Raw genomic sequence first — 144,179 nt, 5'->3', positions numbered from 1 at the left:
AATTCAAAAAAACATCTTAAAGAATCAAAACTCATAAGTCGAAAAAAAACTGGCAACACCATGGCAAAAAACGAAAGAAGACGTAAAGACAAACAATTCCATAAAACACTACACATAAAACTATAGACTGAACAACACGAACCACACCAAAACATAAAACACTACACAGAACACTATAGACTGAACAACACGAACCACACCAAAACATAAAACACTACGCAAAAAACTATAGACTGAACAACACGAACCACACCAAAACATAAAACACTACACAAAAAACTATAGACTGAACAACACGAACCACACCAAAACATAAAACACTACACAGAAAACTATAGACTGCACAACACGAACCACACCAAAACATAAAACACTACACAAAAAACTATAGACTGAGCAACACGAACCACACCAAAACATAAAACACTACACAGAACACTATAGACTGAGCAACACGAACCACACCAAAACATTGACATGTCGAGTTGAGGCTATATGCAATAATGAAGTGACTTCGCGTGTTTATTTTGTTTGAGCTAAAGGTGATTTAGTTCACTCCAGTCTATTTCTGGTGTGGTAATACAGTTTGTATACCACAACGCTGTTAGTAGTGATTTTATTTTGCATTAAAATCCTAAAATTGTGTTCTATGAACCTTACAATCTTTGATATTTAACTATTACTTTAATATAAGTAAACCGTTTTAGATTTTTTTTCTTTCATTTATTCACAAACAGATAGTAAAAATGTTAACATTGTTGTTTACATGTAAAGGCCCGTGTCAACATGTCTTGTTAGACCTAAATACATTAATAAAAAATCGGTGTAATTAAATATTTTAAGGCACAAGTTAATAATAAAATGTAAATGCCTTATAGCCATGTGCAAACTAACTTATATCATTATATATATTGATGAAATGGTTAAGTTATTTTGTTATTATGGGGTAGCTGTTTCGGCATATATCAAAGGAAACCCTAAACCTGTTAGATATTTGAACATGATCTTTAGTTGTATAGCAATCTCTTTACCTACATGAGTTGAATGTACAGACAATGAAAGCAATGTCCAATATTTACATATCGGCCATTATAAGTAGAAAGTGGATTCAATATTTAAAATGATTTTCACTTTATTCAAGTGTTTACATAGATTCATTCGCTAACAGATTATTTGAATGTACCAAAAAAAGTTAAAAAGCGTATTTCAGTCAATTAAAATTAATTACATTTACTTAAATATGAAAAGCTTTCTATAAAATTTTCAAACAATTTACCGATGAAAATGTATACATTTAAATCTAAAAATTATATATGTGGGTGCCCAAACAATGGGTTTGGTGCTGAAAACATCATTTTCCCCACTGTTACTGCGTTGGTTATAAAAGCTCAAAGTTATGTTATTGTTTTGTAACATGCCGATTTTAAATAAATCTTTTGATTTGATTTGATTTGACTTGACTTCATTTATCAGTGTTCCTCCAGCAGATCTTAGTGAAGTGTATACTCTGACTTTTAGATTTTTGTTGCATACCTTTTAAACTTGATATAAATGCTTCAAATTTTTTTAGTGCTTATTAGTTACTACAACTATGAATGTCAGTATGTCTGCATTTTATATAATTTGCTGTGCTTTGGTACCAGTATTTATTCTATTCATAATGTGCTTTGGTACCAATATTTATTCTATTCATGATGTGCTTTGGTACCAGTATTTATTCTATTCATAATGTGCTTTGGTACCAGTATTTATTCTATTCATGATGTGCTTTGGTACCAGTATTTATTCTATTCATGATGTGCTTTGGTACCAGTATTTATTCTATTCATGATGTGGTTTGGTACCAGTATTTATTCTATTCATGATGTGTTTTCTGTTTCATCTGTTTTATGTCTTGTGTTTATCATTTATATGTTGGTTTAGTATTGTTAAATATATACCGGACCTAAAATAAATCTTGTATGATTATGCTTAATGAATGTTCATTCTTATCTATCTCGAACTTTTATCTATAAATAGGTTGCTAATTATGGCGTACTAATGTTATTTACCTATTTGAAATATAATTATAATTATCTAAAATAGACAATGTCAGCTGTTTTGTGTTAAATTGAGAACTCTTAAATAATTTTTCACATACGTTTTCACACTCAATACAACCCCTACATTGGTCTAAGGTTGTTATTCTACCTCTTTCCTAACCTAGTGTTGTTATTCCAGCTCTGCCAAAACTTAGTGTTGTTATTCCAGCTCTGCCTAACCTAGTGTTGTTATTCCAGCTCTGCATAACCTAGTGTTGTTATTCCAGCTCTGCCAAAACCTGGTGTTGTTATTCCAGTTCTGCCCTAACCTAGTTTTATTATTCCAGCTTAGTCTGAACGTAGTGTTGATATTCCATCTCTGCCTGAACCTAGTGTTGTTATTCCAGCTAGCTCTGCCTAATTTAGTGTTGTTATTTTAGCTTTGCCGAACCTAGTGTTGTTATTTCAGCTAGCTCTGCCAAACCTAATGTTGTTATCTCAGCTTTGCCGATCCTAGTTTTGTTATTCCAGTAAGCTATACCCGAACCTAGAGTTGTTATTCCGGCTAGCCCTGTCCGCACCTAGCCTTGTTATTTCAGCTCTGCCCAAACATAGTGTTATTATTCCAGTTTGGCGAACCCAGTGTTGTTTTTCAAGCTAGCTCTACCCGAATATATAGTTGTTATTTCAGCTCCGTGCGAATCAAGTGTTGTTATTCCACCTCTGCCCGAACCCAGTGTTGTTATTCAAACTGCCCGAACCCAGTTTTGTTATTCAAGTTTTCCGAACCCAGTGTTGTTTTTCAATCTTTGCTCGAACTTACTTTTGTTATTTTAGCTCTGCCCGAACCCAGTGTTGTTATTAGAGTTTTCCCGAACCCAGTGTTGTTTTTCAAGCTTTGCCCGAACTTACTTTTGTTATTTTAGCTCTGCCTGTACCCAGTGTTGTTACTTAAGCGCTGTCCGAACCAAGTGTTGTAATGTATAAGCGCTGTCCAAACCAAGTGTTATATGTATAAGCGCTGTCCGAACCAAGTGTTGTAATGCATAAGCGCTGTTCGAACCTAGTGTTGTTATGCAAGCCCTATCCGAACCAAGTGTTATTCTTAATGCTTTGTCCGAACTTTCGGTTATTATTCAAGCTCTTCCCGCACCCAGTGTTGTTACTCAAGCGCTGTCCGAACCAAGTGTTGTAATGTATAAAGGCTGTCTGAACCAAGTGTTGTAATGTATAAGCGCTGACCGAACCTAGTGTTGTTATATTCAAGATTTGCCGAACCTAGTGTTTTGTCTCATTTCAAACATTTTATTGTGCAGTAAACCATTCGATTAAATAAAAGGAAATATGGGGTGAACGTCAATAAGACAGCTGCCAAACGACACGACTAAACTATAAAACATCTAAAGTTCAACATACAGTCCTTAACAATAAACAGGCACGTCTGTACAACAATAAACAGGCACGTCTGTACAACAATAAACAGGCGTCTGTACAATAATAAACAGGCGCGTCTGTACAACAATAAACAGGCGCGTCTGTACAACAATCAACAGGCGCGTCTGTACTACAATAAAGAGGCGCGTCTGTACAACAATAAACAGGCTCGTCTGTACAATAATAAACAGACGCGTCTGTACAACAATAAACAGGCGCGTCTGTACAACAATAAACAGGCGTCTGTACAACAATAAACAGGCGCGTCTGTACAATAATAAACAGGCGCGTCTGTACAACAATAAACAGGCATGTCTGTACAACAATAAACAGGCGCGTCTGTACAACAATAAACAGGCGAGTCTGTACTACAATAAACAGGCGAGTCTGTACAACAATAAACAGGCGCATCTGTACAATAATAAACAGGCGCGTCTGTACAACAATAAACAGGCACGTCTGTACAACAATAAACAGGCGCGTCTGTACAACAATAAACAGGCGAGTCTGTACTACAATAAACAGGCGAGTCTGTACAACAATAAACAGGCGCGTCTGTACAATAATAAACAGGCGCGTCTGTACAACAATAAACAGGCACGTCTGTACAACAATAAACAGGCGCGTCTGTACAACAATAAACAGGCGAGTCTGTACTACAATAAACAGGCGAGTCTGTACAACAATAAACAGGCGCGTCTGTACAATAATAAACAGACGCGTCTGTACAACAATAAACAGGCGCGTCTGTACAACAATAAACAGGCGTCTGTACAACAATAAACAGGCGCGTCTGTACAATAATAAACAGGCGCGTCTGTACAACAATAAACAGGCAAGTCTGTACAACAATAAACAGGCGCGTCTGTACAACAATAAACAGGCGAGTCTGTACTACAATAAACAGGCGAGTCTGTACAACAATAAACAGGCGCGTCTGTACAATAATAAACAGGCGCGTCTGTACAACAATAAACAGGCACGTCTGTACAACAATAAACAGGCGCGTCTGTACAACAATAAACAGGCGAGTCTGTACTACAATAAACAGGCGAGTCTGTACAACAATAAACAGGCGCGTCTGTACAACAATAAACAGGCGCGTCTGTACAATAATAAACAGGTGCGTCTGTACAACAATAAACAGGCGAGTCTGTACAACAATAAACAGGCGAGTCTGTACAACAATAAACAGGCGAGTCTGTACTACAATAAACAGGTGCGTCTGTACAACAATAAACAGGCGAGTCTGTATAACAATAAACAGGCGAGTCTGTACAACAATAAACAGGTGCGTCTGTACAACAATAAACAGGCGCGTCTGTACAATAATAAACAGGCTCGTCTGTACAACAATAAACAGGCATGTCTGTACAACAATAAACAGGCGAGTCTGTACTATAATAAACAGGCGAGTCTGTACAATAATAAACAGGCGCGTCTGTACAACAATAAACAGGCGCGTCTGTACAATAATAAACAGGCTCGTCTGTACAACAATAAACAGGCATGTCTGTACAACAATAAACAGGCTCTTCTGTACAACAATAAACAGGTGCGTCTGTACAACAATAAACAGGTGCGTCTGTACAACAATAAACAGGCGAATCTGTACAACAATAAACAGGCGAGTCTGTACAACAATAAACAGGCGAGTCTGTACAACAATAAACAGGCGAGTCTGTACTACAATAAACAGGCGAGTCTGTACAACAATAAACAGGCGAGTCTGTACTACAATAAACAGGTGCGTCTGTACAACAATAAACAGGCGAGTCTGTACAACAATAAACAGGCGAGTCTGTACAACAATAAACAGGCGAGTCTGTACTACAATAAACAGGTGCGTCTGTACAACAATAAACAGGCGAGTCTGTACAATATGTCAAGCTCTAAATCATCTTAATATCATATTGTGATGAAAGTTACAGAGACTATAAAGTATTTGCCATCAGCATTAAATTGTGACCGGCCGGACAGGCGAAGGCGTAATAGCCAGTCAAGGTCGTTAAAGACCCCCTGGTCAAATTAAGGCCGACCGTGCGAGGGCGTAATAGCCAGTCAAAGTCGTTAAACACCCCTTGTCAAATAATGGTGCCCCGAATGCACTTATGTCAGCAGATAAGCTTATTTCGAAATTTATCAGAAGGCACTTAACTTTTCAAGGTTTGATTTTAATATAAGTTCTCAGAGTTGAAATATACATACATGATTCCGTCCAAAAGTTCTGACCCAGTATTTTATAACTGATATTGTGTTTAAACCTAATCCTGACTTCGAGGAGAAATCAAAACGTTTAGTTGATTTATTAAAGATTTTATGAATGAAGTGTTGTGAAATTAACTCGAGTTTTAATTAAATTAGAATTATGATTTTCGTAAATAAGCTTTCAATAAAATTTGTACTTATAACAAGAAAGTTATTTCATTTCCTAATTATAAATCCTTATTTAAATCAGTAAAGCCAAATCTTGTTATACATGACGTGTGATTTTAACGGAATAACATTAAAGACTGCCAACATTGCAGGCTATTTTTACAAATTGTATTTCTTCTTGTTCATAAAAAAAAATCTTTCAAATATAGTTGACACTATTTACTGCAAATTAATATATTGGTCAGTGCTTATGAAAATAAGCAGCAATTTGATTAACGATACTAATGGGATAATATAGATGGAAAAAAGAAAGACAAAATATTGAAAAAAAAGACGAAAAGATAAAACAGATGTCAATAAAACACAAAACAGAAGATTGAACCCTTATAATATCACGGATTTAATTCAGATGCTCCAGAAGAGTGAACAGTTTCTGTTCCGCTAGTGACACTCGTAGAGACCCTCGTCAATATAATATAATATATACCACTAATTAATTTTTCCTTAGCGTTAAGTTCCAGTAGCAAATATCTTTTGCACATTCAGAACGAGAATGAAACAAACATCCAGTTCTCCTTTTTCACATTAAGTGAATTCACTGACATATTTAATAATCTCAATGACACATTAAGTGAATTCATTCACACATTAAATAAATACTTAGACACATTCAATGAATTAACTCACACATTAGGTAAATTCACTTACATATTTAGTGAAATCACTGACACATTAAGTGACATCAATGACACATGCAGTAAATTTAAGTACGTATTTAGTAAAATCGACACATTTAATGAGTTCACTGACACATTAACTGAACCTACAGAAATATCAACTGAACTCACTGACACATTTAGTCAATTTACTAACAACTTAGCTTAACCTACAGACAAATTAAGTTAATGTACCGACGCCTTAACTGAACCTACAAACACATGAGGTCAATTTACTGACACGTTAGCTAGACCTACAGACACATTAAGTCATTTTACTGACACCTTAACTGAACCTACAGGTACATTAAGTCAATTACTGACACTTAACGGAACCTACAGACACATTAAGTCAATTCACTGAAACCTTCACTGAACATGCAAACACATTAACTGAACTTACACACCAAGTCAATTCACTGAAACTTTAACAGAATCTACAGACACATTAAAATAATTCACTGAAACATTAACTGCACTCAATGACACATAAAGTCAATTCACTGACACCTTAACTGAACCTACAGACACATGAAGTCAATTTACTTACACCTTAACTGAACCTATAGACACTTCAAGTTAATCCACTGACACCTTAACTGAACATACATACACATTAGATTAATCCGCTGACACATTAATTGAACTCACAGACACATTAAGTCAATTCACTGTCAATTCAACTGAACCTCCTGACACATTAAATTAATTCATTGGCATATTAATTAAACTCACAGACACTTTAGCTGAACCTATAGACACATTAAGTCAATTTACTAACACCTTAACTGAACCTACAGATACATCTAATTATTTTATTGACACATTAACTGAACTGACACATTAAGTCAATTCACTGACACCTTAACTAAACATACAGACACATTAAATTAACTCATTGACACATCAACTGAACATACAGACACATTTAATTAATCCATTGACACATTAACTGAACTCATTGACACATTAAGTCAATTCACTGACATTTTAATTGAACCTACAGATACATCAATTTAATTCATTGGCACATTAACTGAACTCACTGACACATTGGGTGAACTAACTGAAACGTCGATTTTATTTTTTCTATAAACGAAACTGATGCATTGTTGTCTGTTCAGATCAGTAGAAAAGTTCGAATGTCGGGCTATCAATACAGACATGTCAAAATCCAAATAGCCATTTGGGTATTCTTAACCATGTATCCTGTCTATTTTCACCGGTTGTAGTATATTGTGTACTCATTTTATTTCAAACTTTCATCGTAGTTTCCAAGCTTTTTAATTCCTAATGGGAATCTTATTCGATCTTTCACTTTCTCCAAATTTTATACGGTTTAAAAGAACCTAATTATTTTTAAATGTTACCATTAACAACGAGAAAGAACTGTTTCATCTTTAAATTCATAGTCGATAGTCGGGATATGTTTTACAATATTTTCCCATTAACGTTAGTGGTAATACTACGAATGGACGTAGGTTAAAATAGTATAACTAGACTTGGGTGGTTTCTGTGTATAAGTAATGTAAGGTAATGAAAAAAATCACATAGTTATAATTCACCGTCATATAATTACTGACTGAACAAGTAAATAAAACCCATAATTATTTGTTTTAGAAAAGAAAATAAATCTACGCCCCACTAGACGTCTGCATATTTAGGAAAAATGCATTATTTTTATCCATTTATAAAAAATAGACTACGACTTGGTATGTAAATATGCAATGAATGATTGAACAAGAAGTTTAAAAAGCACAAAATTTAACAAATAAGGCAACATATTAAGTCAAAAAGGGCATAACTCATTTAAAGTCACATAAATCTGACCCATTATTTAAAACAGACAAAATAATTCGCCGATTTTTCACCTTTTTCCGTTCGGCATTCTTCCAATTTGTGTATATACACCGTTATTATTTACTCTTTATGAAATGCACCATTAAATAAAATAATGATAGGTGTACTGATGACCCGGACAGTCTGTGGTCACTCTGGTCATCGTACTAACACTAGGTCATACATACAATACGTATATACATGTATGTCATTTAAAGTCAACACCGAATACAGGGATAATTACGCTTAAATAGAAAAAATAAATGCAACACGGTCTGAAACTAAAACAAGGTTCTCTAATAAATACAACACGGTCTGAAACTAAAACAAATAGAAATAATAAATAATAAATACAACACGGTCTGAAACTAAAACAAAGTTCTCTAATAAATACTACATGGTCTGAAACTAAAACAAATAGAAATAATAAATACAACACGGTCTGAAACTAAATCAAAGTTCTCTAATAAATACAACACGGTCTGAAACTAAAACAAATAGAAATAATAAATACAGCACGGTCTGAAAATAAACAAAGTTTTCTAAAAGGAACAAGAAGAAACGAAATTATGAAACATCTTTATTGTTGCTTAAAAGTGCTTATCTTCAAAAACTCTCAGATCAAACATATATAAATAAAAACAAATTACCCGACGGAATTTGGACCTGTGAATTAAACTTTTTGGCACAAATTATGATACTGATACTTTTTGTATTACTTCTTATTTAGTTTTCCAATTAATTATGTACGAATTTTAACAACTTATCACAATGTACAAACCTGTTTATTATCAAGCCATTGTAGATCATTATTGGGATGATGTTACTCTCATGAACTGACGTGTTTAATATTAAGCCATTGTAGAATATTATTGAGGGAATGTTACCCTCATTGACTGACGTGTTTATTATCAAGCCATTGTAGAATATTATTGGGGGAATGTTACCCTCATGGACTGACGTCTGTATTATCACGCCATTGTGGAATATTACTGGGGGAATGTTACCCTCATGGACTGACGTGTTTATTATCAAGCCATTGTAGAAAATTATTGGGGGAATGTTACCCTCATGAACTGACGTGTTTAACATTAAGCCATTGTAGAATATTATTGAGGGAATGTTACTCTCATTGACTGACGTGTTTATTATCAAGCCATTGTAGAATATTATTGGGGGAATATTACCCTCATGAACTGACGTGTTTATTATCAAGCCATTGTAGAATATTATTGAGGGAATGTTACCCTCATGGACGGTCGCGTTTATTATCAAGCCATTGTAGAATATTATTGGGGGAATGTTACCCTCATGGACTGACGTCAAACCATTGTAGAATATTATTGGGGAATGTTACCCTCATTGACTGACGTGTTTAATATCACTCCATTGTAGAATATTATTGAGGGAATGTTACCCTCATTGACTGGCGCGTTTATTATCACGCCATTGTAGAATATTATTGGGGTGATGTTACCCTCATGGACTGACGTCAAGACATTGTAGAATATTATTGAGGGAATGGTACTCTCATGGACTGACGTCAAGACATTGTAGAATATTATTGAGGGAATGGTACCCTCATGGACTGACGTCAAGACATTGTAGGATATTATTGAGGGAATGGTACCCTCATGGACTGACGTCAAGACATTGTAGAATATTATTGAGGGAATGGTACCCTCATTGACTGACGTCAAGACATTGTAGGATATTATTGAGGGAATGTTACCCTCATTGACTGACGTGTTTATTATCAAGCCATTGTAGAATATTATTGAGGGAATGTTACCCTCATGGACTGACGTGTTTATTATCAAGCCATTGTAGAATATTATTGAGGGAATGTTACCCTCAAGGACTGACGTGTTTATTATCAAGCCATTGTAGAATATTACTGGGGGAATGTTACCCTCATGGACTGACGTGTTTATTATCAAGCCATTGTAGAATATTATTGGGGGAATGTTACCCTCATGGACTGACGTCAAACCATTGTAGAATATTATTGGGGAATGTTACCCTCATTGACTGACGTGTTTAATATCACTCCATTGTAGAATATTATTGAGGAAATGTTACCCTCATTGACTGGCGCGTTTATTATCACGCCATTGTAGAATATTATTGGGGTGATGTTACCCTCATGGACTGACGTCAAGACATTGTAGAATATTATTGAGGGAATGGTACTCTCATGGACTGACGTCAAGACATTGTAGAATATTATTGAGGGAATGGTACCCTCATGGACTGACGTCAAGACATTGTAGGATATTATTGAGGGAATGGTACCCTCATGGACTGACGTCAAGACATTGTAGAATATTATTGAGGGAATGGTACCCTCATGGACTGACGTCAAGACATTGTAGGATATTATTGAGGGAATGGTACCCTCATGGACTGACGTCAAGACATTGTAGAATATTATTGAGGGAATGGTACCCTCATGGACTGACGTCTAGACATTGTAGAATATTATTGAGGGAATGGTACCCTCATGGACTGACGTCAAACCATTGTAGAATATTATTGAGGGAATGTTACCCTCATTGACTGACGTCAAGACATTGTAGGATATTATTGAGGGAATGTTACCCTCATTGACTGACGTGTTTATTATCAAGCCATTGTAGAATATTATTGAGGGAATGTTACCCTCATTGACTGACGTCAAGACATTGTAGAATATTATTGAGGGAATGTTACCCTCATTGACTGACGTGTTTATTATCAAGCCATTGTAGAATATTATTGAGGGAATGTTACCCTCAAGGACTGACGTCTTTTTGCCCGATTGATAATACATAATTCACTGATTGTTGTTTGCATATAATTTTACGTGCCAAATACTTTGTACATATTCAAAGCAAGCCAATATCAAACGATAAATACAAAAGGTATTCCCTGCTAATCGGATGCATCTGATTGAACGGCAACACTCGATCCGGATGTGACTGCGTATTTATGCATCTTGATAATCCAAACGGATGATGCCTCTTGTGGAAGAAAGGACGGTCGTAACCCTTACATGTAGTGGAGAAAAAGGGTCAACCTTCTAGTACCCTCGGGGTATAAATGTATCTAAGTATGAACTGATGAGAAATGATATTAAAGAGGGTATAACTATCACCGAGCTAGCGTAACTGTATTATACCCACATCGAACATTCGACCATAAAAGTCTATTCTAAAATAAAATGATATATGAAAAGTAGTTGGTGTCTTTCAGTTTCTAATCGCGCGATGATTCCCAGATTTATCTTGCCATGTGATTATGTGTTGGCTTACCAAAAAGCGTTGATCTCGATCAAACCAAAGTTGATTTTTTTCATAAGATTGCTAGAGGGATTCGTCGTCTGAAGTAAACAATTGGATATGGCCACCTTCATTATAAAAAATCTCGACCTTTTTCTATTGTTTTTTCCTCAGTAGGAATGTTGATTAATCTGTATCTAATCCTGAAGTATTTCATAGAACAAAGTAAATATCGTGTGAATGGTATAATAAAGTTAATTTTAGCTTATAGAACATTCCATACGTCTGTCCTTCAGGGTATATGTATTTTAAACATGAAAGTCTTTATGATATTAACTGAGGTCACTACATAGTTGTGGTTATAGTAATTACAACTTTTATACATCCAGCTAATCAGCATATTTTCATTTATAATACCCATATGACAGCGGTTTTTTAATAGCAGTCAAATACTGAATCATATATTTTTAGGGAATTTCGATGCATTTGGTGTCAACCTTTTACGGCTTAAACCTATTACAGAACAATAGTAGTCAACCCGTATTCTTATTATTAATCCTGGAGTAAGGAAAGAGGTTGGCAAATTACCCTTTATTTGTTTAACCCAAAGGATAAAAAAGTACCTTGTTGAGGGCTAATTAAAGAAAAAAATGTAGCTATGATTCTTCAAAACCTACCTAAAAATATTTTTTTCCCACATATATCCATAAATGAAAATTGTAATTTAGTGGTTCACATTGCTATCGAAGACCATTTCGATACAACATTGGATACTAACATATTTTTTTTTTATAAAATTTTGCATTTGGGGACGTTCATAATCAAAATAAATTACTGTGTACACCCTATAAGTTCATATCAAATAGAAATTAAGTTTTGGTTAAGAATTTCCTTCTATTTATTTTTAATGATAAATATTTTTTAGAAATTAATCAAAATCTATCAAAATTATAGTTTTGAGCCATTTATTAATTAAAAACATATTCGTAAATACGTCACAATGTTGTTGAGCATCAAAGTACATATATTGATATGTGAATGTGTGTGTCTGTGAAGTTTTAAAGAATAGACTAGTTTTTTTATTACCCAGGTGTGAAATTAATTCATGTGAAATTGACCCTAGCTCTGTGAATATATGCATGGACATTTCTATCATGCAGTAACGGAACGTTTAGCTGATGGCAAATGAGTCCGTTTTATATTGCGGATGTATAAATACGCAGTCACGTTGCTGATAGTTGCAGTTTTCTTCAATATTTTTAACAGGCTGTCTTTTGCTAATTTTTATGATACGAATTATCTTTATAAAGTAGATAGATAAACACAAATGCCAACAAAATAAAGATTTAAACAGGAAAGTTGTAAATAGGGATTACGGTACCTTCGGATATGACGTCATGAGGAAATACTATTCTGGTTTATAAATTGATCAATTCGTGTAAATTTTCACTAAAACTGATTGTTTTTAAAAATAGGATGGACAAAAATAAATATAAGAAGGAAATATTTTATTGTATTTGTGCAGCTGGATTTTCAATAATGATAATAATTAATGAGTGATCGTACATTTACCATATTTTACACTAGAAGATCGGATGTAGTAGACGTTTAAGGCACGGATTTCCTTGATGACACAGGTTATCAGGAAATCTATTTGTGGAGAATGAAAATTGAGGAAATTCAAGTGGAAATTATTTTTATTGAATAACTTCTGCAAAAAGATAACGGTTATATTTTTAACAGTATATTATAAATTGCTTTGTCCTACTATGTCTAGGGGTTTCGGTTTCATGAATATATTTGCTTAGAATTTAGAATTTTCAAGACCTAAATACAGTACTGTCCATGCAACAGCTTGTAGCATTTTTAAGGGGTGAGCAATCTATCGTTTTAGATATATTCAGCAAAACATTAGTTGCCTTTTTTTCCTTAGAACAAAAATAGCAGCAATGAAATCGATACAACACTCTGATCGTCACTATTAATATTTTTTCACGGATTAAATGAGTTTGTTGTTTACGTATGATACTATTTTACATCAGGCTTTTATCGGTGTGCTCAGTCATCTGAATAGTTGTTGAGTAGCCTTTATGTGGTATGGGTTTTGCTCATTGTTGTATGCCGTACGGTCATACGGTGACCTATAGCTGTTTACTTCTATGTCATTTGGTCTCTGGTGGAGAGTTGTCTCATTGGCAATTATACCACATCTTCTTATTTCTATATTTAACTATGGAATTGAAAAGTTAACTCCGTAAAGCAGTCCAAACAGTCTCTGTCGTTTGTTGGTGTGGTTCATAAGTTTTTCTCGTTTCTCGTTTTTTATATAGATTAGACCGTTTGTTTTCCCGTTTGAATGGTTTTACACTAGTCATTTTTGGGGCCCTTTATAGCTTGCTGTTCGGTGGGAGCCAAGGCTCCGTGTTGAAGACCGTACTTTGACCTATAATGGTTTACTTTTACAAATTGCGACTTGGATGGAGAGTTGTCTCATTGGCACTCATACCACATCTTATATCTATCTGTAGCAGTATCTATCTTATGATGTCATCATCTTATATCTATCTGTAGCAGTATCTATCTTATGACGTCATCTATAACATCTACATAAATATCTTTACTGTGAAAGCCGTAGTAATCAATTTAATTCATATATGACTGGTGAAGTCTTCCAACAAGTTATATCATTCGTAGTCCTGCACCGGTAAAGAATTTCATGATTGGAACATCTACAACAAAATCAAAATACATGCCTTCTTTGTTTTAATAACATTATAACGGTACCAATTTAAATATTTTGAAAAGTCTACTAACTACCAACTGAATGGTGGAAGGTAGAGAAAGAATGTTTTCAATCGATTTGGAAGAAAAAAGTACTTGACTAGACAAACTTTAAGAGATATACTTCCATGCATAGCTTTGTTGCAAGTAATTATATATCTCCCCGCGTTCTGATTTTTTCATGATAAGTAAACCAATTAATACCTTTCTGCATTATCATTGTAATTCGTTAAAGTGTCAAATAAAAAATGATTTATCTCTTTTTCATTTAGTAAAGTTTAGCATATCAAAAATTTTAATGCACATAATACTGGTAAACAAAATTCTTTACGACCCCTATTGTTCCATGTAAGAGATAGAATGTCCAAACACTGAGATTTAGGCCCATCTATTATGTTGTGATTACTATTATGGCAATGTTATTACTTACGATTGATTATTTCCGTCGTAAGATAATGATTTAAATTCCGCAATAAAATCGCCTCCGCCGGAAACCGTTTTAGTGTCTTATGCATTGCGCTTCCTGACCATAACACGAATAAAAAAATTCAAACAAAAAAGTTCATGTATTGAATTTTTATTTGACATATACATTTTATATCTTTATGACAATCGGAAGATTTTACAACTAATTGGAAAGATATGCTATACATGGGATACAGTTTCCTTCATGTAGTATCCAACATTCTTTGTTTCGGTTACCTTATCGCTATTTATTAAATTTCCGGATAGTTTCTAAACTTACACAACTCTTCATCCAGTTGAAGCTATCTGGGGCCCTGTTTAAACACTGTATTATGCATAAAACTTTTCAAAGAGAAATGTTTAAACCATCGTAAGCACCTCGTTCATAGAATTATAAATTATCAGGAAGTTCCAACTCCCTCAGGTAAAGTTGACCGAAGATGGATTTTGGAGTTCTTTTTAGTCCTTTTTGATCATATAGCTCCTGGGGATTTCAAGTACTTATATATATATATATATATATATATATATATATATCCTTGGCTTTCACTGAATTGTTTGGCATTGGGCGTTCCTGATGATTGGAACTCAAGAAAAGCGATTCTAATTTATAAAGTGATATTTTCAATTAATCATTTAAGCTACCGTACTGCAACTGAATGGAAAAACTGTAGTTCTTCCCCGTTTCACTTTAGCAGACATTCAAAGTCTGTCAAATAACCATTATTTTATTTCTGTGAATTCTAATCATGAATTACTGAAGCGTGGAAATCAATAGACCCTCTGGTGTTAATTTAAGAGCATGCATATTCAGTAAAAATCCTCCATGTAAAATATACCATTCCTTAAAGAAATGTGTAGTAATTTTCATCTAAAATATTAGTGATATATAGCACTCTCCTCACCAGGAAGTACTTTCAGGGGATGCATTGTTATTTATTGATTGGCGATGATTTGCCTAACGTCCAGTGGTTTAATATTTAAACATACTCAGGACGATAACAAATGAACAAAAACAAATTACAAAAGGTAGGTTTTGCAAAGTGGTTCTGGGACATTTAGACAGCCACTGGTTGAGAGGACATGGTGTATGGGACAGAAACATTTCCTTACAGTAAGCCATCTGCAGACTCCTAAAATTAAAAGTGTTATCTTAAAGGTTCTATCACATGCCGGGAGCTTGTCGCGTCTTCCGTGAGGCATCAGGTTTTAATACTAATCCACCGGGATGCTTAAATACGCAGTCACGTCCTGTAAGTATGAAGACGAAGAGGACAGCGACTGTCAATTGCACCAGACCACATACGGACCATAAAAGTGTTGTTTCAAAAGTTCTGCAACATGCAGAGAGCGTGACACATCAGATTAAAACGACTCATCCGCCGGGATATATAACCACACAGCCACATGCGGTTGAAATATAGACGGACGTGACTGCGTATGTATACATCCCACACAGTCAATTGGACACCCCTCTTATCCATATGTTTTATAGTGTGATTGGGAAAGTCCACATGCCCTTATTTCTGTATTCTTGTTAATCCTTCTCTTCCCTGTCCCCAAGTTATTTTGTTTGATTGTTTTTATGGCGAAACATTTGGAGTATGAGAAACTGGAAGAAGACCAGACAACCCAGCTACAAAGATAAAAACACATTTCTTGAAAAGTCAATAGAAATGTGCAAGATTAAATCACGGATGTCACTCAAAACTGAAGCTTCCAAATTTCTACCTGTAAATGAACTATCTAGTAACCAAATTTGTTAATGTATGATTGATAAGTGTAATAATCATTGTGTCAACCTTACATAACCATTCTTGTTTATTTATCTAATTAAGTTGTAAAATGAAATATTATTACCTTAAAGCATCAATATTGAACACGACATAGAAATCAATCAGATAAATGTACATACAAAAAAGACACAACAGGTGTAAATTTCAGAAAATGACGAAATTGAACGGAAGGAAAGGTCGGTCGAAAAAAATCTCTACTAAATCAAAAAGTTTCAATTGTTTCACTCTGTTAATACATGTACTGCCGCTATCGTTGCATTTTAAGTGGGAAACGCCAACACGAAGAGTTTGCACCAAATGATATCCCACAATACAGGAAACATAAATAGTACAACGGAAATAATGTTTTATTCACAACATTTACAATTGTTCCTGTTGTAGATGTGGAAGACTGTATCAATTATGCGGAGAGGGCTTTTTTCCAACGTGCAGGGTTGTCTGGGGAGTTGTAACCTTAGTATAGCTCTAATTCTACTAATCATAAAGTGAAAACACCGTTACTATTAGTAGTCGGGGTAATGTTTGAACAATAATTGATGGATAATCGTGAAAAAAATGTGATTTTGGCGTAGGAAGGTACCTGAAATTATCGAATGATGACCCAGCATTACAGACTTCTCAAGAAAATAAATCAGAAATAAATGTGATGCAACTTCATTGGTCATTCCGATTAAGAATCAATCTGACCTTATATAAACAAGATATCGCCGAAGGCGAGACGTTGTCAAGATTTCGGTATTTAGCCAAGACAAGGTGTCAAAATTAACACTCTCTACCAGCTTAGTCACTTAATCATTCAATGACCTCAGCGTTCAGATTAACCAATAAATAGCCTTTACACTTTTAAATTTCTTGACGTAATAGACCGGCTTCCTACTAGCGTAGAATACCTAAGATGGTTTACAGTTAGGATTACGGAATGATTACGGCTCATTGTCCGTGTTTGTCTATGTAACATTACATAAGGTATATTAACATACTACTCGCTATAAAATGTCATTATCAGATAATATCTGTGTACTTATGACTAATTTTACTTACTATCAGTGTATTATGTATATTGTAAAGATTTAAAGATTTATGGACTTTCATTAACCCACTATGTGTTCTGTCAGTATAAACTGTCAGCCCACCCTTGGACTCTATTTATTATTTTTATTTACACACATTTCCTCTTTTGAGAACAAATGTATCTGTAGCTCGATTAAACTTTTAATAATTCAATGAAAAGAAAATTACCGATTAGGTTAGCTAGCTCTATATAGCGACTATTATTTAGTTAACGGACTCGAAGCCCATTTTCAACTGATTTCACATTTTGTTCTATTGTTGTACTGTTACCCATTATCACAGGAATCAGCGCTAACAAACAAGTTTAACCCCGGCACATTCTTTATTTGTCTGTCCCAACCTAGTAATCTTTAATCCAATGGTTGTCTTTGGTTGCTGTTACTAAACTTGATTGCTTAACGTTTATTGTTAAACATAAATCACGCTGTTATTTTTTTTTTACTTTGAATTGTTATACATTTTGTCATCACGGGGCCTTTTATAGCTTTTTGATCATAGTTAAAGTGCCTAAAAGTCACCCGAAATAATTCACAACATTTTCACTTTAGTCTTTGGTCGATTTTTGTCTCACCCTCAATCATAACACATTAGCATGTGCGTACATTACTTTACACAATCATTGATGTACGGTATCATACAGCGGGTCTTGATTTCAACATGACGATTTGTAGTTGATCATTAAATTCATATGTAATATTAAACACATACATTTTTACAAGTATTTCGCATCATATGTTACAAGATACATAGACTCTATATTGGGATAGGTTTTCATTATGTGATGCTTTTAACATTTGACCAATAAGCATATAGATATCATATGATAAAGCGACATTTCAATTAGTGTTATATCGTCTTCCTACATGTATTTACACCGGTGGGCGATTTTCGATTCTTTTTTTTAAATTTACACGCCCACAACAAGGGTCGTATAACAAGAACTAATGACTACTATAAGGTGTTTTCTCTCTGTACAGATGACTGCGAAAGTTTTAGAACGTTTTTTCATGCTGTTGTTTTATTAGTAAAACTGTGTCATAGAGTATTTCCCAATCTGGATCATTTCATCTTTTCCAAGAATTATTTAACATCATTTCACAACAATCAATCCTTGAGTCATTGCTGGGGATAGAAATATATTATTGTCTGTACTTGGATCACCCCTCTATTGTGCTCTTTCCAATAAAATATTGAATTGAATTGAATTGAAAATCCAGCCATAACTTCCATCAATTAATAAAATATGGTATCAATGACGAGAGTGATCGGAACTGTATGGAGGATAGCGTTCTCCTACAATAAGGTATCAATGACGAAAGTGATCGGAACTGTATGGAGGATAGCGTTCTCCTACAATATGGTATCAGTGACGAGAGTGATCGGAACTGTATGGAGGATAGCGTTCTCCTACAATAAGGTATCAATGACCAGAGTGATCGGAACTGTATGGAGGATAGCGTTCTCCTACAACAAGGTATCAATGACCAGAGTGATCGGAACTGTATGGAGGATAGCGTTCTCCTACAATAAGGTATCAATGACGAGAGTGATCAGAAGTGTATGGAGGATAGCGTTCTCCTACAATATGGTATCAATGACGAGAGTGATCGGAACTGTATGGAGGATAGCGTTCTCCTACAATATGGTATCAATGACGAGAGTGATCGGAACTGTATGGAGGATAGCGTTCTCCTACAATAAGGTATCAATGACGAGAGTGATCGGAACTGTATGGAGGATAGCGTTCTCCTACAATATGGTATCAATGACGAGAGTGATCGGAACTGTATGGAGGATAGCGTTCTCCTACAATAAGGTATCAATGACGAGAGTGATCGGAACTGTATGGAGGATAGCGTTCTCCTACAATAAGGTATCAATGACGAGAGTGATCGGAACTGTATGGAGGATAGCGTTCTCCTACAATAAGAATGAGAATAACATTGCAATAATTGTTTTACATACCAATGTTGTAAGAGTTCTATTTTGAATAAGAAAAGATGAATAGTTCGATGAGACAGCAACCCATCGACAAAAAGACAAGTTAATGTAATCAATTTATAGCAATGCCATGTTGATTTGACTTGAGATATACCCTCTCAGCCGCTCCCCCAAGGACAAGCTGTGTGTCAGACGCACCCTCAAGGCAAGCTGTGTGGCAGCCGCACCCTCAAGGCAAGCTGTGTGGCAGCTGCTCCCTCAAGACAAGCTGTGTGGCAGCTGCTCCCTCAAGACAAGCTGTGTGATATTTTTGTACGAAAGTAAAGAAAGTGGACATAACAATACATGTATCAATATAAATGTTAATGTCAATTACAAAGTTACAGTACTATTCATCAAATCAACCGTGACCAGTTTTCAATATATATGAATACCTATACTGAAAATGCGGAATTCCAAGAAATCAAAACACACACCTTCGTCCATTTATACAATCTCAATATCGTTGAATTGCTACTATAATGAAATTCAATTTTAAAGGACATTAAAGGTATTTCGTTAATTTGATAAAGTCTTTGGTTGTAGGTTGTGAGGTCTGTGATGGCAGATGCATTTTTCACCTATATGACCTTAAAAGCAATCGTTGAGTCCCATGCAGAGTAAGAAATGGAGGTTCTTATTTCTAATTTTCTGTGATTTAAACTGTTCTTGTTCCAATAAATAGAATATGACTGTTTGAAACTCATCATATAATTACAAGCTATCTATCTTTGTTAAATAAGAGACAATTCATTTTACATATTTAAAGATAATAACAAAAATGATGCATCGTTTTGTCAGAGACGATCAGATGTCTTAAATGAGTTTTTAATGCAGTTTTGACCCTATACATTATCACTTCTTTGAAATATGACTTGATATTAATTTCACAGACAACAACAGTTTTTTTTTTTATAAAAATATTGATAATGCAGATAAAGATAAGAAATAAAAAACAATAAACAAAAGGTGTTATGACATGTTATTCAAACAATTTATAAAGCAGTTGTATCTGCTGTGTCTTATATTTCAAGTTCCAAATGGAATATATGCAAGCAACATCGTAACCAAACTATGAACTAAGTTCCAAATGTAATATATGCAAGCAACTATGAACTATATTCAGTGAAAGGAAATCGTTTAAAAGTTTGAAACTTAAAGTTGAAGGACTATGTTAGCTCCTCTACGTCATTCTAAAGAACTTCTGCTGAAAGATATCACATTCGTTCATAAAAAAAGATTATTTGAAATACCATATAAAAAGTGGAACACAAAGCTCAACTTGATATAATGTCAAGTCTATATACCCGACAGTATATAATAGTAAGTAAACAAGTACAGTATGCATTACAGTTCCATTCATTAACTTCTAAGTCTTTAGTCAGTAGAAATACTCCACTTGAATGATCGCTCGTTTAATTACATAATTCAAATATAGATAAGAGCTATGTAAATTGATATCTCACTGCCATTTAATCCTACGTTTGGTTTGAATTGTGTAAACGTAAACTATACGATAGATTTATCCGGTATCTCGATCGCCTAGATATAACCCTGATTGGATAACATGTATGGATGAGTTTGTCCCGTCTACGGTAGTAGTAATGTTTTCCTGTCTGTGCGTCCGCCCGTCCGTTAGACCATCCGGTATCTCGATCGTGTAGATATAACCCTGATTGGATAACATGTATGGATGAGTTTGTCCCGTCTACGGTAGTAGTAATGTTTTTCTGTCTGTGCGTCCGTCCGTCCGTTAGACCATACGGTATCTCGATCGTGTAGATATAACCCTGATTGGATAACATGTATGGATGAGTTTGTCCCGTCTACGGTAGTAGTAATGTTTTCCTGTCTGTGCGTCTGCCCGTCCGTTAGACCATCCGGTATCTCGATCGCCTAGATATAACCATGATTGGATAACATGTATGTCATGAGTATGTCCGGTCTACTGTAGTAGTAATGTTTTCCTGTCTGTGCGTCCGCCCGTCCGTTAGACCATCCGGTATCTCGATCGCCTAGATATAACCCTGATTGGATAACATGTATGGATGAGTTTGTCCCGTCTACGGTAGTAGTAATGTTTTCCTGTCTGTGCGTCCGCCCGTCCGTTAGACCATCCGGTATCTCGATCGTGTAGATATAACCCTGATTGGATAACATGTATGGATGAGTTTGTCCCGTCTACGGTAGTAGTAATGTTTTCCTGTCTGTGCGTCCGCCCGTCCGTTAGACCATCCGGTATATCGATCGTGTAGATATAACCCTGATTGGATAACATGTATGGATGAGTTTGTCCCGTCTACGGTAGTAGTAATGTTTTCCTGTCTGTGCGTCCGCCCGTCCGTTAGACCATCCGGTATCTCGATCGCCTAGATATAACCATGATTGGATAACATGTATGTCATGAGTATGTCCGGTCTACTGTAGTAGTAATGTTTTTCTGTCTGTGCGTCCGCCCGTCCGTTAGACCATCCGGTATCTCGATCGTGTAGATATAACCCTGATTGGATAACATGTATGTCATGAGTTTGTCCCGTCTACTGTAGTAGTAATGTTTTCCTGTCTGTGCGTCCGCCCGTCTGTTAGACCACCCAGTATCTCGATCGCCTAGAATAGATATGACCCTGACTGGATAACATTGATATAATTTTTAAATGCTTATGTATGTCCTGTCGACGGCAGGAGTTATGTTTTCTGTTATTTACGTCAGCCCATCCGTCAGTCCGTCCCATAGCAGGTTAAAGTTTTCGGTTAAGATAGTTTACCACGAAATTGTGGTCAAATCAACATGATCTGTGAACAATGTGAAAACAGATAAAAATATATAGATATTTTCTGTTGCATATCTTACAGTCAGTACATTTAAGTAAAGTGAAACATAAACCTTGAAGGTAAAACTTTTATGTCTTGTAGTAAAATTTGTTCTTGGCTTTGAATTTTATTTATTTTTAATTGCGAAGAATACATTCTGTAGTATTGTATACTTACAAATGATACTATGATTGATTTACATATAAGCGTTTCTGTGTGTGTGTTCTCCAGTATTTTCAGAACTTTGAAGAGATTACATAGAACTTGAAACACCAGCAATGACTGAGACTGATCCACATCTGCACAGTTGAAAGTATCTTTAATGATGATTTACACTAATACAATACCGATTAGAGAATTGTTTACGAGTATTTTATGTTTGTTTAAAGGTTGGATCTTAAATATACGTTTCTTAAGTATTACGGTAGTAATCACAAATTCTACAACTCTAAACGGGTATACGTGTTTCATCATATATCCTGCCTGCTTATGTATTCTACAACTCTTAACGGGTATACGTGTTTCATCATATATCCTGCCTGCTTATGTATTCTACAACTCTTAACGGGTATACGTGTTTCATCATATATCCTACCTGTATTCTACAACTCTCAACGGGTATACGTGTTTCATCATATATCCTGCCTGTATTCTACAACTCTTAACGGGTATACGTGTTTCATCATATATACTGCCTGTATTCTACAACTCTTAACGGGTATACGTGTTTCATCATATATCCTGCTTATGTATTCTACAACTCTTAACGGGTATACGTGTTTCATCATATATCCTGCCTGCTTATGTATTCTACAACTCTTAACGGGTATACGTGTTTCATCATATATCCTGCCTGCTTATGTATTCGGTATTCGTGTTTCATCATATATCCTGCTTATGTATTCTACAACTCTTAACAGGTATTCGTGTTTCATCATATATCCTGCCTGCTTATGTATTCTACAACCCTTAACAGGTATACGTGTTTCATCATATATCTTGCCTGCTTATGTATTCTACAACTCTTAACGGGTATTCGTGTTTCATCATATATCTTGCCTGCTTATGTATTCTACAACTCTTAACGGGTATTCGTGTTTCATCATATATCTTGCCTGCTTATGTATTCTACAACTCTTAACGGGTATACCTGTTTCATCATATATCCTGCCTGCTTATGTATCGGTCTTTTCAAGTGCATTATCAATTCACTGATAACCCGGATTAAACAGATATAGTTCGAATTAGGGACTTTTAGTTTGAACTTTTGTTAAGATGGTGCCAACAATACGAACTCCTTGTCCTTGTTTGTACAAACTATACGATTCAAACGAAATAAGTGCAATGAATTACTCATGCAATTCAATCGACTTTAACGAAGTGGACACACTGAATTAGTTAAAATAAGACAATATGACAAATAGACTAACTTTCTTTTAAACTTTGTCAGTGGACACTAGTGAATAGGTGTTGTAGAAATGAAAACCTCCCATAACGATGAAATGATAATTCACTTTGTGTACCAATTTTACTTTTTAAATTATATTTATGGTTCGATGCCTCATTTAACAAGCTGTTGAAGTTGAGGTTGTTGTGGCAAACATTTTAACAGCAGTTAATAGTCTTTCACCTATATAACATAGATGGTCTCTATTGAGTTGTTAAGAACATGACAGGTAGTTAGCCTATAAAGTGATTTTTATACCTCGGGTTAAATGGCGAACATATTATCTGATCATATAAAATACGGACAAAATTGATTTATCAGTGAAAATCTTACCATAGAAACCTCTTAAAATGAATCGGATCTTTACTTGACGATACACTGTTAACTTGATTGAATCTATCCGATACCTTCTCATACTTTTGTGTTAAGTCAATGGCGTATGAAAGAGAATACAACGTTTTACATGCATGCAAACGCTATCAGTTTGTATCATATCTATATTTTGTTTAAAGCTTGATAAGTCACTCCGTTACATTTAATAAATTTGATACCTTAACAACCATTCCAATTCTGTTCGCGAGAAGTATATTATAAAACCAAACATATAATTATGAGTGCCCATCGTTCGTTGCTGTGAATACCGTTCAGAACTCTGTTGCACATTTCTTGCTTACTGATAAATTGATTGTCAGTTTATACATGAAATGTTTGCTCCGGACGCTAAGCAAGCATAAATCAATCAATCGTCAGTTTCTCATTGCCAGCTAGCCTATTGTCGCTAGGGGACGACCATTTGATATTCTGGTGGACTGGGGGAAATTTTGCGGATTGACTATTCATTTCACTATGCATGCATGCTTATTGCGAAAATTCATTTTCACTTTTGTACACAACTGTATCTTGCTTTCTGCATTTTCTGTTACAGAATATTCATTTACTTCCGGTCTTATGCAAGGTGATTTATTTTCAGCTCTAATACCAGGCCAGGATATTTATTTTCCTCCTGCCTCCATCCCCCTAAACCAGAAAAGGGATCGATATGGTGATGCAATTCATGGCATGTCACAGTCTTCATATAATAACATGGGATTGATGTATGATTTTTTTGGTATATTTTTCATAAAAACGTCTGACAAAAATATTGTATAAGACGAATTATAACAAAGGTTATACATAAGACATTGTCTCTGATGTGAACATTGTCAATTAATAAACGAATTCAAGGAATACACTTTTACATCATTGCTGCTAGTTTTAGAGCAGTATATCTTGTTTGCTCGTTTTTCGTTATTTCAATATAAAGCTTTCTATTTTTGAAGTCACAACTTGCATTTATTTTAAATCAACGCTATACATTTATCATTGATAGGATTGTGTTGTACTTTCATTGACATAAATCTACACGAAGAATTAAACGATCTAAAAATTTATCAACAGAATTGATAAATGTATCTTTGACTGAAACGGTAGTTTTGATCTTATCGAGATCTGTAACCTCAGATCCTTGTATACTATAGTATTCTGATGGTTAAAAGGTGATCACTGTTCAGATAAGTCACTTAACACTTTATCAATGTAATCAACAGCTACTGTGCATGCAAGATACATATGAACAAACATCTTTAAACATGGAATATTTAATGGATAGCATTTTTTTGTGCATGCCATTTTCATATAATGTTTTGCATATTCTTCATAAAACATGTCTGACAAAAATATAATATAAGACGAATTATAACAAAGGTTACACATAAGACATTGTCTCTGATGTGGACATTGTTAATTAATAAAAAAAAAAAATAGAATTCAAGGGATGCATTTTTATATCGTTGCGGTTGGTTTAAGAACAATGTATCTTAATTTATTTAACGTATTTTTTGTCACTAAACGACTACATACTTACTGACAATCTGAGGGTTTCCTTTTGGTATATGATTTTGTAACATTCCACATCCCAATCCTTCGTATTGTAGATCTACTCCATATCCCTTTTCTTGGTAAATCTATACCATATCCCGTTCCTTGGCATTGTAGATCTACTGTATGTCCCATTTCTTGGTAATGTAGATCTACTCCATATCTCATTGTTCGATATTGCAGATCTACGCCATATCCCATTTCTTGGTATTGTACATTTACACCATGTCCCATTCCTTGGTATTGTATTTCTACTGTATGTCACATTTCTTGGTATTGTATATCTACTGTATGTCCCATTCTCCTTGGTATTATACATCTACTGTATGTCGCGTTCCTTGGTATTGTACATCTACTGTATGTCCCATTTCATGGTATTATACATCTACTGTATGTCCCATTCCTTGGTATTGTAAATCTACTGTATGTCCCATTTCATGGTATTATACATCTACTGTATGTCCCATTCCTTGGTATTATACATCTACTGTATGTCACATTTCTTGGTATTATACATCTACTGTATGTCACATTTCTTGGTATTATACATCTACTGTATGCCACATTGCATGGTATTATACATCTACTGTATGTCACATTTCTTGGTATTATACATCTACTTTATGTCCCATTCCCTGGTATTATACATCTACTGTATGCCACATTTCATGGTATTATACATCTACTGTATGTCCCATTCCTTGGTATTATACATCTACTGTATGTCCCATTTCTTGGTATTATACATCTACTGTATGTCCCATTTCATGGTATTATACATCTACTGTATGTCCCATTCCTTGGTATTATACATCTACTGTATGTCACATTTCTTGGTATTATACATCTACTGTATGCCACATTTCTTGGTATTGTAAATCTTCTCTTTGTCCCATTTCTTGGTATCATTCATCTACTGTAAGTCACATTTCTTGGTATTGTAAATCTTCTCTATGTCCCATTTCTTGGTATTATACATCTACTGTATGCCACATTTCTTGGTACTGTAAATCTACTCTATGTCCCATTTCTTGGTATTATACATCTACTGTATGTCACATTTCTTGCACTGTTCATCTATTTCATATCCCATTCATTGGTATTGTACATCTACTCCATATCTAATTTCTTTGTATTGTACACCTACTATATGTCTCAATCCTTGCACTGTACATCTATTTCATATCCCATTCATTGGTATTGTACATCTACTCCATATCCCACATCCCATATTGTACCATTGGACGTAAAACAAACAACTGTCAATAAATCCAAGGTATCGTACATCTTCTCCATATTCCATTCGTTTGTGCATCTTCTCTATATGATATCCCATGGTTCTTGCATGTATTATAATAACTTTTAATGTACTTGTATTTATTAATTAACATTTACTTATTTTTTATATGTAAATTTGAGAAGTCAACAGTTCGTATTAAAAATTATTTTTGACTCTACTTTTTCAACTGTAGATGTTTTACAACTTTGAACAGATATATATATGATTAAAAACGAACGCTTTAAGATAAAATAAGACATATCAAATATCTTTTTTTAATTGTTAAAAATCTTAGTTCCTTAGTAATTTTAAACTATAATGTTTCCGTAAAAGCAATATGTATATAAACCGGTTAATGTAATATTATCAGTAAATATTACATATATGTTTCTCGTATTTCTAACTGTTCATTTATATAACACAATGAAAGGAATTACTTAGTCATTGTTACTCTGGGAAAAAAAATAATGTGTTGATATTCAGGTTTCGAATTTGGTTTAAAGTACAGTTGTGAACTTTTATAATGATGGAAAATTGTATGCTGGAAAATGAAAGTAAAATAAAGTAAACTAAATAAATAAATAAATAAAATTGTAGGACCTTTCCCTGCATAAAACTATTACATATGTTAGTCTTTTCTATCACTATAAGTAACGAATTTCACTCGCTTGTTACAATTATGGTGTGCTATGTCAGTGATGTTTAGTAGCAGTATTGTTTGTATGTCAGTGTTGTATGGTAGCAGTATTGTTTGTATGTCAGTGTTGTTTGGTAGCAGCATTGTTTGTATGTCAGTGTTGTTTGGTAGCAGTATTGTTTGTATGTCGGTGTTGTATGGTAGCAGTATTATTTGTATGTCAGTGTTGTATTGTAGCAGTATTATTTGTATGTCAGTGTTGTATAGTAGCAGTATTGTTTGTATGTCAGTGTTGTATTGTAGCAGTATTATTTGTATGTCAGTGTTGTATGGTAGCAGTATTGTTTGTATGCCAGTGTTGTTTGGTAGCAGTATTGTTTGTATGTCAGTGTTGTATGGTAGCAGTATTATTTGTATGTGTCAGCTAGGGTTTGTATGTCAGTGTTGTTTGCTATGTCACTGTTGTTCGGTAGCAGTATTTTTTGTATGTCAGTGCTGTTTGTTAGCAGTATTGTTTGCTGTGTCAGTGTTGTTTGTTAGAAGTATATTGTTTGTATGGCAGTGCTGTTTGTTAGCATAAATATTTGCTATGCTAGGGTTGCTTGGTGGCAGTATTGTTTGTATGTCAGTGTTATGTGCTAGCAGTATATTGTTTAGACGTCAGTGTTGTTTGGTAGCAGTATTGTTTGCATGTCAGTGTTGTTTGGTGGCAGAATTGTTTGTATTTCAGTGTTGTTTGTGAGTAGTGTTGTAAACTCTGTAAGTGTTGTTTGGTAGCAGTTTATTGTTTGTATGTCAGTGTTGTTTGGGAGCCGTGTTGTTTACTATGTCAGTGTTATTTGCTAGCAATATATTGTTTATACGTCAGTGTTGTTATGTAGCATTATTGATTGTTTGTCCGTGTTGTTTGATATGTAAGTGGTGTTTGCTAGCAGTATATTGTTATATGTTAGTGTTGTGTGGGAGCCGTGTTGTTTGTCAGTGTTGTTTGGTAGCAGTAGTGTTTGCTATGCCAGGGTTGCTCGGTAACAGTATTGTTTGTATGTCAGGGTTATTTGCTAGCAATATATTGTGTATAGGTCAGTTTTATTTTTTAGCATTGTCGTTTGTATGTCAGTGTTGTTTGCTAGCAATATATTGTTAACACGCCAGTGTTGATTGGTGGTGGCAGTATCATTTACATGTCAGTGGTGTTTGTTGGCTGTATTGTTTGTATGTCAGTGTTGTATGGTAGCATTATTGATTGTATTTCAGTGTTGTTTGGTAGCAGTTTTGTTTTCTTTGTCAGCGTTGTTTGCTAGCAGTATATTATTTGTATGTCAGTGTTGTTTGGTAGCAGTATAGGCTTCTATGTCAGTGTTGTTTGGTAGAATTATTGTTTGTATGTCAGTGTTGTTTGGTAGCAGTATATGCTTCTATGTCAGTGTTGTTTGGTAGAATTATTGTTTGTTTGTCAGTTTTGTTTGGTAGAAGTATTGTTTGTATGTCAGTGTTGTAAGGTAACAGTATTGTTTGTATGTCAGTGTTGTAAGGTAACAGTATTGTTTGCATGTCAGTGTTGTAAGGTAATAGTATTGTTTGTATGTCAGTGTTGTAAGGTAACAGTATTGTTTGCATGTCAGTGTTGTAAGGTAATAGTATTGTTTGTATGTCAGTGTTGTAAGGTAACAGTATTGTTTGTATGTCAGTGTTGTAAGGTAACAGTATTGTTTGTATGTCAGTGTTGTAAGGTAACAGTATTGTTTGTATGTCAGTGTTGTAAGGTAACAGTATTGTTTGCATGTCAGTGTTTGTTTGTTGTAATATTGTCTATATGAAGTTCTTTAATTGATGGGTGTTGTATTCGTTATTGCTATTATTTGTCAGCAGTACTAATTGATGGGTGTTGTATTCGTTATTGCTATTATTTGTCAGCAGTACAAATTGATGGGTGTTGTATTCGTTATTGCTATTATTTGTCAGCAGTACTGCTTTTTGTTACCGATTGTTTGTGAAGTTGTTTGAATGTCTTTGAATGTATTATTGCTGTATTTGTTAGCAGATGTTTTGTTTTGTTGGCGAAGTTTTATGAGACATCAGCCACTTGGTCATTTATGATTAATATATCGTATGTTCAGAAGCTAGCAGAAATAGGTCACATAAGCTTGTGTAGATGAGTAGGATTGTGTTTTTGGCTGTTGATGTGTAGATACCTAGACAGATTACAGACTGACTCGGGTCAATTCTGTTCTGTTTATTCTGGCCATATTATCTGTTATCGTTAGACTTGGTATCACTTCTCATTAAATGTGTCTGTCAGCAATATATATGCAGCTCTAATTGATCTATTCTATAAATACTTGTAAGAACAATTCATTAGCTCACAATAGCACTATCATGTTAAAACGGCTGAAGTCGTTTAAAGCTTGAGCACGATATCCTATCAAAGTTTGGAGTCTTGTTGTGTATTTTTTTTTAGATTTATTGTGCGTTTGGTTAGTATTAAGGGATATCGCTGTGTATAGCACAAGTCTTATTGAGTCTTGTCTTAATCTTTTGTCTTATTGTGTATATGATAAATATTGTATAAAGTACGTTTTTACGTGTCGTTGTGTTTATTTTTAGTCTTATTGTTTATTTAGTGAGTTTTTAGGAATCTTGTGTATTTTTAAGTTTTTAACTATTTTGACTCCATGCAGATCTTTGACAATCAGATTATATTACTTGTACTCTACGCAATCGGTCTTCATTTACTTTAGTGTAGCCGTATATGGGCAATAATGGGTTATGTTCCCAAAACATAATGAAGGCCAAGCAATCAGTGACCTCTTCTGATACATGTATGTGCAGACTTTTTAAATTGCACTCTAATGATGTTTTTTTAACTAAATGAAAAAACATTCTTCATCAATTTTGTTTGTTTTGGAATCCATTTCTGTACAGAATATTTTACCATATGCAACCTCTGATTCCTCACTATAATCACGTGACTATAATACGATGCCAAACGCAATCTAATATTTACAACAACAGCAGACTCCCTTAACTATGACATTTATTTTATCGACCATTCTGTTCGTTTTATTTTTGGTCAATAATGATAGGTCTGTTAAATTTTAATGAATATAAATGAGTTCTTGTGCGACTTTTTCTACATTTAAATAGCGAGATGAAATACCGTGACTATTGATCTCAGACAAATTTACATACCAGTCATCAGCTATAAAAAAACCATCAAGCTATGCAGAAGAGTTAATTTTGTTTTCATAGCAAAGAAGTTAAGTATTGGTGCACTTCTAAGACATTAGTCTATAAATGTAAGGTTTCAAAAGTACAGCTACATGTAGAGGAGGAGGGGTAGCGGATCGTATACATTGGCAGGCGAAGATGGTCAACGTAAGGCTTTCAACAATGATCAATACCAATACCGTATACTAAATTATAAAATGCCGGGATGTGACACAGTTGGTTCCTTTTCATTGCTTATTTCCATCTTTTTTTAACAAGATTCCTAGCCAGAGGTGATAATGATATCCTGTAACTTGTTTGCAGTTGTTATCATTATAAAGTTCGTTATTGATCACTTTGGTAGAACATGTAAGAAGATTTTTTTTAAATCCGGTCTTTTTAGTCTTTTTTGGGTTGCTGTTCAATATTGTTATTCATATTAAAACCAGTTTAAATTATGAAAATATGGATTTGGGTATATACCAATGAGACAGAACGTATGGCCTTAAACAATCGACGGGTATATATACAATAACAATCACCCCCAGTCTAGTGTGTATATATTACTACTTCGCATGTTCTTTCCAAGAAATACGTATTGACGAATAGAATTTCTTGAAAATGTTGTAATAGATATTCCTAGCTGAATAAAAGGTATGAAATACTTGTTCCTTAACCATGAAAAATCATAACTAGCATTATGGTATATATATATATATATAATTAACTACTGAAAAAAGATACGGCTGAAAATAAACGGGTATATTTGTGTTTAACCGCCAGTGACAAATATCAGACATAAATATCAGGACGAGAACAGCTGTTGATATGAATATGAACTCTGCTTCGACAGATACGTTGAGTCGGTAAACATGCTAGTGTACAACAGTAAAAGCAGGAAGACATGTCACTATACTCCGACTCTGGGTCGGTAAACATGCTAATTTACAACAGTAAAAGCAGGAAGACATGTCACTATACTCCTATTCTGGGTCGGTAAACATGCTAGTTTACAACGGAAAAAGCAGGAAGACATGTCACTATACTCCGACTCTGAGTCGGTAAACAGGCTAGTTTACAACAGTAAAAGCAGGAAGACATGTCACTAAAATCCGACTCTGAGTCGGTAAACATGCTAGTTTACAACAGAAAAAGCAGGAAGACATGTCACTATACTCCGACTCTGAGTCGGTAAACATGCTAGTTTACAACAGTAAAAGCAGGAAGACATGTCACAATACTCCGACTCCGAGTCGGTAAACATGCTAGTTTACAACAGAAAAAGCAGGAAGGCATGTCACTATACTCCGACTCTGAGTCGGTAAACATGCTAGTTTACAACAGTAAAAGCAGGAAGACATGTCACATTACTCCGACTCTAAGTCAGTAAACATGCTAGTTTACAACAGTAAAAGCAGGAAGACATGTCACTATACTCCGACTCTGAGTCGGTAAACATGCTAGTTTACAACAGTAAAAGCAGGAAGATATGTCATCCTACTCCGACTCCGTGTCAATCATTATATATATGTTCATTCTCCTATATTGCTGTGCTTAGTGGAGAAGCAGCAATTACCAAATAAAAACCAATCACTACCTCTTAACCACCAATGTGATTGTAATTCGGAATAAATATACGTTCAAATGTAGTCGCTATGCAAATTCTTTAGGGGACCGTTAAAGGTCTTCCAACAATTGTCAATATGAAGAAAAGCTGTATTTCTTTTCCTTTCGGGTTTTTGTCTCATGCACATCTATTCATCCGATAATACCCATTCTTGCAAAACTAACAAGAGCTACGCCGAGCCACAACTTATGTAAAAAGGTTGAAGACATGGTTTTACATGGCTCCTAAGGTCCATTTTTTTTACAATTAAGGATTGGTCCACAATTTCAATCTTCCTGATTAGTCTAGGATGGGCTATAATTTCAATCGGTCTGTTCTATCAAGGGTTATACATTGGTTTGATGCTATTGACGAACAATATAATATTGAATACTTTTTGTTTTGTGTATTTTTAAATAGTTTTATGATAAATTATCACAAAATAAATTCACATGAATTGACAGTAGCACATGTCACATGACTTTCGTGTTTAATGAAAGACAACATAAGAAATATTATAAAGTGAATGGCAAAATTATACAAAAATTATGTCCCTGAATAGTCAACGAAAAATATTTGTTTTGTTAATTTGTTCAACGTAACAAGCAAAGTGTACGAGAGTATTATAGAACTGCCTGTACTCAGATACATGTACCTGACACTGGCTTTTTAATTATATAAATAAATAAATTGAAGTTTCTAACTCTATACACGGACATATAGCACCAAAAATTGAATATAATGCTTTCTAAGCAACTTTAAGACAACGTCATACAAAGCAACAGTTAGGAGAAATATGCTTATCAATATCAACGAGAAGTCAGAAACTGATATGGAATGTACAAAAGTTTATATAGCATCTCGAAGTTGATTATAAACGGAGACATGTGGATAGTGTCTGTTCGTCCCATGCTAATGACATCTATTCAAATTAGTAAATATTATTTTGTTCCGACTCATTTTGACATTGAATTTTGTCGGAAAAGTTTTCAAAAGCGTTAAAAACAATACATGTGTCAAAAGAGGTAAACTTTTTTTTTAACAAGAAATGACACAAGCAAATACAAGTTAAACAAAGATAATGATGTATTGCATTTGGTCCCAGTTAGATAGAGAACACAGTTGATAGACATCAGAAATAGATGCTGTGTCAAATATTGGTTAATTATTTTCCCCTGTTAATCAGTGGACAGTTCAGATCTTTATAAACCCTTACAGGGAAGTCATGTATATGATCAAATGCTGTTTATAAATATATTTACAATCATTTGTTAAGTGTATCAATGTTTCTTAGTAATTCACATCGTGCACATGTTTATGCATGAAACGAATGCACAATTTCATTATACTGAATTCAGACTTTCATTCAAAAAAATCATCCACAAGAATGACCTAACCAATTGTCTATAGAAGTATTAATACTTCTGTTCAGGTATTTAACCCTTCATCTTGGTATTCCTGTATTTCAGTCATTTTATTGCACTGGTTTCTTTAAATATTACAATATCCAAAAAAGGAATTGTCCATAATGTCCCGGATGATAAATGAGTAAACAATTTACAAAAACAATGAGATATCATGAAGATGATATTGAGACTGTTGGAGTAACATACTAAGGCTAGTTTGATCACAGATAATAGAATAGAGACGCTGTCAATGTACTCGTGTCAAATAAATAACAAATACTGTAAATGGTTCCTCTGGAATATCAACTCATGCGCAACCACGGCTTCCTCTTTCTGCAATGGCGGCATATTATTTGGCCGCTGAGGACGTAGTTTTGCACCGTTCTGTGTTTTGAGACAAGAATTTGAAAAACCTATAAAAATTGTATATAGCTTCACCCAGTATCACTTGTAATCTCTGGATTTGGTTTTCTCATTTTTCGTAATTTGTCCCAACAATTGTATTTTCTAAATCGCCTTATATCCTTTATAGAAGACCTGAAATAGTTTCTCCACACTTTCCGACAGAATTTAAACCGTAACTTTGGTTTTTTTGGAGGATTAATTTGAGTTGCACAAGAAGTGTTTGTTGGCATTTCTTTAATCGCTCTGTTTATACTCAACATTGGTTTGTGTTTGTCTCTCCTTTGTGTGTGTCTTTGAACAACGAACACTGTTCCATTCTCCATAAATCCTAATTGAAAACGCACTGTTTTATGGTTTCTCATTCTCCCTTTTCTTACTCTTTTATATGTACTAGAATAATATAGATGTTTGAAATAATGATATTTCCCGCCGTTTGTTTCAAACTGCGGTTTCTGTACAAAAGCGCAATCTGTTTCGTCATATTCCTTAGACTGAAAAATAAATAGGAATCACTTAAAATTAATGCTGGTCGTATCCCCACCCGTTTTCAACGTGAAGTCTGTATATTACATCAATAAATATTTAGGTTTTTTTCTGGTATATTCTGGCCTTAATAATGCAGAAAATAAGTGTCCGTGTAAATTTTCGTAATACTAATATAAATATACATTCTACATGTTCAATAGAATCTACAATGCCATAATGTTTCTTAATTATTCACAATTTTTATTGAGTGCAATTATCAATCACAAAAACACTCTAATAGAATACGTTCAGACCAACTTCATCGTCTTAGAATACGTACAGACCGACTTCGTCGTCTTATAGAATACGTTCAGACCAACTTCATCGTCTTATAGAATACGTACAGACCAACTTCATCGTCATATAGAATGCGTACAGACCAACTTCGTCGTCTTATAGAAAACGTACAGACCAACTTCGTTGTCTTATAGAATACGTACATACCAACTTCGTCGTCTTAGAGAATACGTACAGACCAACTTCGTCGTCTTATAGAATACGTACAGACCAACTTCGTCGTCTTATAGAAAACGTACAAACAAGCTTCATCAGTCTGCTTTTCCTCCTAACCGTCAGTGGTATATCATAAGAAATCGTTCCCCCTTTATATGTATGCCATTACTTAACAAATTAATAATAATAATAATAGTAATACTAATAATAATAATAAAAGTATAATAATAATCTTACCGCATAAACCTCTCCAGTTCTCCTCACACACAAGTATTTTCCAGCTTCGACACCTCTTAGATACACGGCGGCATTGTCCGCCACTTCCTTTACATCTTTCATGTTACCATTAGATGTTAATTTCACGGAATGACTTCCACTTTCTAAAGCACCTGAATTTAAAAAAAAAAACGTTTTCACACTAAAGTTATAATATGAATAAGATGCATGTAGACTGTGTGTGCTGATACGTCTTAGTTGGCGAATATATCATATACATTTTTGCTTCTGTTATATTTTTGTATTCGTTTAAGCAACATTGTATATAGAATAATATTGTCTATCAATGGGCAATGGATCAATGGTATACCACATAGTGGTCTGGGGTAGCTTTTCTGTAGATGTTAATTATGTTAAAATGTCCATGTGGAATCGTATATCATTTGAAGATGGACAAAAAAAATGTGTTGTCACAGTATTTTCTACTTATCAAAATAAGAAAATAATGTAGCTCAAAATATCCACTATCTGAGTAAAGTTTTACGCCTACATGTTAAAATCTAAGGATTTCCATTAATAATTGACTGTATTAGTGATAACTAATTAATTTGAACATGTAACTCTTTGATCTGATAATGAAATCATTACACACCTAAATAGAAACATGGGGTCAATCCTTTTATCCCGAATTCATTAATTCGTGTAAGAAATTGAGGAATAAAGAAAACTTAATGGGAATATTTTATCGTCTAGATAAAGATTAAATACTTTAGTGTTAAATGTTTTGTTCATACAATGACTCTAATCCAATCCTATGGTTTTGACTTTATTTAGCAATATAGCTAGAAAGTATACTTGATTAAATAGGATTAAGACAGGATTTAAACAGAATAAATCCGGTCTGCGATGAAAACTAAAAGCTTGGTCGAAGGGAAAGATATCAACTACTCTTGTCAAACATGGTATTCTTCATTGATTGGTATAAAAATAAGATGTGATATCATTGCTATTGAGACAACTTTCCACCAGAGTTCAAATGACGTAGAAGTTAGAAGCTACAGGTCACCATACAACCTGATTTATGTAAAAACAGTAAACATATATGATATACAGCAACAAACGATAACCACTGAATTACAGGCTCCAGCAACAAACGATAACCACTGAATTACAGGCTCCAGCAACAAACGAAAACCACTGAATTACAGGCTCCAGCAACAAACGACAACCAATGAATTACAGGCTCCAGCAACAAACGACAACCAATGAATTACAGGCTCCAGCAACAAACGACAACCACTGAATTACAGGCTCCAGCAACAAACGACAACCACTGAATTACAGGCTCCAGCAACAAACGACAACCACTGAATTACAGGCTCCAGCAACAAACGACAACCACTGAATTACATGCTCCAGCAACAAACGATAACCACTGAATTACAGGCTCCAGCAACAAACGACAACCAATGAATTACAGGCTCCTGCTTTGTAAAAAGCAAATACATATTGCGGCAGGGCTACATATGTTTCCGAGCTCAATCCTCCCTTTAGTTTAACCTGGGACAGTGATGTAACAACACAACATAAGAATAAGCTATAAAAACTATAAAAATCAGTTGAATAGGGCTTGACTCGTCACATCGACACAAAGCACACACACAAAAAAACTCAACTATAAAAAAGACTAGACACAAAGTATCTATCTGAGAGTAGTAGCATTTGCTGAAAGCTAGTTCAAAGCCAATATCAACTAATAACAAATAATGTATCCTAGACGAAAATATCAATCAGTATACATGTACATCCAATGGATTTAGATTTTTTTGTTTTTTACTTTTGAGCATATATCGATGATTTTGCGTTGAACAATAACTTTCAGATGGGATTTTGCATGGACTTATTTATGAATTATCTAAACAAATTAAATTTGTTTATATTATGTTCACTCTCAAAAAGTATTGAGTATGACATATTTACCAAAGAGAAGACTTTTATTTTGGTCAACATTATAAAGCGATAGATATTGAATGAAGATAATCCTATCAAGACCGTGAAATTCGGATCTACTTACACAAATTCTTAAATAAAGTTTCTCACTTAATGCGTGAAAGCTAATCTGATGGGATAATCTTTCGTGAATAAGCACCTCAATGATTTTGTTTGTTTCTGGAAATGGCAGATAACAGATAATTTAAAACAGATCAGTCCTTGGAAGTATTGGTTTAAACATTTTAACTGGTCTATTAATAAATTCAATTGAATTCTTTTGTTAATTTAAATGTTGTCAATGAGAGGTTCAAATTTCGTCTGGTTAGTATCAAATGAAGAAAAACAAGATAAAACGCAAATTTCTTTCCAAATTCAATTATTTGAAACAATGTAAACTAGGCAAATTTAAACTTGCAAAGTTTGTATCTTTAACATGTTTGTATAGCAATGCGTTAATAGTACATTCATTCTTTTATTATAAAGCTACAAGACATGTTCTGCCGGCATGAAAGAATTAAAAGACAATTGAGTTTGTGTATTCGTGTAACAGTACTATAAGATCCTGGAATAGTTTAATTACAAGCCACCTGCAATAAATTTTTATCATAAACAAGATATGGTGAGATATTATATTACATATGTTTATCATATATTGACATTATTGACAATGCTTCATTATAGACGAGTACACTATCCGAGGTTTTCGACAAGGGTCAAGTATTTACTACGATCATTAGATAATTGATATAACATGTGCTCTCTGCCTTATATTATGTCTATGGAAGTAAACTCTTTAACCCCGTGCACGTTTTACATTATGAGTTACCTGTGAACTTATCATTTACTGACTTTTATAAAACACGAATTCTGAAAAGTGAATTTAAAAGTGGTCACCCGATGGTTGACCAAACCACGACCAACTAGATGACCTATGGTTACGTTATAGAATCCCTCAAAACAATTGATATTAAAATTTACACACAGTTTACAATCTAAGTTGAGTTATGAATTGTTTCTGAAATTTCTAGCATAGGTGATTTGTCAAAATTCTTGACTTAAAAAAATGAAATTTATTGGCATGCAGTAAAGTAAAAATTGACATAGATTGATTTCACAACTACTTGTATAGAATATTTTATTTTTTACCGCGAAAAGGTGTGTTCGACTTCAATGACAAGAAGACATCAGACTTAATTGAATTAGTTTCAACACATACTGTGCATACTTTGTATTGCAGTGTAAAATAACGATGTATTTAACGAGAACCCCCCAGGAATGTATGGTTAAATAAACAAGAGATGATTAAAGCTTAATGACATTACCAGTTACCTGATAGCGATTAACAGCAGACAGCGTTAATTTGTAAACTAATTAACAAATTACGATAATCTTTTCACAAGACGTATTTTTATTTTTCTTAAATTATTATAAAAACATTCGTCTCGTGTTCAGATTTATAGAACAAGTTTCGTCGAATCATCTCAAAAATTTTAATTGGATTATAATCGGATATTAAGGGAAGTTATTCTGGAGTTGTCGCCTGCTAACGTACAAATTAGAATTTAAAATTAACTTAACCGAAACATTAATTAATTAATGATGGATCCTTAATTGAATTGGCTCCAAACGACTTCGAGTTCTGCCCTTCACTACATATGAGTGAAACGTAAAGCTTTTTTTATATGAAAAAGATCATATTGCATCAAATCTTTTTCAGACTCTATGAGATAAAAAGAGAACATTAGGTAAAACTCAATTCCTAAACAAAGCGAAGAAAGTATAAAGAAATAATAAACTTACCGTATATAGTTGGACAAGTGTTAGCTTTCACTATTCCATTTTCTAAAATTTCTAACCACATATTGTTATTTGCATGTAAAAATAAGTATGTTTGTTCTTTTGTGTCTTTATCTCCTGGAACTAAAACGTCAGACATATTTCTACTTGAATGAAAAGAAAAATCGTTTGGTAAATTAAAAGGTCCACTGTTTATAGGAGCACTATTTGACATGGTGAATATTCCAGAAAATACAACACTAAATATGATTATTGGTAAGATATGTTTCAAGTTTGCCTTATATGCTACTCCGAGTTTTAGAAAGACATGCGAGTTCATTGCTTAAGGAACCCAACACGTAATGACTGTGCATATGGACATATGTGTCGGATGCAAACATTTATAATCCTATGGTAATACACAATTATCCAATTTTTATTTTTATTTTCACTTTCTAGGATCGGAATCTGATAAATATATTCCATCAAGAATTTAGGTAAGCATCACATCCCACACGTGAACATAGTAGTAACTTGTCACAACATTATCATTTCAAATGCGACTAAATCCACTGATTGGTCAGTTTCTCTGCAAAATAAAAAAACATAAATTTGATATTTATATATATTAAATTATGAATCAGAGAGGGACGAGTAGGCTTTCAGCTCACATAACATTATCTATTGATTGGCGCATCCCACTTCCGTCCAATAATACATAATCTAACGGTTTCCGACGAACAACCTAACGATATATATTGTTGTAAATTTTTGCTTAAAAACAGAAGGTTCACGGGTCAAGTAGCACTTCATAGCTTTACTAGATTTAAAAAAAATTTGAAGTCAAACATTTGAATTTAGGCAGAAACACTATATGGTATCATATAGAATATCATAAAATACCAACTATAAAGGAAAACTGGAAACGCGATTCAACACAAGCATTCCAGTAGATTAATGATAATAATTATTATAATTGTTTTAAAAGTTGTCGAAGCTATGATCAATCCATATAAACAATAAAACATTTTCCTGAAAGCATACACGTACAACGATAAAATGGAAAGATTTATTAAAAACACATAACATAGCCATAAATTGTTTCATTAGTAGTCATACACATATTCCTCGAGGAACACAATGATCATTTTAAGGTCAAATTCATATAGATCATAAATATACCTTGTCGGAATACAGATCGAATACGGGAAATTTCAATAAATTCCTAACACAGATTCCCTGTGATGCATTTTGACAATGTTACAATTACAAACTTTTTTAATAATAATAATAAAAAAAAACACGGAGAAGAAGATATTAGATAAGATATAATTCGTTTCAAATAGAGGACACATTATGGGCAAAATCAGTACAATGATTAGAAAATTAAACATTTATAACATAGATAATACAATAGCTCAAATATGGAATATAACACGACTTAACAATACAACCACGATATATTTCAACAGGTTATAACCATACACTAGTTCAGGAAAATGTGATCGTGTAAATTCTGAAGTGTTGCAGAAATGAAATCATTTATCTTGAACGAATTTCCACGTTAAAATATTTGTTCAAATCAGTCAGGTGATAACTGTAGGTAAAAATTTTACATACACTGCACAACTTTTAACTTCAGGTCCTAGATATAAAGTACCTTGATAAAACCTAGAAATTTTTATATTGCTAGAAAACGCCTACCTTCATTACAAGTTTCATTTTATAAAACATGCATAATATCAATTTTGCAATAAAGAGCAGCAAGGTCTCTAACAATAACATATCGACTTAGCGCAAAATTAGTATTGAGACCTAACCGGCCAGGAATGAATGAAATATTTATAAGACTGAAAAGAAAACGTTAAATGGGAAATTAAACTATTGTAACTAATTATATAAAACAAATACCTTGTCCTCAATAAATGATTAACTCCGTCCAAATGAAATATTTAAAAATCACATTTAAAATTCCAAGTTTTACAGTTCACTTTTGAAAAAAACTATTAAACCGTTTTTGTCTTGTCTACACTATACGATCAGCTGGTAGGTCTGACAGTGAACAGGTATGGCGCATGCGCCCAAGAGGTTTTCTAAATTGCAATATGGCGGCTCTTAGATCGCCCTCACAACTAATGCAGAGTTGTAAAGCGCACAAAACACTTTTGAGAAACTTTTCAAGGTTTAGGGGAAAACGTAGTACCCCATTATCGTTTGTGGCAACAGGTTTTACAACTGCAGCATTTGTTTCTTTTTACCAGTGGCATAAAAAGTACAAAACAAGAGGTGTCATACCCATTTTACTGGCGAAAGAGGTAAGAAAATTTGTGTGACTTCCACTATATTTAAGAGTAGAAACAACCAATGTTACTTCTAAAGTGGAAACATATTCAATAGACGTAAACGTTTATCATTAATGAAGGATTTACGTCCTTAATATATTAGAATATTCTGAAGGAAGCTATAAAAAGATCTTGTGCCCTCATATATTTCTCATTGGATAAAAGTTCAACTAAAAGAAGTTTGTCTGAACTTGTCAACTTACATATTTCACAATTCCAGGAAATAACCTTAGTTTGGAATTATTAATTTAAAGATACAGTAATCAGGTGAACGATCGAGTGAATTATCAGGAAATATGAGTTTCTTGAACTATTTTATAAACCTTTTGGTAAAGCAGAATACATGCAAAGGGAAGTAACTCTTATTGTTTTGATGGTACATATTTTATAGTCAGAAATGCAAAAAAATGTAGCTGATCAAGCTAAACTCCCAAGAGATGGACAATTTTAAAAGCTGTATTTCTTTAATGTATCTGAATGTTAATTGATGTCATTGATATGATATGAAGCATGCATTATTATGCAGTATTCACGATGGTTTTGACCTTTTTAATTCATGTAGAATTTGATAAAAATGTATAGAATGTAAATAAAAAGCATCAAACCCAATTAGACACAGAGAAAATTTCTCTGGGCAGAAATGGTGAGTTTTACCTACTGTCCTATTACATCAAAACTGCCAGACGACCATTATTGGAGTTGATGTCCTTAATTGACCAATTTTTTCCAAGTTTTGCATACATGTATTATCTTAAAAACTTTAATATGATTTGTAGAAAAAGAGTAATTTGCATTTTAAGATAGAAAAAATGATCAGCAAGAGGAAATCTACAAGTCCGTCAACAAGCCTGAAATCATTAGTTGACTCTTTATAGGAGTCATTTAATAGTGCCCTTAAATAACGTTTTTCATTATTTTGTTTGCATTTTTGCCTATCTTGAAAACATAAAAAGATAGATAGGAATTTTAAAAAAACATATATGATCAACATATATATATATGAAATTGTGAGTTGAGTTCTTATAGCATGTTTGGGAGTGCAAAAACTATAGAAGCTGAAAAGAAGCAGAAATTATTAGTCCACTTCTTCTAGGAGTTATAATTGCCCTTGAAAGATGATTTTTACCTAATTTTATGTTTTTTTCAAGAACTATAATTAATAGAGAGCAACTGTACAATGAAAAAATGAACAGCAATACATCAAAAACTCTATTTTAGTCATTCATGTTGGCTAATGTTGAAGATGCACATAGATCCAGGTGAGCAACACCAACTCTTCATCTAGAGCCTCTTGTAATCATTAAAAAAATTCATAAAAATAACATAATTATTAAACAGTTCTCATCACTGTTCTGTGAAGGGAATACATATTCATGACATGTAATATCTAATTTTGGACTATAAAAATGTAGAATATGCACACAAAATGACATTGAATATGAAGGGAACACACATTTTTAATCAAGTTCAGAACAGAAGTTTGTCATCTACCCATTCCCTTTTACAGTGTATATGAATATATAACCAGGTGATTATTTACATGTAACACCACATTGAGAGTTAGCAATAGTTCTTGTAAACATGTATCTGTACATGTAACACCACATTGAGAGTTAGCAATAGTTCTTGTAAACATGTATCTGTTTTTGAGATAAAAAGAAGACTTTGATTGGTTCACTGACAGAAGTCAATCTGCATTATATAGAAGATGTTTTATTGCCATTTATTCCTATGCATACATCTATATATATATATATACATTTTTGTACATAACATCATGAACATGTTCACATTGTAACCACAATAAAATGTTTACCCGTTTCTAAATCATTATTTAAAACAAAATCTGAACAATGCATCTCTGATCAACTTATATTCTGAGAAAGTGCATGTATTGTTGTATATCAGATTTGGAGACTTGAGGAGTTGTCATTGGTGTAATGTAACAACATTTTGATCATCATAATCATAGTAATATATGGTGACATACCACACATACCCGCAGTCTTTACTTTTCTTTGGCTGTCAATGTTTCCTATGTACAGTATAAAGCTTTATTGAGAGAAATATGTCTGGTTCTTGAATAAGAATAATAATAAACTTGTATCATATTCAAAATTCTCATGAAATTTGTTGATTATGCCATGTTGTACTAAGACAACTTTAGATTTATCAATTCGCTCATCAATTGATATACACACAGATAAATGCTTTTGTCCGTTAGATTACAAAGAGACAAGGTTTTTCACAGTTGAATATTTGTCAAAAGATAAGATTATTGACTGTTTGACAAGTCATTGTAAAAAAAACCAATGTCTTATTTTCCCATGAATTTCATTGACATAATGAGGAATCTAGTTTACTCTTGTCCTTTGTACCTTGTATTTGTTTTGAACAACTACAAAATTATGTTGTCAGATTTCAGTACTTTTTTATAAGTATACTTAACTATTACAATTTTTGTGTCAACATAAAAATTAGTTTTCAGATTCACCAATTTCAATTCATATCTAAATTGTATTATATGATATAATGTATAAACATGTACTTAATGACAAAATGCATATCAGTTAAATTAAATTTCTCATTTAAATAATTATTCATTGGGACAGGTTAAGACTACTGACACATTTTGTGTTTTGGGTCATTACATTGCTTTTATTAAGATGAAATTTTGATGCATTGCATTAATCATTCAGCATTCTGTGATCCGACTAATTTTTGCAAGATATATTTTTATGCCACTTTAAAATGTTTGGTGAGTAGAAAACAACATGAATACACATTGCAGATTATCACAAAGAATTTCAAAACTTGTATATTTACTTCATATATGAATATATGGTATATAATCCAAGTTAGTAGAAACAGAAACAAATATACATACATAAACAGAAAAAGTATCTGCCAAAAAAGTTGTAAATAAGGCCAAAAAAAAAACGTATGTTTCCTGTTGCCCGACCCTAATTAAAATAGGCTCAGACCCCAAAGTTTGTTTTTATAGAATAAAAAATGATAAGAAATTGGTAATTTTCAGTGCAATCACTAAAAGCTTTTCCTTAAGCACAGCCTCGGTGGTCTCGTGGTAACGTGTTCGTCTCAAATGAGAGAGATCGTGGGTTCGAACTTTTAAGACCAAGTTGCTATAGAAGTGTTGAGGTATTATCATTGACAGGTTCAACCACTTTAAGATTCTGATTCATTGTTTCCTTTTACTTCATGTTTAAAAAGTTTTGAATTCATGTTTTAAGGATGAAGAAGCAGGTCAGAAGCCAACACCACGATCTTTGACCTACAGAGAGATGAGGTTCCTACAGTTTGCCTCTGTCCAGTACAATGGACAGATTTATATGACCCCTCAGGATTTCTTAGAATCTGTCACAGAGGAGGTTCCTAGACGTAAGTAAAATACAGAAAATAAGATCGTGCACTTATTTGTATCAAATTTAACGTAATTGTACAAAAGAATTTTTTTATAAGGGACTCTTTTTTGAAACCATGCTTTTTCTAAAAAAAGTTTTTTGACATTCATTTGACTTCTCTACAGCTAAACTTGCCTACAATACTGACAAACGACATGTAAAAAAATAACTTCCACTCCGGAAATAGGCCAGAAATTGTCACCATGCCATCCGAAAGTCCTTAAGCGTATATGTATGAAATGCATGTATTTGCCACTGGCATATATCATATTTATTCCCATGTACGATCAACACTTCATGTAATTTTTCCCATGTTTGAAGCATGCAGTTGAAATGAATGATTTTAAGATACTGCTATAAAGTCCAGGGCCCAGTCAAAAGATTCAACAAAAGGATACATGTACCTGTAAAGTCTGGGATGCAACTTAAGGGCCCAGTCAAAAGATTGAACAACAGGACAACTGTGATGTCCAAGATGCTGTAAAAAGATAGATCAGCAGCTGGATAAATGTGAACTGGAGGGCCCAGTCAACAGATAGAACAACAGCTGAATGAATATGAACTGGAGGGCCCATTCAACAGATAGAACAGCAGCTGGATGAATGTGAACTGGAGGGCTTAGTCAACAGAAGAACAACAGCTAGATAAATGTGAACTGGAGGGCCCAGTCAACAGATAGAACAGCAGCTGGATGAATGTGAACTGGAGGGCTTAGTCAACAGATAGAACAACAGCTGGATAAATGTGAACTGGAGGGCCCATTCAACAGATAGAACAGCAGCTGGATGTATGTGAACTGGAGGGCTTAGTCAACAGATAGAACAACAGCTGGATAAATGTGAACTGGAGGTCCCAGTCAACAGGTAGAACAACAACTGGATAAATGTGAACTGGAGGGCTTAGTCAACAGATAGTACGAACTCTAGGAACCAGGCAAAAAAAGATTAAAAAACTGGACCCAGTCAAATGAAGGAAGCCTCATTGTTCCTTCAGCATTTTGTAGATTTTTTAGTTCATTTTTATACGACCGCAAAAATTGAAAATTTTTTGGTCGTATATTGGTATGACGTCGTCGTCGTCGTCGTCGTCGTCGTCGTCCGGCGTCGTCTGGCGTCGTCCGAAGACACATTGGTTTTCGCACTCTAACTTTAGTTTAAGTGAATGGATCTCCATGAAATTTTACCATAAGGTTCAATACCATGAAAGGAAGGTTGGGATTGATTTTGGGGGTTATGGTACCAACAGTTAAGGAATTAGGGGCCAAAAAGGGGCCAACAATAAGCATTTTTGTAACTTCCAGACAATTACTTGTGTGTAAGTGTATGGATCTCTCTGACATTGTACCACAAGGTTCCATATCACAAAAGGAATGCTGGGATTGATTTTGGGGGTAATTGCCTCAAAATGTTAGGAATTAGGGGCCAAAAAAAGGGCAAAAAACAAGCATTTTTCTAGTTTCATGACAATAACTTGTGTGTAAGTGTTTGGATATTTCTGAAATTGTACTACAAGGTTCCATATCACAAAGGGAAAGCTGGAATTGAGTTTGGGGGTAATTGCCCGAAATGTTTAGGAATTGGGGGCCCAAAAGGGGCCAAAAATAAGCATTTTTCTAGTTTCCAGACAATAACTTGTGTTCAAGTGTATGGATCTCTCTGAAATTGTACTGCAAGGTACCATACCACAAAGGGAAGGCTGAGATTGAGTTTGGGGGTGATGAATCATAAGGGGGTTCAAAAAATTTTGGGGGGGGGGGTTTTTTTTTCTTTTTTTTTTCTTTTTTTCCTTTTTTTTTTCTTTTAAAATTTTCCATTTTAAGTTGGTTATTTCTGATTTATATTTAAAAGTAAATAATAATGATATGGAAGGAGATACACACCAAACAGGATGTGTAAATTATTATATAATAAGTATTGTGCAATAGCAAGAAATTTTCAATTGCACAGTATTGCACAATAGCAAGAAATCTTCAATTGCACAGTATTGCGCAATAGCAAGAAATCTTCAATTGCACAGTATTGCGCAATAGCAAGAAATATCCAACAGCACAATATTGCGCAATAGCAAGAAATTGTCAATTGTACAGTATTGCGCAATAGCAAGAAATAATCAATTGCACAGTATTGTGCAAAAGAAGATACTTCGTATAAATTGCTTATTTCTTGATCAATTTCAATGGGGTTTTATTCTTGAATTCTTGGGGTTCTTTAATATGCTGAATCTAACCGTGTATTAAGTTTTTGGATTTTGGGCCCCGTTTTTAAATTGGTCCAAATTGAGGTCCAAAGGGTCCAAAATTTAACTTTGTTGGATTTCATCAAAAATTGAATTATTGGGGTTCTTTGATATGCCGAATCTAACCGTGTATTTAGATTCTTAATTTTTGGTTCCGTTTTCAAATTGGTCTACATAAAGGTCCAAAGGGTCCAAAATTAAACTTTGTTTGATTTTAGCAAAAATTGAATATATGGGGTTCTTTGATATGCTGAATCTAATCATGTATTTAGATTTTTGATTATGGGCCCAGTTTTCAAGTTGGTCCAAATCGGGGTCCAAAATTAAACTTTGTTTGATTTCAACAAAAATTGAATATATGGGGTTCTTTGATATGCTGAATCTAACCATGTATTTAGATTTTTGATTATGGGCCCAGTTTTCAAGTTGGTCCAAATCGGGGTCCAAAATTAAACTTTGTTTGATTTCAACAAAAATTGAATATATGGGGTTCTTTGATATGCTGAATCTAACCATGTATTTAGATTTTTGATTGTTGGGCCCCGTTATCAACTTTGTCCACATTGAGATCAAAAGGGTCCAAAATTAAACTTTGTTTGATTTCATCAAAAATTGAATATATGGGGTTCTTTGATATGCTGAATCTAACCATGTATTTAGATTTTTGATTATGGGCCCAGTTTTCAAGTTGGTCCAAATCGGGGTCCAAAATTAAACTTTTGTTTGATTTCAACAAAAATTGAATATATGGGGTTCTTTGATATGCTGAATCCAACCATGTATTTAGATTTTTGATTATGGGCCCAGTTTTCAAGTTGGTCCAAATCGGGGTCCAAAATTAAACTTTGTTTGATTTCAACAAAAATTGAATATATGGGGTTCTGTAATATGCTGAATCTAACCGTGTATTAAGTTTTTGGATTTTGGGCCCCGTTTTTAAATTGGTCCACATTGAAGTCCAAAGGGTCCAAAATTAAACTTTGTTTGATTTCATCAAAAATTGAATTATTGGGGTTCTTTGATATGCCAAATCTAACCGTGTATTTAGATTCTTAATTTTTGGTTCCGTTTTCAAATTGGTCTACATAAAGGTCCAAAGGGTCCAAAATTAAACTTAGTTTGATTTTAACAAAAATTGAATTTTTAGGGTTCTTTGATATGCTGAATCTAAACATGTATTTAGATTTTTGATTATGGGCCCAGTTTTCAGGTTGGTCCAAATCGGGGTCCAAAATTAAACTTTGTTTGATTTCAACAAAAATTGAATATATGGGGTTCTTTGATATGCTGAATCTAACCATGTATTTAGATTTTTGATTTTTGGGCCCTGTTATCATTTTTGTCCACATTGAGATCAAAAGGGTCCAAAATTAAACTTTGTTTGATTTCATCAAAAATTGAATTCTTGGGGTTCTTTGATATGCTGAATCTAACCATGTATTTAGATTTTGGATATTGGACCATAATAGGTGAATGTCCAATTTAAAATTTTTAAGTTCTTAGACCACATTCATTCTGTGTCAGAAACCTATGCTGTGTCAAATATTTAATCACAATCCAAATTCAGAGCTGTATCAAGCTTGAATGTTGTGTCCATACTTGCCCCAACTGTTCAGGGTTCGACCTCTGCGGTCGTATCAAGCTGCGCCCTGCGGAGCATTTTATTAACTTTATTTAAATTATCGCTAATATAACTCTTGGAGCATAGTGGCATTTTTATGAAACTTATTGAAATTCATGAATCATACGTCAGGTTAAATGTACTTCAAAATCAGCCAATGAAAAAAACCTGAAATATGGGTCCCATTAATCAATGAGTTGTCCAAAATCTACAAAAGTTGATGTCCAGAATTGAAGTCTTGTGCAGAACAAAATGTATATTATATAAAAGCACAATTATGAGTGATTGATATATGGTTAGAAATAAAATAGATTTATGTCATATAGTTAGAAAGGGTTTGTTTACAAATAGGTCTTTAATAAACAAATTATATTGTGAAAGATTTGTGTAATGTTTTTAATGTTGATAAATAACTACTGGTAGTTTTTATGGTGTTTGATTTGTCATGGAGGCAAGTTGAATATATGGTAATCATAACTGTAGCTATGCCTTTGGGCAGGAATCCATAAAATATTATTGTCAATTAATTAAAGAAAGCTTAACCTTATTTTGATATACGGCTGTTGCTAAAAAAAAAGATGTTTAAATTTCATTGATGAAACCAATATGATTTAAATTTGAATTTTATCTTGAAAAAAAAACTTAAGATATTATGATTTATCTTATTTTTTATAGTGGTATTTTTAGGAGGTTGTTTTTTTAAATGATAAACACTATTTATTGGTGAAGCAATTATGGTAAATCTTCTTCTTGTCAATACATGTTTACGTGCCTGTCGCATGTCAAAAACCAGTGTTCTTATTATGGATTATTATTTTGCAGATGATGTTAACACTATCAAGAACCTTCTCAGTGGTTCCCTCATGTCATACAAAAATGTTGGGTTTTTTTGTTGATGCCAGATCTTTTGTAGTATCTAAATTTATCAATACTACTTTTTTCAAGAAGATGGCATTTTTGAGACATTGTATAGACACATATCTATTGTTGAAAATACTGTATGTTTTTGGCTATTTGTTTGGTTGCTGTCTCATGAAGTATACCCAACATCGACCTTTCTATTACAGATTGAAGTTTTGAATTTAAATCTTTCAAACACCTTTTGCTCTGCCACTAACTTGAGGGGGAGAATGAGTATGAAAACTTAAAAAGGGCCAGTAACATATAAATGTACCATTCCCTAGTCAGGTACCTTGGGAGATTTTCTAGTTGTATTATGTTGCTGGATTGCAGTGTTTCATACTGCAGGTATTTACAGTAATGGTACATACCGGTAAATGTTTCATGTTATATAAAATTTGGAGATTTTATATCATTGTCTATGAGACAACAATCCAACTGTACTGTAGGTCACAGTAAATAGCTTTAACAATGAGCAAAACTTATACCTCATCAATAGCAACCAATGTAAGCCCTAATATGACATCATTTAAAACAAAAAATCAACAGTCTGATTTATGTACAAAACAACAAACAAAAAACAAAAATGATGTACAGCACCAAACGACAACCACTAATATCAGTTAATTAATGTTGTAGGTCTTACTTATAAAGGTTGATACACAGGGTCTATCTCTGTGTATCAACCTTTATAAGTAAGCATCCATTTAAAACTGATGCAAGTCCTTAGGTTTTGACCTCTTTGTTAGTATAATATATTCCGAATGGTTTTACCAGTTTAGAACATTAGTTAAGTATTGACAACTTTTATTGATTGATAAGAATTTTTATAACACTTATTACATTTTAGAACTTATATGCGAATTTTGAAATAAATATGAACAGCTCCTTATAGTTTTATATATATGGAGAATTAAAGTTACAAAAATAGCATGAATACACAAGACCATTATCAACAGGATAATTAGATGTTTTGGAATTATATCCTTGTGGCCTCTTTTCTTTGATGAGACTTTTTAAGTTGATCAAATTAACAGATTTATTCTCTATCACTTTGTCCTTGATTCAGAATTTATTAGTTCTTTTTTATGAATGAATTTACTTGACTTGTTATTTAAAGAAGAAAAGATTTAATTTTTCATCAGATAGGAATTTTAAGTTTTTTTTTTAATTATATGGTAGATTTAAATCTATTAGTAAGTAAATCGTATTGGTTTGGAATGATTTGAATGAGAATGTTATGTGAGTGGTTTTGAAACTTTGATTTCAACAGTTCATGTCAGATTTTAGTAGATAATACCTATTACTATATAAAAAACATGTAAACAACTGAGTCAGAACATAAAGACACAATGTTCTTGTAGGGTAGTGAGGTACATCTTACGTATTAAATAACATCACAGGACCAAGAATTGGCAATGAACTCATGTGCAGTCCCTACATTTATGTCCTTTCAATCATTATATATCTCCAACATGCTAATGATTTGTAGCTTACTTAAAACATCATCACCCAATTTGTAGGATATATGGTATATGATTGATGTTAGTTAACTAAACATCCAGTGGCAAATATTTCAGGTGTATTTCACATGACAACCAATTAGTGTTAGGTAATCAGTAAAAACCCATGATACATTATCAAATATAATTGGAAATGTAAAAAGTAATCAATAGAGATTATTATACGACCACAAAAAAATTTTGTGATCGTATATTGGTATGACGTTGGTGTCGTCGTCATCGTCGTCCAAAGACACATTGGTTTTCACACTCTAACTTTAGTTTAAGTGAATGGATCTCTATGAAATTTTACCATAAGGTTCAATACTACAAAAGGAAGGTTGGGATTGATTTTGGGGGTTATGGTACCAACAGTTAAGGAATTAGGGGCCAAAAAGGGGCCAAAAATAAGCATTTTTTTAACTTCCAGACATAACTTGTGTGTTAGTGTATGGATCTCTCTGACATTGTACCACAAGGTTCCATATCACAAAGGGAATGCTGGGATTGATTTTGGGGGTAATTGCCTCCAAATTTTAGGAATTAGGGGCCAAAAAAGGGGCAAAAAACAAGCACTTTTCTAGTTTCATGACAATAACTTGTGTGTAAGTGTATGGATCTTTTTGAAATTGTACTACAAGGTTCCATATCACAAAGGGAAAGCTGGAATTGAGTTTGGGGGTAATTGCCCAAAACGTTTAGGAATAAGGGACCAAAAAGGGGCCAAAAATAAGCATTTTTCTAGTTTCCAGACAATTACTTGTGTTCATGTGTATGGATCTCTCTGAAATTGTACTGCAAGGTAATATACCACAAAGGGAAGGCTGGGATTGATTTTGGGGGTAATTGCCTCCAAATTTTAGGAATTAGGGGCCAAAAAGGGGGAAAAAAACAAGCATTTTTCTAGTTTCAGGACAATAACTTGTGTGTAAGTGTATGGATCTTTATGAAATTGTACTACAAGGTTCTATATCACAAAGGGAAAGCTAGGTTTGAGTTTGGGGGTAATTGCCCTAAACATTTAGGAATTTGGGGCCAAAAAGGGGTAAAAAAACAAGCATATTTCTAGTTTCCAGACAATAACTTGTGTTCAAGTGTATGGATCTGTCTGAAATTGTACTGCAAGGTACCATACCACAAAGGGAAGGCTGGGATTGAGTTTGGGGTGATGAATCATAAGGGGGTTCAAAAAATTTGGGGGGGGGGATTTTTTTTCCCTTTTTCTTTAAAATTTTCCATTTTAAATTGGTTATTTCTGATTTATATATAAAAGCAAATAATAATTAAAAACCAATTCTTCAGAGAACAATTGAAGGTCTTTCCACCTCGATAATAAGAATGAAAAAAACGGTGTTGGAAAATGTCACTCCTGGTTCATGTAAATTGTTACTTCAAACTGATATAACAAAAAAAAGAATCATAGGTACATTTTCACAGGATAAGTCTGAAATAGAATACTTCCGGTTAAAATACGGTCATTTCCAGTTGACCTGATAAATAATGATGAGTTTACAACCAAATGCAGAAGACTTAATTGTTTTATAATGAAACAGTAAGAATTTTTAGCAAAGGTCAAAATCTAGAACGTCAAATTGACCTTTGACCTTGACCTCAATTTCAAGGTCATAGGTCAGTGATCTCAAATCGAAAGAACACAGGTCAATCACTTGTATGGTTGTGAGTTAATACTGATTTCAGATACATAAGGGGAGAAAACTCCTATAAGGGTTGACCAAAACATTTCAACTAAAATGGGTTGAAGTTGCGCCCTATCGTAAACAGTTATTTGGCAAACACATGATATCATTAACTGTTACGGTTTCTTTTGAATAAAGATAACAAGCAAAATTCAAAATTTAGAACATGACCTTGACCTTTGACCTTGACCTCAATTTCCTCCAAATGGACCAAGGACTTCGTATCAAAAGACTTTAGGCCTCTACGACTTATTATGTATGAATTTATCTAACATATCACCTATCTTAAATTTTCAAAGGGAAATAACTCCCATAAGATGTCATCCGATCACAGCAGTTAAACTTAATGAAACCAATCTTAAGAGTAGACGAACAATTTGGTGAAAACAGTTTGTTGAAATCTTTTACGGTTTCAGAGATATAAAGATAACAAGAAAAAGGGGACGAAGGGAGATAACTCCTATAAGAATAAGTGTTCGGCTACACAGGGTGAGTTTTTAAATCTCCATTACTGTACAACATCATTGGCCAAAAATCATTTCAATATGTTGTAAAACAAAAAAGCATCTCAGAATAAATCAGAAGAAAAACAAAAGGTCTTTCCACGAAAAGTGGAAAGACCTAATGATATGGTTTGAATAGGTAAATTAAAAATTTTTTAAGTTCTTAGACCATATTCATTCTGTGTCAGAAACCTATGCTGTGTCAAATATTTAATCACAATCCAAATTCAGTGCTGTATCAAGCTTGAATGTTGTGTCCATACTTGCCCTAACTGTTCAGGGTTCGACCTCTGCGGTCGTATCAAGCTGCGCCCAGCGGAGCATTTTATATAGTTTTATTGTCGAGTCTGCAACTTTTGTCGCAGAAAGCTTGACATAGGGATAGTGATGCGGCGGCGGCGTTAGCTTTCTTAAAAGCTTTATATTTTAGAAGCTAGAAGACCTGGATGCTTCATACTTTGTATATAGATGCCTTATGTTACGAAGTTTCCGTCTGTCATATGTCCATTGTCCTTGACCTCATTTTCATGGTTCAGTGACTACTTGAAAAAAAGTCAACATTTTTTGTAATGTTAATTTCTTCTTATTATGAGTAATAGGATAACTATATTTAGTATGTGCCTACCTTGCAAGGTCCTCATGCCCGTCAGACAATTTTCATTTGACCTCGACCTCATTTCATGGATCAGTGAAAAAGGTTAAGTTTTCGTGGTCAAGTCCATATATCAGATACTATAAGCAGTAGCTAGGTCTACTATATTTGGTATATGGAATGATTGTAAGGTGTACATGTCCAACTGGTAGGTGTCATCTGACCTTGACCTCATTTTCATGGTTCAGTGGTCAAAGTCAAGTTTTTGAGTTTTGGTCTTTTTTTCTAATACTATATGCAATAGGTCAGCTATAAATGGTGTATGGAAATATTTTATGATGTACATGTCAGTCTCACAGGTTTTATTTGACCTTGACCTCATTTTCACGGTTCATTTCTCAGTGTTAAGTTTTTGTGTTTTTGTCTGTTTTTCTTCAACTATAAGCAATAGGTCAACTATATTTGATGTATGGAAGGATTGTAAGGTGTATATGTCTGTCTGGCAGGTATCATCTGACCTTGACCTCATTTTCATGGTTCATTGGTCAATGTTAAGTTTTCATGGTTAAGTTTGTTTCTTAGATACCATAAGCAATAGGTCAACTATATTTAATGCCTAAATTGATTGTAAGGTGTACATGTCTGTTTGGCATGGTTCATCTGACCTTGACCTCATTTTCATGGTTCATTGGTCAATGTTAAGTTTTCTTGTTTAAGACTGTTTCTTAGAAACAATAAGCAATAGGTCAACTATGTTTGGTTTATTGAATGATTGTAAAGTGTACATGTATTTCTCGTTTGGTTTATCTGACCTTGACCTCATTTTCTTGGATCATGTTAAGTTTATGTGTTACTAGAAGTAAAGCTTTGTATTTAGGACTATCAACATAAAATCAATTGTTAGTAAAGAAGGCGTTTCAGCATGTGTACTCTTGTTTTGATATAAATTTGTCATATATTTTTAAATACAATTCATCTCCATTATAAAATTCAGACATAGACAGAATATTTATAAAGCATTTAGGTATTTAAAAGTGAGTTTTTCAGATATTATGATATAAAGATACATGGAATTGCAGTACTTTTTTAAAGGCAGTGCCTTAATTTAAGCCTTTAATGGTATCAGGCAATAGCCATTTTGTTTCTACGTGGGGGGCGGGGGTTAAATATTTCACCATTGAAATCCTGAAAAGTGGAATTCTTTCTCCTTCTATTTGTGATATTCTGTGTTTTTTTTATTGTAATTCATTGACATTGTGAAGTAAAGAACCGAATGGTGTTTTTTGTAAGTTTTTTCAAAATTTACGATAGAGTTGCATTTGGTATGATGAGCAGTCAACCGATTGACATACTGATATTACTTAAAAATCCGTGTGAAAGAGTTCGGGTTTATTTGATTTTCGATGGTATTTTAATCTTTAGTTGCTTTTAAGATTGTTTCAGTCATTGATAAACAACGAAAAGAGTCAACTGATCTATGCTTTATTGCCACATGTCAATAATAACTCGGTTTTCTCTGGAATCCGATTATTTTTTCTTTTTCTCATCAGAACATTTGGTATGTTGAATATTGCCGAAATCTGTCTAAACTACAGTGTGTGAAACCTCCGCTCGCCAAGAAAAGCTTGTTTACTAATTGTGGCATCTGTGTATAAGCTTGAACAAGTTATATATAAACCAAAGTAGTCCTAAAATCAAAGAGAAATCAACCCCCTGAATATAAATGTACTCTTTTCATTTCTGAACTCCTAAAGCCAGGGTTAAGAGAAAATTCCTGAATTCCTGAAGCCAGGGTTAAGAGAAAAATCCTGAATTCCTGAAGCCAGGGTTAAGAGAAAAATCCTGAATTCCTGAAGCCAGGGTTAAGAGAAAATCCTGAATTCCTGAAGCAAGGGATAAGAGAAAAATCCTGTACTCCTGAAGCCTGGGTTAAGAGAAAAATCCTGAATTCCTGAAGCCAGGGTTTAGAGAAAAATCCTGAATTACTGAGGCCAGGGTTAAGAGAAAAATCCTGAATTCCTGTAGGCAGAGGTGAGAGCAACTTGCTTTACAGTAGAAGAATATAAAATAAGGAGATATGGTATAATGCTAATGAAACAGTTATCTCACAGAGGCCAAATGACATGTTTTTTAGCAACTACAGGTCACCATACAGCCATCAAGCATTTCTTATGTTGCTTTTTTAATCAAATAACGAACATTCAAATTATGAAGTTTTTGTGAATCAGCACATTGGAAGGAACATTGATATAAACTTTTTAAAAAATTTTGCAGAGGCGTTAAATATTTTCCCACCAAGATATTGATAGTGATACATGTATCTGAAATAAAACGCAAATATTTGTGGTCAGAGTTGTTTCTCTGTATTTTATTTTATAAAAAGAAAACTTTTATGCGTTTTATTTCGCAATAAACAAAAATAAGGAGATGGTATAAGATTGCCAATGAGACAACTAGATAGGTCACATTACAGCCTTTGGCAATAAGCAAAACCAATACCGCTGATTAACCTATAAAGGCTCCTTTCAACATTTCAACATTTCAAAAATTTGCTTTTTAATTTTGAGTTGTACATGTATGTGGAATCTTTCTGTTTTTACTCTTCTTCTTCGATGTTTTATCTTAGCTGTATTTGGTTCAGAATTTTTGGGACTCCTTAATTCTCTTCAACTTAGAACTTTATTTGGGCTTTTTAACTTTTTTAATTACCTGCAAATATTACATGATGTTAGAAATACTTGTTTACTAATTGTGGCATCTGTGTATAAGCTTGAACAAGTTATATATATATAAACCAAAGTAGTCTTAAAATCAAAGAGAAATCAACCCCCTACAATATAAATGTACTCTTTCATTTCTGAACTCCTGAAGCCAGGGTTTAGAGAAAACTCCTGAAGCCAGGGATAAGAGAAAAATCCTGAACTCCTGAAGCCAGGGTTTAGAGAAAAATCCTGAATTCCTGAAGACAGGGTTAAGAGAAGAATCCTATACTCCTGAAGCCAGGGTTAAGAGAAAAATCCTGAACTCCTGAAGCCAGGGTTAAGAGAAGAATCCAGAACTCCTGAAGCCAGGGTTAAGAGAAGAATCCTGAACGCCTGAAGCCAGGGTTAAGAGAAAAATCCTGAACTCCTGAAGCCAGGGTTAAGAGAAAAATCCTGAACTCCTGAAGCCAGGGTTAAGAGATAAATCTTGAATTCCTGTAGGCAGAGGTTAGAGCAACTAAATATATGCTTTACAGTAGAAGAATATAAAATAAGGAGATATGGTATAATGCTAATGAAATAGTTATCTCACAGAGGCCAAATGACATGTATTTCAGCAACTATAGGTCACCATACAGCCATCAAGCATTTCTTATGTTGGTATTTCAATCAAATAATGAATATTCAAATTATGAAGGTTTTGTGAATCAGCAGATTGATTGCTCCCTTCCCACTTGGTATGTGATAGGAGGTACCAGTAATTACATATTAAAATATAAGTGTCTCTGTATATACTTGTGCTTTATAATATTGAAGCTCATATACAAGTATTCATATACAATTTTAATACAAGGTTAGATCCTTTGAGATAGACTTGAAAATATTTGAAAGTAAATAAATACTTTTGTTGTATTTAAATTTAACAAGATTTGTTTTCTCTAAATATGGAAGGTACATTGATATAAACTTTTTTAAAAATTTTGCAGAGGCGTTAAATAATCAACCACCAAGATATTGATAGTGATATCTGAAATAAAACGCAAATATTTGTGGTCAGACTTGTTTCTCTGTATTTTATTTTATAAAAAGAAAATTTTTATGCATTTTATCTCGCAACTAATATAAAATAAGGAGATGGTATAAGATTGCCAATGTGACAACTAGATAGGTCACATTACAGCCTTTGGCAACGAGCAAAACGAAAACCGCAATTCCTTTTAACATTTCAACATTTCAAAAATTTGCTTTTTGAATACAATAACATTTTCAGGTTCCTGAAATTTGATTTAAAAAATAATTTTGAGTTGTATGTGGAATCTTTCTGTTTTTACTCTTCTTCTTCAATGCTGTATTTGGTTCAGAATTTTTGGGATTCCTAATTCTCTTCAGCTTAGAACTTTATTTGGCCTTTTTAACTTTTTTAATCGAGCGTTGCTGAGCCTTTTATAGACGAAACGCATGTCTGGCGTTCAAAATTTTAATTCTGGAATCTATGAGGAGTTTATCTGCTTCCTGTTTACTGAAAACATTTTTTTTTAAATGTTCGTGCTCATACTTATTATATATATGCTATTTCCCTCACAATTTTTGATACCGGTAATTAAGACTCACAGTATATCTTGTTTACCTTAATTTTGAAAGCAAGGACAAAACGTTATATAAATGATGATAAAGCAAAAGTGTAATATTGTCAAAGTTCCAAGTAAAAGTGTACAGTACTATATAAAGATAAATCACTCCCAGTATTATATAATCTGGTCACAAGGTAGACCAACAGAGCTGTGTAGGCGTATTTTTGATCATTTTCTCAATTTTTTTTTCTCAATGAAAATAGATTATCAAATTTGCATTCTTCTCCTGAAGTTCATGGCAGTTGGAAACATAAACCATGCTTTTTGAATAAAATGCTTAACTGAAAAAGTTTTAAATTTTTTGTCTTTGTATAAAGACTTTAAAGGACAAGTAATCCTGAAATATGTTGAGTTTCTATTCTTATTAATGCTGCATGTATGGTTAACCAATACGGTATCATAACTGTACACTAGTAATTATTGTTGATTAATGCACTGACATTCAGTCCAGTAACATATTCAGTCAAGTAATGTAATGTACAAGTACATTTTTGCTGATTCTATCAATTCTATATCCTATACTAAGAAGAAGACGGGGATATAAAGTTTTTGACCTATCCTTCTCTCATTCCAGATAATAATTCAAATACTTCGTAGCAGATTGCAACTAACTTTGACTAATATGGTCATATAATGAAAGGAATACCCCTATTTATTTTGAGGTCACTTAAGGTTTTGGGTTAAGGTCAGGGAAAGGAGCAATGCCTATTGAGTATAGCCATAGGTCAAAGTTTAAGGTCACTATTAGTAAAATAGAATGTTTATTGAAAAATGATTTCCAGATGGTTTCCTTTTCTTGATTGGAATAAAAAATATACAGATGGAAGTCCATGGTTTGTGGGTGTGATCTTGAGTTTACTTGCCTCATTGAAATGAACCAAGTTCAAGGTCATTGTTTCTAAAGCAGTAAGTTTTGAAAAAGTAAGTTTTCTTTCAAATGTAAATGAAATACAAGACAGTCAGACCATATAGTTATGGCATTTATTTTTACTTTCTCTCTATAATGTAAGCTCTTGTCATAGATGTCTACAATTTGGTTGTGGAAATGTTTCAAATAGGTAACTGATGACATTTTAGGATGAAATTTTTTTTTAATTTGTAACAAAATATTGTTAATCAATTTGCATCATTTTTTTTCTGAACATTGTGGACTCATTATTTTATCATGTCTTAACTTGTAAATTTTTGGCCTTTGTTTGGTTGATCATTATAAAAAATAAGAGAAAGTTTTATTTTCTTACTTGAATTACAGACTTATAGTAGTTGGAGGTAGCCAATATAGTTGAAAGGAGTATAATGGTGACTTATGAATGTCTATGTCATTAGATTTGAATAAACCTTTTTTAGTTGATGTGAGGTTTTCAGGTGCTGATGAGACGACTCATTTTAAACAACCTTCATGTAGTGTTTCTGCTGACATAAAGTAACAAACTAATTCTAATTGGCTTAACATTTCACTTAAACAAATTGAATGAGAAATGATTTAGAACTGCTTTTAAGGAAATATGCATCATAAAAAATTATAAGCCTCATGCCAAGACTGGTTTTATATGTTTTGTTAACAAATAAAATATCTCTTACATTTGGTGATAAAAGGAATAAAAGTGGTGTTATTCTCTGTGGTATTAGGTTCCTCCTAACCTTTAGTTATTGTTCTTTATTCATTGATTGTTGGATATGTTTGTATAGTAAAGGAGTGTGACAAGTTGTACTGGTTCCTTAAACTGTGGATTCTTTATTATATGTGGGTAATAATTTTCATGAATTATATGGACAAAGGTCATCCACAAAATAAAGTATTAACTTCTTTTTTTCAATCTAGGAGAATTGATACCCATGAAATTAAATGTCTCCACTGTATGGTTAAGGTAAAGCAGTGTTTGCTCAGTCTACAGTCAGCCAATCAGAGGTACCAACCTGTATAGCTTACTGTGTGGTAACCTCTAGATGTCTTGGGATATAGTTCTCATTGGGTTGCTTATCTCATTACCATATATCCCACATCTTGTTTTGTTCATATAATTGGTAATTATTTTTTCATTTCATCATAGTTAAAGTTGAATTATGATATGTTGTATTTAAGTATGTACACCTCTGAAGAGCCAAAAATTTCTAGAATTAAACTTTTTTTCTTAACCTGATTTTTGGGTTTATATGGCTGTAAAAAAATAATTGGGGAAGAAAAAATCATATGGTGGTGCACTTCTTTTTATGCAACGGCCATTTGAAAGTACCCAAATTTGATGATTTTCCCATTTTTCATCAATTTTTACCCATTTTTGGGCTATTATCATGAAAAAAAATCACAGTTTCACAATTAAACTTTTTTTCATACTTTCAATAAAGATGAAGTTGACCAATCTGAATAAATTTAACTTAAAAAAACTATAGGTAGGTGTTAATATAAGAAAGTTTTATAAAATTTTGTTGCTTTTTCGAGTCAAATTTAGGCCAAAATAAATAAATGGTGTGTTTCCGGTTTCCCGACCCTACCTCCGTTTCCGACGCCGACCCTAAACATTTTATTGACAAAAATGAATACAAAAATTCAAAATCCGGATTTTTCAGTCTGTCCGGTTCCGATTATTCGTTTAGAATAGTATAGATCTTCAAAGCGTTTGATAAAAAAGACCTATTATTGATAAGTAAAGCGTTTCAAGGACCAAGATTTTATATAAACAAGCATGGCTTTTCGGCAACCGTGTAGCGTATTGATCCGTATTAGCTGTCAAATATGCGAAATGTGATCACATGGACGCAAAATATAATGACATCGATTCCGGATTATTACGATATGATGAATCTTTTTGAAGAACATCAAGCGGACCTATAGACGAAAAAAATACGAAGTTGACGCATTTTGCTCAACTTCTTTGAACAGGTACAAGCGAGATTTTTTTAAATATTTGTATATATATAATGAAGTGTATTCAGTATATATACATATATTAACTAAATCTCGTCTTGTACCTGTGCTTCTTTGGACCAAAAGTCAGAATCGTTCCAGGTTGGACAGACTGTATCTGTCGGTAAATTGACTAACAATTTTATAGTAAAATGAGTTCAAATTTACTGCTAAAATCAATACAGCTATTGTTGTAAAAACATGCTCTTACGAATGTTGTACAGAATTGTGCCCAGGACGCAACATAAACGGCTGTTTATGCTTTTTAGTTTATGATGGCAAGGGGACAGACAATGTGGAACGAGAAAGATGAAACTTGAGAAGCTTTCCCCAGTAGGCAGACATGGTGTATGATTCATATTCATTTATAAATGAATCTGCCCCAGCACCATGTCTACTTTTATTCTTTTTTATTTCTCTGGCTGGTCCCATAACAATTTATACAAGAAAAGGGAAAAAATCCTGTCATATTTACATCTGCAATTTATTTGACCAGTATATTAATGAGGTACCTTCATGACGAATTGTCACGAAATAGAAGTTCCTTCATAATAAAAGTTCCAAATGGAAAAAGTGTTCTGGAATAAATATTACAGTATATGTTCCTAACGGAATGAATGGTATAGAATATTTGTTCCAACAGGAACAGATATTATGACATTGGTTATAACAAAGTTTCCAGTGGAACTTCTGTTAGGCAGAACAATTATATGTAGACAGAATAACGCTAAAAAATCTTGCCAAACGACGTTAACGGTAATTTTTGGTGCATGACATAAAATGTACACCTTGTTTTAGACGATACAAAAAATCGACTGATTTTGACGAATCACGTAAAAATTTTTCCAAAAATAACGGTAACGATAATTATTTGAGACCTCTGACCAAGGATTTGTATAATATACAAATCCTTGCTCTGAAGAATCACGATATGGATATTTTGATGAATTAAGGTAAAATTTTAACCAATTTGATGCTAACGGTAGCCGAGAATGACCGTTTGACGCCTGACGGTAAATGGCATTACTACCCTCATTAATAAGACAAAGATTTCACATTCTCACTCTTCTCAGAACCTGGAATTTTAATATTGTCAGAACCACCCAATCTTCAATCAACATCATATTCTGTCAAACATCAAAACACATCTGTATATTAAATAAAGAGGGTGCAAGGGCAGAGTATTAACCCTCAAAAAATCATAATTATCTGCTGCTTAGCATCGGTTCACAGTGTTTTCAAGGGGTACTAATCTGCTTCCACATGTATACCCTGTGTGACATTTACATTTTTAGGTTCAACGAGGCCCAACATAATAACATACCATGCCAGATTTTTCACTGCCATTTTTGGTTTAAGATAATTAATCATGAAGAACATACACTTTTTCTTTTTACGACCAATGAAATGCATTAAATTTTCATTAAGGTTTATTTTCATATTTCTGATGCAGAACTATATATATAAAACAGAAAATTAAAAAAGCTGTAGATTTAATTACTATTATAAATATCAGAGAAGCCCGCACATCAAACTATTTGATTTGGAACTTTTTTTCGGCTGTCGACCAATCAATAAAAAAAAATAAAATGTTTTCATAAAATAAAATGTTTTACCTACCTACCCTACCTAATTTTTTGGGAGGGGAAATAGGAAACACACTATTAATTTATTTTGGCCTTACCATGCTGTCAATTTTGTAAATTTGGGATTTTTCTCTTTTTTTAGAACAAAAAGCATATTATTTCAACTTCTTTGTTATAAATGATTGAAAAAATACATATCTAACGAAGAAATTTGAAAAGAAAAAAATGATATGGGCTGTACATGTTTCTGGTAAAATCATTTCTTGTACCCTTCACCCATTTCTCAACATTTTGGCTAATGAGACTGACTTGATTGGTTATAAAATTTGAAAATTTTATCACTCAAAAACTACTTATTGTAAATACACAATTTTTTCACAGTGTTAAGTTTGATTATAATATTTTTAAAATTCATTGATAATTTCCACTTGTAAATTCACATGTCTTGGCAATAATTCCAGAACGAGATTTCAACGAGACTGAAACTCAGAGGAATACATCCTTAAACTGTAAATTATATTTTCAACTATAAAATCTAAAAATTTCTGTCTGCTCGAATGATTTTTTTGTCTGACATTTTGTCTGTCGGACAGAGTTTGGGATACACTGCTGCACCATTCTTACCAATTAATGCAGAAACCTTCTTTGATTTATCCTAGAGTTTAACGTTACACTGGTCAGTTATGACACGTTAAGTTATCATTCTGTGGTTAATTCAAGGATAGGTACCATAGATAATTAGACCTTTGGACATATAATCTTGATTAAATTACTTATATGTCCTTACTGAGAACAAACTGTGATGGACTAATTCACCTGTTGAAAATTCAGGACTTCATGAATTCATGAGATATATATATGAAAATTAATGTGAAATCTAACGGTACACACTTAATATTACATTTTAAAAACCAAAGCATTTTAAATTGGACATATATCAGTCTGAAAACAATCCTATAAAAGAAAAAGTTAAAAGGATCCTTCAATTTGGACTTAAATAAGTTAAGAGGTATCAAAACAGAATCATATATAAATGTATATATATGTAATACTAATTGTTTGCAACAAATCAGAATTGTCTATCAATCAATGTAAACGTTAGGTTTCTCGGGCTAAAGCTCTTTAAAAATTTCTGGTCAGTTTTATTTAGCTTTTTAAAATCATAGATCTACTAAGTCATATTTAAAACTGCTTATTTTTCAAATATCAGAATGTTTATATTCTTGCAGAAAGCAAGTTGTTAAAACCAGATTTTGGCCAAGGAGCAGGTTAAGGTTTATGTATTTTCTGATCATTTTTAATCAAGCATGAAGCGTTACATGTGGTATGAAATGGTGTTTCATATTGAACATGTCCATTGTATTGCTACATTTGTACATTCAGATATTAGACAAATATTTTATTAATTTAGTTGATTTGGTACACATTTGATAAAAGAATGACTTGTTCGTGTATTGACTGTTTAAGTTATGTCTTGTTTGTTTTCAAATAATTAATGTTATTTAAATTATTATTGTATGTTGAAAAATATATTTTCAGTTATAATTTAATTTAAAATAAATTTGCTCAACATTAAGTATAGATCTTAATCCTGATGTAAACTAGACCATATAAAGGTGAAATCTGTCAGGGTTAGATCAACCTAAACTGACCACTGGTCATTTTGGATTTAAATTTTTCGTCCTCTAAGAATGACAAAGTTGATAGAGAATTAAAGGTTTACAGAAATATATTGACTAAAGTGTTATCATAATCCATATTTGATTAATAAGTTTAACTATAACTCACATGAATTAGGAAGGCTAATATCACAATATATTTTGAACAAATTGAATATGTTTTTTTTACCAAGGAGGAATAAAATTTAAAATATTGCTTTAAGATTTGTTCAATAATTACATTAAATTTTTGAAGTGAAGGATAGATTTTAGTTTTGTACTAGCATTAATATGTTTGCATTTATTTTAGTCTCCATAACAAGGTGCAGGGCTGAGTTTTGTCTCGCCTGCGAGGAAAGTTGCAGAAAGCGAGTCATACGGATTGCTTTCCCAGTGACGGCAATGGCTGCAGTGATGGGGTCAACAATTGTTAAGTTTTCTACTTAAGTTAGTTTGAAAGGAACTACTTGTGATAGATCATAGATATTTTGTATGAAGTTGCATTACTATCAGTACATATATGTTTGAGGACTATTTCAAGGCCCTGCCCCTAGGTCATGGTCCAGCAACTTTGAATTAATTAGAAATTTTCAGTGTTAAGTTTTCTGCTTAAGTTAGTTTGATAGGAACTACTAATGTGATAGATCAATGATATTTTGTATCGACTATTTTTGAGGCCCTTCCCCCCTACTGGTCATGCTCCAGTGACTTTGAATTAATTTTTCTGCATTTATAATTAGTCAGTTTGATAAGAACTACTTATGATAGATCAATGATATTTTGTATAAAGTTGCATTAATTTACTATCAGTACATATCAGTTTGGCGATTATTTTCAGGCCCTTAGCAGCCTACTAGATAATGGTCCAGTGACTGAATTAATAAATCATGTTGCTGTCCATTAGATTGTCTTTTTCTGAATTTTATGCCGAGAGGCGAGACAATATCTCTGTGTCAACAGTTTATTATAAAAAAACATTGGAACTTTTCACCAAAGACAGATAAAATAAGTGATAAAGCAGGAGACATTGGATTGAAGTCTCCTTTTTGAGTAGAGATTTCCACTATTATGAAGTAATTGCTGAATTTCTCAGAAAAAAAACGTATCAACCACAAACTTTATTAGTTTCCAGATGACTTCCCAAGCATAACCATCATCAAATATTTTTTTTTAAATTCTGAAATCTTGAATAAAGTGATCCTTCATCAGTGACTTTTTATCTCATGAATCTTGAACTTGAAGAAATAAAGCTTTAAACAGATGAATACTCAAGCTGAGTGGGTTCTTGGAAAGGGTTGTATATAACACTCCTTTCTAAATTTTTAAAAAATAAATTCATAAAATCTACTTTCGTTTTACTTATCAAATTTCTGTAGCATTAAATTATATCCTTTACGGCACCCATATATTTAAGATTTGTGTACATTATGAATTAAGTTTTATCTTTTAGTCCTATGTTTATTCATTGTACGTTATATATTTATTTGATGTGTATACCCTTATAAGTGGGTGAGAAATATTTTAAGTCACTTTTGGTCTATTGTTTTGATTTCAAGAGTCCAAATAAGTAATGCAAACTTGTTACTGGAGCCAGTCGGACTGATAAGTTCAAAGGACAAAACACCCATTATTACCACAAAGTCAATAATTTTCCATATACAAGGATGGCCGACTTGTCAATTGGTAGATAAAATTCTAATAGATATTTGTTAGAGGGGATTCACAAAAGGTTGCTTGAAAAAGCTTCAATTGATTATTTGAACTATTCTGTTTCTAATTCTTCTGAGTATTTACATGGGATTATGGAATTTGCCTTGTATACGAAAGGGGAGTTCCAGAGGTCGGTATTATTGTTAATAGAAGTTGACTTTGTTAACCTCTTGATTCTGAAGTGTCTTGCAGTCAGTTGCTTAACTTGCTTGTGATCGACTTAAATGATATATCATTAAAGGCTGAATTAACAACACTTCAGCTTTTCTAGGCCACACTTAAAAAAAAAAAATTGTACTTACTTTTAAACCCAGATCAACCTTGGAAATTCTGTATACCATCTTATAAAGTATCGTTGTGCAAATCTCTAGACTTATATATTATACAATTATAGCCTTTGTATGAGGTCGATACGAGGTTATATCGACCTAAGAGAAGCATATGGACTGAGGACGAAGTCCGAGGTCGATATGCTTCTCTGGGTCGATATAACATCGTATTGACCTCAACCAAAGGCTACAATTGTTATATTATTAATCAACAACTATAGCATGAACAATGTAAAATTGGGGATTTCTAGAATCTATTTTTAGTAACATGCTGTATGCCCTGTGCAATATGCTGTTTTTGACCTACGAAAAGCTAAACACAACAGTATTGGCGTGCAAACTGAGCAAATACAAATGTACATGTGATCAAGTTTTCACGAATCACAAATCCTTGAAAATATTCGATTAATAATATATATATATATACAAGTCTAAATTGAAAACAACGTTCAAACCTATATATATATATATATATAAACTACTTTGCAAGTAGTCTAAGGTTGCTGGACACTGTGCAGGTGAAGTTGCCACAATCCTGCTCAGAGGGAAGCCTGTGAAATTTTACTAAGCTGCCTCATATTTGTAAACCAACATAATGTTGATTTCAGCTCTGTTTAAGAATTAGACATATAAAAAGAATGCATTCTGATGTAATAGAAATATTTGATATTAGAAAGCAAGTTATTTAAGATAATTTATAAGATGTGCCTAGGGTTAGGTCTGGAAGTTTATGAATCTTAGGAAAACCATTAAGCTGTATAAAGTGAGTCCCACTAATTTAAAATACCTCAATAGAATTTAAGTGACACCTGGAGTACACTTTGCATCCACATCTGTGTGCCTGTTAGACTTCGCATCTGTAGCCTGAATTTCACAGACTTAAGGACATTGATACATTATAACATTTTGGTTGATAGATGCATCTCTGAACGATTAGTACTGACCACAAACTTAATTCATATATCACTGTTTAGTGGCAAAAAATTTAAGATATATTTCACTTTTTTTATGCATTTTAATTTCCATGCTAAATATAATGAAAATGTAACTTATTTCCATTTCTGTTAATGCATTTGTATAAAAATACAGTTCTTTGTCAATATATTTTAATATAACCTGAGCATGGCAGTGCAAATGTTACATAATGTCACAACGCAAATAGTCAATCAGTCAACTATTGCATGCTTATCACAGCACTATCCTGGGGAGAACACTGGCTTTAATTAAACTTTTAAGCTTCTATCCAAGTTTTGTTCTCATATACATTTTTTGTACTAGAAGTGACCTATAATTATAATACTATACTTTGATTGATGATTGCTTAAAGTTCAGCTACAGTATTACATGTATATTCAGGAAAAAAAACCAATTTTGTTAAAGTCTAGGGTATGAATTTACCCTGCTTTGTTCTTGACCAACATGCTTCAATAGCTCATGACATAAGTATATATCCAGTCAGGTCAAACCATTGTTTTTGTTGATAATTTGTTGGAAATTCTAATGCCCTCAAATACAGGCAGATTTACTGTAAAAATGGCCAAATATAAAAAAAATACATGTCATTGGATTCATTGCCCTCATTTATATGAAGTAGGATTTTATTATAATTCCACTTGCCTCTTTATAGCTTCATTTTGAGAACAAAAATAAAAGAAGGCCTTGAGATTTAAGTCTAAAAAACAATATAATTGGACCTACCTTCAACTTGTTTGATGGCCTTAATCTAGATACATCTATACTTTCATTTCTGAAAAGTTAAAAAATGTATTCATTCATAAAATTGCTAACATATTATATGAGCATGCTATTTAAAAATGCATATGGATTTTCATTTTGTGAATACCTTTAAAAATGGATGATATAAAAATTTATCCTTGTATGTATAATAAGTAACAATACAATGACATAGACCAATATTGCAACCTACTGGGTAGGACATTTCAACCTTACAGTCTTTTTTATTATCTCAAAATTTAAACCTTCAGGTACAATCTATTTATAGTTTAATGTCGCAGTAGGTTTTTATAAATCACTGAAAAAATAAGGATAAAAGTAAAGAGTACATAATACTTATGTAAAGACATTCTCATACAAGATGTAAATTCTATTTTATTGTAAAAAATCAGCTGACTTAAAGCATTTAAATTCTTGTCGTCTAGTCCATTGAGAAAGCTAACTTGTGACCGTATTTTCTTTGATATCTACCTATTATAGGTGATTTGAACCTACCTCGAAGTTGATGGGACCTGGCCATGTTTGAAAGAAAAGAATGACATTGTCTTCAACACAAAACCTTTTTATAGATTATAAGTCTGAAATGTTCCTTTGTTTGATTAGTAGCTAGAATATTTACAAAATCACATAGGTCTCTGTCGGCGAACATTTAATGAATGAAAGTGGGTCTATCCCGTCTGTGTTAATCGGCGAATGCTGAGCTAGGAAACTTACAAGTGTAGACTTGTATAAGATAACTTGTCTTTTATCTACGTGTTTGCCAGTTACACCTTCCTGTGTTAATCTATATGTTTTATTCATTTAACTTTGAATGGGAAAAACTCCTTCCAATAGATCATTGGGTTCAAATAGTTTTATTCTTTATTTGTGAGGTCTAGAACATTATTTGGCTTACAATGCCCAGTACTATACATAAAATCCTTCAGTTACCTGAATCTGACCCTCTTTGTTGTATGGTATACCAAACTGTCAAAATTTGAAATGCAAATAAATTCACAAATTAATCAGCTGGCTTGCTTAATTGTAAAAAATGCAAATGAATGTTTCATAGATGTTAAGTAAATGGTATGCATTATTAAGAAGATGTGAGCTGGATCCACTTTGATGTTGTATGTTAATAGCTGTTACAAAGCTCTTAGAGCCAAGTTATGATCAAACTAAAGGTATTTTTATAGACAAAAAATGGAGAAGACATGTAATTGAAAGTGTTGACCTGTAGATGAGTTACATTATCTTTGACTGACAACATAATAGTAGTAGCAGGTGCTTGATTAAAGGATCTCATTAATACAATGACTACTGCTGATTACCATAGCCATGATGTAATCAATTCTGTAATATACCAGATCTCTTCATGTATTCATTGATTTCAAGTATATTAAAGAAAAGAATGCAGGAGTTTTAATCCATTAGTTTATTAACCCAGCTTTATAGCATGTGCAATCAATTCTAGATAATAACAAAAAACAAGTGTTCTAAAAAAATCCAGTTTAAAGTTTAAAACTCAGCTGATTCCTAAGTTAAATAATGGAATTTTCATTATTCGAAGGATATTGAAAGATTATAAAGTCATTGAACAGCCTGAAGCTTGTTTTATTCTGAAGATTGGTTGTACCTTAATGAGTTGGTATTCCAGCACCCTTATGTTGTTACATAATTGAGAATGTATGTAGCTGTCTGATATATCACAGAACACTACACTAAAAGAGGAAGTGAAAAAGTAGGTATACCCATAAAGGAGTGTATATAAGTGATATAAATATTGATATTATCAATGAGGTTTATTTTCTGATTATCTCAATTTTTTTGTTTGATGTTAGCACTTAAAAGTATACCTGAACATTAGGTATTTGTTTATTAACACAGGTAAAGATGAGATATGATGAGATATGTTAGGTTTGATATATAAATATTCATCTGGGGACATACAAACATTTAAAAGATTGTGGATGATTGTTGTACTTATCACCTTTACTTCTTTACAACAGATAAACCATTATATCAATATCTGTATTGCTAATCTCAAATCATTAAATCAGTTAATGTATTCCCCAACAAGTCAAATATACAGACAAAATTCTAACTGTTGAAAGATTGCAATGTTCTAAACAAGAGAATCGTTTAGTATTAACTTCAGTAAACTTCAACAATGGTGATAAAAAACCCAGTCACTATCACCTTTAATCAGTGAGATTACACACATATATATAACATTTTATATGGCTTATAAATCAGTGCCCTTTCTTGTCAAAATATAGTTATATGACCTGGCCTAGATATATAGTCATTTACATTGATGCAACATTATGCAAACATCAATGAATCAATCATTATCATGAGACGGCAACCAAAGAATTCAAATATCCAGGCCTACAAATTGTTAGGCAAGTGGAAAAGACGGTAACCAAAGAATTCAAATATCCAGGCCTACAAATTTTTAGGCAAGTGGAAAAGACAGCAAGCTAAGTAATTCAAATTTCCAGGCCTTCAAATTGTTTCGCAAGTGAAAAAAAATCTATTTAGAAATTGTCAGAAAACTAGCTGTACATGTAATTAGCATAGTTTTTTCTAATTTTTTCTAGACTGAAAACAAATTAGACAATTACATATTGTTTAGACACTTTAAGAATAAGAATGTGTGTAGTCATCTCTAGATCTCTCTGTTTTTGTGTTTTTTGGTTGCAGTCTCACTGTCATTGATGTCTTTAATAATTCATATGATTTTATCTTGCATCATATATAAAAGGCCTCCTATGGCATGGATTTATCGTTCAGAGTATAAGGAGAATATATTATTAAGTACATTTAAATGTACTAAGAAATTTTGAGAAGGAGCAGTTGTTCTTAAAGCTGAACACATTTGACACAAGTATGAATAAGAGTTGTGGGATAAATGTTCACTATTGAAGTATGCCCCTGCATTCCAAGACAAATAGGAGCATACTTGAATAGTGTCATTCCAAGCCATACAGGGGCATACTTGAACAGTGTCATTCCAAGACAAATAGGGGCATACTTGAATAGTGTCATTCCAAGCCATACAGGGGCATACTTGAACAGTGTCATTCCAAGACAAATAGGGGCATACTTGAATAGTGCCAATCCAAGAAAAAAAGGGGCATACATGAATAATGTCATTCCAAGACAAATAGGGGCAGAATAGTGTCCTTCCTAGACAAATAGGGGCATACTTGAATAGTGTCATTTCAAGACAAATAGGGGCACACATGAATAGTGTCATTCCAAGACAAATAGGGGCATACATGAATAGTGTCATTCCAAAACAAATAGAGGGATTCTTTAATAGTGTCATTCAAAGACAAATAAGGGTCTACTTGAATAATGTCATTTCAAGACAAATAGGGGCACACATGAATAGTGTCATTCCAAGACAAATAGAAGCATACTTGAATAGTGTTATTCCAAGACAAATAGGGGCATACTTGAATAGTGTCATTCCAAGACAAATAGGGGCATACTTAAATAGTGCCATTCCAAGATAAATAGGGGTATACTTGAATAGTGTCATTCCAAAACCAATAGGGGCATACTTGAATAGTTTCATTCCAAGAAAAATAGGGGCATACTTGAATAGTCGTCATTCCAAGACAATTCATAGTGATAAGCATAAACTGCATGAGAAGCTACTAGTATTTCTGTCGGTAATTATATAATGAGCCATAGATTGGAAGTTACTTCTTAAAATGAGTGCAGAGACGTTACTGCTAAGGCATTGAGTAGAATATATTTTCTTCCATATAAGGAGAAACAAATGTCATTGACACAGTTTTAAGACAAGGATATGAGACATGCACTGATGTAAAAGTTATGAGAGTGAGAGAATTGCATTAGATGGAAGATTTAAGGTTAAAAGAATGACAGAGGTTATTGTCATGTAATCAGAATAGATCAAAGGCTGTTTAAGACTGTCTGAAGTTGGGCTGTACTTTAGGAGACTTATGACCCTGGCTTATTCCTTGACTGCTGATTTTAAAATCCTGTGTAAGATTTGAATTATTTAATGTTTTTTCATTTCATTGTGATAAAATCAAATTGAAATGAAATTGTAACACATGCCTTTGTGAAGTTAAATCTACCCTGACTTGATAAGTATTTTTGACCCATATATGTACATTGTTGCAAATATTTTCTTTCATCAATCATAACTTACTAGACAAGCATATTTTCTTAGGTACGGTAATGTGTCCTCTCATATTTTAATACATTTTTGGCATGATTGCAAAAATTTCTAAATGTCGTTCTGCGCTTTGAAGTTTATAAGCATTTATCATCGAAAATAAACAGTGGTATTAAAAGCTATTTTAATCCTTTCAGACCGAGTTAAACATACCAGAGATAGTTAAAGCCTTACGTCGTTGGTTGCTTTGATTATCAGGGGTACGATGTATTTTCCAATATTAAATATTGGTCACAATTTAATTATTGTTTACTTTTACTTAGCAAATTCTTCTACAATGAATAATGTTAGCATACTACATGTAATAATTGAGGCTCTACAATGAATAATGTTAGCATACTACATGTAATAATTGAGGCTCTACAATGAATAATGTTAGCATACTACATGTAATAATTGAGGCTCTACAATGAATAATGTTAGCATACTATATGTAATAATTGAGGCTCTACAATGAATAATGTTAGCATATTACATGAAATAATTGAGGCACTTACAGTGAAGAAAATTGGAAGACGTGGACAGTTGGATGAAATTAAGAGAACCTTGAAGCCTGAATAAAACCATTGGGAGGCCAATGAATAAAACCGTTATAAGGTCAATGAATCAAATCAGTGGGAAGGTCAATAAATCAAAACAGTTAGAAGGTCAATAAATCAAAACAGTTAGAAGGTCACAAAGTCAAAAAAACAGTTGGAAGGTCAATGAATCAAAACAGTTGGGATGTCACAGAATCAAAACAGAAGGAAGCTCAATGAATCAAATCAGTGGGAAGGTCAATCAATCATCAGTGGGAAGGTCAATCAAAACAGTTGGAAGGTCAATGAATCAAAACAGGTCGAAGGTCACAAAGTCAAAAAAAGTTAGAAGGTCACTGAGTCAAAACAGGTGGCAGGTCAATGAATCAAAACAGTTGGGATGTCACAGAATCAAAACAGGTGGCAGGTCAATGAATCAAATCAGTTGGGATGTCACAGAATCAAAACAGGTGGCAGGTCAATGAATCAAATCAATTGGAAGGTCAGTGAATGGAAACAGTTGGAAGGTCAGTGAATGGAAACAGTTGGAAGGTCAGTGAATCAAAACAGTTGAAAGGTCAGTGAATCAAATCAGTTGGAAGGTTAGTGAATGGAAACAGTTGGAAGGTCACTGAATGGAAATACTTAGAAGGTCAGTGAAGCAAATCAGTTGGAAGGTCAATGAATCAAATCAGTTGGAATCAAATCAGTTGGAATGTCAATGAATCAAATCAGTTGGAAGGTCAATGAATCAAATCAGTTGGAAGGTCAGTGAATGGAAATAGTTGGAAGGTCAATGAATCAAATCAGTTGGAAGGTCAATGAATCAAAACAGTTGGAAGGTCAATGAATCAACTGATGTTGGAAGGTCAATGAATCAAATCAGTTGGAAGGTCAATGAATCAAATCAGTGGAAAGGTCAATGAATCAAATCAGTTGGAAGGTCAATGAATCAAACAGTAGGAAAGTCAATGAATCAAAACAATCATTTAGTCAAATGAGAGACATTTGGCATTTAGGAGGAGAGAGAGAAAGATATATAAGACCTGTAAGCAAATTGCAGTCAGAATTACATGTATGTTTTTGAGTGTGAAACTTGCCTACATTTTGATTGTTACCTTGTGAGCTACTGTATTTAAGATCTTGTTTAGTTGATTTCATTTATAATACAGAGTTTTGATTCATAAAGTATACCATTTTCCTGGCCTAATATTAAACGATAAGTAGGTGAAGCATACATCAATTTGGTACATAAGAATGACTTTGTTGAAAAGACGAAATGCAGAACTATAATTTTTAAATGATTCCAAAATAAATAAAGGACAATCTTAGAGTTTATCAAGCTAAACTTTACTGGTTATTTTAGATTTCAGATAAAAAAGCTATGACAAGTAATATCAATAAATAATCAGAAGAAATACAGTAAGCCTCTTCTATTAAAAGGAAACATTTTAAGCATTAATTAGTAGAATTCCTTTGCAACTGTGTTGAAAACTGCATATGAATCAGTTAGTTTTGACTGTTATTAATAAGTGTACAATTTTGTATATATGTTTGATGTTATTAATGGGTAAAGACTTAGCCTGATCAGATTAATAGTCTATAAACTTATATTTATGTCAGATGTCGACTTTTTATGATTCAGAAAGTTGATAATTATTTTATACATAATGTTTTATTGCACTCAAAGACACCTCTTTGTGAGTATTTCAACTACTGTCACAAGAAGTTAAATTTGAAAAAATACTGGTTTTTTTCTGCATGTGAAAAATAAAGGCAACAGTAGTATACCGCTGTTCAAAAGTCATAAACAGATTAAAGAGAAAACAAATCTGGGTTACAAACTAAAACTGAGGGAAACACATCAACTATAAGAGGAAAACAACGGAACAACAGAAACACATTACTGCAACAAAAACAAACACCAACATACATAGAAACAGACTATTTGATAACAACTGCCATATTCCTGACTTGGCACAGGACATTTTAAGAAAAAATGGTGGGTTGAGCCTGGCTTTATGGCTAGCCAAACCTCCCGCTTATATGGCAATGTTAAAAAATATTTCGCTAAAATGACAACACTACGTGTCAGGAATACAGTACAAACAAATGCGAACACTCAGCACAGAGAAATGCATAAATAAATAATATGATAGTACATTACAACATGTAAACCGCAGAATAACAACGGACATTGTTTGGAAATTGAATAATGAGTTGTCCATGAAAGTTTTGAACTCTTATGAAATCAGATTCAAAGCATATGCACTGGAGGCATATTATGCATAGTTAAAAGAAAATTTTGTTCTCATAAGGACTTAGTGTCCGTGTGGAACAGATTAATGACCAGTCCCCCTCATTCTGTTCTCTAAAAGATTTGGGACATTAAAGAATTATTCAGCATAATCCCTTTTATTCTTAAAAATCTGTACAATAATTTATAACAAACAGAGACATTTTTCCTTCAAGAACTGTCCATGAATACCTGAATTTTTTCATGTTTTACCAAAGATTACCACAATATATAACGAAATAAAATCTAAATCTTCATTTAGTTATGTTTATAGAAACTAAACATGATTTGAAAAATTTGATATATTTTATCGATGTTTAGTCTATAATATATCTTTGTAATGACAGTTCAAGGTTTGAAGACAAACAAAAGATGGACTTGAAATTTACTTAATAAATTAGTTTTAGACACTTCAGATTGAAAAGTTATGAATCACACACAATTTTCTTTATTAATAAGTTGTTGAGACACAAAACATAATGGTTTGTAAACATCTTGGAATGTGACTTTGTTTGGTAAGAATAAACATGGTCAGTCACTTATTACTAGAAAAAGTGTGTCGTAACTGATACTGGATCTAGAAATATTATCAGGATTCCTTTGTCATCATGATCTTACTTTGGAAAGATATAATCACTTGGCATCCAAAGGTCAGAAGGTGTTAGCATTTGGCAAATGTAGAATTGGGACTGTTTTTTCAACCTTACATAAATTTCTGATCATTTTAATTAGCCATCTAGATTCTTGATATAGATTGCAGGGGCCATGGGACTAAGTGATATAGTTACATTTGTAAGAGGTTCCATGTTGGTTAAGACAACTAGATGCGTGATATAGGTTGGAGGGGCCATGGGACCAAGTGATATAGTTAAGAGGGTCCATGTTGGTCTAGACATTTTGATGAGTAACATAGGTCGGAGGGGCCATTGGACCAAGTGATATAGTTAAGAAGGTCCATGTTGAAAGAGAAATGTGGATTATTAATATATCTACATAGATCTCCTTCAGTCTGTCACTGTTATGGTTGGGATTCTTCTGGTCATTTGCTAAAATGGTGACATTTACCTAGGTACACGATAGAATTTATCGGGTACTCACTTATGTTGTTGGATTACTAAGACCTAACTCTTGGTATTTCTGTTCAATCAAATTCAACCTTTAAACCCATGCATAAACAACTTAGATTAATTTTGCATTAAAGGGGCATTAGCTACGAGATATAAAAAAAAATTAAAATATGATTTTTTTTGTTCAATCATTAATGAAAGTGAAACAGTGAAATAATAATTCGCTTTTAGCAGCCAGTTTGGTTTAATTTTGTCAAAATAAGATAAGAAACATCGCTGATGAATTATTCACTTGCAAGTGAATAATTTGACCTCATTGAATCCGTATTCCTGTGACCTTCAATTTAACCCCTTAGCTAGAGATGGGTTACGGATGAATTAAATGTGTTCAGTTTTTAAAAGGAAAAGAATGTTAACTTTGAAAATGAAACAAGGGTAAACCATTTGATTGACTGATTCAATCAACAAAATCTCATTTTTATACAGGTAAAAACGATGATTAACATATATTTTTAACCTATAATATGAAATCAAACAGACCTGGAAAAATCCAATTGCACGAGTTCGCTATCTATTTATGTTTATATCGAGATAAATGACCATTGGCAGTCTTTGGAGGTCACCTTGATGGTTAATTAGATGGTGTCTAGACTAAAATACACACGAAATCCTGATACATATTATTGATCCCATGCATTGTAAATTGTTTATTTTAGACTTTTTATAATTTAGATATACATTTTAGTATGTTATAAATCAAATATGAGAATTTGAGTCAAATCAGTGATCATGAATTTGACAGCTAATGCCCCTTTAAGTGGCAAGATCTAAGAAACCCAAAGTCATAAAGGAATGATAATTAAGTAGTACATTCATTTTTGATTGAAACAAAGGTCTATACAAAACTGGATCACCATGACCTACATTTTACACAATTTTGATTCTGAATAATTTGTATACATATAATGGTTCCAGTTCCAATCGATATGATACGAGTAAAAATAGTAATCAACTGATTTATTTAGTTAGGGCCTTGCCTAGTGGCGGGTTGCCCTATAGTGATCAGTCTGTCTGTCCGTCCGTCAGTAACAAATTGTGTCCACAGACTCCACACTATATTATAGTTTCATACTTTATACTTGACATGTATATTAACCAACAACAGAGGGTGTGTCATAATGTTTGTACAACTTCCTAGGTCAAAGTTGACGGTCAGCAAGGCCCACAGAGAATGATGTCTTGTTTTTACAAACCATGATAAAACCTTATAGATCTTTTTTTCTATTTCCAGCTAGGATAGGAACAACAAATCTAAATGAGAGAGATATGGAACAGTGGTTAAAACATACACCCTCCAGAAGAAAGGGGGACAACAAATTGTTTAGAAAACTCCATGACAAAGGTTGGTAGATACTTGGTAGCACATAAAATGTTCAAATAAAGACCCAATAATAATTTACAAATGTTAGTAGATACCTAGCAGTACATGAAAACTCCATGACAATCCAACATAAAATACTGAACTACAAAAGCTAGTACATACTTAATTTTACATTAAACTCAATGACAAAATCTGGTAGATATTTATAGCTGTACATGAACACTCCAAGACAAGTTTGATAGATACTAAGTCTTACATAATTCCCCGAAATAAGGTTGGTAGATGTTTAATTGTACATTAAACTCCATGACAAAATCTGGTAGATATTTATAGCTGTACATGAACACTCCAAGACAAGTTTGATAGATACTAAGTCTTACATAATTCCCCGAAATAAGGTTAGTAGATGTTTAATTGTACATTTAACTCCATGACAAAAAAACTGGTAGATACTAAAAAAGTATAACAAAAACACTGAAATCCAAGGAAAATTCAAAAAAGCGAAGTCCTTAAAAACTGACAAAATCAAAATGCTATCAATCAACGGAACAAGTGAAAAACAACTGCCATATTCCTGACTTGGTACAGGCATTTGCCAAAGAAAATGGTGTAACAAACCTGGTTTTATAGCTAGCTAAACCTAAGCCAAGTGATTTATAACACTACATGACATAGGTTGGCATTGATACTACTTTAATAGTCATACATGAAACCTCCACGACAAAGGTTGGTTACAATAATTTGTTGTACTTGAAAATTCGATGTTAAAGGTTAATTGGTAGATATTAAGTACTACACCAAAGTTTCAAGATGTGAAATACTGAGTGTCATAGATTCTGTATAAAAATATATTACAGTGAAAAATGGAATTGTAATATTTGTCATCAGTGAAAAATATAGATGGTTCTTCAGTGGACAGTTTACCTTTAATAGGAAATGTTCCTACAGTTTTGAATAGGTGCTTTTTATCTTTAATTCTGGACTAAACTTCAGTTCTGGATTTTAAAGGGAATTAGATAGTACGAGGCAGCCATAGATAGTTAGGTTTCTAAGTTAGAACTAGATTAAGGACAGATTATCTTGTGCATATAAACTGAATATAGAATATTCTCATTCAAACATTGTTAATTGATTTTGCCAAAAAATCCGGTCATAAATGTGTTTTTATAGAGCAATAATTTGTACCAATTAACACCCATGTACTTTACAAAAAAAGATTGGTATATTTATGTACATGTAAAATATGTTTTGCTATGAGAGTTTATAGAGTTGTTCTTTAACAGTTTCTGTCGTGAATATGTGGCATTTTTCTTTGATATTTGTTTTGGATAACATGTAAATGTTTGTAAGACCTTCTACCATGATTAACCCTTGCTGAGCTACTAGTTTGGCTCAACACCAAGTTATAGTAAGCTTAACATAGACAAGATGTTAACACCTGTTTCTTTCTAGAGTCTAGACAAAATCATTATGACTTTCCTATTTTTCAAAGGTTTTTTTTAATTTCTTTTAAATAATCTGGATGATTTATTGTAATGAGAGATGAATGATTGTTTAAGAATACTTTAATTTTTATTCAAGTTATTTTTAATGATCATTTTCAAAAGAAATTTCTTTTTCCACCATGAGAGCTTTAACGGTTTGATATGTGAAGAAAGTTAAAAATAATACTTTTAAGTTAAATTATTTTTTAATGTCCCTTAGCACATTAGAAAAAGTCCAGTTAAAATGGGTTTAGCAATTAGTAATATTTCTAGCGAGTTTGTTTATTCTATTAAAACTTAATTGTACTTGAACAATCTGAATATTCCTGTGGTTGAAAATAGCTACTTTTGTGTGGGTGTCTTTTAGCTAACAGAAATTTACATAATTTTTGTTGGGGCCTTGGCTGTCTAGTGGTTTAAGTAGTCTAACTACTGTATCACTAGAATGTCAACACTCAGGTTGTGAGTTTGATCCAAGGCACATGGTAGGTGACGTTCGACTCCAATCTGAATGGACTAGGAGTTTTCCTACCAAGGTCCGTGGTTCTCTCAGGGTACTCCGACTTCCTCCACCAATAAAAATTGACCGCCACAATATCGCCAATAGTGCTGAAAGTCAACAACCAACACTCAATCAATCATAGTTTTTGTTAAGAAACATTATAATTGTTTGAAATTCTTTTCGAAAAAAAATCAAATAAAGTTAGCTCCTAATATTAAGACTATGAAAATAATAAGATGTGAAATGATTGCCAAGGAGACAACTATTATCCCCCAGAGACATAATGTCTTAGAGGTAAGCTATAGGTCATTGTACTGTACTAGTTTTTTACAAACCAGAATTTTGGTAAATCCAAAAAAACCCAAGTGTACCGTAAGTAGGCCAGGGGAACCATATGTTTGAGTGTAGATGTTCTGAATGTTTAGGAACTTTGATCTATCTTATATAAACAGAATTAAAAATGAACTTCTATGCCTTCTCTCCAATGTAAAACACAACAACATTAAATAAACAATGTTTCAATCCTTAGGACAGAAACTTACATATGTTGTAAGAGAGAAGTGAAAAGGTAATTAAGATATAGTGAAACCAAAAATATGTGTTAGTCTTCCTGTATTTTAAAGACTTACAACTACAAAAAAATATAGTGTTTGTAGCTGTGGTTACTTGTAAAAAGTAATGTGAAGAAGTCACTGGGTGATCTATAGATTTACTCTCAGGACCAAGTTAACTATTTATGGTCCTGTCCTAAGTCAGATACCTTGATGCTGGTTGTTTTATGGCATATCTAACGGGTTGTTTTGTTCTTGGTTGTTTTATGGCATATCTAATGGGTTGTTTTGTTCTTGGTTGTTTTATGGCATATCTAATGGGTAGTTTTGTTCTGTGTTGTTTTATGGCATATCTAATGGGTTGTTTTGTTCTATGTTGTTTTATGGCATATCTAATGGGTTGTTTTATGGCATATCTAATGGGTTGTTTTGTTCTTTGTTGTTTTATGACATATCTAATGGGTTTTGTTCTGTGTTGTTTTATGGCATATCTAATGGGTTGTTTTGTTCTATGTTGTTTTATGACATATCTAATGGGTTGTTTTGTTCTATGTTGTTTTATGACAGATCTAATAGGTTGTTTTGTTATTTGTTGTTTTATGACATATCTTATGGGTTGTTTTGTTCTATGTTGTTTTATGGCATATCTAATGGGTTGTTTTGTTATATGTTGTTTTATGGCATATCTAATGGGTTGTTTTGTTTTTTGTTGTATTATGGCATATCTAATGGATTGTTTTGTTCTATGTTGTTTTATGGCATATCTAATGGGTTGTTTTGTTCTTTGTTGTTTTATGGCATATCTAATGGGTTGTTTTGTTCTATGTTGTTTTATGGCATATCTAATGGGTTGTTTTGTTATTTGTTGTTTTATGACATATCTAATGGGTTGTTTTGTTCTGTGTTGTTTTATGGCATATCTAATGGGTTGTTTTGTTCTATGTTGTTGTATGGCATAACTTATGGGTTGTTTTGTTCTTTGTTGTTTTGTGGCATATCTAATGGGTTGTTTTGTTCTTTGTTGTTCTATGGCATATCTAATGGGTTGTTTTGTTCTATGTTGTTGTATGGCATAACTTATGGGTTGTTTTGTTCTTTGTTGTTTTGTGGCATATCTAATGGGTTGTTTTGTTCTTTGTTGTTCTATGACATATCTAATGGGTTGTTTTGTTCTATGTTGTTTTATGGCATATCTAATGGGTTGTTTTGTTCTGTGTTGTTTTATGGCATATCTAATGGGTTGTTTTGTTCTTTGTTGTTTTATGGCATATCTAATGGGTTGTTTTGTTCTATGTTGTTTTATAACATATCTAATTGGTTGTTTTGTTCTGTGTTGTTTTATGACAGATCTAATAGGTTATTTTGTTATTTGTTGTTTTATGACATATCCTATGGGTTGTTTTGTTCTATGTTGTTTTATGGCATATCTAATGGGTTGTTTTGTTATATGATGTTTTATGGCATATCTAATGGGTTGTTTTGTTATTTGTTGTTTTATGGCATATCTAATGGGTTGTTTTGTTATTTGTTGTTTTATGGCATATCTAATGGGTTGTTTTGTTTTTTGTTGTTTTATGACATATCTTATGGGTTGTTTTGTTCTATGTTGTTTTATGGCATATCTAATGGGTTGTTTTGTTCTATGTTGTTTTATGGCATATCTAATGGGTAGTTTTGTTCTATGTTGTTTTATGACATATCTAATGGGTTGTTTTGTTATTTGTTGTTTTATGGCATATCTAAAGGGTTGTTTTGTTCTATGTTGTTTTATGGCATATCTAATGGGTTGTTTTGTTATTTGTTGTTTTGTGGCATATCTAATGGGTTGTTTTGTTCTATGTTGTTTTATGACATATCTAATGGGTTGTTTTGTTCTTTGTTGTTTTATGGCATATCTAATGGGTTGTTTTGTTCTATGTTGTTTTATGACATATCTAATGGGTAGTTTTGTTTTTTGTTGTTTTATGGCATATCTAATGGGTTGTCTTGTTCTATGTTGTTTTATGGCATATCTAATGGGTAGTTTTGTTCTATGTTGTTTTATGACATATCTAATGGGTTGTTTTGTTCTATGTTGTTTTATGGCATATCTAATTGGTTGTTTTGTTCTTTGTTGTTTTGTGGCATATCTAATGGGTAGTTTTGTTCTTTGTTGTTTTATGGCATATCTAATGGGTTGTTTTGTTCTATGTTGTTTTATGACATATCTAATGGGTAGTTTTGTTCTATGTTGTTTTATGGCATATCTAATGGGTTGTTTTGTTCTATGTTGTTGTATGGCTTATCTAATGGGTTGTTTTGTTCTTGGTTGTTTTATGACATATCTAATGGGTTGTTTTGTTATTTGTTGTTTTATGGCATATCTAATAGGTTGTTTTGTTCTATGTTGTTTTATGGCATATCTAATGGGTAGTTTTGTTCTTTGTTGTTTTATGGCATATCTAATGGGTTGTTTTGTTCTATGTTGTTTTATGACATATCTAATGAGCTGTTTTGTTCTATGTTGTTTTATGGCATATCTAATGGGTTGTTTTGTTCTTTGGAGAATCTGATGTTGATGGCAGAACTTTTTATATTTTTCAATTACTCACAGCTTCTAAGACTTGAGATGGTTTAGAACTTGACATATTGTATAGACAACTTTGTATTGTTGAAGACTGGATGTTGCTGTAATTATGGCTTTTGTTTATTTTGTTGTTGTGTTGCTGTTTTGTTGAGATATACCCCATATCACCATTATTTGTATGAGGTCTTACTTGCAGTGAGTTGGTGAGATATATTTGCAAAACATTTTTTTATTAATTTGAAAATAATTCAGCTGTCTTTCTGTGCCAGCTCATTATCAGAATATTACCAATCTTATTTTACTGTACTAATATTTGTTGAGATAGACTTAATAATTTTTATAAACATCAATTTGAGGGTGAAGTGGTGAAATACTGCAGCTTCTTTTTAACACTGTATCAGACAGCCACCCAGGCCGTGTTTATAAAAATTACCTTCATTACTATAAATATTTCTAGTCTATTACCCCTCTGGTTAATTAATTTACAGAACTGAGTCAAGGAAAAACAAGCCTCTATTTTTAAATTGAACTTAAATTATGCCTTTGGAAGTACATGCGGTACACTTCTGTATAATGGGCAATTACTTTTGCAGGTTTAGGTTGTCTGCACTGAAATAAGATTGGCAGTTATGAAATTTAAAGGAAAATATTCCATCTAATTAGAAACAGAGCGATGGTCCCTACTAGAGCAAACATTTCTAACAGAGGCAAAACATTATAAGATTGCACCAGAATATTGTATAAGATTTGCATGCCATTATAGTTTTATTTAAATTTAATGCACAGTTATACCCGATGCTTTACAGCCACTTAATTTCTATAAAGCAAAGGCTTGTGATGTTATTGGGGATTAGGTTTGTAGTCGGTTTCATGTCCATTAAGTCAATGGTTTGATGCTATGGTAAATGTCAAGTAGTCTTTGAATTTATTGTAACATTTCCAGGCTGATGTAACTGCTGTCTGACATCTCTCTGATCTCAGATGTTACATAAACAGAGCTTAGGAAATGGAACTTTCCATTAAAATGATTTATCACATTAGATTACCCGCCCCCTATAAACATGATAAAAGGGGACACAAAAGTTCAAATTATCAAAATATTTAGACAGCTCCTAGATGTTTACAAAATATTTTGTTTATCTTATACAGCTTAATGACAATTTCAAAATTACTTGTAAAGTTTTTGAAAGGTTTGTAAGAGGTTGGGTTTTTTTTGCTCCATGCCCAAAATGTCCTACAGTCAAAAGTACCATATACATATTTCTCTATCTATGTCATGTATGTCTGATGATGCCCTCCATGATAATTGATGATTCTTGAAACCCCCATGAAAATGTTTGTAACAAAAGGGGTGGTTACTCTGTATTTTGGTCAATTTGTTTTATTCAAAGAAATATAAAATCAGCAAGTTTTTTGTAAATGACAATCATATTAAATAAACTGTCAAATGGTTAGATTAATATGATATGAAGTATCTAAAAAAATAATTTATTATTTAATTACATTATATTAATGATAAAATGAGAATACATAGAATGCTAATACTAATCATAGGGCAATTATATAATCATAGTTGACAGATTGAAGTAAATTAAATATTCATAAAATTCACTGGTCTAAATATTTTTTTAATTCACAAAAGATATATTTGGAATTTCTTAAATGGATTAAAGAAAATCTGTTTTCACATTTGTATGGAATATAATAAAATTTCAATTGTCAGAATGACAATCCTTTTAATCCAATTAGATAATGGTATATGAGCTAGGATTAGGTATTGTTCATAGATAATTGACAATAGTATTGAATAATTAACAACCAATTAAAAGGTACAATACATTGGAGTGTTGTAATAAGTAAGTAATTAGCAGGGAAAAAAACTTGTACTGTCATCACAGATTAGTTGAATTGACTTAGGATAATGTAATTCTCATTCCTTAAAAGATTAAATCAGATTACTGATATCTCTTTTATCCTGGGAATGTTTCCTGCTGTTTAGATGAATTTTTGATTATTTATTTTTCATTAAAAACCTTTACATTGCCTTATTTTGTTATATAACAACATCAATAGTGGAATTTCATTGTTGGTTGTTTTGATGCAGATTCAATAAATAATTAATACTGCAATTTAAACTCTAGAAATTCCATGGATAATTTTATTTTCTGTTTCTTAATTTGATCAGAATTAAAAAAAAATCTGTATGGCAAAAGTTACTAAATGATATTACTGTATTTTTGAATAACTATTAAAATGACTTTAAAATAAAATAATAATAAAGATGTTTTACCTTAGACACAGGTTGCTCTCAGGACAATTTCCCTCCATTTTTTGAATGGACAAGCGTAGTGAGCAGATGTATAGGGCTGATTACTGTTATTGTATGCATTCATTGTAATAGGAAACATTAGAAACATTACAATAGTAGCCACGTGCTGCCCCCTAAGTCGACACGTCTTTTTATCCGCTGTAAAATGATGAATTTGAAGTATGAAACTTACTAAGGTATTATTTTAGGTCAGAAATATCAGACCTGATTTAGTAAAATAAAACTGGTATCCTGGTGATTTCTTTAGTAGTGGAGGTTTAACTTAGAACATGTTTAATACTTATCAGGTTTCACTTCTCAAGTTGTTATACATTCAAGTAGCAAGTGTTAACTATATGTCTGGCATTATTGTTAATCAGAATGCAGAAAGTTGAACAAAAAATTTCAACTGAAAAGTCTTCAATATAAAGGCATAAGTCTGCTAGTAAGAACCTTTGATATGGTGTCTTTCAAATTCCTTATATGTATTTCTCAAACAGTCTAAAAAACTTATCACAATAAAGTCATTATAATAAGATTAAAATATGACATTTTTCTATAGGAAGTGACAATTATCTGTTTGATTGTTATATCTGCTTAACACAGATTGCAGTGGAGAGTACAAGCCTCTTTAACATGTCATCACATCTGATTTCCTATCCTGAAACATTTCCTTTTCATTCCCTGTTATTGACCGGAAAAGTATAAACATACATACATGAGTGTTGAGAGGGAGTCATGCCTACTATTCTAAACACTGATTAAACAACTTATTGAATTTCTTTTGTTTTTACCTGTAATTTGATGTCATAGAAAATAGACTGCTGCATGATGGGACGGTTGGGATATTTTGATGGGGAAATATGTAATTAGAGGATGCTGAGACTTTAAGCAACACAAGGAGTGAAAAGGATTCATTTAACCTAAGTTAGGCAGATGATGGTTACATTACATTGAAAAAATTCAACAACAAAAAACATGAAACAATTCCATTTTATATGGAGAAGCAAATAGACCATACATAGTTAAATAATCAAATTAATTGGAAAAGATAGCAACTTTTCCCTATAACTGAGAAAGCCCATATCAAAGACATCTTTCTTGTTGTACAATAATTTCTGAAGACGAATTATGCACTGTGAAGTGTTCACAAAGTTACAAATACTTGTTACTGATCATTTTGTATCTTTAAGTCTGTGGTAGGTTTGCTGAATAGTTCCCAAACTTCTGTTCAACTATAATTATACCGCAATCACTGCAGTTATTTGCCTCAGACAAATGAAAAAGTCTGTGTGCGTTTGGAAAACAAGTACTTCAAAAGAAAGGCTCATCTATTATTTGTACCCTGTACATTTAATGATATTGAAATAGCTTGTTATTTGAAATGATAAATAAACAATTGTAAGGTGATTTGTTTTGTTAGACGATGTGATAAATGATGTCCCTTTGGCTTTCTCCTTGGAAAACCTATTCAATCTCTCAACAATTTGTAACTCAGGCTCAAGTGTTTGACAAAACATGAAGGTGATGAAATTATTCAAAAATGGGTATAATAGCCAGTTGGAGCTTGTTGGTAATTAATCAAATAGAAGCTTAATTAGAAACAGTAACAATGATGCACAAAGCAGAAAAATGATGACTTTAAATCAGGCTTAGATCTTCATGGTGGTCACAAATTTGAACTTTTGATGTCCTACTATTTGAAAAGAAAGAAATAATGAATCAAGTATGAGTAACTCCCAGTATATATTAGCCACAACTGAAAATCCATCATCTTTTATAATCATTCCCAAAAAAAATAGTTGCTGCAGCTTTGCTGACTTTTAATTCGAAATCTCAATATTTGAATTACTTGAAATGTATTGTTTTGTTTGAAATGCTGACATCTATGTCATTTAGTGTCCAAGCCAATTGTTCATCTTCTTATTTTACATTAAAGAAAAGTTCCAATTAAAGCTGAAGTGACAGTGCAGAACTTTATTTCAAACTAAATATGATGATTTGGCAACGATTTTAGTAAAAAATGCTGAATAAGAGTGCCTCCAACTGTCAATAGCAGAAGATTAAAATGCATATTTTAGTTGCATCATTGACTTTCCCATCAAAACCATTCATATGTTATGATGTTAAAAATAAACTGCCATTATAAGTAAAATAACGAAAAAAAATATAAATCCTGTTCAAGATTGGTATTAAAAAGGAGTGGAGTTATATAGATTCCACCACTGCATCAAGTGTGTTACAATATTTCTCCACTCAAGACAGTTAGATTTTAATATTTAAAGTGCAAGGCTTGTTGAGCTTTTTAAATAATTAAAATTTAACTGTTGAGAGTGGAGAAATATCATAATACATGAGTTATAGTGGGGGAATCTGTTTCTCTAATGATAAATTTACTGGAAGATCTTCTTCAATAAAGAGATGACATTATCTGACACCTCTCATTAAGATTGTACTGACCCTCCATGGGCCGACCTTTACCTAGTATTCTCTTTACAGGCGTTATATCAGGTTGGATTATGTTTAAATTGTAAAACTAAAAACATGCTTATATTATTGATTGAATTTGACTGGTAGTATATGAATATGAGTGGTATTAATGCTACTGAATGAACATTTTGACATTTCTATATATCAGGCTGTAACTGCTTTTGTTGTTTGAGTTTATTCACTTTTTATCATATCTTTGCCTTTTATAAATGGATTTTGCTAATTGTTGAAGGTGGTATCTATAGTTGCTTGACATCCACGTCATTTGGACTCTGGTGGATAGTTGTCTCATTGGCGATCGTACTACATGCAATTTTGCATTGGTTTTCCTACAAATAATAATTTGTCAATAATTGTGCCATATTGTATAAATCAAAATTTCATTTTTTTTATGAAAGTATTAAAAGACATAAATAATAGGTTATAAATATTTATGGCCTTTGATCAACATAATCTTGACTATTTCTTATAAATTATTGGAATGAAATCTAGATTTGAGAAATGTATTACGTAATATTGCTCATTAATGAATGAAATATGATAAAACTTTCTTAAGATATCTCCATAAATTCATTGAGAAAATGTCATATTTGTGTCATATTTAGTAGCAGTAGTGGGTGTATAGCGGCAGATTAATGGAATTGTCTTTTATCTCTCAGTCCTGAAGTCATTCCCTGATAATATTAGTTCAAACATGGGTGGTTATACATACCCAGATTACTGTTAATTTGTACATAAATATTCTTTCCAGGAATTGAAGATTAATGATATATGAGAAAATCGTGTCTAATTTTGAGATGATTTTTCTCAAAAGTACAAATACATGTATGTGATGTAATGTGACGTAAGTTTTTTTGTTATTAAAGTTTTATGTCAATTTCTATTTTAGGGATAATATCTTACACAGAATACCTCTTCCTTCTTTGTGTACTCACAAGTAAGTATATTTAATTTATAATTTCTTAGAAAATTGCTCTACCTATTTGGCAGGTATTAAATGATTTTTGTATTTTTTGGAAATGCCCCCGCCACCATCATATTCTCATCCCCCCAAAATCTTAAGTAAAGCATTTAAAAACATTGAAAAGTCTGCAATTTAAGGAAAGAGAAATTATATTTTATTTTCGTCTCAACTCTTCACTTGTGTCATTTTTTTCTCACAAAAGCTTATAAGAGACCAACGTTTATGTAAGGTAACATCACAATCCAGAATCATCACAGAGCAAGTGTATGCTACAGTGACATCACAGGATGTCAGTAGTGTCCGAGTTTTCTTTGCCTGTGTTTGATAGGTTGCTGTCTTGATGACATTTACACCACATCATGTTTAGATGTACAGGAAAAGGACTTTTTAAAATCAATGGCATCCAGGGCAGTAAGTAAGTAAGTAAGTAAATCAAGATTATACATGTAATGGACATGGCAACAAGACAGCTACCTAACAAACTGATAAAACAAAAACAATTGTTTAGTTATATTACAGCCTTTTAAAGAGTTTCAACAACATAATGGTTGTTCAGTTTATCTGTTTTACTTAAGATTTCTAACTTTCATGGTAACATATTACTAAAGCAAACAAAAAAAAACAAAAAACCAAGGAAAAATGGTGTTCAAAACTTAAGTGTTAAGGAAATGGACATGCCAAAATGTTGCTCTACAATCATATCCATGTTGTTTCTAAGTTCCAAGATTTTACTAGTACAGACAAATAAGATTGTAACCCTTGACAATGTGACATTTTTCCCCAGTCATTTATGTTTGGAAGTATTTTCGTTCAATCATTTGTATTTAAAATTTCTAGAATTTTAGCATCTGCATATAATTCCCTTGTGCTGTGCATTTTTCTGCATCCTGAATACTGTATTTAAATAATCATATGTTATAGAATGAAATCAATAAAAGTGGAAATGTTGCATATTGACATTTCTCAGTTGTTTATAACTCAACAGTTAATGTTTTAGATTTCTCATGAGAACTATAAAGAATGACGTTGTATAAATTTGAATCAAACTAATATGTGTCAGCTATACATGTTATTAAAATTTCATGGAATCTCTCAATACAGGAATGAACATTTATTGAATTTAATGTCTGCAAATACATATTCTCCACTTCTTCAAGGTGTTTCAAAATGCAAAGGGAATTCACATTTTTTAAGCATTGTAATGATGCTTAGTTTGTACACTTTGTGGTGGTTTTAATGGGGTTCTGGTAGAGGGATCTTTAATGAGATAAGGGTCAATGATAATATCTGTGTGGCATTGTTTAATGAGGTTCTGTATACATTAAGTACTGGTTCTGCAGGGTTTCAATATATCACTTTTTTGTTAAAAATATACAACAGAGTAAAATCATTCAGATCAGCTTAATCTTTTAAGAAATAGTTTGAAAATCGAACAGACAGCAAGTATATATCTGTATTGTATATTAATTTTGTTAATTTATTGAGAAATATTTTTTTATTATTGTATGACTTTTGCTAATATTCCCATGTGAAAATCTGAATTTTTAACCCCCCCCCCCCCCACCCCCCCATTTACATATAGATATAAAAAAAAAGTGAGTGTACAATTCCATACTTCCATACTAAAGATTCTCTGGAAGTTTCATTGAAATCCTACCACTATTTTAAGTCAAAATTAAGAGGATTTGTAGAGAAACAACAAACAAAAGAAAATTAACCCAGTTAGCAGAAGTATATAGTGCTCAGCCTGTGCAGCCAAAAAGGCACATTTTCCTTCCTATGCAAACTTGATACTGTTTATATTAAAATAAATATTCCTAAACAATATATCGACCTTCTCATTTCAATGGGTTCTTATCCAATTTAAAAGTGGAAGTTTTAATTCATGTATATTAAATCTATTGTCATATCCCTTCTGTTTTCAACACTACAGTAATTTCGTGAAATTTACCTTATCAGGGCTTTATTCCCAGATATCAATCAGGAATCAATTGATATTTAAAAGGGCCTTATTTTAATTCCACAAATGGAGTTTATGCATTGAAAAGATTTTAAAACCCTTACCAATTATGCAGATAAAAGATTAATACAGTAAAGGTCAACTGGCATGAGTCAGGGTCAAAGTAGAATACTTCAAGTCCAAATTGCCACTTGTTTGGCTATAGCCCAGAAGGCCAACAGAAAATTACCTGTTAAATGAGTATTGTGAAAATTAATCGGTCCAGCATCAAATTCCCTTGGCAAACCTTATAAATATTCATCTGGAAAGAGACAATGATTTGTGGAAGGTGAAGTTAATAAGCAGTGGCCTATAGAATTGTAAGAGCAGGTGTCGGGATCACTTATTACTAGTGGAGGAGAGATGTTTCTCATTTATTTTCTCCTGTGCTGTTAAAATTTGGTCAGATTTTCTAATTTGAAGTAAACCTATTCAAAGTGACAGCTTAAAGCCAAAATTATGGTAAAGAATTTCACAAAAAAACCTCTTTATGATTTATTAGTTTAAATGTTAAGGGTAACATTACTGAGATACTGCTGATGTGTGCTTCAATACATTACAGTTCAAATGTCAATCAGGGTCATCTATATTCTTTCAATATAATGATATTGCCTGTCATAATTATGTAATTGTTCAACATTGACAGATGATATGACCTTGAATAGTATCCCATGATGCCATGGTGGTCTGAAATGCAAGTCTGTTCAGAAATGTATCTTAAATAAGAAGAATGCACTGAACAATCAAGGTTCATATATGAAGATGATCTTTAAATGTTTTCTTCACATGAAATTTTCTTTTGAATAAGGAAAATTATTTAAGAAAAAATAATTAAAAAGATGAAATTACCTAGAACAGTTTATCATGTGGAAAATATTATCTGGCATTATTTGATTAAGAAGTGATAAAATTTTTCCTTTATTTAATATATATGTGACTGCCTGAAAATTTGTTCACTTGATAACAAAGCCAAATAAAAAAAGATGTACAAATTTCTTGCATTCATGTGGAAGAAAATTTGAAATTTAAGGTAAAGTAAAAGGACAGTTAATGGAACTGGTTTTATTGTAGTTTAAATTTATATTCCATTTGGTTTTGTTAAAGGGAGGACCCTCATTTATTCAAAAGAACATTTATATTGATAATTAGCTGACTGGTCAGTTTGTTCAGTATTGGTGAGTTGACTTGTTTTGATTGCTTGTGATCAGAATCAAAAGAACAGTCTCTGTATTGACCTTTGTGGAATGAATCTGTTCAGTGTTGGTGGGGTGACTGTTGTTTTGATAACTTGTGATCTGAATCAAAAGAACAGTCTCTGTATTGACCTTTGTGGAATGAATCTGTTCAGTGTTGGTGAGGTGACTGTTGTTTTGATTACTTGTGATCTGAATCAAAAGAACAGTCTCTGTATTGACCTTTGTGGTATGAATCTGTTCAGTGTTGGTGAGGTGACTGTTGTTTTGTTTACTTGTGATCAGAATCAAAAGAAAAGTCTCTGTATTGACCTTTCTGGTATGAATCTTTTATTTTAATTTAATCTTTTTAATTAACATTGAAGTCCAGTAACTTCCTTTTAAAAAAGGAAGTTACAGGACTTCAATGTTGTCTTAATTTGTTACTTTACAACCATTTTTTAAATTGATTTTTTTTTTTTTAACACACTGATACTTAAACTTCTTGATAACTCATGAATAAAAGTTTTTGATGAATGACAAACATGAGTAAGCTCGTCCTGAGTGAACCTTTTCTCTCAGTTCAATGTTTAAGGACAGATGCCAGACCATCTGTTATGGAACTCGTCCCTGGTGGACACCGGTCAATAATTGTCTTCAAACTCCAACATATGGCTAACACCAACATTCTGATGCTCCACCTGACCTAAACATTCCGATACAAAATCTGTTCATTCAGAAGTGCACTCATTCATCATTTTATCAGATTTTAACCAGTGATTTCAGGAGTTATCAATGAAAGTGGTAGTTTTTAAGTTGATTGTGTGTAATTGGTTATTGTAGCGACAGTTCCTTTGTCAGATATGATACTAACATGATTTAGTAGTATTAGTATTATGTCCTCTAGCTATAAGTTAGATGCTCTTCTTTTTCACTTTTATGAATGAAAGTTAAATGTCCTGTTGATGGAATACAATTGTTTTGGTCAAAGATATACAGTTGACCTTCTTAATTAACAACATCATATCATTATATTTTTAATGTCACTTAGTTATTGAAAAAGCCTCGTTATTTACAGATAATTATAAAAGTAAACATTTTTCATGGACCTTTTTTTGTATGTGCAAATTTAGATATTAGATACTGCCTAAAATCATTGATTGTTTGTTGTTTGTATAATGTTCAGTAGCAAGTATTTCATGTATATGTAGGACAATATCCAAAATGATATTTTTATTCTTGTGTATTACACATCTTGTTGCATAAGGCTTTTGCTCATATCTAAATATAAATGAAAGATTTATACTTTTTGATTTTAAATTGTTGAATGGGCAAAAAATATGAGTGCTCCCTAAATGATTTTGTACCACTATATTTGAAAAGGATTGAATAAATACTATTTTTTGGCATTTTCAGAGTATTGTATTATAGTTATACCTTCAAGTTTGACCTATGTATCGTTGATAGATGAAGTATTAGAAGTGTAAAAATAAAAATAAGAAGATGTGGTATGATTGCCAATGAGACAACTCTCCATCATAGACCTAATGATGAAAAAGTTAACAACTGTAGGTCACCACAACTACTGAATTACAGACTCCTGACATGGGATAGGCACATACAGAATGTGGTGGGTTAAACATGTCTGAGGATGTCAAACCCACCTCCTAACCTGGGACAGTGGCGTAACAGTACAACCTATTAAGAGCAAACTATAAAAATCAGTTGAAAATGGCTTAACTGATCATATCGATACAAAGCACAAAAAAACTTACAAAAACACTAAAGACACAAAGTACAGATCTGAGAGTATTCACAGTTACTGAAAGCTTAAGCCAATAACAACTAATAACACAATCATGTATCTAAGACTAAAACATACACTAGCCTCTTTTTCTTATGATCCATCTGTACATACATCTGATTTCTGTCTCAAAAAGTCTTGATGTTGCATTGACAGTGTCCTGCACTTTGTACCAGTCAGGTTATTTAGAGCAAGTATTTATCAGGGAAGAAGATTTTGGGATAAATTCACTTAAATTCTTCCCTGGTATGATTGATAGATTTTATATGTTGAGCTTGAGGACCCTTTAAATACAAACTATACCAGATTGATACATATGAATAGTAAATTTTGAAATGTTAGTAGTTTTATTGTAGATTAACACACCTGTCACTCTACCACAAACTCTGCTAATGAGCATGAATCATATACACAACTAACAAAATAAACATTTAATATTATCCATTAACAGTCCACATGGTTTGTTGACCAAGTCTTTACATTAGTGGTTACTGAAATAATTAAAGGGGGGTAATTTCCCCCCAATTAATGTCTCTTACGTTATGTCATACACCTGTGTATTTAGTCAGGTATGCCTTTGATGTTTCTGTATCATTTTAAGGCTTCATTAGTTTAATGTTGGTATTTTGCCTAATTTTATCCTTTTTTGACCTCAGTTGACTGGATTAAAGTGTCTTACTTTTCAGTGAGAGTTCATTATGATACATAAAACACGGGTAGCTCTACACAGATTCTAAAATTTTACCAGCCTGACTCTGAATATTACAAAATCTTGTTAGATTCAGTGGTGGATCCAGAAATTTTCATAAGGGGGGCTCACTGACTGCCATAAGAGGGGGCCTGCTCCAGTCATGCATCAGTGATTCCCTAAATAATTAATCAAATTTTTTCCACAAAAGAGCCCCCCCCCCCCCCCCCCTAAATCTGCCTCTGAAATTATAACTGTTTAAATGAAGAAAAAAAATTAAAATCATAATTCAGTGTTCATAAGATTAAATCTAACTGTTACAAAAAATTACTCAAGCTGTACTTGTACTGTTCATTATCTTAAATAATGTTAACTGGCAATATACTCCTTAAACTGTTAAAAACTTTAAAATCATAATGTTTCAAAACAATTGCTCATATTGTTACTGTTTTAAAGCTTAAATCTATTTTCTGACAGAAAACTGTGGGCAGGACTTATTGTAATACCATGTAACACCAGAACATGTACATGTAATTCAATAGCCTTTTTCTGAAGTCTAGCAAAATTGTTGATTGTAAAACTAATGGTTAAAATACTTATATGTTATTGGTTGGGTTGTCACCAATCATAACTTAGTGAAATATACTTTAATATGTACCAATAAAAGGTAAAAATGTTAAGATGGTTTTTTACCAAGTCAGCATAATTTAAAATGGAGCTAACAGTTAATTGAAAAGTGCTTTGAATATAAATATTTTTTTTAAATATATTATCTTCACTAATTTTGATTAAAGTTATGTTTAATTGATTATTGAAATATAAAAATCATATATGGATATACATTTTAAGTTAAAGCCTACCTTGAATGTTCTGCTGCAGAAATATAGAATAAACTTCAATGAAGATGGCTTTTCACTCAATTTAAGGACAGCTTTTCACCCTAAGGGAGTTTCTGATGAAAGTTGGCTTCTAATAACATATTTTAAGATAAATATAAATTCAGGTAATTTCTTGTACAGGTGAAAAAGGCTAAAAATAAAGTTGATGAAAGTTGTTTTTGTCCATCTTTTGTCTGAATTAGGACACTTGTGTGACTGAATGACATTAGTGTAATTATAAAATTTTTGGTTAACTGATACCTTGAGATTAATGAGTATTTACTATAGAAAGTGACTTTATGAATGACATACCGAAGATATTTCCCATAGAACTATGTTATGTAAGGTTATACTGGTATACATTACTTTAGAAATTGATTAAAATACCTGGTTTATCAAGGTAAAAATAGATTTATATATAGGTATGATCCAATCGGTCTAAACGCTTTGGTCCAAGGACACATTTTATGATCCGTTATAAGGAAAGGTTAGGATTTAAAATGAATATTAGATATACACATTGCATTTGTTGAAGAAAGCATTCATTTTACCAAGGTCTCTTAAGTGACCATTCATGAAATACATGTATTTGACTTGCATGCAATATCACAGTTGAAGATTAAACAAAATTACTGACCGGTCATCTTCAGCCCTGTTGATACAGTAACCTAATTCTTGGTGAAACATATTTAGCACTTCATTGAAATCAATGACCTATTGCTAATCCAGTTCATATTGAAGCGATACAGTGATATATAACTTAGCAGTAGCTTGTTGACCAAAACTAGTTTCAAAAATATTCTATTCTTTCATAGTTAATGAGGGCCAAATTCCCCAATCTTCTTAAATTACAGGTACATTTGACTCCGATCTTAATTGACTAGGATTGTCAGTTATCCTGGTGAAGGTGGGTGTTTATTTCCTTGCCACTCCTGTTCCTCCGCCAATAATAACTAGCTGTTGGATTTGGATAGCAGTTGATGTAGACTTAAATGTAATATACTAAACTATAATGGATGCTTCAAACAACAACATGATAAAGATAGAATGATGAAATTTGTGCAATAAATTCGAAATACTTCAGTGTGACCTAAATTCATCAAAGGCATTATCTTGTAGCAACAGGTTAACATTGATAGCTTTCAGTTTTTAACCATGTCTTTTTTTCTGGCATAAAGAATATATACTCTTGCTTAATTTTTTGTATATTTACTATTTCAGGAGTCAATTAGTCTGAGATAATACAATTATGGGATGGCTGTAGAATTCCTTACTTTGAGATGTTTTTATGTGTAGGGTCTGAGCCTTAACTGAGCTTATGACAAAAGAATGTAATTTGAACATGATATTAACATTAGTCTGAGATAATACTATTATGGGATGGCTGTAGAATTCCTTACTTTGAGATATTTTGGTGTAGGGTCTGAGCCTACTGAGAATGTAATTTGAACATGATATTAACATTCTCGTATCCTTATAATTTCACTTTGAAGTCGTAAGAAAAATTAAATTGTGAAATTTAATGCTTTAAGTTTAAAAAGTTGGACATTTGAAATGTTTTGTTATTGTATATATACCTGAGATAATGTTCTATATAATGGGTGATTTAGTAAGTAGCTCTCTCAACATTGAAATCCATACCTACAAAATATTTGTTACCATATTAAACTAGGCAAAAAAAAAACCCAAAAAACAACCAAAATATGTGTTTACTGTATCTTATGACTGACCTTAATTTTAGAGAGCCAACCCTGACTTTTTTTTTTCACTGAAAATTGGGCAAATTATATTTTCATTGGTATTATTCTTTATATGCAGCAAATGTTTTCTTTTGTTCAACCGCTATCTTCCTGCCAAAAATTGGCAACAAGTAATTTGTAAAACCGAGTAAAACAATGACTGACAAAAACAACTTCAACCAAGTAAAACATAATGACTGACAAAAACAACTTCAACCAAGTAAAACAATGACTGACAAAAACAACTTCAACCAAGTAAAACATAATGACTGACAAAAACAACTTCAACCAAGTAAAACAATGACTGACAAAAACAACTTCAACCAAGTAAAACATAATGACTGACAAAAAACAACTTCAACCGAGTAAAACATAATGACTGACAAAAATAACTTCAACCGAGTAAAACAATGACTGACAAAAACAACTTCAACCGAGTAAAACATAATGACTGACAAAAAACAACTTCAACTGAGTAAAACATAATGACTGACAAAAAACAACTTCAACCGAGTAAAACATAATGACTGACAAAACCAACTTCAACCAAGTAAAACAATGTCTGACAAAAACAACTTCAACCGAGTAAAACATAATGACTGACAAAAAACAACTTCAACCGAGTAAAACATAATGACTGACAAAAACAACTTCAACCGAGTAAAACATAATGACTGACAAAACCAACTTCAACCGAGTAAAACATAATGACTGACAAAAACCAACTTCAACTGAGTAAAACATAATGACTGACAAAAACAACTTCAACTGAGTAAAACATAATGACTGACAAAAAACAACTTCAACCGAATAAAACATAATGACTGACAAAAACAACTTCAACCAAGTAAAACATAATGACTGACAAAAACAACTTTGACAAATGGCCGTTCAATGAAAATAAGGTAAACACAATACCGGATCTGATTCCAGAACAGGATAAGAATATATCCTGGTTTGCTGATGAAATTTAAAAAAAATAAATTTGCCGACCAATCCTATTTTTCCAGCAGGTTACAAAAATGTACAATAAACACACAGATTTTTTTTTTGGGGGGGGGGGGGGGGGGGATGGGGGCCTAATGAGTGCCTTATGTGTTGAAATCATTGGGGTGCTAAAAATAAAAGAGAAGAAAAAAGATGAAAGAAATGAAAAAGAATAATAAGAATAAGAATAACAACAAATTAGAACTTTTCTTGTTTAAAATCTTTTTCAAAATAGAATTCTGTTTGTAAAGTGATTTGATAATTGCAGATATAACCATCATTCTTGTGTTATTGTTGTCTAAACATATTATATCCACTGAAAAAAACCAATAGAAGGTTCAAAATGGTAGTTATTCATATCTAGGGATAATAATGGATTTGGGGTCATGCTAAGAAAAGAAATGAGTTGAGAATGGAAGGAGTTTTGCAGTATGACTGATGCACTTGTTACTCCTTTGTACTTGCTGTTTTGTCTACATAAGTATGGTTTTATGGTGCAAATATTGTATATGTCAAATTAAAGTTGATCTACAAAATTCAGTCATTATTTTCACACTGGAAAATTCTTTCCCATTCATAAAAATACCTGGTTTGCATTGTTGCTTGAAATTCTGTGGTGACTTTAGAAAGAGTTAAATATTGAAGCAGAAAACCACAAATAAAATGATTTGATTCAAGGTTATTAAAGAAATATCATAACTTAACATCTCTGTAATGAGCCTTGAGAAACTGGAATTTCTATCAAAATCTTAAATTAGAAAATTATCACAACCTTATCTTAGAACTGTCTGACTTGGCTTCTATCAGCATGCCTATAGATGTTTTTGTCAGAAGCACAGCATTAAACATTGACTTTTACAGTTCACTACATTAAAACCATTGAGCTCTAGTCTGGAACCAACCAAGACGATTAATTCAGTGACAATTTACAGATACTATATCTTAAAAATAACAGCACATGCTGTGGCAAAAAATGTATTTACACAAAAACTTTAAATATGTTTTTTTTTTTCTCTGTTCTGAACACTAACCTGGTACTTTCTGCCTTTAATTTACCATGACATTGTGTTTTAGCATTGATTCCCATACAATCATATAATAATAAGGGTGCTAATATTTTTTTTAAATAAAGCATGTAGGATGCAGCATGGATTTGCACCTTTCCTCTTAAAGTTATATGTAGTGCTTTCTTCCATTCAACCTCTCTATATAATGCAGTGTTTTTATACAGCTGAGATACCTTAGTATTTCAGTGCAATATCTGCATCGAGTCTCAGTGCATACTAAAAGAACTAAGACATTTAAACAATAGTTATGATTTCTTGGTATGAATGAAAGGCGATGTGGGTCAATAATACAGCAACCAAACAGTAAAAAGACACAAAAGACATTTAGAAATTGTCTTTTTCAGCCACATTATGTTGATAAGTTGTTCTGCCTTATAGATTTTCATAAAGACAGTAATATGCATATATCAAAAGGTCGAACTAAAACAAAAACATGAACTTCCGTTAGGGTGCTTAACTGAGGGACTATAAGTTAACATAATTAGAGGTTCAAATGTACTATTTAAACTTCTGGTAATTGTAGAACAAATTGACTGTTTTAATTCATGATAAGAGCTATTTACTTGAGTATTTTGAATTTTTTATTAGTTATTCAAATATTAAATGAATTGCCGAAAGAAAGGATTTAAATTGATCTTTAAAATTTCATTTATAACTATTGATCTTTGTCAAAATTCAATTCATAGCTTGCATATTTGAAATGCATAGGAAATGTGAGGATTGGAAGTAAAATATCTGATCATGGCAATGTAATAGTGTGACTTAGGAAGGGTGCCTTATGGATACATATTCTTGTATTGCTAAAAGTCCACTTCTCTTTTCAGATCTTATAGTTTGTCATAAAAGATTTGTGAATGCAAGAGTAAAATTTAAAGAACTGATTCATAATATTCTTTGGTGTCCTCTATAAATGTGCACTTTCCAACCATGGTTGTACTATGGTCAACCTTGGTCAAACATGGTCTAATGGAGATGGTTAATCATGCTTTTTGTTATTCATCATCAACAAATATGGTAAACCATGATCAACCATGTTTCCTGCCATGGTCAACCGTGTTTCCTACCATGGTCAACCATGTTTCCTGCCATCAAAAATGCTTGAAAAAAATTAATTATTTTGACATCCCCATTGTTATCTGTTTTATAGTTAATTTTTTCAATATTTCTGATTTATAGATATTGAAGCTTGGCATAACTCCAGGATGTCTCTTCTCTCAGGTGCCCATGGAATGTTTCTTACTTTTAAACTTCTACCTACAGATTATGACTACAAAGCCTACATAGAAATGAATTATAAGTTTAGATAGATGGGTTTTACCCTCATTTAGATTCAATCTACACACACAGCCAGTGGTTTTCAATTATAACTATATTGCTTGGTACTTCAGGGTCGGAGAGTGGATAGAAAGTGGAAACAGTAGAATGTGTCGAGTAATATTGCATTGGTGAAAAGACTTTGTTGTTGAAAGATTGATGATTATGTTTTGTGGTTTGGGTATACTCTGGTCCATAACTTTATTGAATAGAAATGATAATATACAGTGTTTGATTTGGTTCTATCTATCATATGTATTGTCAGTACACTTATGTGTTATCTAGTTAAAAATCAGAATTACTTGAATCAAATTACATACCTCACCAATCTTTACTTATATACCCTCTATTTAATGATCTGAGCAGCTATGTCTAACTGATCAAGAATTATTTTAATTTGTTTCACTTCTCATATTTCAGTTAGTTGATTACTATAGAGATTTATACTCAAATTAGTCTCCACAAAATTCATTTTTTTAAGCATCCCCAATAGATACCAGTTTTAATGACCAGAAGTTTCCTCCTAAAACCAAACTTGTGTTTGATATTTTGAGCAACTTTTTATTCATGCAACCTAGCTATCTGCTTCAATCTAGTTTCAAACCTGTAATGATTTATGTCATTAAATATTGACCTCTGTAAAAAGAATGAACTTTAAGGGGTCTTAAATTATAGCACAAATTAGACCCCTTAAGATTGAAACACAATTTTCAGTTAGGATCAAAACTAATAGTTCATGTTTATAAAGCTCTAATCCAGGTCTGGAAGCAGGAACAAAGAGGTGCACTGTCTGAAAATAAGTTTACCCTGCTTAAGTGCTATGTATATTTAGTGTTAAAGAAGGTTACAATATAATACAAGGGATTGTTCACCTTATCTGTATCTAACAGGAAATAAGAAAAATAAAGGTACTAGTTCTATACCTTCTTGGGGGGTACAATACAAAACAGTACCAATCCCCTTATTCTTCCCAAACCTTATTGGTGCATAATACAAATATTGAATACTCCACTAGTTATGTACAACCTAGGGTATAACTAAAGACCAGAGTAGTCCACTAGTTATAAATCTTGACAAGGGTATAACTAAAGACCAGGGTAGTCCACTAGTTTTAAATCTTGACAAGGGTATAACTAAAGACCATTGTCGTCCACTAGTTATAAATCTTGACAAGGGTATAACTAAAGACCAGAGTAGTCCACTAGTTATAAATCTTGACAAGGGTATAACTACAGACCATTGTAGTCCACTAGTTATAAATCTTGACAAGGGTATAACTAAAAACCAGGGTAGTCCACTAGTTATAAATCTTGACAAGGGTATAACTACAGACCATTGTAGTCCACTAGTTATAAATCTTGACAAGGGTATAACTACAGACCATTGTAGTCGACTAGTTATAAATCTTGACAAAGGTATGTTATAATTCTTGACAAGGGTATAACTAATGACCATTGTAGTCCACTAGTTATAAATCTTGACAAGGGTAAAATAAAAAAAAAACAGAGTAGTCCACTAGTTATAAATCTTGACAAGGGTAAAATAAAAAAAAAACAGAGTAGTCCACTAGTTATAAATCTTGACAAGGGTATAACTAAAGACCAGGGTAGTCCACTAGTTATAATTCTTGACAAAGGTATAACTAAAGACCATTGTAGTCTACTAGTTATAAATCTTGACAAGGGTAAAATAAAAAAAAACAGAGTAGCCCACTAGTTATAAATCTTGACAAGGGTATAACTAAAGACCAGGGTAGTCCACTAGTTATAAATCTTGACAAGGGTATGTTATAAATCATGACAAAGGTATAACTAAAGACCATTGTAGTCCACTAGTTATAAATCTTGACAAGGGTATAACTAAAGACCATTGTAGTCCACTAGTTATAAATCTTGACAAAGGTATAACTAAAGACCATTGTAGTCCACTAGTTATAAATCTTGACAAGGGTACAACTAAAGACCATTGTAGTCCACTTGTTATAAATCTCGACAAGGGTATAACTAAAGACCAGGGTAGTCCACTAGTTATAATTCTTGACAAGGGTATAACTAAAGACCATTGTAGTCCACTAGTTATAAATCTTGACAAGGGTATGTTATAATTCTTGACAAGGGTATAACTATAGACCATTGTAGTCCACTAGTTATAAATCTTGACAATGGTAAAATAAAAAAAAGCAGAGTAGCCCACTAGTTATAAATCTTGACAAGGGTATAACTAAAGACCAGGGTAGTCCACTAGTTATAAATCTTGACAAGGGTATAACTAAAGACCATTGTAGTCCACTAGTTATAAATCTTGACAAAGGTATAACTAAAGACCATTGTAGTCCACTAGTTATAAATCTTGACAAGGATATGTTATAATTCTTGACAAGGGTATAACTAAAGACCAGGGTAGTCCACTAGTTATAAATCTTGACAAGGGTACAACTAAAGACCATTGTAGTCCACTAGTTATAAATCTCGACAAGGGTATAACTAAAGACCAGGGTAGTCCACTAGTTATAAACCTAACAAGGTACAATACCGTACAAAGGACCAACAGATTTTTGTCCAAATTATGTGGAATTTGTTGTACAAGTCAACCAAGAAAATCACATATAACACCTCATAAGTCTAAAGGAAGGAAAAAATTTCATAAGCTGATGAAATGTATCCAAATAGAATGATCTATTGGTTCAAACTCACTACCTCAGTGTGGTGTTCACTATGAACTACTTAGACCATTCAGACTACCTCACTGTGGTGTTCACTATGAACTACTTAGACCATTCAGCCACTGAGGCCCCTTGTATTCAAATAGTTACCTGAACATGGTGTAAAAATATGTCTTAAAAACAAAAAACTTCGTATACTTACACACTGCCGCCTTAGCTGTTGCTTCAAAATATTACAATATTGTATTGATTAAAATGGAAATTACTTGCGTAAAGTTTATAATTGGAATGAAATTTACCTCATCTATGTATAAAATGTATATATATAGTGATGATTACCAATACTTCCAATTATTTGTAACACTGAAGAATATAAGGTAGATATCGAGGAAGGGATCAAAATGTTATTGGATTTTATAAAGAACTAAAATTACAATATTTGTATTACACAAACAGGAACGAAATTCATGGAATAAATCAAGGTTTTCATTACAATAGAATATCGACTTGGGGAATTTAGAAGGTTAACTACATTGTACTTTTTATACATTGAAGATGTGAAGTATAACAAAGGATTTCTTGTAGTAAGGAAACAGACAAAGTACAGAAATAAAACTTATCACACACTCTATATACTGTCAGGTCGATGGTATCACACACTCTATATACTGTCAGGTTCGATGGTTTCTATATATCACACACTCTATATACTGTCAGGTCGATGGTATCACACACTCTATATACTGTCAGGTCGATGGTATCACACACTCTATATACTGTCAGGTCGATGGTATCACACACTCTATATACTGTCAGGTCGATGGTATCACACACTCTATATACTGTCAGGTTCGATGGTTTCTATATATCACACACTCTATATACTGTCAGGTCGATGGTATCACACACTCTATATACTGTCAGGTCGATGGTATCACACACACTATATACTGTCAGGTCGATGGTATCACACACTCTATATACTGTCAGGTCGATGGTATCACACACACTATATACTGTCAGGTCGATGGTATCACACACTCTATATACTGTCAGGTCGATGGTATCACACACTCTATATACTGTCAGGTTCCATGGTTTCTATATACTGTTAGGCTTTTCTTTTTTTTTTTAAATGAATTAAGTGCGTGTTTGTAATTTTAACCTTGATAAAATGCATTACCTAAATAAATGAGAAAATTAATGCTAATTCTGTAACTAAAGTATTTAATTTTTTCAAATGTTGAACTGTACCTCATTTTGATAAAATGCATGATGTTAAAAGGGGGACCTGTGAGGTCAAGTATAATAGTGGTTACATTGAAATAAAAATCTGTCATCAAGACTAAATGGCATTTGAACAATATAAATCATACTCATAGCATATTCTCAGGTTCAGGAATGTTAAAATACTGATTTGACTTTGATAAAGATATACCAGACTGATGGATTTTAGCCATGTTAGAACATGGAAGGGTACATCTTGTTGTCACAGATATATTGAAAAGACATTCACATAATATTCATAACATATAAAAGATTACTCATTTCATTTTGTCTTGTTTTTATAATCACTTGTTAGATTAATTAGTTGACTATTGTATAAATTGGTTTTGAAATCAGTCTCTAGTGAGAGGTCTGAAATATATACTGTCGGAGTTACTTGAAATATTTTCTAAAACTATAAGAATTAAAAGCTTTCATCATAATTGTACTAAGTAGATAAAATATTCGGCATCAGCATTTTTTGGTTTAGTCTATAATTTCCATCACATATTGGTCAACTTTTGAATCCCTAAGACGGTGTAATGATGCATAAAACAAATTATGCGGTTAATTTGAACCCAATCATCCTAAAACTGCACTGAATATGACCTAAATATGAAAGAAAATATTGAGGTCATCTGTGATCAAAGTTTTAAATGTTCTACAATTTTTTATATGTTTTAAGAATTTGTTAACAATTTGTTATTAAGAGAGTAAAATGACATACATTATTTAAGAATTGAATTCTTTAAATTCATTATGTAAAAGTACAACTTAAAGTTGGGCCATAAAAAGTATTAATGGTTTTGACATGATTTGCTTCCATTTCCTACAAGTTTATTTTACTGATATTAAATTTTTTACCAAATATTTAACATAAGATAAATGCCTTTCTGTTTCCTGTTGTCCACATCAGGATATCCACATTTTACCAAATATAATTTATATATGAAGGGCATATATAATTTTATTCTATGTTTTGTTGATCTTTTTCACTGTTTTGAAACTCCAGAGTAAAATCAATGATTATAATAAGAACATGGGTTTGTTTACAAAGCAAAAGAAGAACGACATATTAAAATTAAGAAATCATTTGTTCATGCAGAGCTCAAAATATGCTCATTTTAATATGAGTAGGTATTATTTTTGTTAATATCTTAATACCAAGTGTAGCAAGTTGTAAACAGAGTATTGCATGATGAACTTTTGTACTTCAATGCAGACCTATAAGATTCGTTCAAAAGGCTGCCATTTTGATTTGATGAAGACAAAACTCACTAGAAAAAACGACTGTTTCATGATTCGAAAATGAACAGATACATATATACTTAATTTTATAGACATTTTATTTAATATCCTAGCGAGCGACACAAATATTAAAATAAGAAGATGTGGTACATATATGAATACCAATGAGACAACTTTCCACCAGAGACTGAATAATGTAGAAGTTGGCAACTATAAGTCTCAGTGCGACCCTCAACAATGAGCAAAGCACATACTGCATTATAAGCAAGCTATAAAAGGCCCCAACATGACATGTAAAACAATTCAAACACAAAAACTCAACGGCCTGATTTATGTACCAAATGTCCATTTAAATATATGGTGATGTTCAATTATAATTGTGACGTCACGTATGTGCACCCCATGTTCTATATGAATTAGAACATGTTTTTTTTTTGTTAAAGCATATTAGAAGACCGTCGACCAAGTATCCAGATGAAGAATTTATTCTTTGATATTTTGTTTACAAAGCAAAAGAAGAACAACATATGAAAATTAAGAAATCATTTTTTCATGCCAAACTCAAAATATCTCATTTTAATATGAGTAGGTATTATATTTGTTAATATCTTAATACCAAGTGTAGCAAGTTGTAAACAGAGTATGGCATGATGGAATCATTTTGATTCTAATGGGAAACCCATCATTTTTTGTATTTTTGTGTTTCATTTTTGCATATATGTGCTTTGTCTTTATGCCATTTTGGTTTTCTTTGTTGACATATTTGTTTGTTTTTTATAGTGATTGAGATTATAACACAATGTTGACTGCTGTACCCTTATTTTTGACATTTTTACCTATTATGTCTAGTTTTTTCACACGTTGTTGTCAATATAATGGAATTTTATGCGACTGTCATACAAGTGAGAGGTTAAGCTAGCTTTAAAACCAGGTTTATCTTATATCTATTAATCCATCATTTTCTACATAAGGAAATGCCTGTACCAAGTCAGGAATATGACATTTGTTTTCCAATCGTTTGATGTGTTTGAGCTTTTGATTTTGCCAAGTGTTAAGGGACTTTCCGTTTTGAATTGTCCTTGGAGTTCGTTTTGAATTGTCCTTGGAGTTCAGTATTTTTGTTGTTTTACTTTTTGGTTATATCCTAGAAATTCATTAGAAAAAAATCCTCATTTACACAAAAATGTTATTAAATGTGAATTGATATCAAGCATTTATCATTTATTTTGACATTTATTTACATGTACCATAGAATAAGATCAATTTGCTTAAAGTCCCCCTTCTAAATTATTGAAACCTATTCTTTTGCATTAACCATTATACCTTGGGGTAAATTAGATATATATATATATATATATATATAACCAATGGGGGTCACAACATTAATTACTAGTTTTAAATTGAACATTTTAAGAAACTTATAATCAATGCGTAAAGTTTTTTTTGTTTTGATTTTTAAAATAATTATTAATTATTGTTCTCATTACAGAGCCAAAGTCTGGTTTCCGAATAGCATTCAACATGTTTGATACAGATGGCAATCAGATCGTGGATAAAAAAGAATTCTTAGTCGTATGTATTTTCTGGCACAATTATTTTATGATAGTACATTCTATAAAGTTGACAAGATATCTCTACTATTTGTTGTGCTTCGCAGACTATTCTATTTTTTTTCCACCAAATTCTGAACTAAAAGTGCTCAAAGGGAGGCAATTCTTACAAACCTACTTTGATAGCTTATGAATGAAATAGTATAAAAAGTGAATATTTAAATCTGTGTTATAGTTATTCCTTAATATTGAATAGAAAACGTAACTCTGATGCAGGTGTCCTGTTCAATTAAATAAATATGTTAACATTAATCTGATAAGTAGTTTCTCTTAGAGTTAATTATTGAAATTTACATTCCTCCAACTTTTATATATATAAATGATTAAAATTGCTCAAATATTCTAAACTTTAGTCTATTAATTTTAATTGTCGTTATATATTTTGTGTAAATGTTTTCATAGAAAAATTAAAACATGAATTTTTTTAGTATGAATTTATTCATTAATCAAGTTTTAATATTTAATGACTGAAATATATTTTGAATTTTGACAATAACTTTTGTGTGTTAACAGTATATCTTGATTTTACTATACACTGTATAACTGTGAGGGTAGATTGGGTTTTAATTTGTTATTTATTTTTGAATTATCAGACTTTTTTTTAATTGTCTTTTTCTGCAGTAATTAATTTCAACAATTGAAATGGTTGCAAACCCAATTTATTTGTGACTGTAAAGTTACATATTTTAATGGTAAATCAGAGTTTTAAGTTCCTACTTTTTATGTGATAAAGGGAAGTCATATATTAGTTCTATTCATGTCAACCAACAATACAGTGATAGGTCATTCTATACTAGACAGAGGACATTAAAATTCAATTGTATTCTCATATATTCTGTATATAGGAGTGAAATAATAGTTTTTAATATCAAATAAATCATCGTTCAACAGAGCTTGGTAAAGTATTTATTTTTTACCGAGCCAACAACACTACAGTGAATGCTATTAGCATTAAGATATTTCAAAGTATAATGAAACACATGAGTTGAGATGTACGATGTAGTGGGATTAAGTTTGGATTCTGGTATCAAACTGTTTGTTTCTCTCACATGCCTTGTTGGTTACGTCATTTGGAAATCTTGTCACAGAAAAGATATATTTATAATGAATGTTTTCACAGTGAGAATGAGGAGACTTGTTTTATGAATCGTGGATAATCAAGTTTAATGCATTCTCATTCAAGTTTATTATCAAATTTCACTGTATTACAATTAAGTTCTGGACCATTAAGTATCTGTTATGTATATGTCTTGTAAATCCTGGACCATTAAATATACGATAAGTTTTGTAAATAGTTGCCTATATAATCCTTGAATTTTAGAATAAGTTCAGTATATGATATGTATATGTATCTCTAGTCTCACTTGCTTCAGTAGACCACACACTGTTCATCTTTCCGTAAAAAGACATTTTTTACCAGATAGGGCATTCAATTGAAAAAAATCTCATCTTTTTACCAAAAATAAACTTGAAATAAACTCAATATTTTTAACTCTCCAGTAGCAATTCAAGTTTTCTTTTTTAATTGTAAAATCTCTATCTATATTTTGATGCTCTTGCGTTAGAAAATGTTTGCCATATTTTGATACTCCCTTCTTTGAAATTTATTTCAAGTTGGAAAAAAAACATTTATAAATATACTTCATTAGATAAATCAGATTTGTGTGGCCTGGTAATGAAACAAAAATCACATAATCAATATAATAAGTAAACAATATGCTTCTGGCTTTCACCCTTTTTAACAAGGGTACATGTCAGTCTTTGATATCAAGACATTTTAGTTAGCTTCCTTCACTGTATTATTTGACATAGATTAAAAACAACTTTCTGGTAGATTTTTGTTGAAGAGATTTTGTATTTGGTTCTTCTAGTTGGTGTGTAGTTGTATCATTATATATATGGGAAAAATTAGTTTGCACATACACACTAGTAGAAAGTTTTCTAGATGTCAATTGATAGTCATTTATTACATTTTTGAATAGTTTTTTCAATGGCATAGTGTTTTTCCATTATAAGGGATGCAACTCTAGACAAAAGCAAATCACTAACATATATACATGAATGCCCATAAAAAGCTAAGGTCATAGACTGTAATGTTTTTGTTTTCTAGTTTTCATGATTGTGTACCAGATCAATGCCTAAAGTAAATAAGCTCATTGTTATTCAAAGTGGAATTCTTAATAAATAAATTTAAAAAAAAAAATGGAAATAAGATGCATGTAGGTTGCAATACAATTGAATTTTATCAAGCTGTAAATTTCAGTATTCAAATATGTAAAATATATATCAACTTAAATTTGAACTGTGTTGGTATGATACAATTTACCTCTTCTCTAAGTCTTTATGTATATAGACCAGTTCTAACTAGTTAGTTACATTTGTTTTACTGACTTCTCATATTTAAACCTGTGATCTATTAACAAAGAGTTTTTTGATTGTTTACAAGTCCTGAATTGGAGCCAGCTGTTGTTCCTACAATGTTATTGTAAATACTCTGCCCTGAGCAATACACACAATCCATAAACATTTGCATTTTATATTAAAATCATACAATTTAACAACCTTACCAGGTTTTGAAATTACCTAGGTAAGACAACAGTCCAGAAGTCTGTTCCCATTGAATTATGATTTTCATTAGATTGATCAAGACCTGCGGCCTTATTTGACATAAAAATTGAGAATGGAAATGGGGAATGTGTCAAAGAGACAACAACCCGACCATAGAGCATCAAGCCTACAAGTTGAATCCAAAAAAGACCAAAAGGTCAAGAATGTAAACAACCCTAAGTCACTGTACCGCCTTCAACAATGAGCAAAACTAAAACTGTATAGGTAGATATAAGAAGATGTGGTATGAGTGCCAATGAGACAACTCTCCATCCAAGTCACATTTTGTAAAAGTAAACCATTATAGGTCAAAGTATGGCCTTCAACACGTGGCCTTGGCTCACACCGAACAGCAAGCTATAAAGGGCCCCCAAAATGACTAGTGTAAAACCATTCAAACAGGAAAACCAACGGTCTAATCTATATAAAAAACGAGAAACGAGAAACACTTATGAACCACATCAACAAACGACAACCACTGAACATCAGGTTCCTGACCTAGGACAGGTGCAAACAAATGCAGCTGGTTTAAACGTTTTAACAGGCACCAACTTTCACCCTACCTGAAACAATAGTGTAACATCACAACATAGAAAGACACACTATAAAATATCAATTGAAATGGCTTAACTCAATCAAAGGACATATTAACAAAAACAAGTGAACATACACTGAACGAATAAATTTGATCTATGACAATGTAAATACAAAATTAATAAAACAAGGGGGTTAGATATAAAACAATATCAAAAAGACAACCATAACCTTGGACAAAATGCCGCCAAATAAAATAACGTACACAGGTAAATAAAAATAATTTTGTAGTAAGGTATACATGAAGTACGGTAGCCATTAAAGACTCTAGAATTGTAAAATGTGAAACATTCACATTAGCCTAATTAATACCTGGTTTTCAGTTTTTCATCAACTTATGAGTTTGAATATCCCTTTGGTATCTTTTGCCTCTCTTAGACTGTAGTATACTCAGATTTTAACTTTGTTTTATTACAAGGCAATCTTTGGTATACATCAATGATATAGCAACATACCAACACAAGAATGTAGAAATAAGAAGATGTGGTATGAGACCAAAAAGTTAACAACTTTAGGTCACCGTACGGCCTTCAACAATGAACAAAACCCATACACACTAGAAACTAAGTAACAACACATTAGAGGTCAACAGTTGGTTGTCAATAGAACACAGATGTCTATATAAACATGCCAAGTTGTAAGTTGTCCAGGGCCTAAATATGATATGAATGAAGTTATCAAAGATCTCCTGTCTGCATCAAATTTTTAAAGTGGCAAAAACATTGATAAATGACAAAAGACAACTACTCGATAAATGATAAAAGACATAAATGATAAAAGACGGCAACTTGTATAGTTTATGACTTGGGACAGGAACATAAATATGCAAAAGGGTTAAACAAGGTACATAAAACACAATTCATGTGCAATAAAAACCAGAAAAGTATAAGCAGTATAAAGGACAACAAAAACTAAAAACACAACAATGATAATGCTGATTATTTCTGTGCCTTAGAACAATGTAGAAATCAATTTTGTACACATGTTTACAAAAAAACATAAATCACAAGTTTCCCATAGAGATTGACTCTGAAAAAATAAAATCTACTCCCAATACTGACAAATTCACTTATTCCAAGGGAGGTAATTCTTAATGTTTAAAGGGAAATAACTGATATATGGTAGTCTTGTTACTTTGTTGTTCTTCTTAACAATATCAGCAGTAGATAATACATGTATTGTATAAAACCAGAAACATAGATATGTCATCAATTATGTATGACAAAGATGTTAATCATTAAAAAGGGATGATTTCACTTATTTTCTTCAACCACAGATCTTGAAAATAGACATAGAAAACAGAAGAGTCCATGCTACTGATAGTATTAAGGTATAGGTTACAACAACAGGGTTATTTAGTAACTGACCTTTAACCTACCACGATTTCAAATACCATGCATGATTTTAATTAAGACACGTTCACACTATGCCATTGTTTTTCATCATCGTAATAATTTTATTTATTTGCTTGTAATCATTTTTTTTGTTTATTTCACACATATTTTGATCTTGTTGATTTTCTTTCTTTCAGTTGGAATCATTCTTCGCTCTGCCCCCACAGGAACGTAAATTTGTTCCTCGACCACGTGCCAAATTGCAGGCAATTTTAGATGTATGTTCCAATCCTATGCAAAGGCAAATTATATCCCGAAAGGCTTAAGAAGTACTCAATTATTTATGAAACTGGATAAATGAACATGATGAAAATAGAATATATTTATTTATTTCTATACCATTTGAAAAATATTCAATTGAAATTGTCTGAATACGAGAAATAAAGTTTTAACAATAAAATATAGAAAAAATATGGAATTATAGATACAAAAAATTGTTAGAAACAAAAAAATAGCTGTATTTCCTAAATGATTGACCTACTTATGAAGCCTTTCTGCTGCCATTCTCATTTGCATCATTTTTGTGTCTGCATTGCCTGCATGCTATCCTATACTGCTAACCATGCGCATGAGTCCATACTGGTAGATGGTCTTTAATATTATGTAAACACAAAATATTGGTTTGAAATACAGGACAGAACAAATTGTCATGATAATAGGAATACTTTTATATGCTGATAAAGACAAAAAATGTACAGATTCATATATTAATCAGAAGCTTTTCTTAATGTCTTGAGATAAAAAATTGAGACAAAAGTTTTCCCACCTCATAGGAAAAAGAAAAACAACAGAATTAAATTCTTGTTTTACTTTCTCATGTGCATATCATCTAGAAGTTAATATCAGAAAAATATATATATTATATAGAGCATTTCTTAAGAAAAAAAGGAAAAAGGAAGAATAAAAAAATTGTATTCAGTTGATAAACATGTTGTTTTTATCCTGGATACACTCAGTATAGATCAAGGTCTGGTTGATATGTTTTATACTTTTTTCTAAATCTGTTATGAATGTCATACTTCTGTGCTGCAAGTTTTGATTCTGTTTATGTTCTAAGTTTAAGGATTTCTGATCTGAATTTTAAGTGCTTAGTAATGTTTCTGTCAGATCATTGCTTGTAATATTGCTTAGATATTAGGCTAAAATGGGTTTGACTAGCATGCTAGAAATCAATGGATTTTATCCATACAGGTTAACAGGTGAATCAAGATTTAATTATTGAGATATGTAACATGCATGTTATAGACAGAAGCATGTTAGAGGTGCATGCAAGTTTTTCATGCGTTTAGTCAGAAAAAATGCGCAGTTATTTTACACTGATTTAATATTTTTAGTAATGATTGCATAGAGTACTTTGTCTTTGGTAGTATTTGCCTTGTTTTGTGACAATTATTTTTTAACTAAATATTTATAGAATGATTTTTTTTCTTATGAAGAATTACAATGTTTTAAAAGCTTTATACATGTAAATCGGCATACACCTGATTGTGTAGTAAAATTTATTTGTTTAATTCAGCAAGATTTAGTGTATTGTAGTTACTAGTAGCTACTGTGTAATTCTATCATAGTATCAATGGTTGATCAAAGCAGCAATATCCTGTGTATGTTGATACCTGTTGTACATATAGTAGTAGTAGTAGTAGCACTTTATTGGCCAAACGTTACCATCTACACCACCTTTTCTTGTCACCAAACACAGCTAAAGAAAACTAACAATCACAATATTTTGTCTTTTTAACTCCTTACCAAAATAGAAGTCATACAAAATTAAGCATTAAAGATCCTGAATCATCTTAAACTCTTACCTTGTTTTCATTACTGCTAATGATTGACACACAAGCAGTTATCAGCTTGTCCAGTCAAAATGGGCACATATCAGTCATTTGCAGATAGACAAGTGTAAATATTTTAGAAAGAAGAAAAAAGAGACAAATGTAAACATTTTAGAAAGAAAAAAAAAAGGAATGTTAACTTTGGTGACATGAAGGGGAGAGTATTGTAACATTTGGTCAATGAAGTTCTGGTAGTGGGGAATTTGTCAGGTAAACACTGTAACACCACACACACACAAACACACAAATGCATAACAATTTCCCTGTATGTTAATGTTGTTTTTGTCACTGCACTGAGTCTCTGTCTGCAATCTGGACCTCACTCCTTATATAATTACCTAGAAATCATGGTCGCTGTTGTTATTAACAATATTTATATTACCAGGAAGTAAATTATAAATAGGATTGTTACATGAATTTGATGGCAGTTTTGTGTAACTTAATTTGATTCTGTTAATTTGTGGACATTAGTATCGATTCCCGAATGTGATGATGTACCATTAGGAAACAGGCTTCATTAAAAAAAGGGCAACTCACAGTCTGTTCTTAGCATAATTTACTGTAAACTTTTGTTAATTAAATTTATGAATACAAAATACACATTATAAAAAGGCTTAAGAGAAATTTATTCTTTACAAAGTGCAATTCCATTGGCTTTACAACTTACTATCAGGGTAGATTTTGCACCTTTAACTGAATTAATTCCAATTAAAGAAATATTTTTGACGTTTAAATGGGTTAATATTGAATTATATTACTGTCCTAGTGGAGTGGTATAGCAAGAATAGCTATTATGAATAGTTAAAAATAGAATAAAATTGTTAGTAATGTAAGATAGTTGTCAAATATTCCAATCCAACTGGTGTCACATGAACACAATATGGTCATGACAAATATATATTCAAAATTTATGGTCACTGTAAAATTATGATTCAGCAGCAAAGTTCACGAAAAAAATATATCAGAGAACAAGTCGCATGGAAAAAATATTCATCAGATATTTGTCCCCAGTTGAAAAAAGATTTAACAGATATGTTGTTGTTGAAAAAAAACCCACAAAGCACAAAAGTTCAAAATTAAATAAAAAAGACGTGAAAAAAATTTCAAAATGAAAAAAGACCGCAGAAGATTTCAACATAAAAGAGATTTATCAGAAATTATACAAGTTGTAAAAGATAAAGTTAATACTTGATACGAAACTACAAATTAAATGTGTAGTGAATGTCAGGAAGGTGATATGAAGAGGTCATCATACCATGGCTGACATGATAACTTTTATTGATGTTTTTGATTGTGTAGACTGAATATTTTTCTATAAACAATTCTAGGAACTTTTCCAAACAGTTTAATCCTAACAAAAAAACTATGACATATAAAAACAAATGTCAACCACAAATAGCCAATTCAAATATTATAGATAATTTATTCTTGCAATAATGTTGAGGGCTCCAATGTCTAATAAGACAATATCTTAGTTTTCTATACATATGGTTTTCAGACTGGTACAGCAAGTTTCATTTTAAATAATTAAGCTGACAAAGTTTGCATTAGTAATTGGGTTATCTCCCTCTTTTGTTTATTATTTGTTTTTCATTGCCTCATTTTGACCTATATTTTTGTTTTATTAATTGTTTACCTGTGTTTTTATCCCATTAACAATTTTACAGTTGGAAGGTGTGTTTAGTAACCAGCAACAAGATACAGCCCAAGCCATTACACGTAAAGTATGTTTATTTTATGTTAATATTTTCTTGTGCATTCATATTTCCTTATTATCGGTATACACATGATACACTGGCAAAAGATCTTTTATCCCTCTGTTTACAAAATAAATATATATGAAATATATTTCAAGTTTTATCGTTTAACCTTTGAGTTTGGTCTTAATAACAGTACATGCATGACAAACTGGTACAACACATTTAAATATTTGAAACTCTACAACTTTTATTATACCATTATTGTCTCATTAATTAAAGCATCATTCTGACAAATTGTCTGAACTGACATACTTGATATAAATGTAAACTAATGGCCTTGATGGTCTCATGATAGCATGCATCACATTTAGTAGGGGAGGTCTTTGATTTGACCATGGCCGTTTCAGACCCAAAACTTTAAAAAAATGGTATTTGACACTTCTCCACTTAAAGCATGCTGCATTAAGGAGTAGAGCAAAGACTGGTCTGCTCAAGGTCAGAATAATATGTCTGGGAAGGGTGACATGTCTTCCTGCAGATTGTAAGCAACTGTGAACTAGCATGTGAAAAATCCATGAAAAAGTCTTAGTACAAAGCAGGGTTAAAATTCATATCACATATTAACATGTCCTTGTCCTGAATATACATTGCCGCTGGACATTGAACAGCCATTCATCATCATCATCATCAAACTCATCAAATCAGCCTGATATTTGGTGTAATGAATAGTTTAGTTGTTGTGTGTCAGGAATTAAGCTTCAATAAAATGTATGTTTGTCAATTATCTGTTCATTATAGTTGTTTAGGACGGTAAGTTTGTGTTTAGGACAGTTTATAGAAATTGTTGTTTTCATTATTGAGATATTTTATAGATTTTACATATTATTTCTATGTTTTGTCATTGTTGTAACAGGATATTCCCACTAAAGGAACAATGGGTCATGTTTTAGTAGAAGCTTTCTTACGGGTAAACTTTGTGTCAGTCGGAAACACATATCTGTAGCATCGTATGTTTTGTTCTGTCACTGATCATTACTAACAACATATATCCTGATGATGACAAAAATCTAGAATTATAATGACATTTCACAGATTTTTATCATATTTTATTTGTTTCTGTTAGAAATGAGGGTCAGTGCTATGATTATATATTTGTTGTTTGTTTTTATATTTTTTATGTCTTGCATGTGATATTAGTTGCAGGAAGCAAGATGTCAGTTTTGCTATCCTGCTGTTCTAAACATTTGCAAATATTTTTATGTCTCTTTCACTTACATGTAGGTTAAAAAAAATTATTTCAATATATGATATGATAGTGTTGTGGTTACACATACAAATCAATTCTGTTGTCTGGGTCTTTTATTGTTAACCTCAGCAACTCCTTCTAAACTGCTTGACAGAATTCAACCAAACTACATGTAATAAGATTCTGCTACAGGACACAAAGTTGTTCAACTGCTATTTTAATTTTTGACTACATTGATTTCTGTGGTATCCCATACCATAAGGAAGGACTTGACCATTTCTGTTACATTACTTGATAAAAGGCTGGTGAATATCATCTAATTATTATCCTACATTTTGACCATTGGTCAAGTTGATTCTCTATTTGGTGTTTTCCTCAGTAGTTATTCAGGACAGGTTTGTCATCAGTACTTTGTCCAGTGGAATATAATGTTAATGTATATATGGCCTAGACCTCAATTTTAGTAAATTGATCGAACATTACTGTTAAAGTAAAAAGTAAGCCCTTACTTATGTGTGGTCATAATTGAACATTAAAGGGTAGTTTTATAAGTTGAGTTAAATTTTTAGATAATGTTTGTCCTCAGTAGGTGTGTAAAACAGGCATTACCAGTACATATATTACATTTTATATGATTTTGTTGTATGAAGTGTTTGTCATGCATTTGTCATGAGGCAGCTACATTGTATTCAAACTGTTGAGCATGAAACAGTCCTTAATAAGTCAATAACATTATGAACTTGAGTTCATGAAAAGAAATACATAATGCAAGGTGCCATTTCACCTAAGTTTTAATTGATCTGTGAAATTATTGACCTATTGTACAGTAGGTGAGACATTTTAGTGTGTCCACACTTTTTGTTGTCTCGCCTGTGACTAGGCAAGACATAGGTATGTTTTTCTGGTGGCGATGGCGTCAACAATTGTTTTAAGTTTTCTGCTGAAGTTAGTTTGATAAGAACTACTTGTGATAGATCAATGGTATTGTGTATGAAGTTGCAATACTATCGGTACATATTACTTTTGACAGCTATTTTGAGGCCCCTAGGTCAAGGTCCAGTTACTTTGAATCAATTAGCAATTTTCAATGTTAGATTTTCTGCTTAAAAAAAAAGTTTTCTGCTTAAGTTAGTTTGATAAGAACTACTTGTGATATATCAATGATATTTTGTATGAAGTTGCATTACTATCGGTACATATCAGTTTGACAACTATTTTGAGGTCCTGTGCCCTAGGTCATGGTCCAATAACTTTGAATCAATTAGCAATTTTCAATGTTAAGTTTTCTGCTTAAGTTAGTTTGATAGGAACTACTTGTGACAGATCAATATATTTTTTCCATAAAGTTGCATTACTATCAGTACATATCAGAGGGTGTGGATGGGGGTTTACAGAATAGAGAATAATGGGCAAAAAATAGAGAAAAATGGACCAAAAAAATAAAGAATAGAGAATAATGAGGTGCTAAAATATAAAGAATAGAGAATAATGGGCAAATGAAGGACCCCCATCCAGACCCTCATATCAGTTTGACAACTATTTGAGGCCCTGCCCCCAAGGTCATGGTCCAGTGACTTTGAATGAATACGCAATTTTCAATGTGAAGATTTCTGATTAAGTCAGCTTGATAGGAACTACTTGTGATAGATCATTGATATTTTAGTAAAGTTGCATTACTATCAGTACATATCAGTTTGACAAATATTTCCACTCCCTGCCCCAGTAGGTCATGGTCAGTAACTTTCAATTGATTATCAATAAGGTTTCTGCTTAAGTTAGTTTGATAGGAATTACTTACAACAGACAAAGAGTTACATTACTGTCTGTACACATCAGTTTGTTGACCATTTTGGAGGCTCTGCCCACTAGTTCATGGTCCAGCGACTTTGAATTAATTATCAAAGTTGCTGTCCATCAGATTGTCTTTTTCTGAATTTTATGCTGACAGGTGAGACATATCTCTGTGTCAACAGTTTTATTTGATATAGGATGGTAATGTAGGTCTAATGATTTTAGTTGAGAAGTCATTTATAATATACTTGAAGTACACCTATATTTTAAAAGACTATGGGTTAATGTAAGCTATAACATTTTAGACTATGCTATTGAAATGATCTTAATTGTTAATGAAAAATAAATAAATAAAATGCCTTAAAATTTTAAGATGTTTAATTTCTGCATCATTATATATGGTAATTAAACATAACTATAGTCTAAACTATATTGTAATAATAAACTTAAAAATACTATTTTTTTTTTAAATGAATATTAAGTTGGGAAAAGTACGAAATGCAATGCTATCATTTGCAGCAATGTGAAATACTTTATATCCTATATGTTTCTACCTTCCATCGTGAGAGTCTTCTACAGTCATCTGTTGTTTTACTACATAAAACAAACATCACTTTTATTTTTTGATTTTTGCATATCTACCATGCATTAAACACAGACAGTTTAGTTTGTTGAATATTTCTAGAATAGAATACACTCCTCTTTGGCTCTTAAGGTCATGTGGTGTGCAGAAAAAAAATGACAGCTTGAACTCAAAGTGGAGTTTGACACATACAAAAGTTTATTAGTCTCAATTGTGCCTTTGAAGGACTGAATTTTTTATAAGTTATTCTTTCAAGATTTCTTCAAGTTCTTTTAAAAACAGAATTTTATTTTTCAACAAATTTTACTGCCATATTACCTTTAATTTGAGTTTTAAGATACATGTAGATGTGCTTTCTAGCAGATTAGACGTGTTTGTGTTCTGAATCAATGCAGGACAACTAACAACTAAAATACTAATTTATAAGCTGTGCATGAAAAGCATTGACATTTTAGCATGTCATTTTTCTTTGTTCTTGTTATGGTTTGATTGCATTGTCAGCCCCCTTTTATTTAAAGATAAACAAATCTCATTAAACAAAAATCTCAGTCAACTCATAAAAAATAGATAAACAGCAACTCGTTTCTGATTTGTATAAGTATAATTAAATTTTTTGCGTTTTTCCCCCTAATTTCATTCTACTGTTATTGTGAAAGAAACATTGTTATGTGACATGAATGTGTTTGTGTATGTAGGTGGAAGTATATTTAAGTTTTGTTCTGATTTTATTTTGAATAGAATCTAGAGCCAATACCAGATACAACATTGTTGATTCACTTCTTTGGACCTAAGGGAAATGATACAATGCAATATGATGATTTCAGCAGGTAATTATATATTGTGGAATTCAATTAACGGGATATAAAAAGAAGATGTGGTATGATTGCCAATGAGTCCACTGTCCACAAGAGACCAAATGACACAGAAATTAACAACTATAGGTCACCATACAGCCTTCAACAATGAGCAAAGCCCATACCACATAGTCAGCTATAAAAGGCCCCAAATTGACAAAAATAAAACAATTCAAACAAGAAAACTAATCGCCTAATTTATGTTCAAAATATTGAACGAAAAAAACAAATATGTTACACAGCAACAAACGACAAACACTGAATTACAGGCTCCGGACTTGGGACAGGCACATCCAGAGAATGTGGCGGGGTTAAACTAGTTTGTAGTCTGAATTAGGTATATTGTAGAATGCAATTAGACATAACAATAAGGCATATTGTAGAATGCAATTCGGGATCATAGAATACATTAAGGCATATCGTAGAATACAATAAGCATATCATAGAATAAAAGTAGGTATATTGTAGAATACAAGTAGGCCTATCATAGAATACATTAAGGCATTTTGCAGAATAACCATAAAGTAAAATACAATCAGGCATATCATATAATACAATCAGGCATAATATCAAAGGATACAATTAGGCATATCATAGAATACAAGTAGGCATATCATAGAATACAATCAGGCATATCATAGAATACAATCAAGCATATCATAGAATACAAGTAGGCATATCATAGAATACAATCAGGCATATCATAGAATACAATCAGGCATATCATATAATACAATCAGGCATAATATCAAAGGATACAATTAGGCATATCATAGAATACAAGTAGGCATATCATAGAATACAATCAGGCATATCATAGAATACAATCAGGCATATCATATAATACAATCAGGCATAATATCAAAGGATACGATTAGGCATATCATAGAATACAAGTAGGCATATCATAGAATACAATCAGGCATATCATAGAATACAAGTAGGCATATCATAGAATACAATCAGGCATATCATAGAATACAATCAAGCATATCATAGAATACAAGTAGGCATATCATTAAATACAATCAGGCATATCATAGAATACAATCAGGCATATCATATAATACAATCAGGCATGATATCAAAGGATACAATTAGGAATATCATAGAATACAAGTAGGCATATCATAGAATACAATCAGGCATATCATAGAATACAATCAGGCATATCATAGAATACAATCAGGCATATCATATAATACAATCAGGCATAGCATAGAATACAATCAGGAATAGCATAGAATACAATCAGGCATAGTGTAGAATACAATGAGGCATGTCATAGAATACAAATAGGCATATCATAATTTATCTTACCACTATAGATTTATAGAGATATGATTGGTTAAAGGACTACACGTGGTGACTATGTATATTTGATATAGGGTGTCCTAAATAAATATAGGATTAGCAACCATACATGGTTAGTTACCATATGGGATTAGTAAGGAGTTACTTCCCTTTCAAAACAAAAATGATGCCACAACCCTTCATAAAAACAACACGGTGTTGAGGAAAAATCTGAAAGGATTCAACAGACGAAGAAATTGATGATGAAAGGTTGAAATAAGTTCATAAAACATAATTAACGCTAACAAGTTGTTATTGTTGGCATAACGGGGTTACTTCCCTTTCAAAACAAAAAAAGAAATCTGAAAGGATTCAACAGACGAAGTAATTATAATACATGTAATGAACGATTGAAATTGATTCATAAAACAAATTTAAAGCTTAAAAGTTGCTATTGTTGGCATTTGTTTTCTGTATAGACAAATGGAAGTAGGATCTTAATACTAAGTATTGAAGACTTGATCACTTTGATAGGCCGCTAGTCAAAATACCACATGTGAAGAAAGTTGGTAAGATAAATTCGTTACACGGTGTGCTAGTGACCTAATACAATATATATGGGGTCAGTAAATTCCATATGGGGATTCGAGCTTCGCTAGAATTCATAGAATACAAAGAGGCATATCAATTAATGCATAAGGCATATCAAAGAAAAGAATTCACATTCTGTAAGTGAATGCAACTGACAGATAATGTAACCTAAAATCTTGGAATCGGAATAAAAGGGAAACAGTAACAACAAAAAAAGAATTTGTGATCAACACATAGTCTTCAACAATACCACAGATATCTATACAGCATGTCTAAATCATTGTTTATCCAATATGTCCAGCTCTAAACCTCTCAGTCTATATAAGTAATCAATAAATGTAACAGATTTTGGAAAAAAATCTGCAGTAAAACCAATTTCTGCCTACAACAAAAATAACACTTTGAGAGACAAAAAAAAAACCAAACCTTTCAGTGTAATTATATAAAATTTGGTAAAGGTTATGGACATTTTCGTGTGATTACAGGTTTCCAACATGGTGGTGAGTTCTCACAAAAAAAGGAGCAAGAATACATGAATGTAAAAATGTAATGGACATATTTAACTAAACTGCAGCACACATATACACCACTAATGTTTCCTTCTGAAAGGGTCATGTGCAGAGAAATAGAATATATATGTGTATGTTATATGAATAATATTTTATTCAGGTTTATGGAGAATTTACAGGCTGAAGTAATAGAATTAGAGTTCATGGAATTCTCTAAAGGTTTTAGGACTATATCTGAGGAAGACTTTGCTAGAATTTTACTACGATATACAATGTTAGATAAGTCTGATGTGGAAGCAGCAGTGGTGAGAGTTAGAACCAGAATACCTACTGAAAAGGTTTGGTTATTAAAGTTTCAGCTTCTTTATAACTTCACACAAGGGTGACTGGGGAATAGAAATATGGTCACCATTGGTCTTTCTCCGACCGGCAGTAAAACTTTCGCCAAAAAGGGGCATCTGTTTGGCCGTGCGTGATGTACAAGTTTGCAGCCATGTCTGGTCAGAATGGGGATGTTAAATCTGATGCCTCGGATAAAGAGAGTGCCACGTTCTTTTCATGTTTAGAACCCTTGCAACAAATTTTTGAGGGGTCCGTAGGTGGCTTCTTGTAAGGCTAAGTTTCTGTCTGTATCCATTATACCCTTATTTTCCTATGGCAGTCAAAATTTCCCTGACCTTCATCCCAGATGGCCTCTATTACAGGACCTACCTATTGTACTTATTGTCAGTTTGTTCTCGTCCTGAACATGCATGAAATATTTGCCAATGGATGTTAAGCAACCAACAATCAATCAATCTATATAACTAATCAACAGTACAAATTTTCCCTTCATGAAATCAGATTTCCATACAAATTTGGGTTTATAGTACTTAAGGAAATAATTTTATGGATTTTTCTGGATTCATTGATGATAAGGCCACCCTTAAAAAATTCTTCTGCATGCCTTGTAGGGTTGGGTACGTAGGTAGGGACTTTAATTTTGGCCAACAACATAAGTTACATGTTTTAGACAAGAAAACTACTTAAGAGCAGAAAAAAAATCAAAAAAAAAAAAAAAAAATTTAGAAAGATTTGTGTCATAACATTTTTCGGTTAGGCTGATTTTTAGGTGGGAAGGTAGGCAACATCTAACAATTTAAATTTAATTTTGGCCTAATGCTTGCTGAACATTCAGTGACAGTTATTTTATGCATATTCAGGACAAGAAATTAACAACTTAAACAATAGGTAGGTTCTGCATTGTGTTTCAACAGTAATGAAAGGCAGGAGTTTTGGGCATTCATTGGAAAAGAATTTGGCAATTTTGATTTTTGCTGTTCAGAAGTGATTGAAAAATTGTGCTTTATTTTAGTTTCAATCTGTGTAATAACTTGAAAACTGTTTAACCAATGCAATGCCATAAGGTACTATTCTACAGATTAATTTAAGGATTTAGAAGTGCAAAGTGTAGTCAAACGAGCATGTGAACAGGTATTGGAGACGAAATCACCATTTGAATTGTATAAAGCAAGATATTAAAATGACAGAAAAAAGTTATGAGCATACACATTATTTGAAATTCAAATAGATTTTTTGTTTGTTTCAGGGAATTACCTTTGAAGATTTCCAACAGTTTTGTCACTTCCTGAATAATTTAGATGACTTTACAATAGCCATGAAGATGTATACATATGCTGATAAATCTGTTTCTGAAGGTAAAATAAGAACTGGTTCCTGGTGATAAAATAAGTCTGATTCTATAGGTAAAATAAGAACTGGTTCCTGGTGATAGAATAAGTCTGATTCTGAAGGTAAAATAAGAACTGGTTCCTGGTGATAAAATAAGTCTGATTCTGCAGGTAAAATAAGAACTGGTTCCTGGTGGTCAAATAAGTCTGATGCTAAAGGTAAAATAAGAACTGGTTCCTGGTGGTCAAATAAGTCTGATTCTAAAGGTAAAATAAGAACTGGTTCCTGGTTGTAAAATAATTCTGATTCTGAAGGTAAAATAAGAACTGGTTCCTGGTGGTCAAATAAGTCTGATTCTGAAGGTAAAATAACAACAGGTTCCTGGTGATCAAATAAGTCTGATTCTGAATGTATAATAAGAACTGGTTCCTGGTTGTAAAATAAGTCTGATTCTGAAGGTAAAATAAGAACTGGTTCCTGGTGGTCAAATAAGTCTGATTCTGAATGTATAATAAGAACTGGTTCCTGGTTGTCAAATAAGTCTGATTCTGAAGGTAAAATAAGAACTGGTTCCTGGTTGTAATATAAATCTGATTCTGAAGGTAGAATAAGAACTGGTTCCTAGTGGTTAATATCCGATTCTGAAGGTGAAATAAGAACAAATTCATGGTAATCAATTTTAATTCATATTTGATATGGATTTATTTTATACTTGATTATATTACAATAATAACTATTACAAGCCTGTGTTTTATAAAGTTCTATGATTAAAGACCAGAAAGAATTTGTATATTTGATAAGGTTCACCACTTCTCATTAGTCAGTTGATCAATAGTGAAATGCAGGTCAGCTGTGTGACTTCACACAATATTTAACCCAATGATACAACTTTCAAGTAGAGTGATTTACAACTTGAAATTGATTTGACCCCCATGGCCAGGTTTAAAACAACAAGGATTTGGATCAAGAAACTCGAATGAAAATGATTTATTGATTATCAGTATTTTAGCAGTCAACACAATATTTACCTTTTTGAGTTTTGAGCTGTTTGAATATCCTTTTTAACAAGTTGTGGGATATTTCCATTGACAATGTTCCCTGCACCTTCTAAGAAGTGAAGGTTGTAGTTTTAGATTGTCATACATTAATACCATGAACTACTTCACCCACAACTGATAAAGTCTGTGGTTCATACGACTTATCATGTACAGTGTGTGGTTTTGCGGGTTCTTACATGTTATATATTAATTTAATGTGTCAGTTTTACTTCCATTGTATAAAAATGCATTACAGGAAACCATATTTGAGAATCCTTGACTTCTGGCAAAAATTTGAAATCTAATTAATAGGTGCAAAATTTTAGGAAATCACTACTGAAATTTTGAATGCAAGTTTTTATTATTGTGAACCTGATGCTGCTGCATTTTTTCCATTAATAAAAACATGGCAATAATTTAGCAGTTTTTAAATTGTCAGTATTTGTTTATTACGAAAGTTGTATAAGTCGCTCACTAAAAAATATTTGGTTTGCAGTATTTTATTCTAATGAAATAAAAACTCCAAAGAAGTCAAAGTTTATAAAAGAAAATTGTACCTCATGTAGAATTGTTTGCAATTGTCTGATTGAAAATGATGATAAAACTGTCTTTCAATGTTGAATTTGATTGGAAATTCTGAAATTACATGGACCATGTTACCCTTTTGTTGCTGTTTGGAATGCTCAAAATTAGTCTTATACAAAAACTAAGTAATCAGATTATTCTTAACTCATACAGCTTTTGGGTTAACATTACTGGAAAGATACTGTTCTGTATAAGGGAGTATAACCAGATTACATTCTTACTTTTATTTTGTTAATTATAGAATTTGTTGAAAATACATAATTTTTTTTTATCATATTTACAGAGGACTTCCAGAGGGCTGTTATGGTGTGCACTGGTCAAACATTAAGTACACATTTAGTCAAGACTGTGTTCCAGATTTTTGATTCTGATGGAGATGGACATCTTAGTCATAAGGAATTTATTTCTATTATGAAAGACAGACTGCATAGGGGATCAAGGGTAAGGATTATCTCCCTTGAGATATAAATTGTGTGCATTTGTTTGGCAATTCATACAACTGAGCTTGTAACGGAATTCCTGTTCAAATTTATTTTAACAAAATTAAGTCTTTTTTTTTAATTTAACTTTAAATATTTTTTTTATATTTCAACATTGTCCAATCTGATTAAAAAACAGATCCTGTATCCATGCTTTGATTACAATTATCTGACAAAACTTTGTTCTACTTTCTGTATAAAAGACCTTTCGGCATCATATGGTTTTGTCTTAATGATACACACCTTCTAGTCTTCACTGTAAACTTTTTCAACCACAGGCCACACACTTTTTTCGTGAAAATTTTGTATAGATTCTATTAACCTATAAAAAAATTCTTATTGCTCTCTAGGATTTAACAAACCTGGACTGGTGAGACTGTGGTTAAGTTTGAATACTGATCTTCAAAAATAAGAAGGCTGAAATTCCAATGGCCGATGTAATAATTACCTGAACAGAAAGTAGAACTGAGCAATTTCAGATCCTTGTAAACAAAGCATAAACTCAATCAAATTGAACACAAATACCATGATCCCTGTTACACATCATTTCACAGCTTTTACTGTGGCATGACTTTATTTTTATTCAGTCCTTCCATTCTTCATATTTAAATTTGACCTTTTCATAACTATTTAATGTATTTCTTTTTATAACAAGTTTATATTAAATTTGTGTTGTATTACTGAGCATGGTTGCACCATTATACAAAAAGTTCTGTCTTCATATTTTGTCTTAAGTAGTATTATCATAGTTATATTTTTATAATTCGATCAATATTTTCACATTGAAAGATTTCTGTCCTAGAGTTTTTAAAAGATGATATATATTAATAAATTATAATATAGAAATTTAAACCAAAGTAGAGAAGAAGAAAAAAATTAATTAGGAAATAATATAAATAATTCCTTGACACTGTGTTTCTGAAACAGAATTTGAAGACAGACTTGTTGATCTTGATTACATTGACACATTGTTTTTCTCCCATCAGAAATACAAGGTAATATAATTGTATCATTCCATGTTATAGGTGATGAAAACTTGTCACACTTTTTCTCAAGTAAATATTGATGGATGTATAATGATAAATCAAACCTTGTCATCATCTTTGTAATATATTTTATTTTGTGGTTGATCAGGTGTACAATCGTGTGGTTGTTCAGGTGTACAATCGCTAGTTTAAATCTAAGTTTTATGGTTGTTTAAGCACATGGGGCATGTTAGGTACTGCCATCACTTGGCGTTCGTAGTTGCCGTTGTAAACTTTTTCAAAAATCTTATCTGAATCTATCAGGCCAATTTCAACCAAACTTTGGCTGATTAATCGATAGGGTATCTAGTTTAAAGCTTGTTTTTTTTTATTCCTGTCTGTCAACAAACGTGGCTGCCATGATTGAAAATAGAACATACACTTGAAATGCATTTATTGTCTTATATCTATAAAAACCATAGTAGATAGGCAAAATCTGATGGGGAATGTCAAGATCTACCTATTTCATATGTTTCCTAAAATTATCAGAGGACTCCTTATAGAAGTTGTTGTGCTTAAATGACAATTTTTGACCAATTTAGTTTTTATGCTTATTATCTTAAAAACCATAATACATAGATAGAAACTGTCCAAATGCAAAAATGATTAGCAATTCAAAATCTACAAATATTCAATGATTCCGTAGAGGAGTTACTGTCCTGAAATGAAGATTTTTAACTATTTTTTTTTTAGTTTTTCCCTTTCACCTTGAAACCTTTTATAAAGTTAGAAACTTTGAACAGTAAAACATGATCAGCAATACAAGATCTCTAAAAATTCCAATTATAAAATGAAGCAAACATAACTAACGGCAATAAGGATAAAATAAATATCAAAATGGCATATGTTCAACAGGTCAGTGATTCAGGCTCTTAAAAGTTTCTTATTTCTAAATAAAGTTTAAGGGAGAAAATACAATTTAAAGGGAGATAACTATTATGATTATAAAGATCCTAATTTTGTTTATAATGATATAACAAATAATTACCAAATTAACTTAATTCTGAGAAATAAAACAATGGACTAAATTAGCCATCAAATGACAAATGTTTTGTTTTTTTCAATGAAACAAGGCAAATATAGGTTTTTATCATAATTGTTGTCTATTTGTTTTACTTAATTTTGAATTTGGTGAGAGATGTTGATAAACTTTCAATTGTATTAACTGATTTTGCCCCAAAATATGATTTAACATTTAGGTTAACACTTTTTCAGTAACTATTTTAAGACTTTTTATAAATTTATTTCAAAATACACAGTGAAAGCCAACTCATACAAAAGAAATTAAAAAAATGACAAGAACCCTGGAAAACTGCTCAATAAAGGTCAACAAATTGAACATATGTTGGCATGAAATATGAGAATTCAATCAAGTTTTGAAATGACTTATTTTGTTTTAGCTCTAATGCACATTTATCAGAGCTTTTAAATATAATCATGTTGGCTATTTAATTGCCAAATCTACCAGATTTAGGAAGTTTGAATTTTTATTTAGAAAAATTTCAGCACACTTATAAATATTCACAAATTTTAAAACGTTATTTTTCTTAAAACAAGCAAGGTAACCTATGTATTATTTTTTTTTCAAAGATCTCATCTTGATCTACAACATATCTCCCTTTAAGAAGATTGGATATCCAGTCTAGTAAGATTCTGGGAACATTGAACACATTTGAGTGCTGAATTATTCTGCAGAAATATTAATGCTCCTTATATGGAAATAATATTCATGACAAATGAGTTATTCTCTGATGCTGAAAAATTTGAAAATTGATTAGTTTTGGCATGGTCTTGTCACATCTACTAACCTCCAGGCTTTCTGATTTTTAAAAAATAAAGTTAATTAAATGGTCATTAGACTGAAATGAAAGTTATGAATCAAAGGTTGATGAAGATATTGGTTATTTTAGTCAAATTATCTTTACACATCCATCAATACATAAACTGTTTACCACATTTACAAGCTTCTGGTACTTCACTTGCTCCACTAACGAGGTGCAAAGTACTTTTAAAACCAATTATCACAAACTGATGTGTTTATTTATTATTATTATTTAAAAAGTTGTACAAGTTTTCATTGTTTCACAATTTTTTTGCATTAGCTTTTATTTTGTTTTAATTGAATGTTCATATAATAAATATCCTTAGAATTTCATGTTTAAGTGGATATATCTTAAAATTTTTGTACACATTTGTTGCATGATTTGTTGAAATATACATGTACTATTTTTATATTTATTGTCAGAATTGCTATCCTGTAAAATGTTTTTCAGTTTCTACATACAGCATGTTTTAACATCATATTTTAGATTAGAAGATATTGCCATTATCAGTTATTGACAAAAATATACTTGGCAAATGTGCATAGCTTACCCATTTTAAATAATTTATATCAATATTGGGTAAGGATTTTTCTTAGTTGAAATCTGTGGTAGCTTTCAGTCTGTTTAATTTTTTTCAGAACATATGGGAAATTTATTTATTCAAAATATTTGGTGCATTGTCAGCTGTTTGCATCCAATTTATAAACATAAATGCTTTTAATTTTATGGAGGAAAGTGTATTTATTTCAATACATGATGCTTATTACTGTTTTAAAGAAAAAGCTATCTAAAATATTACCAGTTTAAAATAAGAAGATTTGGTGAATATTGCCAATGAGACAACTATCCAACAGAGTCAAAATTAAGCAGATTTTAGCAAGTATAGGTCACTGTATAGCTTTCAACAATTAACAAAAACTTGAATTAATATTAAGGTCTTGTCTGTCAGTCCAGGCATATTAAATAATTGAGAACAATGTTATTAAAACAACTTATTTCAATAATTTTTATGCACAGCAGTTTTATGTATTAAAAATTGGGAAATGAGTTTGAAGTACAAACTTAAAAAAAATATTCTAGAGAATTTTTTTTTGTGTTATGGTTTCAACAACAAAATTTATTTTACGGTAATAGAATTATGCTATCTCAAATGATACTTGATTGTTGGTTGAATATTTTTGGTTTCCAGATGATAAATAGAGAGCTGCTTTTTGAAATTAATTGAAATTTTTGATCACTAAACAAAATTATGATCTCTCAGTTGCTGCTGCATTTATGATCACTAGATTTCATCACACTAGAGCAATAAAAACTGGAATCAAATATGGGCATAAAATTAAAAAACTAGATAGGTAAATTATATTCAAGATTTAGTGACAAGCAAATGATGCATACAGCAGTACACCATAGCACACCTAAATGATATAAAATTTAAATCTGAAACTGGAAACTCAGTTCATTATATAAATATTTTGTATTTTATTTTAAGTGTGGTTTTATTGTCGAGCCTTCGACTTTTGTCGAAAAAGCGAGACATAGCGATCCTACATTCCGTCGGCGTCGTCGTCGTCGGCGGCGTCCACAAATATTCACTCTGTGGTTAAAGTTTTTGAAATTTTAATAACTTTCTTAAACTACCCTGGATTTCTACCAAACTTGGACAGAAGCTTGTTTATGATCATAAGATAATATTCAAAAGTAAATTTTGTAAAAAAAAAATTCCATTTTTACCGTATTTTACTTATAAATGGACTTAGTTTTTCTGCCAGGAAACATTACATTCACTCTGTGGTTAAAGTTTTTGAAATTTTAATAACTTTCTTAAACTATCCTGGATTTGTACCAAACTTGGAAAGAAGCTTGTTTGTGATCATAAGATAGTATCCAGAAGTAAATTTTGTAAAAAAAAAATTCTATTTTTTCCGTATTTTACTTATAAATAGACTTAGTTTTTCTGCCAGGAAACATTACATTCACTCTGTGGTTCAAGTTTTTGAAATTTTAATAACTTTCTTAAACTATCCTGGATTTGTACCAAACTTGGAAAGAAGCTTGTTTGTGATCATAAGATAGTATCCAGAAGTAAATTTTGTAAAAAAAAGAATTCCATTTTTTTCATATTTTACTTATAAATGGACTTAGTTTTTCTGCCAGTTAACATTACATTCACTCTGTGGTTAAAGTTTTTAAAATTTTAACAACTTTCTTAAACTATCCTGGATTTGTACCAAACTTAGACAGAAGCTTGTTTATGATTAAAAGCTAGTATCTAAAAGGAAATTTTGTTAAAATTTTGTTCCATTTTTTCTGTATTTTACTTATAAATGGACTTAGTTTTTCTTCCAGTTAACATTACATAACAGTCTGCAGTTTAAGTTTTTATTTTAAAACATTTATTAGATTCATAAACTATCCTGGATTTTTACTAAACTTGGACAGAAGCTACTTACAATCAAAAGATAGTATAGAGAGGAATATTTTTATTAATTTTTTTCCTCATTTTTGTTGAGCCTGTGATTAACAGCAGAAGTAGGCGAGACACTGGGTTCCGCGGAACCCTTACGAATTTTGAATTTGAACTTGCTAACTTTCTCCAGCAAAAATATCAAAATGGTAAATTAGTCCTTCTTTTCTCTTGAATATGAAATGTTCTCTCTATTTTCAGTCCCACCTGATGCATACACAGGACAAATGGAGCACTTATAAAACTTGTATCAAAAACGAGATGAAATCTTACTGATGATTGAGCAACTAGTAGTCCAGAGGAAAATTAAAGAGAGAGCAGAGAGAATCCTATTTATAGAAGCATCATTACATAGATTTCTACAAAATGTCCCATTGACAGGGAATAAATAGAGATATTGAATATGAATGATCATTTGGTAAAGATTTCTTTGATATGATATTTAGTACAAACAGAAATATGGAGATTCCAATTAAAACATCTGTTATTTAATTATATCATCTATGTAAGAAATCTCAATATCAGCAGACAATGTGATAATGTTACAGATAGTTGTAAGTTCTTTCAATTTTACATGTTATAACTATTTATTACATCCTGTGTTTGATTCTTCTTACTTTAAAGATAATTAGATCTGAGATATTTAAGCTAGAAGAACCTTATCTTGTAACATTTATCAGAACAAGTCCATAAATGGCAGTTTGTTACGTAGAAATGTTTGTTTATTGATGTATTTGTCAGTATATTGAGTTATTTGTCCTAATTCTCTCTCTGTTGAGACTTGTATTGTATGATTTCATTGATATTGTGAATGCTTTAATTTATAAACTGTGATGGTGTTTCAAGTTATTTTGCAAATGACAAAATATGCTGGCAATAGATTGGCAGAAATTTAACAACATTGTAACTAGAATGCCTGCTGCCAAAAAACTTGTATTTTTTATTGAAACTATCAGAAACAAACATACAGCCAACTATTGAGTAATAAGACCTAAAGTTCATTAATGTTTCAAATCCTTTTGGTTGTTCCTGGTCTTTTCTTTGTTAAGTAATATTGTGTAATTGATACCTGAGCACTACCTGTTTTTTTTTTAATACAAACATGTCATAATTAGTTAACTAGAAGTTTGCTTTGTTTTGGCTTTCCAATTTAATTGTGAATTAGCGATATGCACCTTGCTTTCACTTTCGCAAAATTTTCTGGAAGCAAGGACATAATGATATTTTGTGGAGTTGTTTTGTGTAAATCATCAGAAAATATAAATTTGCCCTTCAGATCTACACTATATTCTGAGCAGTGTAAACAGTGAATATAAATATGCTGTTATTAGCTACAAAAACCACATTGTACAAAAACCATGCCCTAAGAAATTGAAATTTTAAATCAAGTCTTAACTGAAATCCTTTATTATATATGTTAGTGTGTGTACTTTTATACACATTTTTGTCCTTGTAGTTAAAATCTCTGTAGATGGTACTTAGATAATTTATGTCATCTCACTATATTTGCAAGAAAATGTTGATTTGAATATGCTTGATTTCTGTTTTTCTATTGGTCTTCATGAATTTAGTCATTTCCAGTCCATTGTTTGAGTAATTCCTTAAATATGGGATTCATTCAAAATAACAAATACAGCAATTAGGAGAGTTTGATGTGTTATTATTTAAGTTTATATGATATACATTTTTATTGTTAATTCTGAATGATATTTTACAAAGTTTTTTTAAATAAAATATTTCTTATATATATCTCTCTTTTTTTTTAAGACCACCAGGCTCGGGATATATGTCAGTTAAATATTTTGTATGAAGAATAGTTAAGTTTTTCTGAAAGGGTTCATTTGAACCTTACCGCATTCTCACGATTTATTGGTCAATGGAAAGTTTTGGTATGTGACCAATGTCTCTATAATATAAGTAATAAGTCAACTTTATTTGGTGTATGGTTGTGTAATTATCTGTCTCATTTGATTCTAACCTCATTTGATGTGTTTCTTTTATGAACGTTAAGTTTTCATTCGAAGGGTAGTTTATAGATTATTAGAAGCAGGTCTTCTATGGTCTAAAGAATGCATGTAAAGAGTAAATGGTCTTCTAATGAAGTTCCTTTTACCTTTACCTTTTTCATGATTCATAGATCAGCTTGAAATTTTGTGATAAAATCTTTTTCCCATTTATTAAGAAGATAAAGGTTGACTACAATGGTTGTATAGAATCATTGTGAGTTACAGACATGGATCTGACCTTGACCTCAAGGTAAACTTTATTTGATATATAAATGCACTGTTTGCTTCAATACCATTGTTCATCTATTATCATGAAGTTTTCTCAGTATACATAGTATGACTGTCAACATATGTATCAACTTATAATCAAATAAGGCGAGATTTTGGCACTTTTGCTATTGAGTTGTTGAGTTTGGTTAATCTTGATGCTATAGTTTCTGCTATGCTAAAATGATACTTGAATTTTCTTGGGAGAACACAGAACTTATCATGTCAACCCAACCCTTTGGTTTCTGTCTAGATGATGATGATACAACAAGACATGTAGATATTTTTTGTACCTCTATAGGTCATAATCAATCTCAGGATCCCATTAATTCTCAATACAAACTACAATTGGAATAAAATGCTCCGCAGGGCGCAGCTTGATACGACCGCAGAGGTCGAACCCTGAACAGTTAGGGGAAGTATGGACACAACATTCAAGCTTGATACAGCTTTGGATTTGGATTGTGATTAAATATTTGACACAGCATAGGTTTCTAACACAGATTGAATGTGGTCTAAGAACTTAAAAATTTTAAATTGGACATTCACCTATTATGGTCCAATATCCAAAATCTAAATACATGGTTAGATTCAGCATATCAAAGAACCCCAAGAATTCAATTTTTGATGAAATCAAACAAAGTTTAATTTTGGACCCTTTTGACCTCAATGTGGACAAAGTTGATAACGGGGCCCAAAAATCAAAAATCTAAATACATGGTTAGATTCAGCATATCAAAGAACCCCATATATTCAATTTTTGTTGAAATCAAACAAAGTTTAATTTTGGACCCCGATTTGGACCAACTTGAAAACTGGGCCCATAATCAAAAATCTAAATACATGTTTAGATTCAGCATATCAAAGAACCCTAAGAATTCAATTTTTGTTAAAATCAAACTAAGTTTAATTTTGGACCCTTTGGACCTTAATGTAGACCAATTTGAAAACGGAACCAAAAATTTAGAATCTAAATACACGGTTAGATTCGGCATATCAAAGAACCCCAATAATTCAATTTTTGATGAAATCAAACAAAGTTTAATTTTGGACCCTTTTGACCTCAATGTGGACAAAGTTGATAACGGGGCCCAAAAATCAAAAATCTAAATACATGGTTAGATTCAGCATATCAAAGAACCCCATATATTCAATTTTTGTTGAAATCAAACAAAGTTTAATTTTGGACCCCGATTTGGACCAACTTGAAAACTGGGCCCATAATCAAAAATCTAAATACATGGTTAGATTCAGCATATCAAAGAACCGTAAGAATTCAATTTTTGTTAAAATCAAACTAAGTTTAATTTTGGACCCTTTGGACCTTAATGTAGACCAATTTGAAAACGGAACCAAAATTTAAGAATCTAAATACACAGTTAGATTCGGCATATCAAAGAACCCCAATAATTCAATTTTTGATGAAATCAAACAAAGTTTAATTTTGGACCCTTTGGACCTCAATGTGGACCAATTTAAAAACGGGGCCCAAAATCCAAAAACTAAATACACGGTTAGATTCAGCATATTAAAGAACCCCATGAAATCAAGAATAAAACCCCATTGAAATTGGTCAAGAAATAAGCAATTTATAGGAAGTATCTTCTTTTGCACAATCCTGTGCTATTAAATATTTCTTGCTATTGCGCAATACTGTACAATTGACAATTTCTTGCTATTGCGCAATATTGTGCTATTGGATATTTCTTGCTATTGCGCAATACTGTGCAATTGAAGATTTCTTGCTATTGCGCAATACTGTGCAATTGAAGATTTCTTGCTATTGTGCAATACTGTGCAATTGAAAATTTCTTGCTATTGCACAATACTTGCACAATACTTATTATATAATAATTTACACATCCTGTTTGGTGTGTATCTCCTACCATATCATTATTATTTGATTTTAAATATAAATCAGAAATAACCAACTTAAAATGGAAAATTTTAAAAGAAACAAAAAAGGAAAAAAATAAAAAAAAGGAAAAAAAAATAAATCCCCCCCCAAAATTTTTTGAACCCCATTATGATTCATCACCCCCAAACTCAATCCCAGCCTTCCCTTTGTGGTATGGTACCTTGCAGTACAATTTCAGAGAGATCCATACACTTGAACACAAGTTATTGTCTGGAAACTAGAAAAAAATGTGTTTTTTGGCCCCTTTTTGGCCCCAAATTCCTAAACGTTTAGGGCAATTACCCCCAAACTCAAACCCAGCTTTCCCTTTGTGATATGGAACCTTGTAGTACAATTTCAGAAAGATCCATACACTTACACACAAGTTATTGTCATGAAACTAGAAAAATGCTTGTTTTTTGCCCCTTTTTTGGCCCCTAATTCCTAAAATTTGGAGGCAATTACCCCCAAAATCAATCCCAGCATTCCTTTAGTGATATGGAACCTTGTGGTACAATGTCAGAGAGATCCATACACTAACACACAAGTTATGTCTGGAAGTTACAAAAATGCTTATTTTTGGCCCCTTTTTGGCCCCTAATTCCTTTACTGTTATTACCATAACCCCCAAAATCAATCCCAACCTTCCTTTTGTGGTATTGAACCTTGTGGTAAAATTTCATAAAGATCAATTCACTTAAACTAAAGTTAGAGTGCGAAAACCAATGTGTCTTCGGACGACGCCGGACGACGCCGGACGACGACGACGCCAACGTCATACCAATATACGACCACAAAAATTTTTTTGCGGTCGTATAAAAATATCCATATATTGCCCTCAAGTTTTATATTGCCAAAAAATTCAAAACTGCAGTGGTTTAAATACTTTTATCTTTAAAGTAAAAGTGAATTATAATTTTCCTATCCAACTGTACTAGATTTGACAGAGCCAGTTATGTATAATAAAACAGAATAGTGTAATATATGTAGGAAGGAAAGAAAACTGAAGTTCTCGCGTTAAGTTATCAATGCATGTGCCATATATTACAAGGACATTACTTCTGTATAATACACAAAGTGTTATAAATTCTTGAAAATGTTCTTTTCGTCTTCAAGTTAAAATTACCGCCAAATAATATTTATGCACCTATTGCCATTTGACAAATATAAACGACGTGTAAATAGAAAGTTTCGGCAATGAAATATTTCATACAATTGTTCTTATCAAAAGCACAGAAGATAAAACTCAATGTAAGACTTTCCATTGAGCATTATTTCCTATGTGCAACATCATTTATTTGGGGTTGTTCGACGATCATTTAACATATTTTTTTGTTTTCCACAATTAAACGCATGACAAAAATATCCAATTAGTTATAAATAACCTACTAGCTCGCTAGATAAAGGCAATGTCACCAATTTCAGTATTCCAGAATGAAAAAGCAAATCTAGTGTGCTAGCTTAGGGCAGCTTAACTGCCCAAAAATGAAGATATATGTACATGTAATGATGAAACAACTCAGTGGATGAAGGTTTGTGGTATTTGCCGCCATGAACACAGCAGTATTTTATTGCACCATAGACTAGATCGTCAGGAGCCTGTTGTTCAGTGGTTGTCGCGATCGTTTGTTGGTGTGGTTCATAGCGCTGCTAGATAACTTTCCAATTTTCCAATAAAGAAAATAACATCCATCATCATACTTATATTCTTCTTGTAGTCCGAGTTTGTTATAGGCCGATTTTGTTATAGTCCGAGTTTGTTATGGGCCGAAATTTCAAGGAGTCGTTCATAGGTGTTTCTTGTTTCTCGTTTTTTATATAGATTAAACCGTTGGTTTTCCTATTTGAATTGTTTTACAATAGTCATTTTGGGGCCCTTTATAGCTTGCTGTTCGGTGTGAGCCAAGGCTCCGTGTTGAAGGCCGTACTTTGACCTATAATTGGTAACTTTTTATACATTGTGACTTGGATGGAGAGTTGTCTCATTGGCACTGATACCACATCTGTTTATTTATATTTAGCTTTTCATATGAGTCGAACATAGCGTTAATAAAGTCCCCCAAACAAACGATGTTAAAATTCGGTCTCATTTCCTTTTTTTTTTTGTTAAATTTTTTACTTAATAACAACAAAAAGGTAAAATAAATAACAAAAATTGATAAAAAGGTATGGATGTTCGGCGGTGTTTTGCAGTGTTGATGACTGTTCTACTCTTGGGAGTTAATAATTGGTCTCGTTTCCTTTTTATTTGTTAAATTTTTTACTAAAATACGTGAAATAGATAAAATAACATAATATTTATTTTTTTCATAGTTTAAGATCATTTTGCGGTGTTCGGTGGTGTTTGGCGATGAAAAGACCTTCCTCTTCCCTCTTCCCTCTTCCGCCGCAATTTTAAATGAAATTGTCCGCACCCGTTCTCCAAAACCGCTAGTATAGTCTTATAGCATTCTTATAGTCTCAGTTAATAAAAATTTACGAATTAACTATAAAATAGTTATGAAAGCATAATTTTCTCTATTTATTCTTATAATACACAGTAAATAGATTAATGTTAAATCAGGAACAGTTAGATATACTGTTCCCAGGTTAAATTAACTTAAAATTTAAAGGTGAATTTTTTAAAGGTCACAGACTATAAATTTTGTCCTTTTCCTTCTGTGAATTATCTAAAAAGTAAATATATGATTTAATCTGTAAATTTTATTACATTTAGTATCAGCAGACCAAAATAATCTAAACTGCCCGAGGTAAAAAATCATAAAAATTCTAAACTTCCCGTGTAAAAAGTCTTAAAAACTGTAAACTTCCCATGTAAAAAGTCATAAAAACTTAAAAAGTTCCTAATGTAAATAGTGTATATAATGTTGTGGTGTTATGATTGTTAATTTTCAATATTTTTTGGTGGTGGAACTGTTCGACATACGAAAGTATGGTTACCCTATAAAGGGTGTAAAGATCATGAGAAGAAGAAGCTAGTCAGATTTACTTACGATTTCACCTTGGACTAGTACTATTATAATAGTCCCAGATTTCACAATATGCTAGACTATCTAGACTAACTAGTGGTGCAATCAGTGTTTCGTTTGTGCATTGGGGTCTAAAAAGTGGTACTTTGAGGGGCCAAAAGAAGGGAGGGGTTTACTATTGAACCCTGTGGGATTTTAATTTTTATATGACCGCAAAAAATTTGCGGTCGTATATTGGTATCACGTCGTCGTCGTCAGCGTCGTCCGAAAACATTTGGTTTCCGGACAGTAACTTTAGTAAATGTAAATAGAAATCTATGAAATTTAAACACACTTTTTTTAACCACAAAAGGAAGGTTGGGATTGATTTTGGGGGTTATAGTCCTAACAGTTTAGGAATTAGGGGCCAAAAAGGGACCAAACTAAGCATTTTTCTAGTTTCCAGACAATAACTTGTGGAACGGTGTATGGATCTCTCTGAAATTATACCACAAGTTTCCATACCACAAAGGGTTGGTTAGAATTGGCTTTGGGGGCTTATGGCTCAAACCGTTTAGGAATTAGGGGCAAAAAAGGGGGAAAACAAGGGTTTCCTGGTTAATGGACAATTAAAAAAAGTACAATGTTATGTTTGGATTACCTCCCTTACACTGCTTTTAAATTATGTATAAAGACATGTTGTATTGTCTTGAGGTGATTAGCTGTCAATTTATTTTTAGAAGTTACTATTTAAAAATGCTGATTATGGAATATTAATTTTAGCCATGATTATGTATGTCATTTTCTATTTTAAGACTTTTATGATGTATTTAAATGGGAAATTATTGTTGCAAACTCCATTGGAAATTTGAATTGAGATTATGACCATATCTTGAGGGAAAGAATTTTCTCTTTTGGTAAAAGGGGGGGAGGTGAAAAAAAAATTGATGGGGGGTTGGGGGGTTGGGGGGGGGGGGTAAAAAAGAAATTGTGAGATAGGGGGGACAATTTTTTCTCATTTCAAATTTCAGAATTAAAAAGAAAATTTCTTCAAATATTTTTTTTTTGCAAAAAAAGGGGGGAGTGGGCGTTTTTTTTTTTTTTTTTTTTTTTTTTTTGGGGGGGGGGGGGGGTCAATTCGCAACAGCATAGTGTATTGCTCAAAAGCAAAAAAATTGAATATAAATTCAAATCATATAACCAATTCTAAGTTCTTTGACTAGTTATTCTGTGTCAGAAACCTATTATGTGTCAAATATTTAATTACAATCCAAATTCAGACCTGTATCAAGCGCGAATATTGTGTCCATTTTTGCCCCAACTGTTCATGGTTGGACCTCTGCGGTCGTTTCCAGTTGCGCTCGGCAAAGCAATTTATTTTAATTTTCAGATTATTATAACTTGAAAACACAATCTTTATAATTGAAAATGTTCTACATTATAAAGCACATCAAATGAAATAAAGGGTTAGTCCCCAGGGGTCACCCCACCCCTGCCATTTGACCAAGTTCTAATATCTTTTAAGTGGTCGAGATCCAAACCCCTAAACCATATATATTCATGTTTGTCATGTCACAAAGATTCGAATGATATATAGGGTCAGTCCGCAGGGGTTTCCCCCACCCCCAATGTTCATATATATCTTTTGAATGGTCGAGATCCCCACCCCTCAACCCGTAATATTCTAGTTTGTCATGATACAGCACATCAAATGAAATAAAGGATTAGTCTCCAGGGGTCACCGCCACCCCCTGTCATTTGAGAAAGTTCTAATATCTTGTAAATGGTCGAAATCCCCACCCCTGAACCATATATATTCCTGTTTGTCATGTCACAAAGATTCGAATGACATATAGGGTCAGTCCCCAGGGGTCCCCCACCCCCAATGATCTGATATCTTGTAAATGGTCGAGATTCCCATCCCTAAACCATATATATTCCTATTAGTCATGTCACAAAGATTTGAATGATATATAGGGTCAGTCCCCAGGGATCACCCCCACCCCCTGCCATTTGAGAAAGTTCTAATATCTTGTAAATAGTGAAGTCCCCACCCCTAAACCATATATATTCTGGTTTGTCATGCCAAGATGATTTGAATGATATACAGGGTAAGACCCAAGGGGTCATCCCCACCCTGTCATTTGAATATGTTCAAATATCTTGTAAATGGTCATGATCCCTACCCCTAAACCATATGTATTCCTGTTCGTAAGAGGCTATTTTGCCGGAGCCGGCAAATTAGCCACTGCCTATTTTTTTCTCAAACACAGAGCAATTGTTTAATAGGGTGCCTTTAATGGACAGTTAGAGTTCAGTTGCTGTATTCGTTACCTATATATATATATGCATTGAATGAAAATCAAAACGTACAGTAAACATGCTTGATTTTTGTAAGTAAAAAGATCAACTGGGCTTGAAAGTTTTTAGAATAAATTATATTTCTATCAAAAATATGTATTTTTTCATTTGTTTCTATACAATTCAGTGCAGAAAAGGCACACTACTCAATAATACCGGTTTATGTTAACATATACAGAGGTTCAAAGGAGTCTGTATTGCTCTCCGAGTATGATTTGTCAGTACCCAAATTGCACCCATTTAAAAAAAAATAACAGCGGAAATCTTGTAAGTTTTCTTAGAGACTAAACAATTTGTATTTTAATGATATGACATTATGCACGTCTTTCAACATAACTAGATATATTCAAATATACACAAAACGGTCACAGAATGTACCAACAGATGAATTATTCAGTGAAAAAGTAAAATCCACCGAAACGTCGCCATGTCCGCAAAAAGTCAACTTTTAAAAATGAGCAATATAAAATATGTCGCAGGCATCCATTTCTTAAAAATGAATAGTAAGCATTGACTATTGTCAGATTGTTCTAAATATTTGGAGAAATAAAACAAAACATTAGTTATTCGATTTTTACGGATGTGAGTTTAAGCATGCCATTGGATTCATTTTGGGTACTCCTCATTACGGAATCATCGGGTCGTTTGGAGGTCGGTTCAAACTCTTTTTATACGACCGCAAATTTATATAATGGCTTATGAGATTGATGGTGACGAACGTGTTTATGTACTGTGCTTCAGTTTGAAAAATGTTATGTGGTGTTGGCGATTATTTGTTATAGGTACATTGCAATACATCTTTGCATAATAACACTGGCGTGACGAATTTTACCTCTTAAAAACGTATTTGTACGATTTTTAAAAAGATAAACTTTTTACATGTGACCCGCCAAAAGAAAAACATGGCGGCCCTTTAGAATAGATAGTTTTAGATGTTTGTCTAAGTACTTTTAATGCCACAACGATTTATACCTGCATATAGCTGAGATTTAGTTTAATTGACACCTTATATACTTTTATCTGTGCGTGTTGTGCTTACGCTTGAATATACTTTAAAACCTAACCTGCTGTTTGCACCTAAGCTTTCTATATATATATACGTGTGTAATCAACTACTAATGACCGATAAAAAATTACTCAAATATTTGAGAAAAAGTTTTGATCCACCAAACGGAGTACAAAGACTCACTCCTGTGGTTTTTACAGATAGTAAGGGAAAATATTTACAAGCACAGTCAGTGTAGCTTACCTATTGAACCCAATATCAGATGGTGGGACAAATCTGGTCGCAACTCTAAACAAGGCATCCGTGTTGAAGACCGTACTGTGACCTATAATGGTTTACTTTTATAAATTTTTACTTGGATGGAGAGTTGTCTCATTGGCACTCATACCACATCTTCTTATATCTATTTACTGCAGGGTTTGTTGCTCGTGATGGTGGATGCAGTAGAATGTGTCACCGTGCTTGTGGTGTATGCCCTTATATTTTTTAATTATGGGTTGTTTGCCTGTGAAAGAGCTTTCACATGTTTATATCTTTGTTCTTAATTGTCAATTATATATTATGGTGTTTGGATGTATAAATACTCATCCACGCCTGCTATTTTTATTATTGCCCCCTGCTATGGTTTTACTAAGATTTCTTACAATCTCTGTTTTTGCCCTGTGTTTGTTATATGTCAGTATTGTAATACTTAAGTCTTTACGTCGGGCCTTTTATAACAGTTTTTGTAAGATTTCTTTTACTGCTTTGCCTATTATTTCCTATTCCGTAATTGTGATCCTTATTCATTGTTACAACTTCCGGTCTTTTTTATTTTTCCTATACCCCTATTTAATTATCATGATTTTACGCAATGGAAAGAAAATTATTAACAACACAACTTCTAGGATATCCACGTGCTTAAACAAACGTATTTTTGTAATGCCTCTACAGCCAGATTGTTTAACAAAAATGCGCGTGGATATCCACAAATTTTCCCGTGCAATGCCAAAAAGTGACTAACCTGTTTTAGATTAACTTCACAAAATACTGTACGATCAACAGTGAACGGGAGAGCTTTTTCGCTCTCCTTTTCCTGTGACATTACCTGAAAAACTCAAAACCTTATATATGTGGTAACTTGAACCCAACCTAAGTGTGGTATTCAATATGTGGGACAGACGGGACGAGCGTATTACAAAAGAAATCAAGAACACCTTTACCGCTTTCGTAGACCTAAAAAAATCAAAAGTTTGATATATCAACATTTAGATAAGCATAATCACAATCTAAAATTTATTAAATTCCAACCACTTGAAACCGTTCAGAAACAACCAGGAGAATCACACAAGCAATTTGAAAAATCACGTGAAGTTCGCGAATTATTTTGGATAAAAAGACTTCAAACAGCTTATCCTCTCGGTCTTAATGACAAAATATTAGGACAGGGGAACATAACTAAAACTTCAATCGATGTCATTAATATTGTCGATAAATGACTTAGAAATAAAAGGTCTCATGGCAAACGCAAAAACCGTAATCAACGTATTAAACATCGTATAAATTATACACTTGCGGATCTGTTATCTATAATAAAAAATAATGGCAGACATCAAGTATTATGCAAACTGGGTCAGATACCAATAAGTAAATTATATGCTATTTTTCTGGAGTGTGATACAATTTCTTTTTTTAGCCCAATGTATGAATACACCCGTATTATTACAGCCTTTTGACATCATAGGCTATTTCCTAGTATCGATAAACCTGAAAATCATAAACGGCATTTTCTTAAATTAAAATATATAAATAGAGGTATTGATTTTATTAACTTAAATTATCTAGTATATTCAATGACTCTACCATCCAAAGCCAAATACCTCCATATTTTGATAATATAGAACCACCTATTATTTCGTATTCTTATAAAAAACCCAGCAGAAGTTTGATTTTTAATTATACGTCAGTTACATCAGACGTCAATATAGAAAATAATGTTCCTTCCACTTGAGATTGTGAAACATCTAGTTTTAGATATGTTCCCTATGGTCATGTCCTTACAGGAGACCTCAACATCGTCGAAGACCGTGAGGTCATAACTTTTCTTAAGAAAGGACCGAAATATCGTCCTCCATCTAAAATAGATTGGAAACAGTGTCGTCAGATCATTAAATACGCTCTGTCTGTCTACTGTAAAAATTGGTGTAAACGTGAAAAATCTGATAAAAAATCTCTAGACAGTTATTTGAATAAAATTATGAATACTGTTAATATTCGTATATCTCATTTTGAAAACAATTCTGAAATTAGTAATAGGGTCCATGATATTCCCATTTCCAGAATAAAAAATAAACTCCAAGTACTCGCAAAGCGGTTTGTGTTCGTACCGGCAG

At 32.3% G+C, this 144,179-nt stretch overlaps 2 protein-coding genes and 1 long non-coding RNA gene across 13 annotated transcripts; 2 read left to right on the top strand and 1 right to left on the bottom strand.

Moving 5' to 3' along the window:
- Window positions 1-33,116: 33,116 nt before the first annotated feature.
- Window positions 33,117-103,339, bottom strand: LOC127726347 (uncharacterized). Of its 3 annotated transcripts, none has more exons than XM_052233711.1 (5): window positions 103,323-103,339; window positions 68,450-68,498; window positions 39,441-40,005; window positions 35,670-35,821; window positions 33,117-34,945 (listed from the first exon to the last, which is right to left on the bottom strand). In XM_052233711.1, exons 3-5 carry the CDS (start codon window positions 39,754-39,756, stop codon window positions 34,484-34,486), a joined length of 930 nt encoding a protein of 309 aa, XP_052089671.1. In that variant the 5' UTR covers window positions 39,757-40,005; window positions 68,450-68,498; window positions 103,323-103,339; the 3' UTR covers window positions 33,117-34,483. The 3 variants fall into 3 exon arrangements, with proteins under 3 accessions (XP_052089671.1, XP_052089670.1, XP_052089669.1); XM_052233710.1 differs by lacking the exon at window positions 103,323-103,339 and adding an exon at window positions 95,334-95,445; XM_052233709.1 differs by lacking the exons at window positions 68,450-68,498; window positions 103,323-103,339 and adding an exon at window positions 41,328-41,463.
- Window positions 41,486-133,069, top strand: LOC127726340 (calcium uptake protein 3, mitochondrial-like). 7 transcript variants are annotated; one of them, XM_052233695.1, is made up of 13 exons: window positions 41,486-41,731; window positions 45,010-45,157; window positions 77,856-77,966; window positions 88,736-88,783; window positions 107,124-107,206; window positions 111,722-111,775; window positions 115,339-115,395; window positions 116,285-116,338; window positions 119,730-119,818; window positions 122,399-122,576; window positions 123,827-123,935; window positions 125,815-125,972; window positions 131,524-133,069. In XM_052233695.1, exons 1-13 carry the CDS (start codon window positions 41,492-41,494, stop codon window positions 131,596-131,598), a joined length of 1,404 nt encoding a protein of 467 aa, XP_052089655.1. In that variant the 5' UTR covers window positions 41,486-41,491; the 3' UTR covers window positions 131,599-133,069. The 7 variants fall into 7 exon arrangements, with proteins under 7 accessions (XP_052089655.1, XP_052089654.1, XP_052089657.1 ...); XM_052233694.1 differs by lacking the exon at window positions 111,722-111,775 and adding an exon at window positions 111,977-112,057 and having other exon boundaries at window positions 41,487-41,731; XM_052233697.1 differs by lacking the exon at window positions 111,722-111,775 and having other exon boundaries at window positions 41,487-41,731.
- On the top strand, window positions 103,342-104,203 carry LOC127726355 (uncharacterized). 3 transcript variants are annotated; one of them, XR_007993508.1, is made up of 3 exons: window positions 103,342-103,795; window positions 103,838-103,969; window positions 104,144-104,203. It is a non-coding gene; the product is annotated as an uncharacterized LOC127726355 (long non-coding RNA). The 3 variants fall into 3 exon arrangements; XR_007993509.1 differs by lacking the exon at window positions 104,144-104,203 and adding an exon at window positions 104,078-104,121; XR_007993507.1 differs by lacking the exon at window positions 104,144-104,203 and adding an exon at window positions 104,012-104,054.
- Window positions 133,070-144,179: the final 11,110 nt, after the last annotated feature.

Source organism: Mytilus californianus, unplaced genomic scaffold, assembly GCF_021869535.1.
Source record: "Mytilus californianus isolate M0D057914Y unplaced genomic scaffold, xbMytCali1.0.p SCAF_17, whole genome shotgun sequence".
Classification (NCBI taxonomy): domain Eukaryota; kingdom Metazoa; phylum Mollusca; class Bivalvia; order Mytilida; family Mytilidae; genus Mytilus; species Mytilus californianus.
Note: the sequence above shows the minus strand (reverse complement) of the source record. Positions and strands in the feature narration are given on the sequence as shown.

Excerpts from the sequence above, each read along its gene's own strand:
- LOC127726340 (XM_052233694.1), top strand. The coding sequence starts at position 41,492 with ATGCGCCCAAGAGGTTTTCTAAATTGCAATATGGCGGCTCTTAGATCG. Across the intron at positions 107,207-111,976 it reads ATAAAAAAGAATTCTTAGTC|TTGGAATCATTCTTCGCTCT; the intron begins GTATGTATTTTC and ends TCTTTCTTTCAG. Across the intron at positions 116,339-119,729 it reads TAGTAGAAGCTTTCTTACGG|AATCTAGAGCCAATACCAGA; the intron begins GTAAACTTTGTG and ends TATTTTGAATAG.
- LOC127726347 (XM_052233711.1), bottom strand. The coding sequence starts at position 39,756 with ATGAACTCGCATGTCTTTCTAAAACTCGGAGTAGCATATAAGGCAAAC. Across the intron at positions 35,822-39,440 it reads CACTTGTCCAACTATATACG|GTGCTTTAGAAAGTGGAAGT; the intron begins GTAAGTTTATTA and ends TTTTAAATTCAG. Across the intron at positions 34,946-35,669 it reads GAACTGGAGAGGTTTATGCG|TCTAAGGAATATGACGAAAC; the intron begins GTAAGATTATTA and ends TTTATTTTTCAG.